This window comes from Glycine max, chromosome 10 (genome assembly GCF_000004515.6).
Source record: "Glycine max cultivar Williams 82 chromosome 10, Glycine_max_v4.0, whole genome shotgun sequence".
Taxonomy (NCBI): Eukaryota; Viridiplantae; Streptophyta; class Magnoliopsida; order Fabales; family Fabaceae; genus Glycine; species Glycine max.
Window position 1 is genome coordinate 4,850,996 of NC_038246.2, and position 105,834 is coordinate 4,956,829.

A 105,834-nucleotide genomic window follows, 5' to 3' on the forward strand; every position below is an offset into this window, starting at 1 on the left:
AGTGTCCTATAACACCTGTGCCCTCATCCACCCTACCTTACTCGACACACATGTTATACGCATAGGAAACATTTGATTTTTATTTCACACGCCCCTTTCCATTACCCATATCCTCTCTTCCACAATTCTTCAAGCACCTTGTCCCCATCCTCACTCAGATTGATTGCATTGCATGCCCTCTTTCTCCACCTATCAAAAATTGATGACCTAAATCAATTTTTAAACCCTCCTCATGAAAAACCCATTTGCCTATTTCTAAGCGTGTGTTTGATTTCACCTAATATATTTTGAATTTAAAATTAATTTTAGAAAACTTTTTATATATTTGATTTCACTTAAAAAAAAAGACTAAAATTGATTGAATCAAAAATTAACTATGAAATGAAACAACTTTAAGGAATTTATGTATTGTATAAAAAAAATTATACTAAATTTTACTTTAAAATCAATTCAAATCATAATCATTCAAACATAAATATTTTAAAATCAATTTTATCACCATTTATGCAAAGAAAGGTTAAATCATGCGATTTGCCCTACTCATGGGCATTACTTAATTGAAATTGTTTACTGCTACTAGTAGTAGCTGTTTTGTCAGGATTGCAGCAACTGAACCCATGCCTTTATGCTAGTAATAGAATAGTTATATTATTAGTATGTTGGTTATAGAGCTCCAATCCCAAGGTAGTCTTTCTGGCTTTCTTGCTTAGTTTTTAATCTAAACCCCTATATTTGTCTACTTCCTGCCCTCTCACGTGTTTAGAGATTATAAACTCATAATCACTTCTTCGTGATGGGGGGATTGAGCTTATATCTATAAAAATTCATGTGAACCTCCCGCATGCTTGCATGCGCGTTTAAAAGCATATTTTTGTGTGTTTGTGATTTTTTCAAACGATTTTTTATTTTTCTATTCATTATCCTAGAAAAAAGGTTAAGAAATTAATATCTACTATTTTCCGTCTTGTAGTGGAGAGTTAAAATAAATGCATGAAATGATATATTCGACCTTCATTATCACTATTATACACACACAAAAATGTTAAGAAATTAATAAGTATACCATCTTATTAAAATTAAATTACGGTAGAGTAACATTTTGTTCGTTATTAGTTATATTTTAATTAAACCATTAAATTTTATATTTTTTTATCAAAAGAAATATTTTAAACTTCTTAACCATTTTTCTCAAGACGACACATATAACAAATACATCTTACAAATACATATAGATGATTAACCTTAGGATTTATAAGGAGTACAAAGTTAGAAACTATTGTCAAAGTGGGCATAATTTATTGATGGTAAAACACAACAAGGACAGTAATCCAAGGCATTCACATGAGATTTTTCTAAAACTCTTCTTCAATGTTCTCGAATTTAATTTAACATTTTGTTCTGTATATAGATAAAAACAAATTTAAAATATATCAATTATTATGTCTTCAATACATAGCGTCGAATCTTAGAAAATACTGAATTAATATTGGAAGTAAAATATTTGTTGCCCTAAACTGAGACTCTTGGAAAAGTAGAGGACAGTTAACCAATGGCAAATCTAAAAGTTGAGCGAGAAATGTTTTATATAGTAGTTAAAGTTTCAATTTAGCTACAAGACACTTTAGACTAAAGGAGAGAATTAACTTGATTTGTTAAAGTATTGATCGAAGTTAATGTCATTTCCTATATACATTTAGGGGTGTATTTAATTACAATTTCAAATGATTTTAATTTTTTTAAAAAAAATATGAGGTATTCAATCAAAAATTTTAAATAATAAAAATAATTTTTGTGGTATTCAGTTAAAATTATTAGAATTTTTTACGGAATTCTATAAAAATCTATTAATATTCAATTAAGATTATTTATTATTAACTTAAAAAATGTTTTTTGTTATTTAAAAGTATATAAATTTGGATGGATTCTTTTTTCGGATGGATTTTAATGAATTTCATGAGACTTTTTAAGTAGAAAATACACATCAAATAATCTCACTCAAACCCATGAAATTTCATGAGACTTTCTTTCTTTATTTTCCTTGTATATAATCTCTTATCTCTTTGTTGAAAACAGTAGACATTCATAATTTTTTTTAATCTTTCGTCCCATGGACAACATGTCCTTAAACATGTGATATGAGAAATCTCCACAATTCTTTGAATTTGGGGCATTTTGATTACATGTTTATTTTTAATGAATGTGTGAAATTAATTTATGTATAACTGAATAAATATATGAATGTTTATTTTTGTACATGAGTTGATATATCTATAAATGGTGTTTGAAATAATTGTTGTGTATTTTTTTTGGGGATCGTTATTGTGAGAATAATTACAAATATTCATGTTATTGACAAACATTGAGTTATATAATTTTTATACAATTAACATGATTGATGATTGAAGGGGAATGAACCTATTGTTCTTGTAAATATGCTAGAAAAAATTGATTTATTATGTAACAAGCTTAGGGTTCTTTGTATGGAATGAGTTTTATTTAAAGTATTAGGTGAGAAAAATTCATGGATATTTATCAACAATTTTAAATGTTTTTAAAAAATTCACGAAGTATTTTAAAATCTTAAAAATTTATAATGTTTTTTCAAATTTTATGAATTCATATTTTATAAATCCATTAAAATCTAAACTACAAAATCTCATTCGTAAAAGTCTTCTAAAAAAATTTAAAAGTCATTATATTTTTATAAAGTGTTTTAAAATTTATAGAATTTTTTATGGCAAAATAATCTTTTAAATTTTTTAATCCAATCCACCCCTAAATATGCACTCTGCTTGCCACCAAAACAAAGAAGATGAAGAAGAAAAAGTACCCCTTTAGAAAACAAGGTCCACCGCTTGAGAAGTGATGATATTAACATAGAGCTTGATGTCTTCTAGCTTAGACACACAACATCAAACTTCTAAACAAAAATAACATAGAGCAAATAAATTTGTGAGAGTTCTATCATTTTAAAGCCATAAGCTTCTCCTTGTTTTCTCTTTTTATTGTCATAGTTTGTGTGTAATGAATTTTTTTTTCTTCAATAGATTATGAACGTCCTCATAACTTCTCCATTAAACCATGCCCGCAAGCTATTTGTGAAAATTCTCATAAAGCTGACTGTTTGCAAAAATTCAAAACTTATCATTTATTTGTTAAAATTTGAATGTTTTCTAAAACTTCATACAATTTTCAAAATCTTGTAAATTCATAAAATCTTATAAATTAATTTATTGTAAATTCATTAAAATTCAAACTACAAATTCTTAATAATCTTGTAAATCCATAAAATCTTATAAATTAATTTATTGTAAATTCATTAAAATTCAAACTACAAATTCTTAATCATAAAAGTATGTTAAAAAATCTTAAAAGTCATTATATTCCTATAAAGGTTATGTTCAGAAAAAATAACTAAAAAGTTAGGTGCAAACTAGAAAGCTAGCTGGTAGCTTAAAGTTAAAAAATTAACTTATTAAATTATAAGTATTTAATAAAATTAATTGTTAAAGTAGTTGAAAAGTATAAAATGACTGAAACTAATAAAATAATTTATTTAAAAAGGATAAATAAGAAATTTGATAAATATATTAAGGATAAAAAGGAAGAAGATATAAAAAGTTAAAAGTTAGAAGGTAGTATTTTAAAAAATTATTACTTCAAGTAGCATTTTAAAAAATACTACTTCAAGTGGTGTTTAAAAAAATGTTAGAAACTACTAAAAAAACTTGTTTACTAAATAATTAAATGAGTTTTTCAACTAATAAAAGAAATTAAAAATTAAATAAAATATCTTGTCAAACATAACTAAAGTATTTAAAAATTCAAAAGACTTTTTATGTCAAAATAATCTTTTAAAATTTTAATCAAATACACTCCATTTAGATACAACTACGTGTACTTCGATTTAAAATAAAGTAATAATGTTTTATTCCAAAAAAAATAAAAAGATAATGTTGCCCTTTACTAAGGAGTCCAACCCATGTCAAACCCAATAAATACCACTAATATCAAAATCACTATTGAATACAGATTCAGGGGACAAATGGAAGGGGGAGGGGGCGGATCCAAGTATAGTTGAGGGGGAGCATGACTTTATGAAATCATAAAGATATATGTAGTGTTGTTATTTTTTTCCCTTTATTTTCATATTTTGATCCCAATGCCTTCAATTTTTGTCTTTTATATATTAGTTGTTTTCTTATGTTTTGTTCCTTTTAGGTTTGATTCAGTTAAATATTTGATTCTATTTCAGAGGATAAAATATTTTTTGGCTTCTGTAAAAAAGTAAGTTCAATTTTAGTCATTAACAATTTTTTTCTTCTATTTTTCGTCCCTCTAATTTTTAAATGCACAACTTTTACTCTTCAAAATGGTTGAAATAACACTTAGAGGACAAAATATGATTCAAATAGTACTTTGAGCGGAAGATCAAAAGTGATAAATTTTAAAATTATAGAAACACAAAAGAGACAAAATTGAATTAAAATTTTTAAAAGGATAAAAAAATATATTTTACCTTGTTTAAGAAAAGATCAGTGGGGACTTGTTATTCATTAATAGTGGCAAAACAAGAACAAAAAGCAGTTAAGTATAGGCGGCTATTAGTGTGAACGACTAAGTGAAGGAAAAAAAATATCATTGGTGCTTACTAATTTATTGAGTGGGTTGGTTGAAGTCTTCTATAAGTGAAGTGACTAGCAAGGTTAGTAAGGATTGGTGGCTTCTAACTTGATAATACTTAGCATTAATTGTAAGAGGGCCCATAAAGTTGAGATATATTTAAGCCAAAATACAAAAATAATAAACAAATGAATTAAATGATAATAATCATAAATCATTGATACGACTAATTACATAAAATTTAATTATCTTATTATACATATAGATAGATTATAAATTATAATTAGATAATAGGGTAAAACTTTTTACACTAAGTGTATAATTGTTTTTTCTGTAAACAAATAAGTTTAGATATATGCTTAATTAATGTCATGTCTCTTTTTCTGAAAACCAATTATGCATAACTTTCAATCCCTAAATCTTTATAGGATAAGACAGTAACAGCAATATAACCCTGTAAAAGTGCCTTACAAATTGGTGTTACGACTCACGACATCTTGCCCAACATATATATGACCGGAAGAGATAAAATAGTATAGTGGAGATCAGCGACGGATCCAGAACTTTATTAGAGGGGGTTAGAATTTTTATTTTCTTTTTTGTAATCCAAATTCCGCAATAATTAAAAAAAATTAATCTGAAGTATTAGCAGAAGCATGCACAAAAATATTAGTAGAAAATAGGCATAAGAAGTGGAGTAAAAGGTGCATCATTATTTACTAATATATAGAGAGAGAACATAAACTAGTTAATAAAGAAAAATATACAATATCAATTCAATTGATATGATTGTCAAAAAAATAAAAGAATATAATCTCGTATAATTACACAATTTTTATTATTACACTATCATGTAGAATCAATCAGAATTTTTTATAATTAAGTAATTACGTTAACATGGATATATGTGTAAAAAAAAACTTTAGAATCAATCATCTGAAAGGTTTCAAGAAGCTAAAGAAAAATAACTCTAAAAAAAATCCGTATTGTTCATTCGTATTTTTAATAAGGAAAAAATCAGTTTGTATAAAAGTGAGAAATTATGTTACTAATAATTATCAGTCTATCAGAACTTAGAATAAGAAAAAAAAAAACAAACTAACTACTATTGAGCTAATTAACAAAATCAAAATTAATAAATTATAATTACCTCACAGTAATAATTAAGGTTATGAGGAAGGGGACTAGACCCATATCTAGTCCCTTTTCTATCCGTCCTTGGTGAAGATAAGATTGTGTAAATTATGTTTTGAAAATTTCTAAAATCAAATATTAAATTGAAGAAATATCTATAAGATAATTGATGTCATAATAAAATGAAGCATCTAATAATCTTTTAATAGTTTTTCTTATCAATTTAATCAATTTGAGTTCCTAAAAAAATCAATATTTTTTGAACAAGAAATTCCTTTTTTTTAAAAAAAAATTAACCATCCATCCAATCAACGAGGAACATTAAAAGCAAAAAAAAAACTAAACACTTATACCCTCCCTCTAAATTTCCCCTTGCTTCTCTTTCTTTCTTTCCGTTGATTCCTTTGTTTTATCTTTCTTTTGTATTTGGGGGTGGGATGTTGATCGTGGTGGTGGTGCTAGCAATGGAGGTTGGTGATGGTGGTAGTAAAGACAATGATATTAATGTTGATGGTGGTGATCATGATGACCACCATACATGTTAGGGTTATTGTCAAATTTAGAGAGTTTTCCTTTTTAAAGAATCATATTTGCAAATAATTTTTTCTTGTTTTGAAAATGAATGTAAAAGTTTTTAAAATGAGTTAAAAAATCATTTCAGTCCATTTTTATCAAACATGTTTTATTTTGAAAATTATATTGAAATAAAAAATAAAAAACTTGCAGCCATTTCAAAGAACCCTAAATTCACAAAAAAAAAAAATATTGATTTTGAAAATGAATAAAAAATCATTTCAACTCCATATTCGCCAAAACACATTTTAACTCATTTTGTTTTGAAAGTTGTATATGAAAATCAAATTCTCGCAACTACTTCAAAAAGATCCTACTTTTTATAAATCACATGTATCATTCACTAAAGATAATTATATCTGTAACAACCAAATTTTCATGTGTTATAACATAAAGAAAATCTTATTAGGACCTTATGGTCGTTTTGCTATTATTATTATTATTATTATATGTGTTGTCAGTTGTCTTATTAATATTGTTAGTATACCCCACTGTTAGATTAATAGAAATAACATATAAGATATGAGAAAACACTTAGAGCTGGGGCTAAGGCCAACAAACCACAATTCACCAATGTCTTATAAGAAGGAAAGTTAGAGAGAAGGGATTAGGTTCAAGAGTCATAGGATGGAAAAGGAGAGAAGTTAGAGAGAAGGAGTAAAAGGAAATCATAAGGACCACCATTGTTGCTTGGATCCCTTGTTATAGGGAGTTTATTTGGAGGTAAAGGGGAATAAACTCTCTCTTTTCATTCTCTTGTATGATGGGAATGATCATGGGTAGGCTTGAATGTTCACAAGCTTTGTGTTTCTTGATCTTGAACTAGTTATGAATGCCCAAAAATACCTTTAATATATGTTTTTGATTGATTGTAATTGAATGTTTGGATGCTTTAGGGTTTTTGTCCATGAGTGCTCTTAATTTGAGAATTCTTGAATTAAATTGGTTTATGTTCAATTTATTGTTGATTTGTGATGATTCAAGCTTGTATTGAGAGTTGGGATGCGTTTTATATCAATTATGAGTGTTATGAATACTTAGAAATTGATTTGGGAATGAATGATTTAAAAAAAAAAAAATCATATTTGTGTAGTGTAGGTCATTGATCTCACTTTAGCTAGTAAATTGACTTACTTAAGTGAGTTATTACAATAAGAATTTACGAGCTTATGTTCTTGCTTAAGCAAGAAGATCGTACTTAAAAAAATATTATAAAAGTTATAAATATAAATATTAGGTAATCAATAGATTTGATTTCACTAAAAAAATATTACCTACAACTCCAAATATTATTATTTTAATAAGTAAAAATCGAGCTGTCACATCATACGACAAATTCATATTCTTTGGAAACATAACGGATTAAAACGAGAATTTTAAAACTTAACATAGAAAATACTAAAATATAAAAAATCAAAAGCAATATTTAGCCTAAAAAGTAATTCGCAGTCCTTTTTATCATCATTAATTTACAAATGATTGCACCGGTAATCTCCTCATATATATATATATACCACTTTGATGCCCTCTTATTGGGTTTTTATTTTGGTCAAAAGATTTTGGAAGGGTTCAATCTACTCTTCTTCTTTTTTTCCCTTTCTTTTCTGTTCATTAACACTATGCGGTTATAAAATTTTCATATTTGAGTAAATAAATTGAAATATCTTTAATATTTTATAAAATAAAAATTGTTAACAAGCGACTTGTCATGCGATTTTTTTTAAATGCTACTGTACAAATGAGAATAAGTAATACATGCAATCATAACATAAATATTTTTAACTGTTGTTTATTAATAACAAAATGCCATATATAATAAGTTTCTTGTCTTTTTAAGTACTTTTTAAGAATGATAATTTTTTTAGTTAGAAATATTTATAATATATAATGAGATTAACCTTTTCTTGATGAATTTTTTTCAAACTTAAAATTCAAACTCAAGATATTAATTGAAAAAGATTACTACTTAAACCAACCACCAGTTCAGCATTTTTATTTAATATGATAAATACTCCCTCTGTTGCAGTAAAAAAATTTTAAACATGAAATAAAAAAGTTAAAAGTTTAAAATTTTACTTGTACCAAATCTAACCTAAAAGAAAAATAATTTATGTTGGTGCAAATATATAATTTTTATATTTATTCTATATTCTTAGTATTTTTAAATATAATGGTTATTTTATTTTTCATCCCTACTGCCACAAGGGCAAAAAAAAAAATGAGGGTGAATATTGTAAGAATAAAAAAGTTACATGGATTAAAGCAAAGTCTACAATATTTAAATGTACGTAGAACATATTTAAACCAAATTAAATAAAAAAATCTCTAACTAAACTAACTCTTATTTATTGTATCAAAAGATGCTTATGATGCTCTATTTCTAATATTATTGAAATTTATAGAAAATAACCAATTTTAATATATTCTATTTCTCATTTAATTTTTCTGCTAATTTAAAAGTAAAACTCACTAAAATTAGTTATGTTTAATAAATTTTAACTAATTATATAAATAGTACTAAAAAATTGCAAAAAAAGATAATGGTTAACATTTCTCATATCGTCAATATTTTTCTATCCAGCCTTGTTAAAAGACTTTATGATATGATAGCTGATCTCGTTCAACTGTTAGTTCAATAGCTTAACTTAGATAAATATACTTTGTTTTTATTCTGCAGAAGATTCAATTTTTATTAAAAATAAAAACAACAAATATTTGACTCTAGAATCATTATGAATCAAATAGTTTAAAAGCTTCCGTAGTTATATTAAAAGAAGATATTTAATTTCTTATTTATTTATTTTTTAAATTATACTAACTATTCTTGAAGTTTTATGAAATTATATAATTTTTTGTTGCTTTTTGGATTCCTAATACACTAAGTCTCTTTAATTATTTGAAAATATTATTCCCCTATAAGAGAGATTTTTTTTTTTTAAGGAAGAGAGATTGTTAACAAGAGGAGTTTGTGTATGTTCATAAAACTTTAAGAATAATTAATATAATTTACTCTTTATTTATTATTTACCTCGTGAAGAGTCAACAACTTATAATATCGTGGGAAAGACCTATAGTTCTTTATGCAATTTCATTTGAAATTAAATAATTTGAATTTTTAATAAAACGATAAAGAACAACCGTACAAAATAAGACTAAAGTTTGAATGCATATAAAAGAGACAAATAAAAATAAACAAATGAATAAATAGATATAAAACTATTTTTATACTAATTAAAAAAATTACTTCATTATTTTTTTCTTATCATAAAACCATTTATTATTTTTATATGATAAATAATAAATTTATTTTTTGAGAAATTAAAACCAAAAATGAAAAAAAGAGAAATAATTTATCTACCATTTCATGTCAATTTGGGGGAGTGGTGGGAGGTTCTACATGAAAATAACTTCTCTTTTTCTTCCTATTTTTCCTCTCAAAGAAAAAATTAAAAATATTTAATGTTTCTATTTCATCTCTTTCCTTTTTATTTCCTTCCACTTCATTTCTAGGGGAAAAGAAACCAGAATAAAAGTATGACATATGTTTTAGAGTTTAGGGTTGTGAGTTGATTATGAGTGGAAAAAAGAAGTGAGAAATTCCTTGAAAAGTAGATTTGAGAAGGAGGTGTGGAGGAGATCTACTTTGGAGGTGTCACATTTAGGCAAGTCTCACAATAAGAATGCGGTGGGTTGATTGTTCCCTTTAGATGTAGAGGAAGTTAGAGAGATTGTGGTAGTTCTAAAAGTCCATATGAATTCAATTTTAAATTTATTAACCTATTTTGAAGTTATGGTTTGGATAGAGAATTTTAACTGAGCAAAAAGAGAATTTGAATTTTTATAATTTAGAATTCATTATTTGGATGTTTTTTTTGAAAAATTTAAAATTTTGGAATTTTAAAAAATTAAAAGTAAGAAATTTCAATTTCCTTCTAAAAGATGAGAAATTGAAATTCTCTTCTTATAGTGTTCTTCAAGAAACAACACCGTCTGATTTTGTGGAATATCGATCGGGTCTAAGCATAAAAGAACACGTATAACTAGTACACGAATCATATTTTTTCTTTTATTTTTTTTTCACCCTCGTAATTTTAATTTTTTTTATCTAAACACAAAATTTTAAAAATAAAAGAATTTCAATTAAAATATTTAAAATTCTTAGAATTTAAAATTTTTCATAAATTTAAATTTCCCCATCTAATTCTACTTCAACGGTGTTCTCCCTAATTCAACTAAATTCAGATAAGAGCTAAGATCACAATCTTGAATAGAAAGAGCTAGAGTGTTAGGCAAAAGATAAAAAATGATAAACAAACAAAAAAATACTTTAGGATTATGAATATTCGTTTATTAAAATGTCATGACCATTAGTATGGCTATGGCCTCTCTTTTATCTTAATCCACGAGTTAAATGATAATTAATAAATTTTTACATGTACCAACTTAATTAAAACGCAGTTGTTTTCTTTGTTGTGAAATGTTTTGTAAATTGTATTGTAATGATGCATACTCATGAGCATCGAATGAGACACGAAGCACCAGCAGGTAAAAAGTTATTAATGGTCCGTCAGATTCAGATGCACTCATTGGTGTCTGTGACATATTGTGCTGCTCTTGCCATCACATACATTATGTTTGTCCAATGACACGCTTACACGCATAATCACTTTCTTAGCTTCTGGGCTACTGACACATGTCCCTGCCTATGGGATGGTAAAATCGTTTTATTTTGGTGCAATTCCAAGCTAAACAAACAGACCACAAACCTGCCCCCAAATGCAAATGCCTGATTTGCAAAATTGCTGCCACCAATTTGTTTTTGGTTGGATTGGATGTGTCTCTCTTTGTTATCTCATCTTGTCTGCTCATGATTTTTACTTTCTAATTTATTTATTCATTACTTGAATGAATAGTAAATAAGCTTTATCTTATACAGTAATAATTAAGACATCTGCACTACAATATCAATAGTCCAACTAGGAAGAACAAAATAGTTATAATATATCACTGAAAATCTTATACCATGAGTTTAGAAATATCTCAATCCCATAAAACTAATTATAAAATGTGAGTGGCTTCTTTTATATATATATATATATATATATATATATATATATATATATATATATATATATATATATATATATATATTCTATCTTGTTATTATTTTTAACTTAAATAGAATTTAGATTTTTTCTAATACATATATCTTGTAACACATGTGGATTTGATTTGTGGATAATAAAGTAAGTGGTCCATAATGAATGTGAAATAAAATTTAATTTTATTTTTAATTGTAAATTTAGATTTAATTTAATTCTAAAAAATTAATTTACAAAATAAGAATTATGTTTTACTTATATATGTTGTATCTTGATATTACTTTTTACTAAAAGTGAGACTTAAATATTTTTCAATAATTACTAATTCACTAAAATATTCTTTCTTGATGGTCTCATAAAGTTGGAGTTGTCAAAGGCTCCTCCTAGTTGCATCTGTTCCATAATAAAGAGAACATTTAGGGGTAAAATTCTTGATTATGCCTAATAATAAAAGTGATGGAGCTTTTTGACCCTGTTCCTAACCAATAAACATGGCTTTTTTAAAACTGTAACTTTCAATCAAGTTTAAAAAGTAAACTAACTAGGAAAGTAATGTTGGATAAGTAAGGGTCAATTTTCCCCCAAAAGTTCATTTTGCTTCTATATATGTTCTCGCGCTCATTATCAAAGCGTAACTAATTACTGAAGTTGTGCTAGGTGATTAAACTTTGGAAGGGGTTTCACATGTGGCTGTATGATAGACAAGGTAGTTATGGTTATCAAAGCTATCTATATATTCTGCAACATCAACCGAAAGGATTTTTTTTTTCTCTCTTTAAAATCTCTCCTTTTTTTTCTTTTTTCTTTTTTATTCTAATTCTCATCTCTCTTGTTTTAAGTTACAACTTTAAATCGTGTCACTATAGCAGCTATTGAACTTTGGAAATGATTTGCATGCCTAGTTTGAAACAAACGAATGCATTAGTCCCAAGTTTTTTTTTTCACATAAGGGTAAAAGGAAAAAAAATGGACATTTGTCCCAAATATGCTTAATTAGTGGTAATCCATTATAGGGATTAAATTTGTGACTACTTTCAAATGATATTTATGGTATTCACAAACTTATTAAATTTATGTATAGTAATAAAATAAATATTGTTTCATAGTAGTCACAATAATTTATTCCTATAGTAGTAAATAAATATTATTTAAAAAATGATTTGTTCTTAAATCATCCAAAATGTTTTTGATGATTTAAAAATTATATTTATATATATAATATTTATCGAAGAAAGTTGAATATTGATTACAAATGATAAAATGTCTAGCTTATTTCATATTTTTGTTTAATAATATTTTTGAATTAAAAATAATAATATTTTGTTTACAATCAAACATTAAAAAAAACAAAGTAATAAATAAAGAGGCTTTGAAATTTTCAAGAAAGAATAAGGAACGACATTAAGAAAAAAAATCTCCCAAAAATAATAATGAAATATAGATATGCAACAAAACAATAAAAAAAATAGCATAAAATATACATAGACAAGATTCAAATGATGTCCAACTTTAAAAAGCTCTGCATAAGCTCCTCAAAAGCTCCTCCTATTAGCTTTTATATATAAAATCTCATTTTTTTTATTTCTTCTAAAAATATAAGCTATTTTTTAAGAGCTTTTATATAAAGTGCATTTGTCCCACTTCTGCTTTTAAGGAGAGAAAGAGGGCAAAACTAAGTTGAACCAAACACTACCTGATGAGTGTTGTAGCACTCATCTTCAATAACAAGAGGGGGGGAGATATCATAATACTTACATCTTTTGGGGAAAAAGAATGTTATTTAATCTATCAATGTTATGTTAAACAGGCTAAATTATATATTTTAACATAAGAGAGAATGATAACATAATAGTTTCATCTCTTAAAGGAGAAAAGTGTAATTCACCCTAATGTAAATGTTTAAGACCGCATGATCTAAATATATGGATTTTCAATATTTCAATGCTAATTTTTGAAAAATAGTTATCGAATGAAATTTATTCAACGATTTAAGAATGATTGACTCACATTGGTGCGAACCATTTATTTTATTTTATTTTATAATAAATGTATATTTTATTTTATATTTAACAATAATAATTGTATTTTTTTTTTATTTTTATAAATATTTTAATACATTTTTATGCCTTTATCATATTTAAGTATTTTAATAATATATTCATTGTTTCTAAAATTCTATGAATATTATCATTTTGAAAGTTTAATAACTTATAAATATTTAGTATTAATATTTTTTATTTTTGTATTATTTTAAATCATATTTTGACATTATTTATATTTCAAATTTTATTTTTTAAAGCATATTAATAACATTATTGATGCTGAATCACAATGTAGGAGTATAATGGCAATCGAGTGTAAGGGTGAAAAATGAGCTAGATCATTTGTCAGGAGTCTATGATATAGCTTGTATATGTCTTTTGACCTGACTTTTTCATTAAAACGATCGACCTTTAAAATTTATGTTCAGGTAAAAATGCAAATAAAGAAAGATTCATGTTTTTTTTCATGTTTGTTTGTATAGAAAGTGAAAGAAAAGAAAAAATATGTATATAAAACGCATGAATATTTCTAATAAAAAAGAAAAATCTAAAATTAAGGAGTCTTTTCATATACAACTAAGTCTTTCAATCTCCATTTCTTTCCAATATGCAAGGATGGCATTTGATCATGGTCCCCACAAATTTATTTTATTCTATTCTTTCACTTTTAAGACAATCCAAATTATGGGAAAAAAATAGACTTTTTTCGTCTATTGTCGTTTTGTCTATTTTGGTACGTTCCAAACTTATGCACAGTACAGGGTGAAATAGGTTTAAACAAGATTATCATATCTCTGTTGAATTGAAAATTTGGATAGAATTATTTATTTAAATTAACCGAATAAATACTTATGTCATTAACTCCGAATAAAAAAATACATGTGATATAAATAAGAATATTTATGTTTTTTTTCTTTCTATAAGAGTTATCACTTTTTTTTCCTTTTTCTTTCAATTTTGTAAAAAAAAAAAAAAACTTTTTGATGTGAGTCTCGTACAGATTCTCTCTATATATTATAATGAATTAGAAGTATTCTTTCTTCGAGAGTCAAGATTAATGGCTCTAGGTGTTAGATTTTTTTCAATAAATATTTTTTCATATGAATCTAAGATTAAACTCTTGACTATTTACTTAAAAGATAAAATTACCTATTAATCATATTATATCATCATATTTTTTCAATATATTATAACCTCACAAAAAGATGAAAAAGATTCTAAAATATAATATTTTCTCTCCTTTTCATTTAAAAAAAATACACCATGCACATACATTGATAATATAAAATTATCATCTAATTATAATCATGTATGATAAATTTATTGATTTTTATAAAATTATTTTAAAAATCATATCAATTATAATTTATAATTAAATGATCGTGTAATATTTTTTTACAATGTCAATGCATGACTATTAAACTCATTCATATGTACCAAATAAACATTTTTTAGTTTTTTTCTATCACTTATATTACTATCATATTTTATTTTGTGGGTAAAGTATATTTTTGATCCCGTGAAATATTTCCAAATTAGTGAAGTGAAAATAGGAGAATTTTTTAAGAATTGAAACCAAAATTTGAAAATTTTAAAAGGATAAAAACATAATTACCCTTTCTTTCTTTTATTTATGGGTATTTTGTTAGCATGATTTATGAGGTATCATTTCCTTTACATCATTTTCCATTTCAGGACTTGCCTTATCCGAATTGAAGGCAATTTTGGGAACATATGGTTTTAGCTTTACACTTGCTTCATCTTCAAAACTTATTAGACTAAATATTTGAACATGATGGGTGGAATTAAAACGATCATAGTCTTATTATTCAGAAAAAAAAAGTTATGTATTATCAGTGTAAAATTTTTTATATAATTATTTAATTATAACTTATTATATATAATAAATTTATTAAATTTTAAAATAATTATCTTAAAATAATTTAAATAATAATTTATAATTAAATAAAAAATATAAAAATATTTTATATTATAAATATTGGGACATTAAAGTCTAATATTTATGCCGCAGGTGATGACTCGATTCATATTTTGCCCATCTTTGTAGATTGGCTAAGAAGACTCTCGGATCTGATGCATCATCAAATAAGAAATTTAAAGATGTCTTTTCTATCTTTTCCGGAGAAGATTCTCAAAATATAGGAGTGGTCGTTTTCCCCCTCTGGGTTTAATGCTGAATTCGAGATTCTCATAATGTGGTTAATTATTGCACCCTGCTTGGCCGGCATCGATGTGATCCAAATTTTCTCTCGCTGTGAATTCCACCCAATGTTGCACCACCATGGAAATCTTGGATCTCTTTTGTCCCTTTGCCAATTTTCAACTTGCACGCGTGGGATTGGGGGAACATTCAACTTAATTAGAAGTATGGTTGATCTGCAGATATAAAACTATTACAAAGAGTAATCAATGTTATAAGAGTATTGATTAAAGAATTAAATTACTTTTTTTTTTTTCATAAGAATACATACAATTATGCCATTTGTAATTTTTTTAAATGTTTTTTTTTATGATTTTCACGTTACATATATTTTGTTTTTAATTTTTTAATCAACGTGTTAGGATACCAATTATCAAGACCTTAAATTATATTTGACGTAAAAGTAATTTTATTAATGGGTCAAAATTTTTATTTTTCTATTTATCTTATTTTTATCCGTTTGATTTATATTGAAACTTAAGTCGAAACATTTTTAATTATAAATTAAATATAAGGACAGTATAAATTAATATCATCTATTTTGACAATATAAAGATTCCAATTTACAATTATTTGAATTTGAACACAAGATAAAAACGAAATCCTTCTTGACATTCATGTTATATATGCACCATGTATTACGTGATTGTGATAATCAATCAAGTTAACAAAGGGTGGATGTGGATCATATAATATTGTTGATTATTGATGAAATGAAAAGTAGTAGTAGTAGTAGTGTATAGCATATGATGATGAGGGTGATTATGTTCCCTAAGGACTATGACGAATCCCAAAAGTTTTCTGAAAAATATTTAGACAAAGATAAGGGGTGGGAAAGTAGTTTGGCAAGGAGTGTTTGGCATGTACTAGTAGTAGTAGTAGAAGGGGGGGTTCGTGGCTAGGGCAAGGGGCAAGAGAAGAAGACAAAAGGCTGCTATATGGGCATCAAGTGTATTGACTTTGAGGTCCACTTAGCCCATCTCTATCTGTTCAGTATATGCCATTCCATTGGGAAGGATAAGCATTAAACAAAGACTACACTGCCTTAGCCTGATCATGATTTTCAATGTGGCCTAATACTATGATACCCCTAGGCACCCCCTATCCCTGTCCCTGCCACTCTATCCTCATCAATTGCTGCAGCTATATGATCATCATTCATAATTATTCCTGTTTTTTGCATGGAAATGCAGACTACGACCATCTCTTTTATTTGCATGGAAATGCAGACCAAATGCCCCCCTTCGGTTTCATAACATGAATTGTACTATCACTGCGGATTCTAGCCTCCAACACCATCTCATGTCTTGCACGGTGCAGGAGGAATTTTAGGCCATTGGATATAGCAACAAATTAGTTAATGGTAGAGATTTTTTGGATGTAAGATACAAATAAAGTACTAAATAAGAAGTTTTTTTCCTTTAGTGATAACACATACGGGTTAGATCCTACATTTATCTTGGAAAAAGTTTTTGATTTTTTTGTAAATGATTTTTCGTTTTTATTTATTTTTGGTTAAAAGAAAAACAAGCCGCACTACACCATCTTGAATTCGAACACAACTACCAATAGCACCACATTATGATCACTTAATGTTTACAGTAAATTATTAATAACTATATAGAGAAATGCTTTTATTAAAACAAATTATGTAGAGAAATGCTAAGTACGTGTATTATTAAATTTCTTAATTGCACTTAAATATGATTATATTATTTTGGATTTTTTTTAAAATATTTAGAAATTTTCAGTAAATTAACTTTAATCAACTTAATAATTTTTTTAAATCATTTTTTAATATATACATTGTTTTAAATTAATTTAGATTATTAAAATAAATTTTATAATTTAATTAATCGCTAATTAATATGTATTTGAAGATATTATTTCTTATTCTTAGGAGTGTTTAGAGTACGAGTCATTTGTGAACTTGATTTGACCTAAATTGGTCCAAATATTTCGAGTTGAATTATTTTAGAATTTGTTTGGTTTAAAGGAATAAAAGAGGTGTGAAAATAAATTGAGATGAAAAGAGGTGAAACATTTGAAGTAAAGTATCATGTATAAATATAAGAGTCGCATCCCTTTTTGAAACTTTCATCTCAAATGCACCTAAGTATAACTAAACCAAATACTACCTTAATGTTTGGGTGAAATTCAACCCAATCCGTTTAAATTGTTCATGTACAGGTTGAGTCAAATGTTTTAATTTTAAAACTCATTAACCTTCTTATTAATATTATTATAATTTTTAAAAATTAAAAAACAAATATTATTATTAGTTATTACATCTCTATAAAATTCTTCAAGTATATCTTGTGTAAGGTTAAAAAAGATTTTGAGGATGAGATGAAAGCTCATGTTGCAAATGATGTTACAAATTAATTGAACGATATACTAGGTGTAGGTGCTAGAATTTTCCTTTGTTGGTTGGATTTTAAGGCGTTGGGATAGATGCAATAGAATGTGGCCTTGAACTTGTGCATTATGCATCATTGTTTGCTTCTATTTCACTTTTTTTTGTGTAAATTATCTTAAAGTTTAATATAAATCTAAATTTTCAAACCCCTTGACCTAACTCAAACAAACTCGTTTATGAATAAGTTGGTTTAGTTTGGGTTTTAAAAAAATTACATGAAGTCAACCGGAAAAATTCTACTTGAGTGCCACAATTTTTTTTCTTCAAGTATTTCACACAAGTGCATATCAAAGACTTAATAATATCATGAATAAAAATAGTTTTGATTATGCTAAAAATCACAAATATCATTCATGAGATTAATCATATTCAAGATCATTATGGATAGGGATGGATGTAGGTCGGGTGGTCCATCTGAAGTCTATGGCACCACACGTTTAAGATTTGACTCAACTCAGCTCGTTTAACAAAAATGTCAAGCTCTTTAAAAAGGTTTTTTTAGTTAAATAGATCAAATCATAAGACTAATTTAGAAACAATTTTTTTAATAAAAATATTATTATTAATATGATATAATATTATAATTATTTTAATGAAATTACAGAACTATTTTAGTGATTTGATGATTTGAATCATTTTAATGTTTGGAATATGTTAATTCCTATAAGTATAGATGGATTGCAGGAATAAGGATTCTTTTCTTTTGGTGGAGCTTAGAAGACTTTGATAGTTTATTACATGTGATGTTTGTAAACAAATTTTGTCTTAATTTGAAATTCTATAAAAGTATTTTTTTTACTTATAAATCATATAAAATAACTTTAAATAATTTCAAAAATAAACATTTTGTAGAACAATATTTATATTATGTGATTCAAATTTTTATACTAAAACTTAATTTAAATCTAATTATTAAATAAATTGATTATAAAATAATATTTTGACTCTATGTTTAATAATTTTATATACAAATTTTTTTATTGATTAGTATTTATACAATATTTTTGTTGGGTAAGTGACCTTAGTTATCTTAAGAAGAAGGGTTGAATTAAGATGTAAAAATTATTTCCAATTATAATTTAACTCTCTTTTTGAATTACCAATACACCCTTAATATGAATTACTCAAAAGACAATTCAAAAATAAATTTCTTTAAAGCAAAAGATAAATAGTGATAAATAAAAGAAGTTTAAGGAAAAAGAGAATCCAAACTTATATTTTATACTGGTTCGGCCACCCCTGTGTCTACGTTCAGTCCCCCAAGAATCCGCTTGAGATTTTCACTATCTTGTAAAAAACTTTTTACAAACTCTGAACCACACAGGGACACCATTCCCTTGTGTTCAGATATTCATACAACTTAATAGACCCTCATCTCTTTGAATAATAATAAGAAGAATTTTCTCTCTTTAAGAGAAGGATATTACAATTGAAGATCTATCAAGATTCCTTATTGAATTTGCAAGTGTTTTGACCAAGGAATATTTTGAGAATGATAAGACAATTTGGTTTTGAGAGGATAAGAAAATGTTGTTCAGAAAAACTCTAAGGAATTTCGTATCCCAAATCATCTATTTATAGGCCTTTGATGGTCATTCAAAAACTTCTTGAACAATTGTGATTTTTGGGAGTTATTTTTGAAAATTCCTTACTGATAATCGATTACATAAATGATGTAATCGATTACAAGCTTTTAACATTTAAATTCAAATTTCTAAAAGCTGTTACAAACAGTTCAAACTTTTGGTAATCGATTACATACTTTGTGTAATCGATTACAGGCTTTTAAATTCAAATTCAAAATTTTCAAATTTTCTGAAATCAATTTAGTCATTGATAATCGATTACATCCTCTGATAATCAATTACCAGAGAGGAAATATCATATTTTTTGAAAAGATAATTGTTCTTAAAAAATTTTTGTAAAATATTTTCTTTAGCCAAACCTGTGCAGCATCAATTAAGGAATTCTTTCTAAGATCCTAACTAAGTACATCGTTCTTCTTGCATTTCTGAATTTTTGGCTTGAATCACACTCATCTTTGACATCATCCAAACTTCATATCATATATGCTTCTACAATTTTTGTTGACTCTATATATGTCTTCTAGAAAATACATTTAATTTTATTAACATATGTGAAAACGAGAATAATCCATAGGAATGCACGAGTATCTTATTTTATAATAATAATAATAATAATCATAAATGGGTCCTTTAAAAAAGAAAATCAACCGGTCAACAACAGATTAAGAATTAAAACACGTGACTCGTACCAAAATACAAAAGAAAATAGACTTAGTAGTCAAATTAGGTTTGTGAGTGACTTGTATCCGAAAACACCTTTAAGAATAATAAATGATATCCTTAAATACATTTTAATTAGGAATTAATTAAATTTAAGATTTTTTTATATTATATATTATATTGAAACGATGTATATATAAATAAAATTTATTTGAAATTTTTTAAAAATTCATTAGGTTGATTAAAATTAATTTACTGGAACTTTCTAAATAGTTTTAAAAAATTACCAAAAGATTATAAATTATATTTAAGTGCAATTAAGCACATTTAAGTGCAATTAAGTGATCGTAAATTTGATGATGGTGTGGTTATATTCACGTGCTTGTTTTTTTAATCAAATAAATAAAAGCAAAAAGCCTTAAAAATTGAAAACTTCTTTCAGTAGGATCGAACCGTGTGCGCTATCACTTATTTATTCAATACTTTGTTTGTTTGTATGTTACATCCGAACAATCTCTACGGTGAACCAATTTGCTATTATATCCAATGGCTTAAAAATCTTTTTGCACTGTGCAAAACCTAAGATGGTTTTGTATGCTAAAATCCGTCCTATTACTAGTATTGATTTAGAAAAGAATGTGAATAAAAAATTAAATTCAGCACATAATTTTATAGATTCTTTTTTATAAGATCATAAGAAGGAAAAAAAAGTCCTAGTATTAAACACTGAAATGAAGAATTTTACTTCCTATAACAGTTTAAAAATATATACGGTCGGATTCATGTATAAGAAATAAAATTGTTTTATATTTTTGACTCATATATAAGTAAATTTAACTAATTTTATCCATATGATATATAATTTCTAAACATCATTCATTTAATTAAGATTTTATTTTTGAGAACTTTATTTTATTTATCATATCTAGTTTTAGTGAAAAATATTTTAGGAATAACCTCTCTTTCAGTATAACCTTTATATGAACAAAATAAATCAAATGGTAAACTTGAATTTTGAGTAAATTAGATGACAAATGTACTTTCTTCTTATCTCAAATATAAGAATTTTTTTTGGTTTAAAATGTAAGAAAATTTTAATTTATTTTATTTTATTTTATTCTATTATCTCTAAAATATTCTCGATTTAGTTGAAGTGTTAGTTTCAATGACTCTTTCTTATTTTTGATATCAAATTCTAATGAAGAGGAAATTAAAAAAAATATTTTTTTATTGAAATTAATGTAATTAAATATAATTAACTAATTTTGTTTAGTTAATCACCATGACATTTTTCTTATTCTTGTTATATTTGAGATGGGAGAGAGCAGTAGAGCAAAAGAGTTTTATTTATTTATCTATCTATGAAATTCAAGATACTAATTACATTCCTCTCTCTATATATATATATATCAAAATCTAAAACTTCTTATAAATATGGAATGGATAAAGTATAAAAACTGAATTTGTTAGGAAAAATATGAGAAATCAAATCGTGATTTCATTTAACCATTCAATTCCACATATTCTTTGGTGTGACTGTGACTCATGCGGAATGATCGGTGGGTAGAATGGTTGATATGCCAAAGCCTAATTTCAAGGAGTTCAATTCCCTGTTTAATTTTGCAGCCGCATTGGTCTATTTTGTCTTCATGTTAAATTTCATGGTGTTTAAATAACGAAAAGCAATAGACTTTTACTAGCTAATTCTGATGTCAACCAAAAGCCTTGCATTAGAATCAAAGTTTGAGTAGCAGATTAAGACAGTAAAAGGACATGTATGCATGTATTCTAAAGTCTCTGTTTTTTTAAGACATTGCGATACCTTTTAGGGTAATTGTGTTCTCAATTCTTTTGTTTGTATCCTATCCTTCTTTGGAAAAGAGTAAAATTTAATGCTATCAATAGCTCTCTTTTGAATGATATGGAACAACCACTTTTTTGACTGTATCTGTTTTGTGAACTTTTTATTTTTGGAGAGAAATCTGTTTTGTGAACTTAACACAATTAAAAAGCTTCTTTAAATTATGGAAAGTTTAGGTGGGGACATATGCCTTTCCCCCCTATTCAACAAATTGACAATTTTATTGAAGAAAACGTGATTGTAAAAAGGATTCACAGATACATAGATTACCCTTTTCATCTTTTTTGCTTTCACGCATTTTCAATTTCCCTAGTATGAAACTGGTAATTTCCTCTGGTCTACAAAATTAAGTGCTCCAATTCCAGGAACGATGATATGCAATCAATTGGGCAGCATGTGCTTTGGATTGCTTTCTCAAGATAACATTTGAACATATAGAATATTCCATGCACACTCACATTTTTTGGATCGGACTATGTATGACCCACGAAAACTAAGTTTAAGGCTACGGTTCCATATTCCATGAACAATTATATTGTGTCCTTCTCTTCTTTTATTTGTAATTTTCAATAGACATGCGACATTCGAAGTTTAGGACTAAATAACATCTTTTCTTAAAGATTTGGACTAGCTTTATATCTAGACCTTTTCAATGCATCCATATATATATATATATATATGGATGCATTGATATAAGAAGTTGTAGACATTTGTTAGTACAAAATAAATCAAATTAATAACTAATGACAACTAAAATCATTCGTGCGTTTTTATAGGTAAACCCACACTGAAAGTATTTTATTGTGTTAGACAATATATAGGAAGTGAGTTAAAATCATAAAGATTTATAATTTTTATTTTACTTTTGATAATATCCAATAAGTTTGTTCTTAGTTTGAATTTGCAGAATTACAATTGATATAATCATTATATTTGATGAAATTTATACATATTTAGATATGTATCTTTCGAGCGAGACTTTTATCGTTTACAATAATCTTATTTGATTTGAACAAATTTTTTTCTAATAAATAACACTTGAAGCATAAAAAAAATGTATTTTTCACATGTTGTATCTTATATATTTTAATAATAACTGTATCATTTTATAAGATATGTATCGTATCATATATACAATTGTACATCATATATCATTTGTATTTTGACTTGCCACATGAAAAACAAAAAAAAAAAAGTTGTGAAGATCACGTATATGCATGAGAAAAAGATATCATTTCGGAAGAAAAGACAAAAAGCAAATGGGTAATTAGCATTTAAACATGAAAGGAGGCTGACATGGCTTCCTTGGAAACTATTTGTCACGTATTTCTGAAACAACGTGACACATCGAACTGACATTCTCAGCCTGTTTTCCGGAACTTTCATTAATTTTTGTTTTCTCTAGCTTTCTTATATTAATATCAACACGTTTGATGTTTCTTGCAAGTAATTTTTCTCTATTTTCAACTCTTAAATTAATCGCTTATACTAATTGGGAAGCTTAATATAATATATAGAGAGTAGTACACTTGCCAATAGAATCGATGGTATCAATCATAGATAGCACTATATACCATAGTGTATTAGTATTGATCGAGATGCATGAGTTTTATTTTAAAATTAAAATGTTGAATGGATATAGTCATTAATTAAGGCAAGCATGCAAGCATTATGATATCAAAGCATGGCACGACCATGCTAGACATAATAGTGAATCAATAAGTTTGCTGCATCGATTGCCGAGAAGAAAGCTTAAACTTCTTGTTTTTTGGTTGTTTAGAATTTTCTTTCTTTCTTTTGTTTGTTTAATTTGGCTTGGCTTGCAAGACAAAATTCCAAGGGTATATGATGCTAGGAAGTTAGCTAGAATGTACTTGTCTCTAACATGCACTCTCTAATCATTACCTTTAATCTATTTATTCAAAACTTACGGCTGTGGCCACTTTGATATGCACAAATTTGCATGATAAGCACTCATAGGAACTCGGAATTAGGTATATGCTTCAATTGAGTTATTATTTAAAGTTGTAATAAAAATTGAATTTCCCCTCTCTTGGGCCACTTGTTAAAAGAAATAAAAATATTAATTAAAACATTTAGATTATTGATATGCTACTATTGATTATATTTAATTTAATACTTATTGTTTTTTTCTTTAATCGATAATTTTAAGCCTTCATTGACAAAATAAAAACTTCCTAGTTATAGCAACGACATTAGTAAAGTAGTTGAAAAGTGTAATAAAAAAAAAAGAGTGGTGAGCAGAAAAACAGCATGCCAAGTGGACTTGTTGACGTTAAATGGGACATAAAGATGAAAAGGACTTTTTTTTCCCATTGAAAATATGTGTTTTATGACATGTTTGAGAATTACTTTATTTTCAAAGAAATTATAATTATTATATTTTTAAATTCTCTGGAGATGTTGATGAGAACTGACCAGATAATTTCTTCAAAAGAAACTGAACCAATAGTTTTTGATTTGGTAAATGAGAATGGAATATTCTGTGTCGTCCATTAAACGTTAAGTAATGTCGGTCAATAAATATGCTGATTTCCATGAAATGGTGATTTCAGTGTTTGTGGCTTGTCGAACTTCTTGTCTCAAATATTCTTTGGGACCCCCTTAACTCTTTCTGAAATTTTCATCATATGTGACATTTTTAAGACCAAGTCACATGCAGTTGAATATGGCCAAACATTGGGCTTTTTACCCATGTACTACCCCTCTGCCACCTAAAATATGCCCAAGCACGAATAAAGAAGGTGATAATAATAAGAATTATCAAGAAATATCTCAGGAATGCTCCAACATCCTCTCATGTATATATGATGATAAGTTATGCATATAATAAGTTATATTAAAAGTTTTCATTTATTTTTTGAATAAACACTAATTTTTCTTATTTATTTAATTTCTCTAGAGAGACAAAATTTAAATATAACCTTGTCATGTTATAATTTAACGTGAGACAGAGCGTCCATTTCCCTCTTAGGATATAGAGGAAATCAAATATAAATGTAGAATGAATGAAGCAATAGGCACATTCAGTTTATTTTAATTTAAAGAAATTTATTTATTTGGCTACATGTGCACACTTTAAATTAGACATGGCAACGGGGCAGAGACGGGTATTGTTTCCCTTTCCGATCTCGACTCCCCCGATATCCGATGAGTTAAAATTGGTTACTCCATCCCCGTACTTGTCGGATATGGGTATCCCCGTCTCCGATCTAGATTTGTAAATTTATTTTTTTGTAAAAAAATTATATTAAAAATTTAATTTTAAAACAATTGATTGTTATACATTTATTTTTAACTACTTGTATTTGCAATGCATTTGTTTACAAAAATCATCAAGAAAAGAATATTAAATTATGTAAAAATTATAAAAAAATTAACAAGTAATTAATAAAATTTTAATAATTTCATCATTGGAGTGGTACGAGAATGGGTATGAGACGGGTAGTGACATCTTCGACCTCGACCCAATTAAAAAAGTTGGATAATTTTCGAACCCGAATCCTTACCCGATCAACTTGGGTATTTCCTATCAAAATCGGGACGGATTTGGACGGATACGCATGGGGTTTCATTGCCATGCCTACTTTAAATTGATAGTGTTGTATGTTATTCAACAACTAAAGTATCATCATGAACCGTGCCGACATACAAACCTGGTAGAAAATTCACAAACAAACCGTTTGGAGATGGTGTTTACTCAAGGCCCAAAAAGTTTTTGATGATAGGAAATTACCAATTTAGTTGGGCTTTTCGGCAAAACATTGGATCCTGCCACTGAGGACTTTTACTTTCTGCACCTCCAAGACCACCCAAAACTACCCCTGCAGTCAGCCACTCAACACCACCGTGCCCCACCTCCACCCAACCACCAACCCCCAACACCACCATCAGAAACTCTAAGGCAGGGAAGAAGGCATAGATGGAGTCGAAGACGAAAGAGAAATGTAGAATGTGACCCTATTCTAGAAAAGCTTGTTCGGAAGTCACTAATTTTTTATCCTTCTGGAAAGGCCTTTATGGAATTATGCAAATATTCTTCTGGAAATGTCTTTCTGAAGCGAAAAAAAAATGTCTTTCAAAAAGGCCTTTCTAGAAGTACATTTGCATACTTTTGGAAAGGTCTTTTCAGAAGATACTAATTTTTTTATACTTCTGAAAAAACCTTCTAGAGTCCCAACACATGTCGCCATTGCAGTTGTTAGAGAAGGTGTTGATGGCGGCTGTGTCGGAGGGGAAGGGGCTGGTGGAGGGGGTCGGTGGTGGTGCAGGAATATTTGTGTCCATTCAAGTCTGTTTTGGGGCTACAAGAAGCAAAAAGGTGGTGCAGGAAGTAAAATCTGCCACTGAGTTGGGTAACTAGTATAATCTTGGGCCAGCCCCATTACACAATTAGATGCCGCTGTGCTCAAATTTCTTTGCAATTGTATCCTGCACCCCATTATTCCATCCTGCACCTTCCATTGCATTTCGGAATGGACTTTCCAGAATGCAATGGAAGGTGTCCGATGCAATAGTGGGAGTGTAAGATATAAATGCCTTAATATCATGTATTGGTGACCAAAACAATATTGTGTTCAATCATTAGCAGCTAATGCAGTCCAAATTATTTCACCAAACATAAATTAGTATAGACCATAGCAGTGCAACAGTATGACTTCTTTTCCACCCATAACAAGTAATTTATTTTATCTCCATCAAGAGTCTTCTATTCCATAAAATTGCAATTTTTAGTATATCGAAATAAAATTTACAACTTCATGTAACCTATTTAGCAAGGAGTGGTTATTTTAGGTTATATATTTGTTTTTTTTAGCAAGCTCTTGTGGTCAAATGCACTGAAAAAAAAACTTGATGTGAAAACTAACTCACCAGATTGTAAATATTCTGAGTTCGAACCATTGTCATGTCTCTCATAAATAAGACTTGTCACACACAGACCAAATATTCATAAGCATATTTATTTATTTAACAAAAGAAGCCTATTACTTGTGTGAGAAGACAAAGAGTAGTTCAAACTAAACTACATAGAAAGTAGACTAGAATTAGAGTCTGGAATATGTACAAAGGAACCTGATGCCACTTGTGTTAAGGACATTGTGGCAACAGTCAAATTGTTTATTCATACAAAATTTTTGCCTCAGATCTACTTTATTTCCATCCTTTGTCCTAGTCTAAAAGATGAGGACTCCTTCACAGTTACAAAGTTTACTACAATTAACAAGAACCACATACTCATTTAACAGTCTTATTATCGTACACACTGATTTGCATCCCCTCTCCAAATGAACAACTTTTTCAATGCTTTCATCACTCATCATCAGTAAAGTCTGGTTCAAGGGGCTTCCTCAATGAACCAAGAATGTCAAGTTCAGGCCCATATCTTAGGCTCCTACCTTTCCTTGGGCTGGAAGCTAGTTTTGCAGCATACATTGTGCCCTTTGGGGCCTGAAGAGGTGCAGAGAAATGTTCAGAGCCAGTTGTTCCAGGAACAAAGGCCATCATCAGATTCTCCTTTCTCTTGAGTTCACTTGTCTCCTTTATTCTTTTATACCTGAACCATGCTGCTTGTATGAAGCACGCAGCCCAAGTCCTCCACTGGTGGGAGTGGAACCTAAAAGTGTGCCTCAGTTGTTTGCTGTGCAGCCTTCTGAATTGTGCTGCCACAAACTTCAAGTCCCCTGCAATGAGTGCAAAGGCTTCCACTTCGGTGATGGCTTTCACCGTGCGAGTTGATGAAGGAAGGACTACCGTTGGACGAGGGTCCAAGGCCCATGGCAGGAGCTCTTCACCACAGAAGTCACCAGAGCCAAGTCTGCAGGTGTTGAAGAAACCTGTTCTGCCACCGTTGGTGGTGCAAGAATCTAGGCGTCCTCGAACAATGAAAAGCATCTCGTTCACCAGGTCACCCTCGCGAACCACACAAGCGCCTGGAGTGAAAAGAGAAGGTTTCAGCCTTTCACATATTGCATCTAGCATCCTTTCATCCATTTGATCAAATAGTGGTACCTGCCATGGGCCAATAAGTAGTTCCTTCTTAGTTGCTTGTTTCCCAAGAAACATGTTAACAAGGTAAAACTCTTGTTGTCATGAACCAAAAATTGCTAAAACTTAAGCTGTTAGATGAAGATACATGAATACTCTTTATAGTACATATCCATCGGGCCGCTTCATGCAGGTGCCCTTTGGACTTGTAGCATGGATAATGTCCCACCAACAACAACCTTGTGCTGAAATTCAACTTTTTATTAGATGAATAGGGGGGCAAGGATCAAAATCTATATCACCAAGCCATATAAGCTTAGATACTATGTCATGAACCACCCATTCCAAAAGCTAAGGCTGAGGCTTTTAAATTACATCTCTAACATGAGAAGCTTATTTGAAATTTTCACAATTCACAGAAGGAGGAAATTAGATGCAGTTCCTTAGTGTGTTGTTCTCCAATCAGAATTAGAATTTTACCTCATTAATCTGCATAATAAATGTTTGTATTAAAGATCAACATAGGTTATCAAGATGAAATTCCAATTCTGATTGGGGAACAATACTAACAGCATCTAAGAAATTACATCCAAGTTTTCTCCTTCACAAAACTGTGTCAATGAAAGTACGTGTAGAAAAGAAAACAAAGGTTTACTTGTCGGACTAGATTGAGGCAAAGGTGGCGTTTGATGTCACGTCTTAGATCTATGGGAAGGTCTCTGAGAATAGTTTCCTCATCAACTCCCCTAGTAGCAACCCATCTGAATTGTTCATGACGTCGCACGTTTTGCTTTAGGTAACGGGGGAGCTGCCTGTGATGCATCCATCTTTCTGTATCTGTCCTTCTTATTCTCCATTCTTCTAGCCGTGTAGTGGTGGATTGCAGGTAGGTCTGTTAATTAGATAAGAATTTCAGTTATATGAAAAGGATAAAAATGCAAGATATGAGGATCAGAGTTATGATCTTATTTAGTTATCACACATATTCATGGTGCATGCTTTATCCCCTACTAAAAGTGGGGCTAGCAAGCTTGGATCAAGGTCCTAGTTAGTACCTCAATAAACTTTTGCCAACAAAAAGAGTCAATCATCAATGAAAAAATTAAATTAAAGATCATTCTAAACCTAATAGTTCTTATATGGATGATCAATTCACTATAAAGTATAACAAGCCTGTTTTTATAAGGTTCAGAAATTTTATATTAAACTCAAAATAATCCTTGTAAGCCGAAAGGAAAAAGCTATAAATAATCCTGATGTTAAGGAATACTATCATAATAACAGACAGTGAGTTTATTTTTGCAAATTATTATCAAGTCCTGTGACTTGCAGCACATTAGAAGGCTAGCAACAGCTAGACTTACTTGCATATTGCCTATAAGCAATGCAAAAAGCACCAATCCAAGAACTGCAATGATCACAGCAAAATTGATCTCTGCAACACGTGTGCCAGTTAAGAGATTCTGTCCCACAGAGCTGCAAATTTGGCATATTATTGGTTAGAATATCACAAACTCTAGTTTGGACTGAAAATAAGTTTAGGATTAAGAAAGAATGGCTGTTAAGATGCAAAGAATATACTATTTTTCTTTAGGCCCACGAAGGTCTAGGTTATAGTAAACAAAAGAAAGAGAAATTTTGAGTTTTACTTTCTTATAAATCATCTTATCATTCACTAACATATGGCTGATTGGAATCTTATAATAATCAATGAATAATAGTATTTCTGATCTTCAACGAAGTGATGATTATGCTCTGAATTATGTTTATTTCCATGCAACTAAGTTGTTATTTGATAAATTATTCCATTTTTACATCAAAAAATGAAGTTACCTAAGATTCCTTAGTCCCCACCAGAGACAGTAACAGTATTTGTTGAAGAATTTAGAGGCCGTAACTTCCAAATTGAGAGCATCAGCAAAGATGCCAAATTGAAAGAAATCACTGCTTTGATCACATAGACTTGAGAGATTACTTGATCTTAACCAAGCAATCCTATCCGGGTCACCCATGCTTTGACAATCAAGATAACGATACTGGCAGTGTGGGTACTGCAGTGTACAAACTTTCTTCCAACATTCATTCTGGCGTTCAATTGATAACAGGTACCAAGAGGATCCTAAAACCTTTTTTAAAATAGAGGGACAGTTAATAATTAAATCAGAAGCAACAAAACAAGATAAAAAATAAATGAAAATCACAAAAAAGAAAGGAAAAAGAGATCTTCATTTAGGCTAAAATGTAATTTTGGTTGCTCATCTTAATATTTGATTTTCATTCGGTTACCTAAATTTTAAAAGTTTCATTTTGATCCTTTAAAGTGATCATTCCGTTAGTTTATCATACTAATTTGATCAATTTGGTGACAATTGACAAACGGTAAGAGATGTCACATCATATAAGTGTTTACCACGTCAGCCTAAGTTAACATGTTAATGCAAAAAATTGGTGGAATGACCATTTTAGTATTACAGATACACTCTAAGGGACTAAAAGACACTTTAAGAGACTCCAATGAAACTTTTTAAATTTAAGGGACCTAAAACAAAAAATTCAAATGAGTAACCTAAATTATATTTTAGCCTCTTCATATATAATATTCCAAATTTGAAAGCTATAGTACAAAGTCCATCATAAGTTCTTATGCAAAAAGTTACTTGGAAAAGTGACTTACATGACTAGCTAGCATATAGAGCATCAGATTATATGCTGCCCCAGCCCATGCCTTTTCCATCATTACCCCATTTGCCTTGACGATTTCAGATGATAGAGGATAAATAAGATACAATCTCAAGAGGTACTGGAAAATGGAAGCAAGGCGTAAAATATGCCTTGAAGCAATCATTTGAGACCCTTTTAGATTTGGAATTACTGCCCAAATCAATACCTAACAAGTATATGAATTACAAAAAATGTTATCCTGCCACAGAAGAAACAAAACAGGACGTACACAACTGAGACACAATAGCATTTAGAGCTGTAACATCAATTTAGTTCAGCAAAATGAACCTGAGAAATACAGCCAATGGCACGACCAAGTAGAGACTTTTAGTATATTACTATATTTTCGTTTTATCATAGCACAAGTGGAGTGGAAGGAAGTGAAAGTGTTTTATGAAAAGATACATCCTTAAAAAGCTTACAATTTATGTTTACACATCATTTAACAAAACAAATACTTTGTAGTCTTTATCATTTTCTTTCAAGTTTCACCTATTTGGCAGAATGTGATCATAAGGCTGGTGTAAATTAACAATAAAAATGAAAGGAAAAACAATCACTGCATTAAGAAGTCTTCTTAGTCTCAGACTATCTAGATTCACAAGTATAAAATTGCAAATCAACTGTTAAGTTGACCCTGATTTCTCGGTATAAGATTTAGAAAAATTATCAATATATAGGGATAGCAATAATGCACGAGGTAATACTTTTATTGTGATCAGTATTAATATACACTTAGAGTTGACTAAGCCCATTTAGAATACTAAGATGTGCTAATAGTGTTCAATAGTTAAGCAATCCTATTGGATGATGCTGAAGCATAAATAAGGTAAGTTTTGGAGTTGTCATCAATTTTATAAGAATCAACTCATCTCCTTTTCTTCTTCACAAACAAATTTTCAGAAAATTTGGGATCAGAGAAGAAATGAATGCACATTTAATGTCAGGAACATACCTGTGGAAGTGGTTGAGCAGCCATTAGATCAAGCCAGAAGTCTCTTCGCATGTACTTCGATGCAATTTTTGAAGAGTCTATGATAAGCTCTCCTCTACCAGAAACACGAGAGGAAGGAGCAATATAAGCGGTTTGAAACCGAAAATAAATCTGAATAATGTAAAATGCATCAATCAATGATCGGATTATGGTGAGGAACACTTCAAGACCAACTGACATATCAATGCACTTGTCTTTCTTAGCCACTGGTAAGTAAAAGAATAGAGGATCCACGAATAACGAAAGCAAACACGCCGCTAAGAAAATTTTGTTCCATGTGTTTACTCTATGTCCCCTAGGATCCAATACCAAAATCTCTGCTGCATCATAATCCTCAGAGAAGACCCTTGAAAGTTCTCTTCCATCCTCAGAGGACTTGTTGCCTATTGCATCCTTCCCACCCTTTTGTTTATCATTACTCACTTCATTAAAGGACACCATTGACAAGTGACTTTCTTTGTTGTTGTCCATTAACTTATTTGTCTCAAGTTCATCTTGAAATCTGGATGCACATATACACAATTGAGTTTCAGCACCAAAACCAAATGAAAAAAATAAATAAAAGAAGTGATGAAAATAACCAAGTCATACAAAATTGTAATCACATCAATTGACACATGTCCTATAACATTAATAAATTAATATAGTCACTGGCATATGTTACACTAATTTCTAATTACGTACAAGTTTGCAACTCAATGTCAAAGGGAAAAACTGGCAAACCTCACAGATTTTGATCTATCAGAAACCATAGTTTGCTAGTTCAACTTTTTAGCTTCACTCTTCAATTAGACAGAAGAGACCATATATATATGCAGGCTATTAACCACAGAAAAAGATTTGATAATTACGTGCTCAACCACAAAATATTGAAACTAGTTTTCAGTGCAATCTTTCCCAGAAATCATGTGACAGAAAAGTAGTACTATGTTGTACAGTAATCTTTTTGCTAGTTTTTTTCATGAAAGTACAGGTAAAACCTGTGAATTTGACACTTCTAAAGGCTTGTGGAGGATTCAAAGTCGTCGCTCCTTGAACTTAATGCTCAACTTGACATTACTTTTTCTGACATAAAAAGATGAAACTAACGAAGAAAGAATGTGAAATGAAACATATATGTGAGGTCCATGTATGTAGAGCCACAAAAACTGCCTTCATCTACTTCATCTGTTTTAATAACCATGCAAAAATTTTATGGTTCAGTTAGGGGAAACGTATCAATGAAAAACATCACATTCAAGTTCAATTATATGTATAAATAATAGAAGTAGAAAGAGAAATACCACAAGCTAGAAAAAGGGGAGAGAAGACAAGAAAAGAAATAGAGTTAAGAGAAATTTAACCAGAAAATCCATGCTGTCAATTCCGTTTAAAAGCTAGCTTGAATTCAGTATTTGACTTCTACACCATGAATTTTAATACCAAACTCCTGATTTGTCCTAATCAGTGAACAAAACCGAAACATGGGTCATGGAACAGTCTCATTCTATTGTGAAACCACTTTGCTTAATTGTTCCCCCCACTTGAGTTACATGACTTGGACAGTAACCGTATCAGAAGGTTTTTTTTTTTTATTATTCGTAAGAATTGAAGACAATATAAAAAGTTTATATTCTACTCACAATTGAGTTAAACCCTCTTAACTTATCAGAAGTCGAACAAAATTAGTAATTGAAAGATTACGTACTATACAAAATTCACATAATGTCTTATTTGTTAATGGAGCATTTGAAAGCTTTTTGAAATGACACAAGGATTCGTTTAATGGTTTTTATTCATGCCATGTGTGGAATAGAATCCTCCACTCAAAAGAATAGGCCATAGGGGCATCAAAGTTTACAATTGCATTGCAAGCATTTTTTCTTTCTTTCTTCTTTTTATGTCTCAAATTTTGATGACGTTGAGAACCTTATCCAACATCACCGCAGAGACTGATCATTGATCATGTCAAGCTGAAAGCCTAGTCATGCACCTTCCTCTCAACTGCATGCGTTCTCTGGGGACAGCTATGCATTAATATTGGGAACGTGTGTAGAATTATGCAACTATGGATTATAGAGAAATAACATCAACACAATCTCTAATACTTTATTTTCATACAATTTTTTTCATCGAGTGAAATTCACATGAATCTCACTAAATGTGAGTTTCATTTTTTTTCTTAATAGGGTCTCATATTCAAGCTAATGAGACTCATGTTAATCTCAACCAATAGTATATTAGAAAATGGGTGTTAAAGTATGTTTGGTAGCACAATGTTCCTTTTTTTTTTCTTTCAATGAAATTAATTTTAGTGTGATTATTATTCTTATTATCGTTATTTATAACATATTTTATGGCTTCTACCACTAATTTCCATACACTTGTCAATCACGTTCCTCGTCTTTCATTGACTGGACGTTTCTATTTTTTAATTATGATAAGTATACTAGTACCATAAATACACATTTAATATGTTTTTCCAAACCGTATTTTGCCATTTATTATTGTAAAAACTGCTAATGGAGGCAAAATTCTTGAAAACTTATACAGAAGTTACGCTTTAAAAGGAATAATAACTGGTTAATGAGCCCCGTTATTAAATTGACTTGATTTCAATCCCAAATTTTGTGAAATTGATCATAACATTAGCTTGACTTTCAACTCGATCATTAACTACTTAAGCAGCTGAGTTGTAGGGTGAGGCAGAATAACCGTGACTTGGGCGAGGGCCCCCCGGTGGTGAGACGAAATCATCAAGGGTGAATATAGAGATTAATGGACTTGGTGCATATTGCAATTGCAAAGGTGATAGCATTAAAGGCAAAGCTGGTTTGAATCAATAACAATCATATATTTCAACCACCCAAACCAAACATTCATACGGCAATGTGATGGAATAGCAGTTGCAGCTATTTAAAATAAATGCACAAAACATTATGTTACTTTTATATATTACTGTTATTACCATATCACTGGTATGTTATATGTTAAATTGTACAGTATATGTTTAAATTTAATAAAGAAAATATGATTATAAAAATGCAATGAAACATAAAATAAAAACTGTTTTGTAATGAGAAAATAACTTTCATATTAAGTAAATATAATTATGTCGTGTATCTACAAAAGTTTAAAGTTGACTTAAGAATCGAGAATGGCCCAGTTAAGTTTCACAAGCCATGAATAGTGATATATATATATATATATATATTTTTTTTTTTAAGGAAATGAATAGTGAAAATGTTGATAAAATACTTTGATGTCATGAAAAAAGAGTTAAAATTTATGGAACAAAATGAGAGTCGTTGCAAATCTGTCTTTAAGACCTAATGTTACTCCCATGGTAACTTAGATGGTTACAAGATCAAACGAATTTACTCAAAAGGATAACATTAACTATAATTAATACAATATTTTCATTAGTACTAAATATACACTTAATGCTCCTGATGCTCCATTATATAAATCATTTATATGTGAAGCTCATAATTTTAACATCATAATCCAATTCCTTCATAACTATTAGCTAGTACAGGAATCGAGTTTAATGGCATATTTTAATTTATTACTTATTAGTGTGGTATTGGTTGGGTTGAACACAGATCCGGATTCTCTGCACACAATGTTTATCGTACTCATTAGTAACTCGAAATTGTATACGAAGATCGGACAACTCATATTTTGTGTTTGGTAGATTGAACTTAAAATACGCTTCCAATATCAACTATCGCATCTTCATCCAATTATTAAAAATGTGTGAATACATAGAAAAGTAACTGCAACAAATAGTTTTCGGAAAAATATAAATAACATACTCTCTAACAGATTTCTCCTAACACATAATTTTATAATTTTTAATAAATTTTAATTAATAATAAAGGAGGTTAGAAGGAATACATTGCCAGCACTCCTCTAATCTTCGTTGAACATGGAGTTGATTTAAATATAGTAAGAATTAAAAAATTCAACACAATTATGCAATAATGTTTTGATTTATGATTTTAATTTTATAATTCTTTTTAAGGTAACTATGCTATTGGTGGTTGACCACCTTTAGTAACATTTTTCTCATCGATATTTTTTCATTTATTTATTTGAAATACTCAAATTCAAAAATTTATTTAAAAAATCTAACTTCAATTTTACCCAAGTCAGCGACTTGTTAATAATTTTATATTTTAATAAGAGAAAAGTTAGTATATTTTTTTTGGAAGTATTAACTTCTCATTAAAAAAACTATTAAATTATAAAAAATTTAAAAATTAATAAAACTGTAGAAATATACAAAATAATTCAACTAACAAAAATTCATAAATTACTTTTAAATGCAATTTATTAGCATTTTTTTTATATATAAATGTCCCTCCTTAGATTTTCCCCATATCAAATTGACCATAACAATGAAAAAATAGTCTATTAAAGTCCAAGAAAAAAGGAAGTGTATTTGAGTTTTCTTAAACTTAAATTTAAATTATTTCAATTCCGTAAAATTACATTTAATTGACAATTAAGTTTATAATACAATAATTTGTTTAAACTTTTTTATATAAAAAGTAAATTCAAAATAAAACTTATACAAGATTCTTAACTTTATCCATAAATTATATTTTTCTTTTACTTTTAGTGAAGTGTACTTTTAAAAATAAAAGCAACTTCAAATTTAAACCAACCAAACATCTTTTTTATTTTTTATTTTTTGAAACAATGGTCATGACAAGACAAGATATTTAATATAAGTTACAAACATACATAAACCATCAGATGTTATCATACATTTTACTCCTGTCAAACTCAAATCTTATACAATAGGTACGCCAGATTAATCTTGCTTGACATCTACATTTCCAGGCTTAACAGGATCTGCTGGAACTGGTTCAACATCTGCCTCAGCCTGCAATAACATTGCCATTTTGTAATTTCAGTTCACATTTGAATTCATGGAAGCTTCATCCACGAAATCGTCAACACAAAATTGTAAGCATTCACATACGTCAACACAAGAATTATACGCCGCATGCATGGTGCAAACACTAACTAAATACAGAATCCATCATCATCTCACGTGGAACACCAACAATCAAGAAGGAATACTGAAGGGTCACTACCTGGTAGTGGTTGTCTAAAGGATAAATCAAAATTCATCTTTAAGAAAAACAAATAATTGACAGGCAAACAGATTGTTTCTCAATTGGGAGATGCATATGATCATCGGTAACACTAGGTCTTGTCAGCTAAACCAAATACAGACAAGTGAACAACGCTAAAATTGTTCCTGATATAATACTGTCTTTGTAAATGACCAACCCCCAGCAATAATCTATCAAGTAACATAGGATAAAAAGGTAGCAGAATAGGCTTCATTTCTAACTCAAATTCTCATCAATTTCACCAATTAAACTTCATTATCCGTCAAAATAAATTAAGTAGAATCAGTCATAATAAACTGCAAAATCAAAAGTTTAACATAATACAACAAACTCTTTTTTTTTTTTCATTCTAACTCATAAAAATATCCTCACAACAGGAGGCCTGGCCACAAAATCCTATAGGCTACAGATACAGAGATACTCCAGGAATTCCACATCATTTGTTAGGATTAGGTTTTCCTCTTTTCTAACTCTTTAGACACAATGTTGATCTTCTTTCAATATGAGATCAATTTACACTTGGAATTGGCTCAGAATGATAGCCTATCAACTTGCAAATTTTACAGAATTCAAGTTCTAAATCACATTGCTGGTGACAGTTTTTAGAACAAACCACCAAGAAAAAGAATATTTTATTTTTTTTTGAAAAAATTAAATTTAAATGCTAGTGGGATCAAAATATTTGGAACCAGATCTCAGCATTTTCTTATAATGCAATAGAAAACTCCTATTGTGGAAATTGGAGCAAAATGATCATATATGCAATTGAAGAATACAAAAGATTGTTTCTCAAAAGCTATTCCACAATATTATGTCTCGATGTCTCCAATGAAGACTTCTACAAAGAGCTAATAAAAGGATTAATATGTTCTGTTCGATAAACATACCCTTACACTCAAACAGTGCTCCGTAATTCATATTTCTAGCATGGATCATCCTACTTGATTTAAAATTTTTCTATAGACATAAAATCTAAACTAACAAAAGCATCTTGAACTTGAAGTGCATTAAAATGACTATTCCAAATCATTTAGGAAGACATTAGTTGATCTAATGGATTAGTTACGTGCTTCTAGTTACTCTAATAACATCTCCAATCTCTGCACCTTCTCCTCCATGTCCTCACAAGGTTTATGCATATCTTGACATCCACAATTCGCCCACAATATTCAGAAAGATCTACAAAGCAACACAGTTGTCAGCCATTGCACAAGGAAGTGCTACAACCACATACTGTAAATAATCATGGTATGGCTGATGTGACTCCTGAAAGCAAGGTCATTAGTGGGGACATCCTCCACTTCAAATGGAAGCTCCATGTCTCACCTAGGCCATAGCTGACACTGGACTCACATTCCTCGATCCTGTAAAGTTGTAAAGTTCGGTCCATGTTAAAAAAATAGCCACCATGGCGGAATGGCGTGGCGGATTTTTTGCCAACCGCCATAGCTAATTTGTGAAGGGAGGCCTGCCATGGCGGCACCATAAGGCACAGTGGCATGTTTATAAGGCGGAATTTGGGCCTTTTGCCATGTTCTGCCATCCGCCATTGATAACACTGGTGTGGTCTTACACTCTCACTCATCGCGCACCGCCAACAAGGAATTCACACCCCAACATCACATTGGTTATTTCCAACATACTAAAAGTAAAAGCAAATTGAGCACTAACAAAGCCTCTGCCATTCTAATCCGCTCGAGCAAAGTTTGTTAACTTCCACAATAACTACTTTAAAAGTCATATATATATATCATGATTTCTAATTTATGATTGATAGTAGCACATAAAAATTAAACTTTTTCGTAAACAATTAAAATTAGTCATTGGCTTACTTCACTAACCCTGTTGGCTGGAGGCTTGAATGGACATGCAGGAGGAGCCCTCTCCGGTTTCCTGTACTCCCAACCAAAAACCCGATAGATTTTCCCCTGAAAAACAGAATCATAGATCAACAATCACCCAAACATATCCTATAACTATAAATTTCACTTTTTCTTTTTGGTGTCCATGGTATTAATACGAAGCAGTGATTAATCTTTAATCTTTGTTAGAGACCATAAGCGCACATAAAGAGGGTAATTGGGTATTCCTCTCAGTACGATTTATTCCGTACCATAAATTTCACTTGTTATTATTAGTTTGGGTAAAATAAAGATAATAAAAAGGGGAATTGCACTTACCATGATAAAATGGAAGAGAAGAGGGAGGATGTTGACGATTGGGACGAGAAAGAGGGGCAGCAAACAAGCCAAGCAAACCTATTATAACATCACATCATTCAATTCAATTTTGTTTGAAAAATTATACGAAAACGAAGAATTGATCGCAGAAAAAGAATTCTAGTTACCATGTCGGGATGAACGAGTAGAGTACGCGAAAACCGAGAACGATTGATTCAGCAGCGCGATTCACAACAACGAGGTTCGTTGGGGAAAGCGAGGCAATTTGGTAATTTCCTTTCCACGCCGAAATTACATATATGTTGGAATTTAGTGTTGGGCCCATTCATTTTTTTAGCCCATGGGCTGCAAGGTAAACCAAGAAATACTTTGAACCCAGCATAATAATCAACGGGCAATTACTTCCCACACTTCCCGATTTACTTCTTGCACTTCCCATTTTGTTTCCTGGAAAAAAAAAACACCCTAATCAATGAGTTTAATTTACACGTACTTCTGAAAAAAAAAAAATTCATTCACTTTAATTGTAAAAATATTTTATATTTCATTTAATAAAAAAATATTATTTTTAATAAAAATTACCTTAAAAAAAATTTGACCATAATTTCTGATTGACTTAATGTATAAAAAAACATTTTATATTATCAATGCATATCTTATTTTATCATAATCAAGAATAAATAAATGCATATAAAAACCTGCTCGATCAATATGGATGTAGAACCTGTAAACATGCATGAAGTTTTACTATATTTTTTTTTGGTGGAATGAAGTTTAACTATTTACTTGTATGCAATTTAGGTCCGTGCGTACCTATAAATTGTCTTGGCAGTAAAAGAAATAAATAAAAAAAATTGAAAAAGCTTCAATTTCAAATGTGTAATGCAACATTGCAAGAGTGTTCTACTGGTTGTAATATAATCTGGTATTCTGGTTTTCAATTATCACAGGCATATATAATGCATAAATCCTGTCTTTTGATGATTTTTGTTTGTCACAATGTGAGGAAATTAGAAGACAGGCTTGAAAATTATATTTAAAGCCCAGTGACATAAAAGAAAGAAAAAAAAACAAATGTAAAAATTATTGAAATTTTTTATGTATGATAAATAACTTGTTTTAGCAAACTACTTTGACCTGATATTATTGTCTATACTAGAGTAAGAATTAGGCTTTGTGGGACGATGAGAGAGTGGAGAAATTTTGAGAAGTAGCTGAATTATGATGGTGTTGATTATGTTCTTGTTTGCTTGAGTGATGATTGGTGTTTTTCTATTTGGGTTATTGTTTTGGATCGAATCTAGTGGTGTTTTTGCGGAGGCGATGGAGGAGTTTTTGAGAAGTAAGATTAAGGAAATGGACAAGATTTCACTGACAAAGAGTGGGTTTTTTTTAAAAAAAAATAATTTTTTTACAAAAGGAGTAGGGCAATGTCACTAATATTGCTTAGCTATATCTAGTTGTTAATAAGAAAAACATTTGACCTTAATGGTTTGAAAGCTACCCATCAACGACCCTATTCGTTTGATCATTTCATTATGGGGCTAGCTCCACTTTCTACGTTACTATGGTCTCCATGCTGCCATGCATCTTCAACAAGAAATCATGCTTGCTAATTTGGAGGAACAATCGACATCCCCAAATTTACAAAACGCAACTAAGTTGCCATTTTAATGTTTGTGAATTGTGATAGCTAGCCACTTCATTTTCCCTTTTATTAATTACTTTGTATATGGCGTGATTGCTAGCACCTATTTCATAAAGATAAATAGATAGTGTACCTTATCTTCAACAGTGCATTATAAAGGTAAACAGTATCATGTTTTTAACTGTTGAGGAGCAACTTACTCTTCCATAACTTTACGTTTATTACACAAATTTTTTGTTATATAAACATATACGAATTTTCTAATTAAAAAAATGTGTAATATGCACAAATTATAGAGAATTAAAAAAAAATTGATATACATTCATTGTCTAGTCCTTTAGTTTGGAGTAAGTTCAGAGTGCCAATGATACCGTTGATAATTAGATCAATGAACCAATCTGAAACTAGAGTACTATTGTTAATAATTCAACTTTCAAGCAAATCATGGCAGACCTGTGAAGAGAATCTGCTGAAACGCTGAAGAAGTTTCCTTGCAATAAATTAAAGGGACCCTTTGAACATTGAGAATTACAGACATTTTAATTTCTCTGATTAAATGGCATTATATTTGGTTTCAAACTACTCTGAGGATGCGTTTCTTTGCAGACAAAAAAAAGTGAAAAAGAAAAAAAATGAATAATAAAATAATGAGACGAACACTTTTACATTTTATTTTAATTCAAAATGAATAATAAAATCACAATGACATTATTATAAAATGAAGAGTGTGCTTATAATATTCGCACTCACCAACATGGCCAATCCCACTCGGCCTAATCTCTCTTCATTACACATTGATGTTATTTTTTTTTTCTCTTTTCTTCCTTTTTGCTTGTTCTAACCCGAAAGAGAAATGTAACAAAGCGAAAAATCCACACAATCTTACCAAATTTCTTCTCTAGGAGGACCCTCCCTCATTGGACTCTCAATCCGTACACTTGCAACAATGTTGTTGTCAAGGATGGGCCCCATCTCAAGTCATCTCCATATAAAAAAAAATTAACTTTCTAAAAGATAGCACAACATATATAATAAATCACACAAAGTAGTGATTAGAGAGAGCTTGGTTCTTCTGCTCTAAAATTATGCAACACTTCAAGTGAAAAATCACTTATAGTTCCATATATAAGTAAAAAACAATCATGCACCTTTTATACGCCAAATCCGATCTGACTTTCAAATTTACTTTACCACAAACACATCACATTACTCGGATTTAGTGTAACAAAATACATAATTATTCTATTTATATGAACCAACAAATGATTTAGCATACCAAATATTGCATAACTTTATAGTAGAAATTCACTTTTGGACGTGTTACCCCCAACACTCAGGTGTTAGTCTGTGATCTCTTTTGGGGTCTTGGCAATAGTTATAGACCATGTGGTATTTTTGCACCCATCTCATGGCCCAATATTGGCGTCTGGTCAAGCCACCGGAGCGATATGGCGAGGCCGAGACCGGGCGGCACCGACGAGAGGCATAGGCTGAGCAACCACCAGCCCTGAAGTTGGTGTACTTTGCAACAAAAGGTTGGTATCTGTAATCAGCCTTGTACTTACCATCTTCTGTTGCCCATGATGAGGCATCCCATATTGAACCATAAAGCCATATTGGCCTTAGTGGAAATGTTTCAGCACTCTTCCTAGGGTACCTCCTTATGGGAATATCATCCACAAGGAATCTGATATATTAATTCATAATGTCAGTAAAAGCAGTCAATTTAAATCACTTTTAATGTGGCTGTGATTGTATAATGTCATACACTTTGATTGGTTGATAGTGTGAAGGATAGAAATTAAAGTCTATGTTAGTTATGAGTAAAAAATATTTTTACACTCTCATCATAAACCATCATATATTATAAATTTGTTGATTATTATAATATTTATCTTACAAATCATACCAACAATAACTTCTAATTGGTTCATAGTTTACAACGTTAGTGCATGCATGAAAATTAAAATCTAATGTTATAGTGAAAGTGTGAAATTAATTTATATAAGTGGCCAAAAGGTATATGACTAAATTAATGTCACTTTAACAAAGTGACCAGATTTTTTTACTTTACCCCAGACTTCTAAGTTCTAACAGTTATGTTTTCATACTTTGTGTGTTGTTCACGTGATCTTGATTTTATATGATTAACCCTGTCATCAAGTGCCTCTTTTCCTTTCCTCAATTTCAGAGAAAACGAAATTCTTTCTTTTTCATAATCAAAAATATCACTCTCACTCACTCGTGTCTACACTGTGCTGCCTTTTTATAAGAGTCAGTCAAATCAATGACACAAGCATGGAGCCCAAGTTTAATACTGTTGATTCCCTTTTACCTCTCTTCTATCTGCTTCAGTGGAAAATGAAATGTTGCCTACCCTATCTTCTCTACTTCATCATAGACTAACAAATCTAGCAATTTCAAACTCTACTAAACAGATATTTCGTAAAATTTACAGTGACTTACATTATTTCCTTAGGACTCCAAAGTATAGCATAGTGATGAAAGTTTTGGGTAGGATCAAACCAAAGGTGGAACTTCATTTCTCTGCCAATAATTGTGCCATCCCCACTCCCTCTTATATAAACATTGGTCTGTAAAGTATAAGGCTTTCCAAATGTTGTCCCAAGAAACTCAATGTCCACTTCATCATGGAAGCCCGGATGTGCCTCATTGTTAGAAAGCTGGCCATTACTCAAATCATTAGTAAACTTTAAACCAAATTGAATGTGTAAACTTTCCATCAATCAACTAATGTAAAAATCATTTGACCTCATCTTACATAGAAAGCTGTCATTAACCATATCACTAGTGGACTTAAACTAAAATTGAATGTGTAAACTTCCATCAATCAACTTAAGTAAAAATCATTTGACCATATCTTACATAGAAAGCTGTCATTAATCAAATTCATTAGTGGACTTAAACTAAAAATGAATGTGTAAACTTCAATCAACCAACTTGTACTTTTGTACAAATCATTTGATCATAGCTTACATAGAAAGCTGTTATAACTCCTGCAGTATAGCCAGGATGGAGCTTAATGGAAGCACCAAAGTAACCGGATCGAAATGGTCGATTTGACTTGAAGCCACTTCCTGTTAACAAAAGATGTGTTACATTTCAATATCAATGACATAAATACATACTAGTAGACAATATACTATTGAAAGTGAATTTAAAGCCTCATACCTGAGGAGCTATCAAGCCATATTGTTAATGCATTTTGGTCTATGCTTTGGTGCTGAGGGCCCCAAAGATTATTAAACCCTCTATAGAAGTTCACAGGCCTGAATTTGGAACTTGGCCTGTAATCAGGTGAAGGTGGCCAGTAGGCATTGCTTGAAGAGGCCATTAGCATAAAGAATAAAATAGAAAACAGAGTTATCAAAGCCATGAAGGAAAAAGACGAGTAAGCTAAAGTATAAGCAGGAAAGCAGAATGATGCTCTATTATAAATGCAGGGTGAGAAGTGAAAGGGAGAGGGGACTGTTCATAGAAAGGTGCATATGAAATAAGAGTATGACAGTACAGTTTTGATAAAAATAAGAAAATTTGTGGGTCCCTCCATGAAGAATTAACGGTGAAACTGAGGAGAATTGGGGAGGGATTAGAAAGCTAAGCATGGCATTAATTAATTGTGGATCATTACAGACAAAATGTATGGTCTTTAATTGTTGGATTACATTCAATTTTTACACTTTGCAGGGTCACTTAAATTATGTCATTCTCTTTTTCCCAATGCAACTACTTTCCTTCTTACTAGTAATGTCAGATAACTTTTTAGTGTTGTGGGAGAGCTTAGAAAAGTTGAAGACATGCAGAAGAGGGTAGATGGGGTGCCATAAATGTTGTGTTTGCATGGCTTATATATGGCTGGTCAATAATTTTAGGATATTTGTAACATCCCAATTTTTCGTAAATAAATTTAAAAAGATTTTTAGTAATAAATAAATAAATAAATAAATATAGAGCAAATAATAGGCTGAGTACCCTAGGTATAAATAGTTATGTTAAGTCAGCTGCCTCCTTTTGGCCTCATTTTCGTTTTTCCCCTTCTCCTCTCAAAACCCTTTCTTTTTCCCGCAGCCCACCAAACCAGTCTCAGAAAAACGACGATCTCGAACCCGTTCACCGTTGGATCGTCGTGAAATTTGAGTATCATGTTCGCAACACAATTCCGAGCATTCTCACCGTTGGGAATTTCGATATCATGTCTGAACTAAGAGAAAAACCCTTCGCATTGTAGCCTTTTTCTTTCCCGCAGAAACCCAGAGCTGTCTTGGTAAAACTACGATCCCGGTTTCGTTAACCGTTGGATTATTGTGAAATTTGGATATGTTGTTCGAAATTCAATTCCGCACGCTTCCACCGTTGGGATTTTTGAGATAATATTCGTGGAGGGAGAAAAAGGAATCGTATGAAGACAGTATAAGTGGAGGTTTCAATCTCTTCTCCGTCTCTCTAACGTATTATTGTGAAATTTGGATATGTTGTTCGAAATTCAATTCCGCACGCTTCCACCGTTGGGATTTTTGAGATAATATTCGTGGAGGGAGAAAAAGGAATCGTATGAAGACAGTATAAGTGGAGGTTTCAATCTCTTCTCCGTCTCTCTAACGTTTGGGAATTCTATCGGAGCAGTCGGATGAATAATTGAAAGAATTTCCGGGAACCGCTAGAGATGTTGCTATCGCTGGCTGAAGACACGTGAGCCCGCTTAGAGGTAAGGGATGAGTTATTCACAGTTGGGGATTAGTGAGAACATGTGTAGGGATCCTTAGAGGATTAAATTGGGATTTTATATTGGGATGTTTGTTAAATTGCAATTTTTCCTTTATGATTATAAATAAAATATTGATGTCCTGATGAAAATTGCTTGATAAATTGTGCTCTTGATATTTGTATATTTGGACCTATGATTTGGATATAATTGTGTAATATTATTTGAGGGATTTTAGTCCTCATGTTGTGATAGTCTTTTATATAAATTGTTATATTGAGGATATGAAATGATAATTCAAATTGTGAGTATGTGATGAATTGTTGAATAACATGTTGCTTTGAGATTATAATATTGTTATTGAGATTGAGTATAAGTGTAAAGTTGAACATGTGTTAATTTGTGAGATACGTGTAAACATGTGATGGTGGATTGTGACACTATGAGATGTGAAATTGTGAATGAGTTCTAGTTGTGGATAAGTGTGTAGTTAACACTTGATGTGAAATTAATTGTATTGTAAGCTATGAATTGTACAATACCCGACCAGCGTTATCTTGAGAAAAGCGTTGATGCGCAGTGTTAAAGAGAAAATGTAGGTTTCCTATTTAGGAACCAGTGTTAAATCGTAGCGCAATTGTGTTGAACGTGTTTAAAACACGAGTGTAGGTCGTGGGTATTGTATAATTCATGAGCAGTGTCTTCTGCATGTAAAAAAAATTATTTTAGGGGTTGGACCTGAATCAGGAGGGAGAGGCCCTGACGGACTCTTCAGAGTGTAGGCCTTGGGGGTCACCGGGTTTGAGTGCTCCTTTAAGCCTATGCTGATCTCATATGGTTGGAGCATTCTCGCAAAACATCGTGACCCTGACTGGTCTCCCTATGATCTTACTTAGTGAGAGTGACCTGACAAACCCATTGTGTGGTGTGTCTTGTTATGTACTCCTAAGCGCCCCAGGGTGGTTTTTCACTGACATGGTACCACATTGCATATAGAATTGAGTCTTAGCATAACTATTGCATATGCTTGCTAATTGATGTGTTATTATATCTTGATCGAAGTGTGGGATTCTTGTGTAATGTGATTGATAATTGAAAAGTGAATTTTGAATGACGAAGTGGTGAAGTTACGTGAGCTATGTTTAAGCAAGTGGTATCTCATTTATATAATATGTATATTTAATTGTCTTGTTTCTCTATTAGCTAGGAATGTGATAACTCACTCCCTGTGTGTTGTTGTGTTTGGATCCTGTGATGATCTTGAACTTGTGTTCGGGGGAGCAGATGAATAGGTGGATGACTATGAAGAACCTCATGCTAGAGGACACGGGAACACCACGCTCTGATAGGATGTGACATTAGGATATAGGTTCTATATTAATTGTATGAGACTTATATGACTTTCTTTGAGTCGAGATGACTTTATTATTTATTTGGACAAGTTTGAATATGATGTAGAAGAAAGTGAATGTGAGCCTTTTACCCATTTGAAAAGCTTGTATTTAAAAATGTTTTAAAAATACTTTTAATTAATATTTGAATTTTTATTCCTTTATTAATATATATGTGAGAGGTAGAGGGTGTCACAATATTGATTAAGAAAATAAAAAGAAAAGATATTTATTGTGGAGATTATAAGAGAATGTAAAAAAAATAGTCACAGAAAACATAATTTTGTGTGCCCCAATGAAAAATTCTGTTTTTAATTCCTTAATTAATGTTCCGACCACACTTGTAGTTGATACACACTTTATCTTTATTTTTTCCAATCTGTAAAATTGTGAAAATGGGGTATGAAATTTGGTGCGCAAGCAAACAACACAACCCTTTCTGATAGAAGTGTCAGAGCTCTGAAAGCACTTGCTGGATTAACCCAATATTTTGCACTTTTCACCATACCATCACCCTCTTCATTGTGTCTGCTACCATTCAGTGAAGCTTAACTGTAAGTGGAGGCCAAAATTAAACAAATACGTAAATGAATGCATAAATAATGAGTTAAAGCAAAAGAGGTGTGGGCCAGATTCTGATATAGTCAATTTATGAACCCCAAGTGAGTAATAATGCGTTTTAACATATGAAAAATTTCATGAATGAGGAGGGTCAAGGACTATCCCTTAATGGTCCCCAAAGCTTGATATCAGGGGGCACACGGCCACACGCATAATTGATTGACTCGTAGAAATAAAATAACCCTCTAATGGATGATTCATACTACATAAGATGAATAATAAAAAAAAAGGAGTCCATAAAGATTGCAACAAATCACATTACCATCAAATGTTTTACCAAAGATCAATTAATCAAAATCCATTTTAAGGTTGAATATGAGTTGGCACAAACTACTGCTCCAATATTCTGTACTTATTTAGTTTATTTTTTGGTTGGAGCCAACTAAATAATTACTTGTTTAGTTGATTGATTCCTTGATATAGACAAATTCTTGAGTACAATCTTCTGAAGTGAATCATCATAATAAGATTTTAATGTTATTCATTCTTTAGGTGATGAGGGAATTAGGGAGATGAGGACCCGGATTCTTTAACACATTGAAATCATTATATGAAGATCAGACAGTTTATATTTTCTTTCAATAGATCATACTTAAGCTATGTACTCGAGAATTGAACAGTTCAATCTTCAGGTAATGGTACCAATTCATTCCTATATAAATGCGTGACTTTAGAAAATCAGTTTCCGAACAATTATAGTGGATTGGTAAGTGCACTGAGTTTTACTTTCTCTATGAAGATGTGTGCTTACCATATTTGGCCACATTTAATGATACAAACAATCCAAATCAAATTATATACCCCCCAAACAAGCAATTAACTAGGTTTTATGAAAGATTGTGAGCAATTTTCGAGACCAAAAATACAAAAAGCAGATTGGTTAGTGCCTACGTCAAATATTTGGTACGTGGACCCCTGACCGATGTCCCACAAATCTAACAAAATTTAGAGTCTTGGGTGCCAAATAGTACAATAAATAAAGGCATGGTTTCCCATAAGCAAACCACAAAATCGCAAGACATAGATCTATAAGACTCGAAGGCACTACCAAGTTTCCAGCCACAACCACCGCTACAAGATGTTTAAAAACAATAACCACAAAAATAGTGTCTCTCGAATTCATATGCAATAATACAACCTCAAATTATGCAAACAATATATGTGACATGAAAAAAAAATGCATAATGAGGATTTGTGTGCTCTGGATTTTCGTTTACGACTTGCTAGAGCTTTTTTTCTTGACCTATAATGAAGACAAATTCACACGATTGTCGGTAAGACGGAGGAAGGGAGAGATTAAGGGTGAATGATCAATGATGGGGATGGGGGTAGGGCCACCTTGCCTTAGCCGACACAAATCACAAAGCTCATATCATATGACACTTGATTTGGTTCCTCTCCTATATCAAAGGACTTGTCCATAGGAACACGTAAAAAACTAAAGTTGCTCCTATGATGCTTAATTAGCTAGACCCTTATATGTCCATCAATTTTGTTACAAACTTAGAATATATTGTTTTATGAATATAGGAGTTATAAGATTGGTTGGATGGTTGAAGAGAAAATGGGATTGAAAATGAGAAATTGTGGATTTAAATCTTTCTTATTAATAAATAATTAATAAATTAGCAATTAACATTTGTTGATAAAAAAAATGTTATTAAAAAATATTGTAGTTTCTAAGGAATCGAATGTGTATTTGATAAAATGAAGATTATGATTATGATTCCAATTGTTGAGTTGTATTTCTTATTTTTTACATTCGTAGCTAACTTGCCATGAAAGATAAACCTTGTTCTTTTTGTTGAAAAGCTACTCTAAATGGTTGGCGTAGCTCGTATTTTGAGATTGCATTTTACTACTAGATTTGGAGAAATTTATTCCACTGTCCCTCGACTTTGTCACCTCCAAAGATGGTGTAGTGATTGTGACTGTAGCAGGGATTACCTCACTCTTTTCATGTAATAGGGAAAATTAAGCTGTTTCGTGTGGGAGAGAGGCAATGGTAGCATTGGCAAAGCAAACAAAGATGGAATAATCTTTGTGTTATGTAATTGGTAAAAAATCCCACAGTTGTAAACAAGAAACGTGGTTTTACTTCTGAAAGAAAAAAATTCATATTCGGTTGTTTAATGTCAAACATGGTTATGTCTTTAAAACTTTGGTTAAAGCAAAAGCTAAGATAGTAATTTTTTGCAATTTGTGAAGAATTTTATATTAAATTTTATTATAAATTTGGTTTTGAAATAAAAGCTTTTCAACATAAATCATTCTACTTTAGTTTTCAATTTTGACTCAAATTAATTGTGTAAAATCAAGAGAATAAATATCAACTTTATAAATATTCTGTGAGATATAATCTTAATAAAACAATATATTTTTTAAAATTTATATTAAAAACTACTAAAATTTAGGTCTCTTAAAAAATTAAGTTTAACATATAAGTGTATTTAATTAAATAATAATAATAATAATTAATGCTACTGTTGCTATCATAATTTATTATAGAGATTAATGGTTATGCATAGATAATATAATATTGTATAAATAATTTATCCGACTATTTATGCTTTCTTTTGAGATTGCACGACTCTTTCATTGTAGATTCGGACTTGTGTTGCTGTGTTCCAATTGAGCTAATTAAACAAAACTTATTTAGCTTCTTTGTTGCAAACAAAAAAAAAAAAATACCGTAGCTTTTTAATATAAATATAATAGCTTATCTCTCTGACATTGATAAAAACTTGATGAAAAAGAAAAAAAAGAAAAAGAAAAAGAGCATTCATTTAACAACTCAACTCAATTATTTATTGACTCTGTTAATTCGGAAGTTTTTCTTTCTTTCTTTCTTTCCGTCCGTGGACGGTGATGAACCTATTACAAAGGTGTCACGTGGTTTCGTAGGGGCTGGAGTTTAGACTTATGGTTGATAAATGAAAAAAAATACAAAATAAACCTAATTATTATCAACTTTTTTTTCATCATTAATATTATAAGGAACATAAATAAAAAATAATTAATATTACATTAAAAAACTAAAATAACAATTATTTTAAAATTTATTTTTTCTTATTAGACGAACATTATTATATAGAGAAGGGAGTGATACTTTACTTTTTCTCTTTACCTGTCTTTATTGCATCATTAATTTATTTCATATTTTTCTCTCTCATTTATCTTTTTTTCTTTGTCGTAAAATTTGATAGATATTTTTTTCATATTTTATTATTATTTTAACTAGCATAATTAAAATTTTTGACTTTCTAATAAGATTTTAAGATATTTTTACAAATTTCAATCATTTAGATTAGCTATGGATTATAGTTATTAATCTTTTTGTATGATGTAATCTTGTTGGATATGATTTAAGGAGAAAGTGAGTCTAAATTATTTTAAAAAAATGATTTTGAACAATTTAGTTTTTATAAAATGTTTTTGACAATATGAATTTACCTAATGTAATATATTAGTTCGCCCAAAAAAATCCAGTGTTAACTCGTTGGCAAGTGTACCAAATCGTCACAAGTAGTAAAGTTCTCGGAAGTACGAGTGTCGAATCCACATGAATTTTGTTTATACTTATATTAATGCAAACCTAATTTAAAAGCAAGGGATACGAATTTAAAATAAAAGATAAAGAAAGATAGAAGATAAGGTAAATAAAAGATAAGATATTTAAAGATAAGATTAAAAGATAAAAGATTGAAAGATCAAACTAAAAGATAAAATATTTAAATTACAATAAAGATAACTACTTCTATGAAATTCAAATAAAGCCTAAATCTACTAAGCCTAACTACGTACTCCTAATAAAATCCCTAATAAAACTCAACAGTAAAATAAGGAATAACTACTCTCAAGAAAAACCAACAATAGAAAAGTAGGGAATAAAAGTTATATATTAAAATCGCTAAAACCTGACAAGTCTAATTAGCCTAGATATATGGATTCTGGATTTATCTGTTATCAATACTAGTGAACTAATTCTGTCCCACATCTATCCATCTACTTGCCCCTGATGCCTCATGATGACAAGCCTACCTTAATTACCTATCTTCCAAATGCCCTTTGCGAAGACTCAATAACTAAGATGCATTAAGATTACATTCTAGATGTTTGCTAAAGCATGGGCATTGAGGCATTAAGTCATGCTAACCTAATGATTTCTTTCTTTTATTGTTCTATTAAGCGTTACCCTCTCCCGAGTGGCCTAACCCTTAAAACCGATTCACGCAATCATTCCTTATGCCTAATTAGGCTTTACCCTCTCCCGAGTGGCCTAAAGACTAACCGAAAACAAAGTCCGAGATGCAGAATAAGCAAGAAAGAAAAGCAGATAAAAGAACCTGAAAGGAAAACCCTCTAAAAGATAACCCGATAATTTCTTCTTTTTAGTGTTCTCTTTAGCGTTACCCTCTCCCGAGTGGCCTAACCCTTAGAACAGATTCAAGTATTCATTCCTTACCCCTAATTAGGCTTTACCCTCTCCCGAGTGGACTAAACCCTAACAGAAAGCAAGTTCCGAGATACAGGATGTAAAAAGAAAGAACGGTAAATAAATAAAAGAACCTGGAGGAAATTTCTCTTTTTTATTGATAACTCTTGAAATGCTCCATACATCATTGACTTTTTAGGCCTGCCAGGCCTTAGCTAGAGGGATTAGCCACTCATGATCATGAGGGCTTTACAATGAGAGGAGGGGTGAAAGAGGAGGGGTGAAAGAAAGAAAGGGAGTAAATGAAACAACCCTTAGGAGAGGGGTTCTGGGGTGGTGTTTTTCCTTGGACTGCCTTTCTATTTATAGTTATTGAAGTGGGCTTTGGGCCTTCGTAGGCGCGCTTAGCGCGTGTACTTCCTGGGCCCGCTTAGCCTGTGACGCGCGCGTATTGGGTTGGACCTTTTTCAAATTTTCTTCTTTTCTTCAATTTTTCTGTCCTTTTTGTTTGTTACACCTCCAATTTTTATATCTGCAACCAAAAATTCAATTTAATTAATTTTTTAACTTTTAATCACAAATAATTGCTAAATAATTAATTTCAGGCCAATATTTGACTAATTTTTTACTATTAAAATACAATTATTTAGCCGTTATCATCCAGTTATATCAAGATTCTTCGAATTAGTTCATAATTGGAATTGTATTTCTCAAACAAATTACTAAAAATATCAGATAATTAAAATAAGGAAAATAAATCATCTGTAATTCCCTCTTCTACATGACTACATCAGTGATTGAAATATACGTATTATACTTAACACAGTCATCCCTACTTATTTTGGCTTGCGTATCTAATTTCATAGCTGCGTGTACTATTGGCAATTATGTGTGGGATAAATGTGGTGAGAGATTGCATATGTAAGTTTTGATGCTATATTTAGTGAGTTTAAATTAGGTTTATTGTTGATTAATTGGTAAAAAAATAAGAATGATTTGGAATCCATGAACAAATCTTTCACATTCTTGGTGTTGTGCAAACCCAAGACCTCCAAGAAGTCCATGTAGCCGCTGAAACGAAAGAATAACTTGGCGGTGGTGGTGTTGCGCAACCCAATTCTCTTTCTGTCACAAAACCAAAATATAACATACGTGAAAAAAATGAATAAAAACTATTTGATTTATTTTCTCTTGAATGACAGTACAACCGTAAGTATTTCCTTTATCTAAAACATAAAATACATACATAGAGAAAGTTTACCTAAAGGTCTAGAAAACCAGTACATTCGTAAAAAAATATCGTGTTTCATGTAAAAATAATTTATTTAATATCAGAATTCATATTTAATTCTCATGTAAAATTCTTTCACAATTACAAATCATAGAGATTCGTCTCTAAAGACTTGCAGTTATGGTTAGACGAAGATGCATGTAGCATGCAGCATGCATATTACGCCATTATTAGGAAGAACAAGAAATGAATGATCTGAATTTGAAAACACTGTTATCATCATGCAAAACCATTCACCAAGCCTTCCAAATCTACGCTCAAATGGTGGTCACAGGGCGCCACCACGACCCATTCCTCATGACATCACACATCTCCTTCTTCGCCACTCCCACCTTCCCTTCACCCAAATCCCCAACCCCGACCTCTTCCTCTTCAACCTCTTCATCAGAGCCTTCTCTCTCTCCCACTCACCCCACCACGCTCTCTCTCTCTCTCTACAAAAAAATGCTATCTTTTTCCCCACCCATCATCACCCATCACCCCTGACACCTTCCCCTTCCCCTTCCTCCTCAAGTCCTGCGCCTAGCTTTTGCTTCCAAAACTCGGCCATCAGGTTCATACCCACCTTATAAAAAGTGGATTTGAGTCCAATGTCTTCATTGTCAACGCGCTTTTGCAAATGGATGCCGGTAATGCGTGAAAGGTCTTTGATGAAAGTCCTGTGAGGGATTCTGTTTCTTATAACACGGTGATTAACGGGCTTGTGCGTAAGGGTCGTGCTGGTTGTTCTCTCAGGGTTATTACGGAGATGACACAGGTTTTTGTTGAGCCGGATGGGTATACGTTCGTCGCGTTTTTGTCTGCATGTTCCTCCTTCGAGGATCGGTTGATTGGGAAGGTGGTGCATGTGTTGGTGTATAGGAAATTGGATTGTTTAGGTGGGAATGTGTTGTTGGTGAATGTTGAGGTTGCTAGAAGGTTGTTTGATCAAATGGGGGGGAGAGATGTCGTTTCTTGGACTGCTATGATTAGTGGTTACTGTCATGCTGGGTGTTTTCAAGAAGCATTGGAATTGTTTGTGCAGTTGGAGGAATTGAGGATGGAACCTGACGAGGTCGTGGCAGTTGCTCCTCTTTCTGCGTGTGCATGGCTTGGTGCCCTTGAGTTGGGAAGAAGGATCCACCACAAGTATGATGGTGAGAGTTGGCAGTGTGGTTACCACAGAGGATTCGCTTGTGCTGTTGTGGATATGTATGCCAAGTGTGGAAGCATAGACACTGCTTTGGATGTGTTTGTCAACACAAGCGATGATATGAAAACTACTTTTCTCTATAACTCCATTGTGTCTGGCCTTGCTCATCATGGCCGTGGTAAACATGATGCTATGGGCTTTGTTTGAAGAAATGAGGTTGCTAGGATTAAAGCCAGATGAGGTCACATTTGTAGCACTTTTATGTGCTTGTGGGCATAGTGGTTTGGTTGATGAAGGAAAGAGGCTGTTTGAGTCCATGTTGAGTGAGTATGGTGTTAATCATCAGATGGAGCATTATGGCTGTATGATTGACCTTCTTAGTAGGGCTGGTCATTTGAATGAAGCATATCGTTTGATTCAAAATATGCTGTTGAAGGCCAATGCTGTGATATGGAGAGCATTGTTGAGTGCTTGTAAGGTACATGGAGATGTGGAATTTGCTAAACTAGCCAGCCAATAGCTTCTTGCGGTGGAGCATGATCATGGAGTCCGTTATGTGATGCTATCTAATATGCCAGCTCTCATGGAAAAGAATGATGAAGCTGCAAGTGTGAGAAAGGCAATTGATAATGTTGTCATCCAGAAGCCTCTGGCTGGAGCTACGTGGAAATGAATGGAGCTCTTCACAAATTTCTGGCTGGTGATAAGTCTCAGCCGGAGGCCAAAGTAACTGAGTTCATGCTCAGGGACATTGATACGGGACTGAAATCTATTTTCCATAGTATTAGTGTATCAAAAATGGTGTTTGATGTAGATTAAGAATGTGTTTAGGTAAAGAGTTTAATTAATTCTTTATTTAAATTTTTTATCAAATCAGAGCTTATTAATTAATTCTGTATCATAAGCTTAATTGTGAAATAAGTTTAAAAAAAGTTCATTTTGACAAGTTCCTCATAAGCTTATGTTAAGTCAAAAGTCACCACCTTCGTAATCCCTGCTAAGATTGAACATTTTTTTTGCTAAACATCCTGATTTGAGGGTTGAGAGCTTCTCTGCTCACTTTGACCTCATTTAGTTGTTATTGACTAAATCAAACTCTCATCAAACTATGACAAACCAACAAAGGGAAGATCATGCACGGAACTCCTTATGATCTTTGATGATTAATCCAAAATAAAATATATATTGATATGAACTTTTATATTATTATAACTTCGAAGCTTATTTCTTAAAATTATACAATTCTGTATCTTTTCTATTTTGTGACACGTCCCATGAATTATGAGCTTCTATTAAATTATTTTTTTTCCTTCTTTAATCAATTATAAAATCAAATGAGACTTATAATTCTCTTAATAATTTTAATTAATATTAAAAAGATAAAATATAAAAAGTAAAAGTTAAAAAGATACTTGAAATAGTGTTTTAACCAAACCTTACAAGATACTGTAACAAGGTTTATGGCATGTTTGGGAAGGTGGTGTGTGATCACACAAAATCAAGGTTAAAATCTTCTTTTAGAGCAACTCCTTGTTACTTCTAAAAAATCATGTGAATTGATTAGATCCATCACCTTTTTTATGGAATCCAAACACACACTTAACTTAAGTACAGTAAAAGTAAAATTCACGTGCTTCTTGAACCTCCAAAGCCACTATCAGCCAAAGTGTTGAAGTGGGTGAAGTAGAAGTAGCATAGCAGTTTGTTCTTCCAGGGAAAGTGAAAGTTCTTAAGCAGGGGAAGAACAATGGAAATTAAGTGGAGAAACTATGACACGTGTCATAATCTGGAGCTGTACATTAATCCAACGGTCCAAATGTCAGCAAAGGAAGGGTAACATTACACACCTTATCTTTCATTCATTCAATCAAAAACAGAAGGCACACTCACTCACTGGTCATTTTATGTTTTTTCTCTCTACCCTCATTCATTCTCAGTCTCAATTTTGTTCAACACTCTCAGAGCCCTTTTCTGCTCCCACGCATATGCATACCGCACAACCACGATCACCTTTCGGTAACTGTTCCTAACATCCATTTCTCCTTTTTTTGCTTTCCAAATAATTTTTCATTTCTTTATTGCTAGAATCTGTCAATGCAAAAAATCAATATCAACTAAAGTTACAAAATTACCACATATGTTCAAAACTGTTTATTTACCATTTTGTTTTTTCCCTTGCAAAATTGTGAAATGTCCATGTGTTACTTAGGTTATGAGCTTCCAATGTTTTTTGCATATCTATTTGTGTTGATTGTTGAACAAAAGGTGTTATTTAACCTTTTAATTGTACTAAGCTTCATGTTACTCTTCTAATTCATCCTGTTTTCTTGATGTTTGCATATGTGAACTGATTTTTTTGCTCTCAAAATTAAATGATTTTTAGAGTAATATGGAGATCACGAGCAGCCATAACAGCGGCAGCATGATGTGGTTTTTCAAAGATAAGGGCTTTGATGACAACAGTGCACAAGGAATGTTCCGAAAGTGCCGGCGCCTCGAGGGTGTGCACCAAGAAAGAGCAAGTGAGAATTGGGACTATTTGAGAAGCATTGGCATTGAGGAAAGGAAGCTACCCTCAATTGTTTCAAAATGCCCCAAAATTCTTGCATTGGATCTTTATGAGAAGATTGTGCCCACTGTTGAGTGTCTCAGGACATTAGGAACAAAACCTAATGAGGTTGCTTCTGCCATAGCCAAATTTCCTCACATACTGTCGAACAGCGTGGAAGAGAAGCTTTGTCCCCTTTTGGCGTTCTTTCAGACTCTAGGTATCCCTGAAAAGCAAATTGGGAAAATGATACTGCTCAACCCTAGGCTTGTTAGCTACAGCATTGCAACGAAGCTGACGGAAATTGTGAACTTCCTTGCCAACCTTGGTCTCAATAAGGATGGAATGATCGGAAAAGTTATAGTCAGAGACCCATATATTATGGGTTATAGTGTCGATAAGAGGCTCCGCCCTACTTCGGAGTTTCTCAAGTCAATAGGGCTGAGTGAGGCAGATCTTCAGGCGGTGGCTGTGAACTTCCCGGCAATCTTGAGTAGAGATGTGAACAAGCTTTTGGTACCCAATTATGCATATCTAAAGAAACGTGGATTTGAAGACAGACAGATAGTTGCTTTGGTGGTTGGTTTTCCTCCTATCCTGATCAAGAGCATCCAAAATTCGTTAGAACCAAGAATCAAGTTTTTAGTAGATGTAATGGGGAGACAAGTTGACGAAGTCATTGATTATCCTTGCTTCTTTCGTCATGGTCTGAAGAGAAGAATAGAACCACGGTACAAACTTCTAAAGGAGAGGAGTTTAAATTGTAGCTTGAGTGAAATGTTGGATTGTAATAGGAAGAAGTTCTTCATGAAATTTGGCTTGTTAGAAGGGCATGCCTTGAGTAACTAGGTCTCATCCCTATTTTATTTTTATTTTTGATTGATTTTCATAATTAGTTAAATAGTTTATCAATATTTCTGTCCTCTGATGTGGAGTCCGGTAACTTTCAAAGATTTTTGTGATTCCATATATGTCTGATCTTTTGTTCAAATTCATAGTTTTGTCATATGTTGTAACTAAGATGATAGGTTATCCTTTGAATCTATGATTTAGATATGTTTGCCTGGAATGGATACTGAGGGTTACTCTCCCAACTTATGAAGTGGAGTTACCAGATGAAGCAGCTTTTGTCACAGCTGCAAGGGAGCTTGGTTGAGTTTTTCACAAGGACTCAAACAATCATATCATATCATTGCATTGTATGAATTGAATTATGAAAATGGCAAATAAGGTGACAGGTTGGTTAGCTCCTTTTATCATGTTTTTGTTATAGTTATATTTATACATATCTGCACTATTTTCTGATGTGCTCCAGTAATTTGGGTGGCCAAATTTGTCACCTGAGATGTGAGATTATATAATTTTTATTTAATAGAGTAATTCAGCTGCTATTGTCAACAAAGTTTGATATGGCTTCTCACTAAAACAAAATTATAGTAGGAATTTCAAAGTTATGACTCACTCTTCCACATCGTCATGTATCTATTCAACTAATTTCATCGTATGAGACCCATAAAAGAAAAAGTCCAATTATAGTTGCAGAATAGTCTGTGAAAGGGAAAGATTTTCAGAAAGTGTCTGTTCTTAAATCTGGTTTTAGGATGAAAAAATGAGGGAAGAAAATGATTTGCTTAAAGCCTTGCATGTTGTGAAGAATATGGGCTGAAAAAGGAGGATAGTAAAGGTCATGAGAATTAATATCTTAAAAAAGAGAAGCAAATAAATGTCAATAGATGACCAACTATAAGAAAATCATCTTTAACTGTCAATAAGAGAGAATTCAACTTGAAATTTTATAAATTATTTGGTTCATGTACCGCAATTCAGTGGTATATTTCTAGTCTGTATTCTGTGTTTAATTCTGATTGGTTCTGACAATAGGTTTGAACCTGACTGATATCTTTATTCCATATTAAAATTCTTTAAACAGAACAAGTATTTATCTCAGTTGGATGTAACAACACTAAACTTGGTAGAAAACAATATTCAACTGGTATTGACATTGGTTTCACATTCAATTTTCCAAAATCATGTTAAAATACCAATTTACATAATATTAGACAAATTTTGACATGTTAGATTTCACTGTTTTATTCTCAATTTAAGTAATTTTAGATAAATTTTGTATTTGATAAAAAATTTAGAGTTTTACTATTGACCTGCTTTTATAACAAAAATATCTAAATAATTCACATCATTTTAAAATTAATTTTGCCAATACTCATTCCAAATATACTAAAATAAATTTTCACATGTTATGTTTTCCATTCAAGAATTGGTTTTAAATTAAAAAAAAATTGAGTAGCTTTTGTATTATATAAAAAAAAAAATATTCAATTTTACTACCAACTTATTTTTATAATAAAAAAATTAAAACATATAAATACGTTATGACTTTTGCCAAAACTCATACTAAAACATCGTGAGCGGCAGGATTCGAACCTGCGCGGGCAGAGCCCACATGATTTCTAGTCATGCCCGATAACCACTCCGGCACGCCCACTTTTGTTCGCTTAGGATACCACTTTTAATAATCAAATTTGTTGTAAAGTTACAAAAACTAGGTAAAATGGAGCTACATAACACACATAAACGTATATCACATAGCAATATATCCACCGAGACTAACAAGAACCTACAATTTCAATTATGCATGCAGCTGTTCCTGATTGTCATAAAAATAATGTCTCAGCAATTGTCGTTCAAAGTGATGTATTCTTCGATGCTTACTAATTTTTGTAATTATGTATTTTTTATCGATAAATATTAATTTTGTTAAAATATTAATTTTATTAGCAGAAGGCATCGAATGGGTGACCGATCTTCCCTTCTCACCTTATATCTCCACTATGCATGTTGTTGTACTAATTAGTGTCATAGAAATTGAAGATTCAGTTTAATAAGATTGCAAGTTTTGTACAAAGTGGTGTATTCTCGGGATGAGAAAACAACTTTGCAATTTCCCCTGGCCTTTTGCAAAAAGCCTGGTGCTGTTGTGCTTCATACTTCAGATTAACTTCAAAAGGGATTTAAGATTAACCTAAGGAAGAATGCATTGTTACAATCAGTAAACTACTTGTAATTGTTGATTGTACTACATGATATGATATGTTTGATGGCCCAGGCATTAACAATTGCAAAATTCCGTTTAAGTTTGCCATTTTACCACGTCAGAATTTAGTTCTTATTTGAATGAAGTTTTTTTGGTCAGCCACTACAGAAGCAGCTTTGTAGATACACTAACATTAAATTCATCTATCCTTCAGAAGCAGCTTAGGTAGAATACCCATGCTATAAGTGTTTTACTAAGTTGTTGTGATAAGCTAACAATCACTATGAGCTATATACTATATTTTGTTTTATAGCTTATGTTAATCAATTGAGTTTTAAGCTAAGTGCTCACATTATGTTGCTTTAAATTACTAGTTGAGCCAAATGTTATTATGCTTGCAACTTCTCCCTGTATCTGACATTTTTAAATTTTAACCACCCAACATCTATGAATGCAGATTAAAAACCCAACCATTGCACCCAGTAGAAATTTTAAAAAACAAAAACAAAAACAATTTCTAAAGTCATTGCGATGACAAATAATATATTATAAAACAGTGACAAAAAAGAATCAAATAAATAGCATTCTAATAATTTTGCCCCAACCACATAAGTTTGGTTGCAAAACAATCAAATATCAGAAAGGAGAGGGATATATAAAAAAAAGTCAACAACAAAGAAATTTCAAGAGAAAAGGCAAAAAAACCAAAATGCTGCTTGCATGCTCCTATTGTGCGAACGCCTCCACTTAGGACAGCACATTTTCCGCTCCCATTTCTCATCCAAGCCGAGAAACACATCTTAAATGAAGTATGTATTACACCGAAGCTCCTTTATTACTATTATTTTCCTAACCCAAAATCAGAAAGATGGTTACGAGTTACGATATGATAACCACCTTAAGAAAACAACAAACACCAATGCCAATGAACCAATCAAGCACTAGGCTTGAGTATCTTCACTGTCTCCCATGTGAAATCCGGATCATCTCTTCCAAAATGTCCATAAGCAGCAGTCTTCTGGTACCTGAAGTTTCCTCCTCTCATGAGGTCAAGATTGATGGAAATCATTCCAGGCCTGAAGTCAAAATTCTCCTTAATCAAAGCCAGAATGTCACTGTCAGGTATCTTTCCAGTTTTGTAGGTGTCAACAAACACAGACAGTGGATCAGGCACTCCAATTGCATATGAAACCTGCACAATGCAACGGCGTGCGAGCCCCGATGCCACCACACTCTTTGCTGCCTGCCTAACAATGTATGCGCCACTCCTATCAACCTTGGTAGGATCCTTGCCAGAGAAGGCACCTCCACCATGAGCACCCCACCCACCATAGGTATCAATGATGATCTTCCTCCCAGTTAGTCCTGCATCTCCATGAGGCCCTCCAATCACAAACCTACCTGAAGGGTTTAGGTGGAAGATGGTCTTGTCATCAAGGTACTCAGCTGGAATCACAGGCTTTATCACATGCTCTTTCAAATCTTTTGCGATTTGTTCATTAGTCACAGTTTCATCATGTTGGGTTGAGATGAGGACTGTGTGCACACGGATAGGGACCATTGCCCCACCATCATTCCTATACTCAACAGTCACTTGGGTTTTTCCATCAGGCCTCAACCAAGGACATGTATTGTTCTTTCTTACTTCAGTGAGCTTGGCACCAAGCTTGGTAGCTAGCACATGAGTGAGTGGCATTAGCTCAGGTGTTTCATCTGTGGCATAACCAAACATGTGGCCTTGATCACCGGCTCCAATTTCCTCGGGCTTCTTGGTCAGGTGACCATGAACTCCCTGTGCAATGTCGGGGCTCTGTTGCTCGATGTTGACAAGAACATTGCACTTGTCAGCATCGAGACCAACATCAGCAGACACAAAACCAATACCTCTGCAAGTGTCGCGGACTATTTTCTCGTAGTTCACCTTGGCCTTGGTTGTGATCTCACCAAAGACCATGACCATGTTGGTTTTTGTACAGGTCTCGCAGGCAACCTTGCTCTCTTTGTCCTGCTCCAAGCAAGCATCGAGGATGGCATCCGAAACCTGGTCACAGATCTTGTCGGGGTGGCCTTCATTTACAGATTCTGAGGTGAAGAGGAAGGTTTCCATCTCTGTCGTTCAAAGTTAGAAAAATAAAAAAGAAAAAGCATGGAGCATATGTACATGTTAATTGACTTATATATAGAAACAACTAAGTTGAAATTGTTAAGGCAACTTCTAGTGCATACATATCTAAAAAATGATCAATCAAAGTTTCTAAAACGTCCTGCAAGGAAGACGGCTCTACCACCAAGGAAAGAAAATACAAATTCACATTTCAAATGCATACGGCTAAACCACTTTAATGATTATGCATAATTAGAATAATGATTAAGAACTCCTTTAGTTGCTTTTAAAATTTTCATCGTTACATGATATTAAGAAAGTCTTTAAATAACCTACATTTATAAGTAAAAATAATTATAATTATGCTATGTTTAGATTAAAAGTTGCTGTGGAAATTACTTTTGCAAAGTCCAATATATAATAGCAAATTCTAATACAGATAATGAAGAAAGAAGAATTTACAACTTTAGAAGTAAAAATACTTTCAAACTCTCCTTATTGAAATCCAAGCATGCACTTAAAATTCAAGTATGTAATAATACTGTAGAGAGTTTTACACAAACAAAAATGAATGGATTATACATAATTATTTATGAGGAAAAAGGTTATGCCCTATAGAAAGTTTTACATAGTAATCCAACTACATTCTATTATGTATAATAAGTTTAATGACTTTTAAAATAATAATCTTAAAGTAATTCAAACGATGATATATGATTAGATGACGGTATAAAATTTTATACCATCATTATATAAGTTTTAAACTCTTGAATTAATACATATATAATTTATTCTTATACCAAAAACTGGTCATCGGCTTTTATGTGAATTTTGTACAAATTAAAATTGTTGATTGTTAATAAAATGTTGCATTGATCTAGATTTGAATCTAACAGTTGAAAGAGGCGTGAGATTGCATGTTCGTGAATAGAAATAAAATCTTATTATATGCGTTTCGCTATATCTCAAATAGAAACGGCATTGTCTATTATTGAAACGTGATCTACCATCGCAATTCACAAACATGTTCAAATACGCATTGGCAGAATAAAGCAGAGAAAGTTACGAATGAAATAACAAGAGCCAGGAAAAAGGTATATGTAGGGTTATCAGATAAATGGACAAATTATTAGATCCTAAATGCAAATTAAAATGGCGAAAGAGTAGAATAATGATACGTACCGTGTGTATTTTGGTGTAGGGATTGAGAAGGAGAAGGAGATGCGAAATTGAAAAGGAAGAGATGAGATGAATAGTGTTATCTCTAAATATATTGCAACGCAATAGAGTCAGAGAGAGATTACGTAGACGGAAGACTCGCTCTATCTCCCTTCTCTCTCTCCCTCCCTCTTATTTTCTGTCTATTTTTTAAAAACTGCAACATACTAACACTTGTCCTATATTTGAATTCATAACAAAAAATTTAAAATAAAGACAAATAAATAAAATTGATGTGAAGACAAAATAAATAAGGGTTGTTCCTCTAAAATAAGCTAAATTAAGTGCAGGTTACGACTTACGAGTATGATAGGTATACAACCCTTACTTTATTTAGTAACAAAAATAAACAAATTTGATATTTGTGCATGTGTATTAGAGATGCAAGCTAGATAAGAGCCCAAAATGAATTGTTTAAGAAGCACATAAGCTTCCTTGAAAAGAAAGAAAAAGAAGCAGATAAGCTCTAAAATTCTCATCACACCTAAGTTTTAGTGCGTGTTTGGAAAATGTTGAATTAAATGTAACGTGAATTCAATCTACATTTTGTGCATCGGAACACAAAAACTTTCTTTTAGTAAAAATAAATGGATATCCAAAAACACTTAAAAAATTGACTAAATTATAAATTTGATCCTCTGATTATCTCAACTCACAAATTTGATTTCTTTATAACTTAATTTACCAATTGAGTCCTTTAATTTTTTTTGCAATCCGATAATTTTAATCTCCAACCTTAAATTTAGATGTTAACTATTAATTTTTTACACTGATTGTGTATAAACTGTGACTTATTATTTATCATGAATTTCTTTAATTTTAATTTTTATGTTTGCAGCATAAATGATCTAACTTGTACTATTATATTCGAGACTGATAACTATGATCTCTGCTCGTACTATTTTATCACTTTAATAACACTTTTGGGCTTAAATCCGGGTTTGTCGTTTCCTAGAATATTTCTTATAGCTGAGAATGTAATAGATTGGAAGTGAAAGAGAATCTCATTCAAGTCCAGTAAGTGAAAACGAACTTTTATCCCGGTTCTTGTGAGTGGCTTTGACAATAAAGACCACCAAAAGAATAACCGAAGAACCGAATAACAGAAACAAGAGATGAGGAATACCAAAACGAAGGAGGCTACAATTCTCCCCTGATTGATAATAGCATGGTCTGAAGCTACAACCTCTTAAGGACTACCCAAATCCCTCTGCACCATCCCACCCTAAATTCCTAATTTCTAATTAACTCTTGCACAGTCCCAGATGATGTCATGATCTCTAGTTTCAGACCCAAATGTACTTTGACCAAAAAAAATACCCAAATGTACAAACATGACGGTAGTAAAAGACATTCATTTAGATTCTGCTCATTCTTGCATGCTTTCTTCTCCCCTCCTTTCCATATTGCTGTCAAACGTGATTTTATTAGAAATCCGTAGTAAACCATTTTCTTCGATTTTTATGTACCCTACAATAGTTCATACTAATATTAGGGCACTCATAAAAAATAAATAAAAAATCAAACACAACTTCAGTATTAAACAAATTTTAAGAAGTTATAAGAGAATGCTTAAATTAACTGTAAGTGCAAGTATGCGCTGAAAAGGGGTGAATTAATGATTAAGAACAAGGCAATAACTAAATATTTAAATGCATCAACTATCTGATCTTAGAATGTTGCACATGCACAATTTCCAATTATCACTTGAAACACGTAGTTTGATTCTGTCACTTTCAGAGTATCTCTGGCAACATTAAAATTGATGATTAAGAAAAGTCAAGAAGAAAACCACCATCTTACCATTTTATATACATCTAGCAATTGAGACCTGAACCAGAGTGCATCATCTATCTACTCTTAAAATGTTGTTACGTATGTGACCCCTTGTTACTGACTCCCGTTGAGGATCTGTTATCCATTTGCCATCAACGACAAATTTGATCTACAAGAAACAAATATAGTTATTAAATCATTTTAAAGTATTTATGCTTTACAAGTCAAAAGGGTAATAGAATTAGAAACACACAGGTAATAAAAAAACCAACCTATTTCAACTGCTACACTACGAAACAAAAAAATATAATAAAAATAATAAAGCCCATAATTAGAGAGAGAACACAAAAACTGGAAAATTAATGACTGAGGGGAAGCGATTCTAATCATTAGTATCATTGAAGATGCACACACCTCATATACACCAGGATAAAGCCACAACATCGTTGACCAACATCTGGAACTCCTGGATATTATTACATTGAACAACATATATCAATATTATAAGACAGGTTAACTTTTCTAATACTAATATGATATTATTATGTTGTTATTTTATCAAAGGATGCAAAATGTTTTTCACTCTGTATCCTAAATGGCATTGGCTGATTCCAATCAAATTATTGAAATGATACTTCCAATTTCAGCCTTAACACTAACTGCCATCTAAACAAAGAATCCTCTGTACATTTCCTCTTATATGATCAACAAACAATACATGATCAAAAGGAACAGAATAATGACATATAAATACGTAATCAGTTAACAGTAACTAGTTGAACATGTTAAATCTATACCTTGATCCATCAAGGTCTAAAGCACTAGTTGATTGTTGAGGATCCAGTTCTATTCGGTGATGCCAACCGTTGAAGCTACCAGCCAGCTCCACAACATCACCATCACCACAGAACTCAATCTGAACCTGGAATATAATAACGGCAAACAGAACTCAGACATGTATACAAGTTTTATTAAATAAATAAAATCTATTTTTCATCTTTTTGGATAGAAAGTTCTGATTTCACATATTGATTACCAAATACACCATATACAGGATCAAATAGAACCAACATATATTCCATGTGAAAAAACACACTCCCATCACCATTCATTGACTGAAGCTAACGACCAAATAGCTGTATTAACATTTGAATTCAACTATAGATTTTCATAATATCAAAAATGAAGTTGGTCAAATGTAAACCAGCCCAATGATATTTTAGCATCCAACAGCAGACATATACAGCTAAACCTCCCTTAGTCCTACAGCCTTAAAAATGTTGTCTTCTGCTGCATCCTTTGTGTATAGCACAAGGAATGTGTATATAGTTCCATGTAAATTATTGTATATTCCGGGACAATAGGACAATTTTCAGCACAAGGGGAGTATCAAAACTTACCCTTGAACTCAGAATTAAAGATGGTGTTTGAAGTGTTTCTTTCGGATGAAACTCTTGAAAAAGTAAAACACAACTCTATAAAGGCAGGGATCGGGTGGTCTTATGGTGTGTTCAACAAGACTTGTTTTACAATTATAAGTTTAGGGAATGTTGAATGTTTCTAATCCAATACATGAATAGTTTTAAACAATTACTCTTCAATTTCATAAACAATATTCCTATCTGAAACTGCTTGAAATTTACAAAAAAAAAAAAAAACCACTAGGCCAAGAATTCAAGATGCTCTGAATACATTACTGGATTAAAGTCCACAACAAGACAGATGCAATACCTCCTTGAGTTCTGAAAGACTTCCTTCAGCAACGTGTAACTCTGCATCTTTTTCAGATATAAGTTTTCTGGCTTTGCTGATTTCTGCCTCTGCCTTGGTTTGCAAGACAGACAAAGCAAGCTGAAAGCAATAATAACATGCAACTGAGTTGTATGGATTATGGAATAACTCTCATACATTGAAGAGAGGGATGAGAGAAAGGCTGAACATTCAGTTGCTTCTAGTAGGCAATGATATTGTTTTGTTAACACTTCCACACTAACAAAAATATGTTGAATTTTGTCAGATTTGGGACACATTCAAATTGAACTACACTTGACTTTGAACCCATTATAATATAATTGTTTAATGTGATAGTATATTATTTCCTAATATTAAGACCAGACAACAAGCTTTAAACAATTTAAAATAACCACATGCAATTTCTTACAATTGAAGTGTCAAAAATTGAGAGTCTGGGTTCTTTTAGAAGATCAATCATTTTCCCATTCTGTTTCAAGTTTTAATTGCAAGAACCTTTCATACATGTTTTGATTTTAGATGATCATCATCCCTAAAATTGAGTTGCAGTTATGACATAAATTTCAGGAGATTCAAACGATTTCATAACAGGAGAAAGGTTAGAGAACCTTTACAAAGTTATCTCACAGAGAGCATCATTTATAATTATACACACATTGAGCAAACAGGATTTCATGTAATCATAGAATTTGTTTTTGACACTTTTTCTCTCCTGAAACTAGAATAAAATCAAATAGGGAGACATCCAAAGAGGTAGTTCCTAAAAAAGAGAAAATGAACTATACAAAATAAGTTACAGTCATCTATTTTCTCCCTGATACATTTGATGTCACCTCTCAATCTATAGTCTCTCTCTATCACTCATTTAGCCATTCAGGCACTCATATTCCTGTCTTTCTATCATCTTTACTCTTAGGTCCATCATAATGAATTTAGAAATGTTTTTTTTAACTGGTGAATCAAAGGTGTCAAAGCCCAGAGAAATGCCATTTTGATGCTAACAATTAACATGGCAGATGCCAGAAAATATATACAACGACTGAGAATGGATTGGGTGTCAAACTCAATCATAAAAGCTAGTTCAACAAAGGACGATTGCTCAAATAAAAAGTACTTTGGTATCTTAGTAGTATACACACAAATCTTGTAGTGCCAGTTTTCAGATATTTCTCATTTACCTTTTTCTTGTCAATCTGTTCCTTCAGCCAAGACAGTTCCGACTCCTTCTGATACTAAGCAAAAAAAAATGCAAATGGAAGAGGAAAAAGCATGATAAAGATTATATTCATAATTCTAAACAAAAAATTAGTTAGCTTTAGCAAAATCTAAACCACAACAGAAACTTTAAATAATTACTACCAGCATGAACTTGAGATGATTTATCTCAATTTCGTTTGGCACTTTTGGAGCCTGCATAGTGAGAATAAGTAAAGCAAATAATTAAGGTCACAAGAAGCTGTCAATTGAGATAGAATTTCTGGATATTTAAACAAAAATGACCTCAGTATCCAAGTCCTTGTTGAAATGAGTAGTTACATCTTCGTGTGGCAAGTGATCATCCCTATATATGATTTGAATGCAGAAAAAAAGGGGGGGTTCAGTTCAAATGAAAAACATCAATGAACTTCTCACAGTCCCAGTTGGTTACTAGCATCCATATAATACAAAATACTGACCAAAGAGGCTGATCCAAATCCAATGCTCCAGATGGAACAACTTGCTTGGATGTCAATGAGTTCCCATGAGCCATGACATTATTATCTTCAGGAAGATGGGTACCTGGTGGCATATACACAACAAGTTTGGATTCAATATACTCTTTGCTTTCTTGAGGACCATCCCCATTTGAAATGCAAGAGACATGATCTAAGAATCAAACAATTAGGGACATTGTTGAAAAGGAACAAAAAGAAAGTGTCAATAAAATTTGCAATAAACAAAGAAATTATTCTGAATTTATCTGTTCATTAGAAGGGCTTTGACTAAAGCATAGGCACTTGTTGCCAAAGAAATTTTTTCAAAAAAAAAATAAGTCAAGGCAATGTAGCCCAACATTCAGAGTGAAAATTTGAGCAGAGGCAAGGTAGATCATTTTTTTTTTTTTTGGTCGTTGTCTTCTCTTTACTCAATATGTTGAAACTCAAATCAAAAGCTACAGTTGTCAAAGGCATAGCTAAAGCCATTCATGATGACAGTTAGAATATATGAATATATCTTCTCATATCTTAGAATGTCTTAGATTATTTTATCAGATTAGTTTTCCTATTTCTTCATTATCACTTAGGACGGATATTTCCTTATCTTACAATGATTAGCATAAATATGGGTCAGTGCTCTATGTTTTGTGAATATATTAAATGCATCAATAGTTCAATAAATTGTAATACATCTTAGTTAATATCAATTTAGCGTTTCATTTTCTTTCATCTCTCTTCTTCCCTCTATATTTAAAACCCCATAATTTCAAAACAATACAACACTACACATTACAATTACCTTCAACTGGATCCAAATCTCCATTCTGAATAAAATTTGCAACCTTTTCCTTCAAAGACAAGTTGGCCAAAGTGTCAAGATTTGTAGAATTGCTGTCAGCCGCTGAATGAACAACTGAATCAAGTTTGTTGTCACCAGATAAATTTTCCCTAACAGAAACTTTAGAGGTTGTTGTAACATCCTCAACAATATCATCTTTGCTGTCATTCAGACCTTCTAATGCACCCAAGTCCTTTTGCTCCAAAGGGAAACCAACTAATGGTTCCAAATGACTAAACTCTTTGTCTTCAGTGTCAAGATTGGAATCATTACATGAAGTGTTGGAATGGCTTTCTGTCAACGACAAGGTTATCTCTCCCACCATTTTGCCTACTAGACTATCCTCAAACTCAGAATTTCCAGAAGACACTGCCTCAAACGGTAATTCACCAGAAATTTCTGTACGCATGATGGAACTATCATAATCATTATCCACACTAGTCAATTCAGTTGGGTAGAAATTCCCCTCCGTCACATCGTTGACCACTTCAGCATGATCTTCAACTTCACTAAGACCATCCTCTACAATATTAGTTGAGGCTTCTTCAGCAATGTTAGTACCTTCACCTAAACTTGAACTAGAGTCAACATACAAACTACCAGAACTACTTCCTAGAAGAATCTCTGTCAAAGCTTCAATATCATCAACCAAACTGTCCACTTTCTCACTCTGGCCTTTAAATTTCATTATATTATGTCATCAGTCATCATCACGAGCAACACAAAATAAGTATCCATTCATAAAGAAGAAATTTAATTGACCTGTTAAAGGATCTTCAAAACCATTTGCAGCATCCAATCCCTCATCTAAGCTAGTTTCAGCACTCAAAAAATCAGCATCATCATTCAATGAGCTTCTTGTTCGAAGCTCCTGAATTTGTTTATGCCCTCTCCTTCTGACAATGTTTGCCAAGTCATTCCTATAAGTAGAGAAAACAAGTCAAAAATAAAAGGCTATAATAAAAATAAACATAACCTCCTCCAGCTACAGCTAAAAAAAAGAGTAAACCCCCATTTTAATCCTTGAATTTGTAAAGCATTGTCATAATAAATCCCAGAAATTGAAATGTCTGTCATTTTAGTCCCTGAAATGTACCACTTATTTTCAATATAATTGCTAATTTTATTTTATTTTTATGCAAATATAATCACTAAATTTTGTAACTTATTATCCTTATGACTAAGCAAGGTTTTAAAAAACAGCCTGGGACCGAGATTTGGGCCGCAACATCAAGGTTTCTTAACTGTCCGCAACGTGACTGCAATTGGGACCCCATCAGCCACATTTGCCTGTAATTTTCCGTGATATCAACAAACGCCACAAAACCGTAATGCGACCCCGACCATATTTAAAACCTTGCGACTAAGGAAGCTATGCATAAGGACTAATCTGACTGACAAATTTTAATTTCAAGGATTTATTTGACATTTTTTCTAATTCCAAGCACTACCATTACATTGCAGTATACATGCAGGAAAAATTCATAGCATATCAGCTAAATAAAATATCATATAACATCAAATATCTTCAATATTGGGAAATTTAGAAGGAAACAATTAAGCGATTGATTATTGAAGTTTATCCTCAAGTGTGAGAGAGAATAGTTCGTAAAAAAACGCCGAATATGGAGGGAAAAGTGAAAGGACCATCCGTGGAGCAGAAGCTCTTTGGTGGAGGGAATGTGATCCTCCGGGAGGCCAACCGAATTGAGGAATTCGCGGATATCGTTGCGGATCTCGGCGTCGCTTTTCAGCCTTCGACTTTTCCTGAATCGCAAAAAATGGCCACCGAATTAGGAAACATAGAAATTCAATCAACAAGAGAGAGAGAGAGAGAGAGAGAGAGAGAGAGAGAGGGAAAACCTTGTTATGGCTCTTGTGGTTTGAGAAGCACGTACTCGGAGAAGAGAGATTGAGGTAGAAGATTGAAGAAGGTGCGTTGGAGAGAGCTTGCACTGGCGACAGGGAAAGATGGTGCAGCTCGGGAAGTAGCACACCCACACACTGTCCATTTACACTTTCTTTCTTTTTTAGTACTTCGTTACTACCATTATAATTCTCGTCGGAAATCCCAGTTATTTATTAACCATCATCTTCTTCGTCTAACTTGCATTACTTGTTAGTTATCTAAATTAACTAATTCTGTTATAATTAGTTAGAGGAGTTAGTTTTCTGTTAGGGTAGTTATAGAGAATATATAACTGATAAAAAATATTTTATATTCATTGATAAATAATAAATACAATTTCTTATTCATTTTTATGATTAGATATTCTTTCTATTTTAATAATTTTTTTCACGAATTATCTTTCCTTGTTCGTTTGAGTTTATTTATGACATTCCTACCATCTCTCCTTCTTTAAGTTCATATAAAGCATTCCTACGTACATTTATTATTATTCTCACCAACTGAACGTGTGTCTCATGTTGAATTTGTTTTTATTCTTTTGAGGGAAAAAATACTAATTCTCTTTTAGAAATACGTAAAGAATACATTTGTTTATACAAATAAAGAATACATGGGATTTATAATAAAGTAAGATGGTTTCTTATCGAAGATTCTTGTGATATATGTCACAAAAACTTAAATTGATGATAACATGATATTTACAATTTCAAATCAGCTGGAAATAAATGAGAAAATATAATTTTACAAATTGTTATGCAAAGTCTGTGTGATATTCGTTTTGTTTTTTAAAAGTATTCTGTGTATTTTACTCAATAAGGAAGGGATTAAATTTTTATAAAGTGCCTAGTATTAAAGTAAAGTATTTTTTCATTTCAACACAGATATTATTTGAACGTTTAAAAAACTATAGAGATAATAAAGTTTTTATACTGATCGCATTAGGTACTCCTACAATAGCTTATGAATCGAAAAGCCTTAATTAACATATATTACTGTATATTTATGCAAAAGAAAAACTTATTTTTAGTTTGTAAATCGCGATCCTTAAATTGTCGGGTATATTTTTTTTAACATTATTTATTAAAAAAACTATCAATTTTACCAACATCAATCCTTAAACCTAATTTTAAGTAATTAAAATTGCAAGTTTTTCATTAAAGAGATTATTCACTACACTTTTATTATTTGATGTAATAGATATTTATTAATTTTTTAAGAAAATATTTCACTTTTAGTTACTTGAAATCTTAATTAAGGATTAATGTTAACAAGATTAAAAATTAATATATTTATGCAAGCCAAAATAGTAATACGAGTTTTCTTATTGTCTGATGACATTCTTTCACATAATTTACTCTTACAAATTTCCATTTAAATTTTAAGAACCATGTTGTGCATTTTTTTTTTTGCTACTTTTAGTTCAGAAATATCGAGTTACGGCTTTATCTATTGTTGCAAAAATAAGTATTTTTTGAAAATTTTCCTTAAATTCAAAGAAATTTTTAAAAATATATGAAAAGTGATATAATATTAATTATTAAAGGCTTAGTTATATTTTTTTGTTCATGTAAGTTAATATTTTTTTTCCTTTTTTGTCCCTATAAATTCATTTTCTAATTTTAGTTCATGTAAGTTAGTGTTTTTTAACTTTGGTCCCTATAAGATATTTTGTTTATTTTTAATTCCTGTAAATTAGTATTTTTTTCAATTTTGGTCCCTTTAAAATTAATTTTTTTCACTTATAGTCTCTACAAATTCACACTTACAACAATTAAAATTTTAAAAAAATACAAACTTAGAGAGATTAAAAATAAGCAAAATATCTTACAGGACCAAAATTAATAAAGCAAAAACTCACAAGAACTAAAATTTAAAAAAAAATACAGCAATAAAAAATTAACTAGGACCAAAAAGATATTTAAATCATTATTAAATATAAAATAAAAATACTTAGTTTGAGTGATAGAGTGTGTATGAGAGGAGGTTCCAATCCCAAAAATGATGGCCCAGTCACAGAATGTTTTGGCCCAAATGTATTAATTGAGCTACAAAAGTTCAGCATTTGTTTCATGCAATTCTCATTACATTATGTAAAACCAATTATAAAATGCAAAATTATATTTTGGAATGGGTTTTTTGAAAAGATGTATATGACTTTATGATACTTCTAGATAAGTTTTTTTCTTTTTCTTGGATAATAGAATACATATGTCTCCAAATTTATTGGATTAAAGATTAATTTTATTCATGTTGTATGGTTGTCATTAGTTTAAGAAAATTTTACAAACATGAAGAACATCATAATTCTCCCGTTAAATAAATTGTTCCCCCACTTGGAAACACAACAAGATCTTAGATGATTTTCTCAATCTATGAATTTTTTTATAAGTCATTTAACAATAACTAATTTAGAATATCTTATATTTTATTTTAATATTTTAGAAGATAAATAGAATTTAAAATACTTATAATGTTGGCTTTTGAATTTTATCAAATTTTTTATTTAATCTTTAAAAAATCACTATATTATATTAAATATTCAAAATCAGTTTCCAATTATGTCAACTGTGTCAAGATTCACAAAAGTGAAAAAAAAAAAATCTCTTAAAAAAAGATGATTTGTTTTAAAACAAACTCAAATATAATACTTAATACATATTCATCTACTAGAAGAATAAAAATGCATATTTTAAAATAAGAGGAGAAGAAAATATAATTTAAGTATATTTTAAGAGAGAAAATGTAATTTACATTTTTTTATTATACAAATCAGCGAGGACGATGTTTAGAAGTTTTACATAGTTTGTTTAGACTTATTTTATTATATGCACCCTTAAAACACGTATTTGATTAAGTTTAGCATGGCTTATATATAACTCTTTTGTAAGTTTTATTTTTAATTTAATTCAATAAATTATATCAAAACAATTTTATTAAACCAACGCTTGATTAAACGTATGATTATAATATGAGTCGGAAGCAACACAAGCTTTTTGTTTTGTCCCAGCTTAGAGACCATGATATCTTTTAACCCCTTTGGTTATAAACTAATATTTTTTTACAAGGTAATGAGAACAAATAGCACATAATTGGACTTCCAAGTTGACATTTGTTTTCGAAGACTTGGCCCATCCCTTGAAAAAATGTGTAGCAAACTAGCAATACATAATCACTTTCGATGAATTATTATTATTCTATATACAACTCGGGGAGCAGACTTTCTATACTTTTATATACAAACTGTGAATGCAGTGACCAATTTAAACTTTGCAAGAGGGTCCTATAATATAGTAGTGATGGAAACTTCTTTCATTCAATTATGAGTTTAGAAGCCTACAGTGGTGAAAATTTTGATCTATAATAAAGGCTGTTCCCTCGTTGACTTAAGCTATATAAACTTTTTCAAGTGAAGAAAGAGCCTTATTCAAGTGTGTGTGTGTGTGAGAAGAGATGGGAAGAGCTCCTTGTTGTGACAAGGCCAATGTAAAGAAAGGGCCATGGAGTCCTGAAGAAGATGAAAAGCTAAGAGAGTACATAGAGAAACATGGAACTGGAGGGAACTGGATTGCTCTCCCACAAAAAGCTGGTAAGTTTTTCTTTCTACCTTTTTTTTTCTCCCCTTGTTCTCTCTCAAGTTGATTGTTTTATTTTTGTGAGCTGTGAAGTTTGAAGAAATTAGAAGGTTTTAAAACGGTTAACGACCAAGATTTTGGCCAAACATTAAGGTTTTTGGAGTGTCCACAACTGCAATTGTAATCATATCGGTCACATTTATCCACTAATATCAAAAAATGCAATGAAACTGAAGTTGTGACCGCAATTTAAAACCTTTAATTACTTTCTTCAAGCTAATGAGAGTAATTACAATATGTTGACATGCAGGGTTCTTAATTACCTGCTAAACTTTTCTCTTCTATCTTGTGTTCCTGATGGCATCTGTTAATTTGTCTCAAACAGGTTTGAAAAGATGTGGGAAGAGTTGTAGACTCAGATGGCTTAATTATCTCAGACCAAACCTTAAGCATGGGGAGTTTTCTGAAGGTGAAGATAGAATAATCTGCACTCTCTTTGCTAGCATTGGAAGCAGGTATTCTTCATTTCACTTATTTCCCACTTTTTTCTAACCAACCTTAAATATACTTTAGAAAATAAATGAGGAAAGATCATGTATCAAAGAATTTGTTTTCACATCTTGGGAATTACAATATCAAAGTAGATATGATATTGATAGTCAAGGAGAAGGGATTAACTCAGTTGGTTAAGCAATGTTCATGAGTTATTGTAAACTCTCTCACACCATTTTTTATTTTTATAGATTTAAAAAATATGATATTGATACATGTACTTTTAGATCTGCTACATGTTTCTAATTTGGGAACTCATTATGATAACTGCAGGTGGTCAATAATAGCATCTCAGTTGCCAGGAAGGACTGACAATGATATCAAGAACTATTGGAACACCAAGCTTAAGAAAAAAATGATGGGAGTGAAAATGAACCCTTCAGCACTGAAGAAACCTCACCAAGTTAACCTTTCATCCATGCTTCAAAACTCAACACCATCATCACCCTTCACCTCATTATCCTTCAAAAACAACCACAACAACTCTTACTACTACCAACCCCATTTGCCCTTTACAGGCTCCGAGTCCATGACATATTCAAGTCTTCTCAGTGACAATTATTCCACTTTTGAGAGCCTTCAGAATTACCAAGTTAATAATAGTGGCTTTATGTTAGGATGTGAAACAAGTTGCAGCTCTTCTTCAGATGGAAGTTGCAACAACAATCAGATCAATCATGTCAAGGAAGCAGAACTTGGATTTATTGGTGATGGAACCTTTTGTGACCAGATAATAGGTGGTGGTTTTAGTTACCTCAATAGTGGGGTGGAACTGGAAGATACTCAAAAGTTGGTGCCCTCCAATGCTGGTAAGGTTAATAGTGGGGTGACAGATGAAGAAAGTAGATTATGGGGAGAAAGTCCATTAGAGTATGGTCTAGAAGAAATTAAACAGCTAATTAGCACTAGTAGTTGCAACAACTTTATGCTTGATGACAGCAAGACAGGGGAAATGGCCATGTACTACTGATGCTGACTAGTTAAAAATCAAGAACATTTGAAAGGGTAATAAACAAGGGCATGGGTTGAAGTTAGAACTAGTACTAGAAGATTCAGATTTGATTTGGACTTGGTGTGTGTTTTTGTGGGGGAAAGGTAGTGTACTAGTGTTCAATTGGTCCACTTACTTTTTTTACAGTACATGTTGATGTTGGAAGTTTCCTTTGTTTTGTATCATTTACTTGGTGCAGGTATCATTAACCCCACCATAATAACATAACCATGATGGATGTGTCCAAAAACAAATGAATCAGAAAGGAATTGAGGAAACCTGGTAAAGTAGACCACCCTGAATCCTTCTTCCACCAGATTTAGAAAGAGGATTGCAGCAGCAATCCACTACTATTATTTAATACTATATTATGTAACAGTTTTGCTTCCAATCATGCACCTAAAAGCACCTTTAATTTTTGCTTAACGATCATGGTTTTATTATTGTTTCCCCAATGTAGATCGTGCACGTATTTATTTACTCCATACAGATTTTATTTCATTTTGTTAATGTTGAGACTATAGATTGTTTACTCATTTGTTAGTTAATGTCATGGAATTTGAGTCATTTACGTGAGGTTTTAGATTTGAATCCCATTCTTATTACCATTGTACTGTAATTTTACTTTTCGTTTATTTTAACTTTTGTTTATTTATACATAAACAAAAAAATATGAAATTTGCAAATTAAGGTTAAACTAAAATTTAAATGATGGTTAGTTTTAAATTGAAAGGGTATATGGATAATACCTGGTCTCACCAAAAATTAAAAGAAGAAATTTACATACAAGTCAATTATTTTTTTTCAACTCAATTTATCAAATAATTTGATGCACCATTCCTATTGTCGATATAAAAGACAGTATAAATTGGGCACCTTCGTTTACCATTATTGTATATTGTGATATATTTTATATTAAAAAAAAGGTTCAGTATGAAATGCTTCATATGAGCAGTGTAGGAAGCACGTACAGGCACAAAACAAAGGGAAGCAGAAAGTAAGTTTAATATATAACTTAATAGTTATATATTAAATAATTTTATATAAATTAGAGGTTATTGATCTGATTTATTTTTCATAAAGTAAGTTTATGACATTGTATAGAACTTGCAAATGAATTAATGTTTTGGCTCATAATTTCTTTGATATATAATATATTTTTAAAATATAAGTAAATTTTGATTGAAGATAAAATTATATATTATCACATGTGAATCAATAAGTATGAGATTATTTTAGAAATTATTTTAGTTTATGAATTTATTTGACCTTTTTTTAAATTTTAAGAACTATTATGACAACATTGTTACAAATTCAAGAACTAAAAAATGTGTTAACACATTTTCTAATATGTTTTTTTTACATTTATTTTATTATTAATTAAAATTTATTAAAAATTATAAAATGGAGAGAAACCCATTAAATAAAAAGTTAGACCTATCAGTCTTTAATAATCTTGACCAACAGCATTGAAAAGTTTATCGCTAGCATTTTTAATTTCAGGGACGGGTTTACTAATAAAAAGAAAATCATTCAACGGTTATTAAATGAGGCGAGTCCTTATCTAAATCTTTTTTTAGTTGCCCTATCTAAATCTTTTGGACTTTTTTTTTAAATTAATTTATAACTGACCTAGCAAAACAATATAATAAGAAAATCACTGGGTCGCAGCCATGTGAAACTTGCTTATAAAATGATCAATGGCGTGGAAGTATTCAAAATTAAACTAATTCAGACAAAACAAAAAGATCAAGTGAAGCAATCTATAGTAGACTAATTGGAAAAGAAAAAAGATTAGATTGATTTTAAATCTAGCTAAATGCAAAACTAATATAATTTGTCAAAATTGAAATCTAATATATTAATAATCACATATTCTTCAGATTTTTATATTATTTGTGCTTATTTAAGACTTTTTCCATTATATGTCACGCTATTTTTTCATATATATTGTTAAGCTGACACAATTGAAACCATCAAACATGTTGATTAATTGGCTTGAAGTTGTTATTTTAATTTAATCAACAATCTCAAGTTTTTTTTTTTTGGATATGTGGCTGTATTTTTTTAAAGAGTTTTACTGTTTATATACCTAATTTGAGCATAATTACTTCTCATAAAAGATATATGATGTAATTTGTATTTTTTTTTATATAATCAAAGCATGACCAATATAGAACTTCGAATTAAGACATGTCTATGAGGAAAACATGCTTTGTCTAGGCAGAATTTCTCAATTTAATAATTAAGTTAGGTTGTAAGTATGCAGCATAATCCTTGGTTTGATATATTCCTCAATTATTTACGGTTAGATTATCAATTTAAGACACACACATTGTCCTCATTTAAACATTTTTAAAAAACCATCGGGTTATAAGGAAACGCAAGCAATATAGTCCATAAATATTGAATTGAAAGTGAGACAATAATAAACAAATCCAACGAGGGGGACAAAGATTTAAAAGATAGTATTTAATTAAAGCATGTATTACGTGATGCATCTAAGAAAGAATCATTATATGGGAGATTAGCCAAGAGGCTCCAAAAATATATGACCATAAGATAATAGTGCCTTGGATAAGTCATTGGTTGGTGGCTTGTACTCATTTGTTTAGAATAAAGTATTAATTATTAGTTTAATTTTCCAAGGAAATAACTGATTGAAAAGTTGAAGCCAAAAGCATGCATTGACCTCTTCACCAATTTTGTTTGCATTTATATTCCCACGAGATTAGACCAACAACACTTGCTAGCAACTGGCATCATATAATAGACACGGAAAATACAGCTAAATGTCGTAAAGTCTTAACACAAAGGCGAAACGTGTTTATTATTCTACTAACATGTAATGCAAGTGAATGTATAAATGTCAAAAAAGCACTGTTTACTCCCTCCCCCCTAGAAAATCCCGTTTGACTGAGATCTTCTTTTATGGAATTAATTTTCCAACATGTTTTCAGCTTTCATATTTCTCTGAACACGAGGAGAAAGAAGTCTTTAAAGAATTAGCTGTTATTTTTCTTCTTCTAATAGTTGTTGTAGAGATAATGAGAGTCAGCCAATCAAAAATTGTTTTCTTTTTTTTACATTTACCCACACTCATAATTGTTTTTTTTTTTTATCGTGTCCTCCACGATTATTTGATATTTATTTCCTATAGTAGGTCAATCATTGTATTCTTCAATATTTAGTAGTATTTGAATTCATGTTTAAATATATTTGTATTACTTACAATTCAGTATTTGTTTTTTATCCTTATAGAATTATTTTTATAGTCTTTAGGTTTTCATTTGTTACATTTAATCATGAAAGTAAATAATAAAAAATAAGTTTAAATATATTAATGAAAAAATATTATCTAAAATGTTTTAAAGACTAAAAATAAAATAAACATAATTTGCAAGAACTAAAAAATAAATAAACAATTTTGTAATGAAAAAAAAACAAAAAAAATGAATTACAAAAATTAAAAATGTATTTAAGCTTAAAAAATATATAATAACCATTTTCATCGCCTTTATCACAATTATAATTATTCTTCTTATTATTTTTGTCACTATTATTATCATTATTATCACCGTAATAATTATTATTATTACAACTATTATCATTGTCATTCTCACTATTGCAATCATCGTCGTTGTCATAATCATTCCACACATTTTAATTATAATTGTCATGTTATTATTGTTATCATTATCATTGTCACTTTTATCACCAAGATCATTATTTATACCGGATAAATATTTGGGTAGGACACTGTGTACCTATTTAACCCCCACAAAATGACAAAAGTAATGCATCAAGTAGGTATTTGGTCAAGACACCAAGTATTTGTGATCCCTTAAAAGACATATTACCACACTTAAATAAATAATAATAATCAGGGGGTTAAGCCACCTAAGCCGGATTAGATGGTGTATTACCTAGATGGTAATCATTGTGCTTAGGCCCAAGAGTCCAAGGCCCAACAACATTAGTACAAAAAGGTTAGATCCCTAGGTAAAGATAATTGTTCATAAAAGACATATTTATTGTTCTAAGATAAACTCTTGTTTGAGCGTCAAAGTACCTTTTATAGGTATTCCTTCAAATAACACCATTCGAACTAAGTGAAAAAAAAGAAGATGAAAATGATCTTTCGACGAAAGGAGTAGAAGTTTCGGCCATCTTTTAACACGAACATTATTATTATTATTATCAAAGCACTATGATTATCCCTTCTTTCTCTCTGAGTTGGATAGAATAATTATGAGTAACAAAATTCTTATTTTGAGTATTTAACATTATTACATATTTAAGATTTGGATTCAAGATTAATTAGTAGTTAAGTTAAAATACCATGTTAATTGATGCACATGTTTCGTATGTGATACTCATAATCTCCTCTATTACTAAACAAACTTAAATTAAGAAAAAAAATTGAAACAAAGATATTTTTACTTTTCAAATAGGGCTTAAAGTAAAAGGAACATTTCCTTTTGGCGACGGATAGGAAAGCGAGAAAAAAAACAACAATGCTACGGCCTACATGAACATAAGGAGATAAAAAAAATTACAATGAAAAAAGTTTTCTGAAACACTAAATATGTCCCAACATTTAGTGTGTGATCCATAAGAAGCTTAACTATAAAAATATTTTTGTCATCAACAACCATCAGATGTAAATTCAATGGTCAAGATCACCACTACAGAAGCATCACCTTTGCAGAGGATCCAAATACAAACTTCAGACGGACAACCATGATAACTACAAGGCATCCAAAAGGTAAATCATGAAAGTCTTTTGGTGATTATTTGAGCTATTTCCCGATAATAAAAAAATAATTGCTAAGAAAATTAATTTAAAAATAAATAACAAAATTTAAATACAATTTAAATAATTGGTATTTTTAAATAAAAATTAAATTACAAAAATTGTTGATATCAAACTAACCAAGTAGTAAAATAAATTTCATCTTGAGTGGATTATAATTGAAAGGAAGATTTAAAGATAAAGAACCTAGACCATAAATTAACAGTGAAGAATTGAGATTATAAAATTATCACCGGTAATGACCGGTATTAGGAATACTCACCAAAAGTTACTTGTTTGCCTATAAATATTATTGATGTAATTTTGTGTAATGAAATAAAATTGAATATTCATCAGTTAACACTATAATAGATAAAGTTTATATCAAGTTCGTCAGACATATGTCACTAATATTTTCCATACAATATTGTAAAGATCATATTACTTGTCAGTAAGTAATAAATATCACAGTAAGGATTTAGGTTTACTATTTTTTTAATTCATAAACTTTTTTATTTCTTTTTTTAATCTAAAATTTGACTGGTTAATTTTTTTTATTATCAATTTTAGTCTTTATTATCAAGTAATAACATTAATTCATTACGTAACAATGATGTTAGCAATTCAATAATTTGTCAAATAATCAATAAATTTGATAAAATAATCATATGTAATATTTTTGGTAAATTATATTGTTAATTTCTAATCAACTAGTTTGAGTAATCAACTATTCTAAATTAATGAGAGATTAAAAATATAATTAATCTAGAAAATTCACATAATTATCGTGACAAACTTCTTGATAATATGACAAGTCATTAGGTTGTTAGCATTATTGTTACATCATCCATTAACATTATTACTTAACAATAAGCACTACTAGAAATATGTGTTTTTACGATAGTTATTCTACGACGATTCTTTGTGGAACTACCTTAGAAAATGAGTCGGTGGCATTTTTGTAATTATCCTACTGAAAAATGTATTTTACGAAGCACATTCTAAGACGGTTATTGAAAAATGCCTTAAAATGTGTCTTGGTGGCAATCCTGTAATTATATGACATAAAAATTACAAAGGGTTTTAGTAAAAAACTGTCGTCATTCTCCAAAGAATTTAAAAGCCCTACCTCGCGAAGAACAACATTGTCGCGCGCAACCAAAAAACTAGCCTTACTCCCTCTTGAGCTCTCTCGAACTTCCCCGGCCGCCCTCCGTCAACAAGTTTGCCTTCCCTCGGTGAAGAGCTATGTTTCGAATCACGTGTGAGGTAGTCGAAGCGCTTAGTTCCCTTCAATGAAGCCCTCCCTCGCGACGTCACGTGTGCGGTTACACAAGTGGTATGTACAGAGCTTGACCCCAACTTTTATAGCTTACCCATTTTTCATCATTTCATTGTCTCATTGTCTCCCATATTTGTTTATTTACTTTCTCGTTCGTGTACCTTATGAAGAATTTGTTGTCAGTAAACTATAGGGTGCAAGATTATTGGGTCACAATATGGGACAAAATGAATCTAGAATTGTCTAACATTTGATCATCTAAAGAATTCTTTGCAAGAACTATAGTTTGAATTGTAAATGGGGTTTATTATATAGGTCTAGGGTTATCTTGCTAATCCTTTTAGAAAATTATTGTTGTTCTTCTCCCGTAGTAACACGCACCAAGGTGTGGTTTGTGTATTGTTGTTCTTCACCCTATTTATAATAATACAAGAGGAAACAATTTTTTTTTTGTGTTGTGTTGTATTAGATATTGGTGGATGAGTTAAACAGTTAATATGTTTTTTTTTTGTGTTCTTCTTCACCTTAATTATAATAATACAAGAATTTTTTAGAGCTTTAATGGAGAAAGTTTTGTATTTTCAAGAGAGAAATTCTTAAAAGCTATCTGAACAAGTCCACGTCTCTTGATTTGATAAGTGAATATTATTGAAAGAATACTATATAATTAATTTTGCTTCATTATACAACTATTGGAAACTAATTAACAAAGGGAGATGCTAGGTGCACCCAACATTATTGCTGGTGCACCCAGCACTTAAGAGTAAAAGACAAAAATGCCCCTTGATTTATTTAAAAATATTTTGCGCACCCAGTAGCCCATTTTCACGCTGTGACTGCGTTTTCTCCTTCTTCCGCCCGTTCTTCTTCTTCTTCTTCAGCACTTCTTTAGCAGCCCAACCCTTCTCCTTCATGCCACTATGTCGTTCTTCTTCATCCCCATTGATTTTGCACGCATGGTGGTGCCTTCTTCTTCAGTCCCCTTGGTTTTGCGCATTTCGTCGGCATTGTCGAGGTAAGTTGTGTTCTCCCTCCCCGTGGTGCGTTTCTGTTTCCATTGTGATTGGTGTACATTTTGTATGGCTTCTTTTGATCTGCATAGGCTTTGAGTTGATCCCCACTAGACATAGGTCGCATAGCCTTTTCGTTGTTTCGCAATAAACATAGGTTAGCTGTAGATGATCCACATAGCCTTTGAGTTGATCCGCAGTAGACAAATGTTAGGAATGAGATGATCCATAATAGTGTTAGAGATGATCCGCAAAGGTTACGCATGAAAGTAGTTGTATACGGATCAACTTGATCCACAATAAGCTTACGAATCAACTTGATCTGTAGAAGTAAAATCAACATACGGATCAAGTTGATCCATATCAACCTTACAGATCAACTTGATCTAAACGACTTACGGACCACCCTCACATACACCCAGCATAAATGCGTACCTCGTATGCTGCAGACGACGAACCAACCACCGCAACAATGAACACCGACACCTTCACCTTCACCTTCACCGAACCTAAACGATCACAACGAAATGAAGAAAATACGGCAAAGCACTGCGCACCGAAGAGAGAAAACGAAGAAGAAGAACTGTGTAAAAATGGTTGGTGTCGTTTTTAAAATATAAAACAACTTTTAAAAGGAAAAAGAAGACACAAGGGAAATTTTGGCATTTTTGAAAAATGTTGGGTGCACCAGCAATAATGTTGGGTGCACCTAGCACCAGCCATTAACAAAATGTGGTCATTCATAATTTTCCTTAACCCTTTCAAAATCTTGATCACATATTGCTTGTAATATATGTTCAGTGGTTATTTATTTTGCCCATTATACATTTATATACTCAGAGAAGCCTAATTGAAGAATGATAGATACCCTTAGTTAGTTAGAGTTATTAGTCAATGAAATACAATGGTTTATGTTAGCAGACTAGTAAATGCCTATAATATAGGGAATAAACTATAAAAACATTAGGAGACTTTTCCCTAGTTTCATTTTGGAGGAAGAAAACAAAAATGCAAATGAAGTTTTAAGGATCAAGAGGCAAGTAAAGAATCATGCTAGCATAGAAGAGTAAAAATTGGTAAATGGATTAAGAAAAGCAGAATTGGAAGGAGCAAGAGAAGCGAGAGAACATTAATAGTAATTAGCACATTTATCATGCACAAAGAACATTAATGTTCAAGTATACTAACATAAACAGAAAACCAACAAATATTCTATAATATTGTCAAGTTTCTACAATCAAGTTAGAAAACTATACGTTGACAAATATAAAAAATAGAGTGAGATGAGAAATACTGATAACAATATTTGTTTTACTATTATTTTTATCATTCAAAAATAGTTTTAAATTGTGGTCATAATTGACATTTTATCATGATCTTTATGAAAAATTAGGAATAAATATGATTGATGCGACCTCAATTATGTTCTTAAATACTCCAAAAACCTTCAAGTTGCTATCATAATTATAGTTGCAAATTATTGATTAAAACCTTTTTGATAGAACTTATGTTAATTCTACTAACAGATTGGAGTCCTATATTTTCTTTTATTCATTTATTATTTAGATGGAAACATGAATTTTATCAAATAAATGGAGGAGAGAATAAGAAAAGAATGTATTAAAAGAGAGAGAGAGATAGACCTATAGTTCATGACCACGAGGTGGGAAGAGGGTGTATAGAAGAAGCAGAGTCAACTTCATCAGTGGGAAGAGGAACTGCAGGGTTACTGCTAATAAAGGGCATGCAACTACTTTTATATGGCACCATTGGAGCTGTCACACTTGTTGAAGGTGAAGGACCAGGTGAAGCTGCATGCAGAGGATTATTGTAATGCCATGGAAATAGAGGAGATGGTGACACTTCATCAGAAAATGGAGCAGGAGGCATTGCTGAAGCATGTGGTGTGGTTGTTGTTGCTACTGAAGTGATGACCTTAATTGCTAGCTTCTGAGAAGCTTGGCATGCTTTGAGGGACCCATCATTGAAGCTAAAGTAGAAGAAACCAAGTCGTGATGGATGCCACTAACAACATTAACATATAATTGGTATAAGAAAACAATGACACAAAATGTTTAATTTTTCAAGAATTTTCTTATTTAATTTATCTTATATTTTAAGATGTTAGATATATTGATTTTTTTTGTATATTATTTTCTTTATAAAGTATTACAAGATAAGATTAATATGATTAAGCCAACTTATTTGTAGTTATTTTTATTTTAATGGTTTTTATTTTTTAATCTTGATAGCTCTCATGATAAAAGTTTAAAACTTTATATCAAATATCAAAATATAGGTTATCCAAATGAAACTTCAATTCTGATAAGAGAATAGTATACAAAATATTTACGTAACTACATATGAGTTTTACTCATAGAATTATGACAAGTGGATATAACAATTTCATTTTTTTTTTCAAAATCAATGGTTTTGAAAGAACTTACAAAGCACCCAGATGAAAAGTTTTGAAAGGCCTTACCGTGTAGGAAGCAATGTTGGGGTTGGTGAGAAGAGTTGCTTGTGTGAAATTGTAAAGATCAAAGGCTTTCTAGTTCTTGAAAATGTAGATGTTGTAGTGTTGCTTGTGATTGAAAATTGAAACAGAGGCAAATCAGAGAATAATGTTAGTTGCTAGTGTTAAAGAATACTTATTACAAAGATTCCAATTGCTTTTTTTTTTTCATTTCTGGGATACTATTAGTAGTAGTGTAGTACTCACTGATGGAATCTCCAATGTGAACTGTGGGGTTCTTCCATTCTGAAGACCCATCAACTATAACGGTGGTGCAACGAGAATAGTGGAATAGTAAAGGTAGAAGAGTAAAGAAGAAAATGGGAAAAGACATTATCATTAATATGCTTTTTTCTTAGAAGGAAAATTTGGTAAAGAAATGGTTATGGAAGCTTTGCAGCTTTTTATGTTATATATCTCATTGATGGTCCAGTTTTCTGTCTCTCTCCCTTGGGAAATTAAGGAATAGAAAAACAAAAAGTAAAATGAATGTATGAAAATGTTTTGGGTGGTGAAAGCATGCTAGAATGTTAGAGGGGAGGCAGACTTTTAAATTTTCAGAGGGAAAAATTGGGAAACCAAACTCAAACTGTATTCAACACTTAAGGAGGGAAATGAAAAGCATAATAAGAGATATTTGTGATTATAGCAGGAGTTATAGTTGGATAGGAAAAGATATATAGAAAAAAAATAAGTGTTATTGAAATCTACAATATAAATTTGTCAAGTAACATAAATTAAATTCAATATCTTTAAATAAAGTCTTAGATTCGAGTTTTTGTTAAAGGCATAAACATGTTTGAAAAGAAGACTTTTATGAAAATAGTTGATCAAGTTTTTTGATAAAAATTATTTAATTGACAAAGAAAATAAATACTTCTAATAATATAATGAAAATAATATATAAAAGTCTTTGATAAATCATTACACTTGATACAAATTACACTATACAAAATATGTTCTATATTAATATTTGCCAATTTTTTCACTGCTGGTTTTTGAATATCATTTTGACCTTGTAGGATGATTATTTGCAAAACATGTTAAGTTTGACAATCTCATTTTCTTCTATAGGAAAATAATCTGATTAGGTTTCCCTCTTCATTTTAACTTTATAATTGAGATTCCAATTTTTGTTATTTGTTATTGCATTTTCTTCCTAGCTATCACAAATGATAGTTGAAGAAATGGGTTACCCTTGAATTTTAATTTGGAATCTCATGTATAGTTGTTTTTTTGTTTGAAAGGAGGGTTCTTATTGTTGAGGTTGTGGTAATTGAATAACTTATGAGGTGTGAAATTTTGGATTTTTGATTTGCAATTGTAGTGATTTTAGGACTTGGAAAGCGTATTAGGTGTTGTTGATAAGAGTCCCTGAAATGTATGGGCCCGTGGCCACTTCAAATTCAGCCACATCTCGGGCTGGATTGCCAAATGACAGTGGGGACTCTGTTGTTACTTTTGATACTTGTTCGAGGTGGATTGATGGTGAGCAGCTCTGGATTGCATGCTATAGTTGGACCTGGTCTTGTAGAAGAATGTGCAACTTTGGTATAGTTCTTATAATTTTTTTTGTTGCCAAAATGTAATGTTATGTGCTTGATGTTGATAACATTTGAGCTTATAAATTTAGCGATCGTTATATTTTCTGTTGAATTTCTTATGAGATAATGGTTTAGTTGGGAAATTGAGCTAAGAGTGGAGCTTTGCTCTATGAATTGTGGTTCTATAATTCATAGAATGTTGTGCCAAGAGGCAGCTTTCTGGAAATGATATATGAATATGATAATATATTTGATATCACATATCTTTATTGTCAGGGTGGATGTCAAACAGGTATGGCTAAAATTACCAATGCCTACGACCTTTCTGCAAGGTTTGTATATTGGCGCCCTTTTTTTGCTTTTCAAAGTCAAAATTAATTGTCTACATTTAGCAATGACAGTTTACTTTTTGGCTTCTTTCTTGGAGAAAACTAACTGAGAATATCTTTAAGTCAATCAATGTTGTTGCATTGATGCAAAGGTGCATTCTCATGCTATCTTTGATCCCTTGAGTTGTGGTCGTATTGGTGTGGGATTTAGATGTGTATATTATGGCATATGCAATTGTGGATGCATGTGGATAATTGAACATTGAAAAATAATTGTTTTCTCTTTTCCCGTGTTTTGGTCTGAGATAATTAATTCATGTCATGCTACACAAATTATGTTAATGGGTTCCTGCCCCTTTGTTGCTGCCCTATATTTCTTCCTTAGTTGCATATAATTATCTTGGCTAAAAGTTAGATTCCTAGCATATGAAATTTATGCCTTCAATAATTTCGTGCAGGAAAGTTATCCATACTTTTGGAGATATTCATAAGGGACACACTGAAGATTATATTGCACAGAAGACCCTGCCCGTAACTCTCAAATACATGGGTTTGTAAAGATTAAAAGTTCTTGCAATGATGTGTGTAGACACACTGAAAGGATCAATGGCTGAAAGTGTAATGCCTTGTCTTTTCTCTTTTACAGATCCAACCTATATGATCCAAGCTATTCCAAGCAGGTCTGGTAGTAGCTTGAGTGGATTCTTAACCTGGTGGACTCCATGATTGATTGTTGTACATGGCCTCTCAATTAAGTCACCAAGGTATGGATTTTTCTAATAATTTATTAAAATCATATTCAATACTATATTCTTCAGAAGTTATAATGAATGTTTTGTTAATCTTCTTTTTCCTTCGAGTAAGAAATTCACCCCAAAGATGGGTCTTAACTAACCGTCTTAGAATGTTCACTTTCTAAGATGGGTCTTAGCTAACAACTGTCTTAGAAAATACATTTTCTAATACGGTTCTTATCTGGCACCGTCTTAGAAAGTATCCTAAGACGGTTGTTAGCCAAGAACCGTATTAGAAAGTGGACATTCTAAAGCAGGTCTTGGGTGAAAATCGTCTTAGAACATGGACTTTCTAAGACGGTTGTTTGCTAACAACCGATTGTTAGCAAATAATTGTTTTAGAAAATTTGACTTTTCTACGATGGTTGTTTTATAAACGTCATTAAATATTTCAACTTTCAATGACGTTTAATGTAAAGATGGTTTATTCTTCTATTAACCGTTGTTAAATGTCTTTTTTGCAGTTGTGAAGATTGATAAGAAAGAAAAAAATCAAAGACTTTAATCAAGGAGCAATAGTAAAATTCTAAGAAAGATCAAGAACAAAAAAAATAGCTAGTAAATCCTACAAGTTTATTAAGAGTAAATTATTATTTTAGTCTTGTATGTGCATAGTAATGTACAATACAAGAAATTTAATAATATCAACATATATTTAGTGATCAAAATAACAATAAGTGATTAGGTTTAAGAATTACGAACTTAAATAAAAATGGTAAAAATTTAATAAATTGATTTTTTAAAGATTAATTTTTGACAAAACTAGTTAAAAAACTAGTTGAAAGTTGAAAAATTAACTTATTAAATTATAAGTATTCGATAAAATTAACGATTAAAGTAACTGAAAAATGTATAATGACAAAAATAGACATATTTATATTCTATTATTTTATGTTATATTTTTTCATGTTAAATATTCTACTATTAATCTTATACTATTTCAAAAATATTTTTAATCATGTTTAAAATAATATAAGAAAATCCACTTGAGTAGACATTATATTTTTATTATGTTATTTAGTGTAATACTTATAAGTAGTACAATGGTTAAAATAAATAATCTAACATAAAAAATGTAAAATATAATTAAAAAAAAACCCTACCATCTATCATTATAAATGCCTTGATTTATAATGCTAAATTAATAAAAAAAAATAGTTTAATCATCAAATTAAAAATATAATACCATTCCTTGGAAAAAAAAGTGAATATGTACATTGAAAAACAAAACGAGGGTCTACACATTAGAGAAAGAAAAGAGATAGATGAATATTAATAAGTCTAATGTATGAAAAGGTGAATGAGTAAAAAAAACAAAAAAAACTGTAAAATTATAATTTATTTAAAAAAGGTCAACAATAATAAATATATTAAGGATAAAAAAATATAAAAAATTAAAAATTAAAAGCTAATATTTTAAAAAATACTACTTTAAATAACATTTAAAAAAATACTAAAAATTATTAAAAAGATTATTTATCAAATAAATAAATAAATTTTTTAACTAATAAAAAAATTAAAAATTAACTAAAATATCTCTCGCATAATAACCATAACCTTACTCGATTTATTTATTATTAAGAAACCATCCCCATATCCAAAGTCAAACTTAATCCTATTATGGCCTTATCAAAATTTAAAAATCAGTTAGGCACAGCCCGTCTGACCTTACAAAAAAATCCCATCCAAACATTTCTCAGCCATTCCATCAGCCCAACCGATTGTCCCTAAAAAAAGACAAGCATTGTGAAGGTTTACTTTTATATGTTCGAATGCTATCAAGAAAAATGTATATGTTCGATTTGCGTAAATAAATCGTTTACTTGCTTGTTGGGGCAAATTATTTTAAGAAAATAATTGTCAATGAACTAATTATGTACTTTATCTAATAATAGTATGCTTGTTCTTTACTAAAAAATTAAAAAAATATAGTTTATAACCTAAATGGTTGATATAATACTGTAAAATTTTGGTGCGTTTACACATGAGTCAGTTTATTTAATAGAAAAATATGTATTTAATTATTATCGTATGTAAAGTTTTATTGGCCCAAAAATGACTATACACCACGGATAAAATTAATTTTTAATTCAGTAAGTTAGAAGACACTTACAGCGTATCTGATCCAAAAATAAAAAAAATAAAAAATTGTAGCTTATATAAAAATGAGAAGAAATATTTTTTTTAAAGCTTTTCAAGCATAAGTCATACAAATATCAGCATACTTCGTCTATAATTTTAAAATAGATAGAATAATTTGTTTTTCTTAAAATGTGGCTATATATGCTATTACTGCCGCAAGAAAGTCGTTTTCCTGCATGCAAATCGTCTATAATAATAAATGACCAACAAAGTTTATGGGTTGAATAAATGAGGCCGAAACGAACCCTCTGATAAGGTAATTGCTTTGCGCACCAAACGCTTTTTTTTTGTGCACCTAACATTTTCTATTATTTCCAAAATTATCTCTAGCAAATTTACGGATCCATAATCCATATGGACCCATATAGATTTATCTTAGTTTTTTTTAAAAAAATATTTTATGAATTAATTTAAAATTAAAGATTCATGCATGATTCAAACATATAACTTTTAGGTTACTAACACAACTGGTTATTAACACAACATTCTAACCAATTAAACTAATAGACCAATTATGTTATAAAATAATTAATTTTGATATCTATAACATTAAAATTTATAATGTATATTTAATGCACATGTAAATTTACATAATAAATTTTGTGACAATTAATTTTGGTGTATTAAATATATTAGAACAAAATTATTTGTTACAAAATTAATTATGTAAATTTACATGTACATTAAATATATATTAAAAAATTTAGTGTTATATATAGCAACATTAATTATTTTATAATATAATTATCTTATTAGTTCAGTTGGTGAAAGCATTGTGTTAATAATATGAAAACCACAAGTTTGAATCTTGGATGAGTTATTAATTTATTTTTAAAAAAATATGCAATTCATATGAACATATAGATTGCCGATCAGTAAGCTTGCAAATTACGAATCACAAGTTTATAGATTACGAATCCATAAGTTTACTAGGGACAATTTTGGAAAAAATAAAAAAAATGTTGGGTGTATTATCAATTTGCTAGTTGCGCAAAGCAATTGGCTCGTGATCAATAGCATAATCACATCCCCCACAAAGTAATAAAAACTAGAAATGGGAAAAAATTCCGTTTGTCTATGATCCATTAAGTCTATCTATGAAAAATTTAATCTAATTTTTTCTGTTAAAAAAAAAAAGACATGAATTAGATTGGATGAACATTATTAAATGAAAGGATAACAATCCATCTTGTCTTATTTTCAAATTCAATAGACTACTTAATTTGACATTATAAATTAGTATTTTGGTTGGTTCCAAAGTGATTTTCTTTTATATTCATAGAAATTAAACACAGTACCACCTGATACCAGCAATAGAGCTAGATCTTCTTGGTGTTCCAATAATAGGTTTAGTCAAACTTGACTTGAACGGATCCAAAAAAAGTTTGTGAATGGATGAAAGTAATTTGAAATAATTATAAAAAGTATTTAACTTTTAAAAAAATAATTTTATAGATGAATTGAATATTTATTCATAAAATAAAATATTAATAAATGGATTAGATGATTTTTATTAAATGAATCATAAACGGAATAATTTTTTGTAATGATTTTTTAATGAATCATAAATAGATTAATGGATTTTTAATCCATTTTTTAAAATTTGGGAAGATTATTCAATTAATCCGTTTGACAGGCCTAATAATAACAGGAGAGAAAAAGAAAAACTCACATTAAGAGATGAATTAAAGCACTTCACTCCTTTCCAACAGCTTAAGCATCTAGTTCTATAATTCCAAATTCCATTTGAATTGGTTGTTGATTGCCCTGGTTTTCGCCTACTCTACAAACCCATTGGACTTTTCACTTATGGGCAGATGTATTCAAATAATTTTTTAGAGTCAAATTTCAAGTTCAATGTTGAGAATGCAAGAACTAGCTGTTCATTGTGACCAAATGAACGTACAATTTTATACTGTTATGACATTAGTTTATTGTACAAGTATAGAGATACAATGACATTAATTTTTTATGTGCATATACAGAGATACAATTTTATGTACAGAGTGCAGAAATAATGGTTAGGGGGGCGGGGGACTAAAATGTGTATTTACAGAAAGTCCCATTGCCAATAGACCTTCTCTACAATCCCTCCACCACTTTTAACAGCTAGGTGAAGTGTCTCAGAAGCTGGAGGAACCCCCCATAATAATGGCACTGCAACAGTCATCGTTAGCTTTTCGTGTAAATCACCTTTGCTTGCCTTCTCCGCCGCAATAATCTGCCATATAAGATTGGTTCTAGTATTCAGAAATTTGGGTTCACATGATATTAGAAGAAAAAATCTGGATAATGTGACACATCAATGGGAAAGTTATTAAGTAAATGCTTCTACGTCTATGCATTTCACCAAACATGACCCCTCAATAGGTGGTACTATCAACCAACCTAACTAAGTTGCGGCATCTTCCAGACATGAATGAAATTAGCCATAAAAATTCCAGTTACCCGTTAATATGTTAGTTAATAAAACCAAGAGAAAATGGGCAAATACAACTTTCAATGACAAGCCCAAGTCTAGATCCAGTTAATGATTGTTATTGGAAGGAGAATGGTCTTCCAATTCAAATTTCTATATTTGTGTAACTTATTCTTTCACTTCAACAAGATGCTAAGGATTGAAAGTTGATCTGAAAAGAATTGGTATATTTAAAGACAATCAGTATATTGGAAGTTAATGATTATTCTGTGGAGATTATCCTCTGACAAGGCAGTTTCATAAGCAGAACATCTCATGAAATTTTAACATTGGTTTCCAATTTCGATTGAACTTTCTTCATATATAGTAAGAACCAGAGGACAATAGCTTTATAGAAAGAAAAAAAAAGTATAGCCTACCTCTCCACCATGCTCTAAAACAGTGTCTTCCACCACATCACTAAGCATCTCAATGGAACGGCAGAATCCAAAAATACAAAGTCTTCTGCCCATATCAAGTCCCTAAAAAGAGGGTAAGTCATATTTATGAAATGGACAAGGATAACTAAGGAGATTTAGTTAAAAGACTGACTACTTACATTAGTAGCTGCGATATCAAAGAGTGCACCCAGACAAAGGCCTTGATTGGGATCCATGTAATTACTCTCTTGAAATCGTTGAAACTTTTGAGCAGTTTTGGATTTCGCTAGCTTCTTCTGGAAAGCATAACGATATGATTAGCCAATATAAAAAAACATCACATAACATGGACATGGACTATAAACCAGATGAAGCATGGATCAAAGATGAGAAAGGTTCAAAAAAGGGCATAGTGTGTCTTTGACTCTTTGCTTCTTTGGCTTAGAAGCTGATTCTATGATGCCAAGTATTCCACATAAAAGACCAAGATACTTCTTAACATGAGAAGTGACAGGGCAAAGAGTCTAACTCTGTTATATTATGCAAAAACATACCACAAGTAGCAAGCACCAAATGAAAACCTTAAAATCACGATAAGAAGCATGTTAGACTTTCACATATAACAGTTTAAGCTTTTAAGCTAGTTGATTTCTTGACATAGTATCAAAGCCCCTTAAATAATGCAGTCCTCCCCCTCTTTTAATGGAACTAAATTTTCAACATAAGTTTCAGGTGGACATGTGCTTTGTTTGTTTAAACTCCAAAAAGTTTTTGTGTGAAATTCTGAAACATGAGTTAAAGTTATCAGTTATCACTTACCAAAAAAAGAATTTGTATGATCTTCTTCAAATAAATCAAGATTTTAGAGCCAAACGCATATGGACTAAACATAACCAGCGGCACATTTAAACACCCTCTACATTTTAGATGTTAACTTGTAAACTGAAAGCAATATGAAAACAATCATGATAAAATCATACATCTGAAGAGCTGACACGGCGAGGAATCATGGAGCCTCCAATCTGGATCAATCCATCAGCAGTGAACAATGTAATTCTCTCCTCAGGAATCCATTGAATTTCTGAGAAGTCACAAGCATAAAGGGAGGCAACTCAGAATATAAACAAGTGACAGCACGAAGGCTTAAATAATTTCTGAACCTTGACATTATTCAAGCAAAGATTTGCCTTAAAAATGCAGACATTCGGACAAAAATCATCTCAACTAACGATCAAGTAGGACAGAATATGCTTCAAATCCTAAAAGCATCAAATCCACACTCACAAAAAATATCTAATTGAAACAACGAAAAAAGGCTACAGATTTTTACTTTAAACATTAAGTGTTTGTTTGGGTGAGTTACATGGAGTATTTGCAAAAATTGATTTTAAAGTGACGTGATTCTCCTTTTTGGGTGAACCCAGGGTATCAATTGACCGAAATCCAAGACTAATCCAAGACTAGTATCAAGGTACTGAAATTCATTAAGAGGCTGAACTCCCCAGGTAGATGTATTTCCATACACACTCTAACCTGACCACATGATTAAAGGATAAGGTTATCAGTCAACAATGCCACAACATGTATGGTTAAAATTGATTTTAAAGTGACATGATTTAGGTTCTAATATTTTTATTCTAAAAGCAAGTTAGGTTATAAAAATTTTAATCAACCTGAAAATTGCCTCAACCTGGAAGCAAACATGTGAGCATTTAGCTAAAACCACGTTAACTGTTATTTCGACATGATTGTGGATCAAGTAATGTGAATCTCCACTCTACTCTATTTGAAGACAACAAGCAGAGAATCAAATTCCAATTGCAGTGCTTAAAGTCGAAAAAATTGAAAAGGAACTCCAATTTTCTAATTCCACAATCAATCAGCAGCGTTAGAAATTCAGGGAAAAAGGAAGAGCGTACCATTGTCGGGATCGGACCAAGGGAAAAAACCGAAGGAATCGTCGCCGGAGATGTTACCGGAGGGGGAGGCTTTGGGAGCGAAATGGAGAAGACGCGGTGCGGAAGAAGGAGAGAAAGGGAACGAGTTGTTGAAGAAGAAGGTCTTGGAAGGAGAACGGGACGGAGCGAAAGAGAATCTGAATGTGGAGAAGCATATTGCAGCAGCAGAGGTTTCCGCCATTGGAACGGTACGGAGTTAACCACAAAACGTTACGTTACGTTATCAAAACCGCTTTCGATTATTCATTCAACTACTCACCGCGCGTTCGTTCGGACACCCTCCTCCCTCTTTGTCGCGCATTTCTGGATTATTTTTTTATTTATTTATTTATTATTGCTTAGAGTGTAGTGTTTTTTTTTTTTTTTTCTGGCTGAAAACTTCACATGGATACCGCACACACGTTCCTATTTTTTTATTATTATTATTATTATTTATTGTCTTTACGATTGATTCTATCACTCCATGACCAGGGAAGAAAATACCAGTCTACCAGACCTCCTCGATTTTCCTCAGGAGCCAACATAATAGTAAACTTCAAAATTGGGTGAAATGAAGTAGATAAATAAAAGACATGTGAAAAAAAAGTAATGAATATACTAAATAATTGGAATTATTTTAGAAAAAAATTGACAAAATTAAGTTATTGCTAAAAAATTGAAACTGCATAATAGACAAATTTAATCATTTCACCATGATGGATTATGAAAAATTACATTGAGTTTCCTTAGGAAAATTTACTATATTGCATGTTATCATAGTTAACCATTACGTGATTCTCGTACAAACTTGAATATGAATCTTGTGTAACTCCACAATTTACAATATACAATCAGGAATGTGATACGTACCAAAAAAACATATCTCATATATATAACATGATAAAGATAGACTCTTTTTAATTTTTTTTACTGAAAAAAAAAAAAAACATCATCCCTGCTTCAAATAGACGCAACAAAACCCTTATTATCTTCTATTGTTCATCATCTTCTACCTCCAATTGGATCATTTTGACCTGATTTAAGGCCTATGAATCTAAATGAAAACTCAACGATTTTCAACCATTTACAACACCAAAATAAATATTTTACATCCCTGATGACTTGAGAAAATTCAAAATAATTTCCAAAACATCCCGGTTCTTGTGCTATGAATGATTAAAAACTTTTATGCACTTTAAAAATAAAAATAGTCAACCAAAATTATATTAATACTATCAAATAATTTTATTAAAGACATTTAGGGCTATGTAGAAGGTATACTTTGTTTTTCATGGGTTTTTTTTATACCATCATATCGGTGTGGAATATCCACTAATTTGACTAATGATTCATCTTTGTCAAAGAATCTGACTAGTTATTTTTAATGAGATTTCTTCTTTCAACCACGTTTTTTTCATTCACAAGACTCAAACTCAAGACCTTGCTTAAAGGAATTGAGTCCATAACCACTTAGATTATCGACTTATTGATGGTTTTCATGGACTTTTAATAAGAACAAGTATAACAAGTTGGTGACCTTTGCTTCCTGCAATTCCCAAAAGATTTTGATGAACAGAAATACCCCCTTTCACTTGAAATTCTCCATTCTGGAATGCGATTTTTAATTTCATAATAGGTTTTTGGATTGCTTATCCCTATTCCGAAATGTAAAAATTACATTTTGAAATAAAGACAAGTGATCCAAAACCTATTATGGAATGTGATAAATGACATTCCATAATAGGACACTACCCTTTGTTCCCCTTTGCCCATTATCCTAACTTGAAACCTTATCATATGCACTGCACCACCCCAACCTCTCCTTCATCACCGCACCACACACACCATCACACTTCTACATCGACACCTTCAACATTGACCCTACTTGCACCATCTGGGAAATCGAACGCCATTGTCGAGACCCAACTCATCACCTATGACAAGGAGGTCTAGAACATATTTGTGATTGGGCTTTGGCGTTTGGTGGTTATGTGATGCAATGGTGTGTGTGGTGCATTGGTGGGTGACGTGTGGTGCGATGGTGGATGTCATGGTGGCGGTGTCTCTGTTTGCATGTTGGAGATGTTGGAGAAAGAAGAGAGAGAGGATAGGCGTTACTAGAGGAAGAAGACAAAAGAAAGTGAGTGGGACATTTGTGTCTATTAAGCTTCCATTGGAAAGTGCAAGAAGCAAAATGGGAAGTGTAGAAGGCAAAGGCCCAATTTGGTGATCCATTGTCCCTTACCTTTTGGAACTTGGATCGTTTAAGTTTTTGAGTTAACTCCTTACCCAAAAAGAAACGTTTTAGAATTAACTAAAATTATTTAAAATAAAATGTCACATATAAAATAATTCTTGAAATTTTCCATTTAAATAAAATTTATTAAAGATTATATATATGAAAATTCAAATTTCTCTTTTAATTAAATGGAAGACTCATCATTAAAATGGACTTAAGCCTATAAAGAGAGAGGAGATAAAAAAGTTTGAACTTGCTTTACCTCATGTCATATATATATGTGTGTGTGAACTGAGCTATCCAAATGTTACTAAACTTTTGTACACTAAATTCAATTGTCAATTCCATTATTTGAAAGATTCCAACCATGGGACTTAACTTATTTCCTCCGCTTCATATGCAAACGCCTTTAGACAAAAAGGAAAAAGAGCACAAATTCTATGCGTTAAGGTGGTGGTGGCTTCAGGGTCTATGAGCTGGTTTCATGAATCAAAAGGAAATAATATTCCATCATGCAACAAAGATTGAGTGAAAAAAAAGAGAGAGAGAGGAGGAATTGTACGTTCTGATGTGCAGTCATGAGGCGAATAATTATGATCTCCAAAACAAAAAAAAGCTGGTGCAATGTCGGAGACCCATATATGCATTGAAAGCAAAAGTGATAGAGAAGGCACATATAACATGCCCTTTGCAATTCTGACTTGCGTTTGGAAGTACCCTCTTCTTTAGCAAGCACGCTATCATTCCGGACAAATGTGCTGATCATGAACTCTCTCACCATTATGTTGCATTCATGATTCAACATTTTTTTTATGGATCATTTGTATCTTTTATGAAATGAAAATCTTGTTTGAGACGGATATAATCATTATAAAATTATTTTTTTAAGTGTTTAATCTAATTACATATATTAGAATTTAAACTTGAAATTGCTAATTAAGTTATAGTAATCTATGTCAGTCCATCCACATACTTTGTTTCTATTATATTCAAGCATTCACCGCATGCACACACATGGACATGACATAATTCGAACTCAAAATTATTGATTAAATTGAAACAATTTATGTCAATTACAAAATTCGAACTCAAAACTACTGATGATTAAATTGAAATAGTCTATCTCATTGATTTATATATGTGTGTGTGTGCGCATGGCAGAATAAGAACACAAAAATAACAACATACGAGAACATACAGATATGTCTTAGAAGCCATCAGGAAAAAGCTGAATAACCCTTGTCTTTTAGCTGGCTGTTTCTTTGTTTACGCTACCTGTCCAATGCATGTAGACAAGGCCACATGCTTCTAAATTTAATGCCCCTTTGCTTTCTTTTTGGTCCTTTTTTTCTCTCCATAGACAAAATATATATATATATATATATATATATATATATATATATATATATATATATATATATATATATATATATATATATATATATATATATATATATATATATATATATATATATATATATATATATATATATTGTCCTTTCTATCGAGAAAATACAAATTTTGGGCCTGGACATTTTTTTTATGAAGCCTTGATTTAAATATTATGATCACATAATTTAATATTGCACTATTTTCTCTTAAACTTGATTAATTCAAGTAGTTTTGGGCTGTTAACAAATTGTGCTTGGGACTTGCTAGGTGCACCCAACATATTTTATAAATGGTAAAAATGTCCCTGCTCGTTTTTCTTTTAAATGGCACTATTGCTAGTGGCTTTTTTTTGTTTTATGCTTTTATCATTGTGCTCTGGTTTCTCCCGTTCATGGTTGTTTTCCATTGTTGAGAGAGGTAGCGGTTCGGTGGAGGTGAAAGTGTTACCGATGGGTGATTGTTGTAGTTATTGGTTTGATTTCGTCAGAGGTACACATTTTTCTGGCTTTTTTGGGTAACTGGTGTTCTATTAGATTTGGTTTTTTTTTTTTTACATACGGATGAAGTGCATCCGTAAGTTGTATACGGATGAAGTAGATCCGTAAGTACGAAGTACAACATACAGATGTAGTTCATCCATATGATTCTTACGGATGTAGTTCATCCGTATGGTTTATACGGATGAACTACATCCGTAAGCTTTAGTTTGTACTTACGGATGAAGTTTATCCGTATAAACCATACGGATGTAGTTCATCCGTATGGGTTTTTTTTTTGTTGTTTTTTGTAAGTTTTCAAAAATTTTATTTATTTTAATTATTAATATGTTAAATTAGTGATTTGTTTCCTATAGTTTGATAGTTTTTTTTAGTCCCTATAGTGTAGTTTTTTGTGAAAATTATGAATTATTTAGTTATTACAAATTATATATAGTAAAAGTATATAATTTAATTATATAGGTTCAAATTAGGTATAAATTATAAATTTATTTGTATTACTTGCTAATATATATGTAGTTAATTTATTTTGATGATATTTATCAAATTTTAATGGTAAGAACTAAAATGGAATTAAAATATAAAGTATATGGAGGGACTAATATAGGGTTTTTGTTTATTGATATATATGACTATGAATTTTAGTTTTGATAATATGGTGTGCACTAAAAGATTATGTAGACTTGTGTATGATGTATAAATTTTTTATTTGTTGTTAAGATGGACGTAGATCAATGGATGTATGACAGTATAATGTCTGAAGAAGTTGATATGAATTATTAAAATGAACAAGAATGTGGTGTGAATGAACCACATGTTGATTGTTCGGAAGCTTTTAATATTTCTCAGGTAATAATGTTCATTATTGTGAGTGATTTGATAAAATGTATGTGTTGTAGAAAACTTAAATTGCCTGGGTTGCGTTGTAGGTCTTTGGTACCTGAGATGATATTTTGTAGTGGGCTCGAATGGTTGCTCATGAAAACGAATTTCTTGTCGTCATTAAGAGGTCTAACACACAGACTGGTAGTAGAGGAAGAAGTTCATTTGTGTTAATTGGTTGTGAAAAGAGTGGTCAGTATAGGTGTAGGAAGAAAAAATTTGTTAGAAGAGATACTAGGAGCAGAAAATGTGGGTGTCCCTTCAAGCTTCGTGGGAAATCAGTGATTGGAGGGCAAGGTTGGATGGTGAAGTTGGTGTGTGAGATTCATAATCATGAATTGGCCAAGTCATTAGTTAGATATCCATACACTGGGCGATTGACTAAGGATGGGAAAACTATTATTGCTTATATGACCAAGTCAATGGTGAAACCAAGAAACATTCTGCTAACGTTGAAGGAGCACAATACCAATAGTTGTACAACAATCAAACACATATACAATGCAAGAAGTGCATATTGTTCTTCCATTAGAGGAAGTGATACTGACTAGTTTAACTTAACAAATCGACGCGTTCGTGAATTAAAGAAAGGTTATGTAAAGAATGTACTTGTTGGTATGTGTCATATAATAAAACCTTTATTTCAAACCTAACTTTTATTGTTGAACTTTTTTTTTACTTAATTACTTAATTTATAAGTTTTTTCAAACCTTTATTTTAATCAATTTGAGTTTTATAGTAGAAATAAAAAGGATGAACATTTTGTAGCCATTCAATTATCAAGGGATAAAGAAGTTAAAATTGGCTTAACTACGAATCAAATAAGCCATTTATTTTGAGACTTAAAAATAACTACAAAAATTTAGGTTAACTAATCAAGTTAAGTTGAACTAACAAATCCGTAGCCTGTATAAGAAGTGGATCAACTTGATCCAATCAGGTTAGATTGGCTGAATGAAGTGATCCATTTCACAATTTTAATTTTTTTTGTCATAAGTCAGAAACTAATTCTGTTCGCGGTGCACAATGAGAATCAAACATGAGTTCTTCAACTAAATAGGTTATTCTTGCTCATGTGAACACAACAATTTGGGCTAATAGAAGATACACACTACTAGAATAAACATAAAATAAAAGTTATAACCAAAATAATGTAACAAATACAAAATGTTAGGAAAAAAAATGTTGTCAAACACAAGATATAAACATCATCTATGACTGATTCGTGCGCCGCCTTCGTCGCGCCCTAACATAAACATTTCCATTTGATGTGACCCCCCTAGCGATCCTGATGCAGTCTTCCATGATCTCATGTACCTCTGTGCCTACAGTTAATATCCTTAGGTTGAGCAGACGCTCCAACCTTTCTGCAATCGCTTGGCATGCATCCTATGATATTAAAAAAACACATATACAATTACAGTAACTGAAATAAATAACATTTAATAAAACATTAAAGCAAGTCATCTTACCACTGCATGTCTAGGCTGCTCCACATCAGAAGGTGCATGTGAAGGTCCAGCTTCTGGTGCCACTGGGACCTCAGGGATATCTGGCTCCACGTATGTGTCATGCTGTGGGACAGGTGGATGTTTGGGTGTGATGAACAGATGAGAGATCCCGAAGAACTAGTCCATGTAATCTGGTGCACACTGGCCAGGCACAAGACAAATTTGTCCCCCCTGCGGCTAGATGGTCCAAGTAATGCATCCACCCGTCATCGATATCCTCAAATGACAAGCTGGCACCCATAGGTAGTGGAGGAATGGTCTGAACGTATCCAAATTGTCGCACCACCCTCTCTGATCGATGTGTGACCACAACGGGACCCCATCTAAGCTCACCTTGAAAGCATGAAATAAGGTCAAACGCCCTAACTCCTCGGTGCTCACCATAAGGCATCTAGCATACGTCAAGGATCATCAGTGCATTTATATGTGTCCGATACGTCGATGTTGGGAATCCTTTCAAATAAGCCTTCGTAGTAAGCCACCAACAGGCATGTGGTGACGTCTCATCATACTCTGCATCAGTCACGCTCTCACAAACACTGGAAAAGTGCTCATATATCCAACACTACACACATTACATCAACATAAAAGAAATGTCAAATAAATATATTAAAAACATATTTAAATCATAATCCAATTTAACATATTTAAAACATAAAATTTACCCGTAATAAAGTGATATAACCAGCAAGTTGTCGGTCACTCCTCTTACAAGCATCATTTAAATGATCATACATATGCACTAGGATGACAGCTCCCCATGCATAGCTTCCACTCTGAGTCAAGTCTCGGAAAGCGTCTAAATATACTACATGAACATGTGTTGCACTCTTGTTAGCAAAAAGAGTGCAACCTAGCAAGTGTAGAAGATACGCACGAGCTGCAACAGTCCAATGTCGGGCCTCACATCTCCTCTGATAAATATCCCATAGCCATGATAGGCATATGTATGCCCCATGACATTGTACAATCTTAGCTCTAGCTTCCTCACCCAAGACTTCTAGCAACTCCACCAACATCAACACCAATTCGTCCACATGCAGAGGCTCAAAGCTATGGAAGGTGCATATGATCAGAAGATGAAGCAGTGATGCCACATCATCAAGCGTGATGGTCAGCTCTCCTATAGGAAAATGGAAACTGCTAGTCTCCTTGTGTCACCTCTCGACAAAAGCGGATATAACTCCCCAATCGCCAGTGTCTACTGAACACGCGATCAAGGAGTTAATCTTGTGGCAGCGACTAACCCTTTAATTTCTAAAGCAGGGTTCCCAAATTTCTCAACTTTCCTTCCGTGGGAGGCTAACTTCAATTCAGGGCGTTCCTAAATTGAAGTATAAATGATTCGAAATAACATAAAATAATAAATTAAACTATCACAAAAATTTCAGTAATAACAAATACTTAACAAAAAACTTTACTCAAAAATTTAAAATACCTATCCATTCCATATGCTAAGTGCAGCATGGTCACCAAACTCAGTCAGCACTGATGGGTCACGTGACCCACCTGGGAATCCCTCAACATCATCAACATGAAATCCCTCACCACCATCAGCAGCTTCTACACCGGGTGCAGATACGTCCTCAGTCACATCAGGAGCATCCTCAGCAACAGGGGCAGCTTCCCGTTGCCTACGTGCATATGTTGTAGGCCTTCGTTGCTAGGAAACATCATTTGAATCATGATGATCCTCTCTCCCCAAGGCTCTGCCTATAACCCTACCTAGGGCACGATCTAAACCTCTGGTTCTAACCATAATCTGCAAATCATGACACACATGTATTTTTTTTTGTCAAATTTAATATTTACTATTCAAATAACAATAAACCTACATAACCCTAAATCCTCAACACTAGCAGATAAACCCTAATCCAACCACCCTAAAACATAACACTTTTGCCCTAAGCCCTAAGCTAAACCCTAAGCACTAAACTAAACCCTAACCACTACATATCTACAATTTGTAAAACTACCAATAACATACCACCATATATATTAAACCCTAAGCCCTACACTAAACCATAAGCTAAACCCTAAGCCCTAAACTAAACCCTAACCACTACATATATACAATTTGTAAAACTACCAATAACATATGACCATATATATTAAACCCTAATCCCTACACTAAACCCTAAGCTCAACCCTAACCACTACATATCTACAATTTGTAAAACTACCAATAACATACCACCATATATATTAAACCCTAGGCCCTACACTAAACCATAAGCTAAATCCTAAGCCCTAAACTAAACCCTAACAACAACATATCTACAATTTGTAAAACTACCAATAACATACAACCATATATATTAAACCCTGATCCCTACACTAAACCCTAAGCACTAAACTAAACCCTAACCACAAACCCCAACCACTACATATCTATAATTTGTAAAACTACCAATAACATACCACCATATATATTAAACCCTAAGCCCTACACTAAACCCCAAGCTAAACCCTAACCACTACATATCTACAATTTGTAAAACTACCAATAACATACGACCATATATATTAAACCCTAATCCCTACACTAAACCCTAAGCTCAACCCTAAGCCCTAACCACTACGTATCTACAATTTGTAAAACTACCAATAACATACCACCATATATATTAAACCCTAAGCCCTAAACTAAACCCTAAGCTCAACCCTAAGCACTAAACTAAACCCTTGCTACTAACCCTAATCACTATTTTCATTCAAATATATTAAACATAATAAACAAAAAACATACCTATTATTTACTATTAAAGTTTAAAATTTATTTCATATCACCATGCAATCATACATATTTTTTTAATAAACACAAAACATACCTATTTTTAATACAAAACAAACAAATATAAATCAATTTTTCAAAAAAAAAAAATTGCCCAAAAAAAATTAAAATCTTCATACAGATGTAAAGTCATATGGATGAAGTACATCCGTAAGACTCATACGAATGAAGTTCATTCGTATCAATCATACGGATGAACTTCATCTGTATGAACGTTACAGACTCAATACAAAATACGGATGAAGTACATTCGTATGAACTAAATCCTAATACGAATGAAGTACATCCGTATGAACTAAAACCTAAATTCTTTACCCTACATCCATAAATAAACAAAACCAGCAAAGCAAATGCGTGGAGAAAGAACAAACTTACCTCGATGGTGGAGCAGCACGAATGCTGGTCGTCAATGGCACCGAAAGCAGGAGAAGAAGAAGCGTGGAGGAGAATAGCAGCGCAGAAGAAGAAGTGTATGGGTGCGTTTTTTGTTTTTAAATTTAACCCAGGGGCATTTTTGCCCATTCAAATAAAGTATTGGGTGCACCAGCAATAGTGCTGGGTGCACCTAGCAACACCCATTGTGCTTAAGTGAAATCCCTCTCTTTGTTCTAGCCCGTATCAGAGATATATGCTACTGTGTTAGTGGGCTGCCACCAGAAGTGCATGACAATTGGCAAATTATTTATTTAATATTTTTAAAAAAAGTTAAATTGCTTTTGCTTCAGGATTAGAGTTCGGAACTAATTGATTTGGGCAAGGAAACTACTAGTTTTGCCACTATAATTTTTAAAAACTAATTATTATTATTATTAATGATACAATAACAATAATG

The 105,834-nt window shown here is 31.3% G+C and overlaps 8 protein-coding genes, 1 non-coding gene and 2 pseudogenes across 17 annotated transcripts; 3 read left to right on the top strand and 8 right to left on the bottom strand.

Moving 5' to 3' along the window:
* Positions 1–27,137: 27,137 nt before the first annotated feature.
* On the bottom strand, positions 27,138–33,407 carry LOC100815543 (protein CNGC15a). Of its 4 annotated transcripts, none has more exons than XM_041006350.1 (7): positions 33,286–33,407; positions 31,904–32,444; positions 30,902–31,114; positions 30,061–30,353; positions 29,592–29,703; positions 28,883–29,119; positions 27,138–28,251 (listed from the first exon to the last, which is right to left on the bottom strand). In XM_041006350.1, the coding sequence occupies exons 2-7, from the start codon at positions 32,411–32,413 to the stop codon at positions 27,553–27,555; spliced, it is 2,064 nt and encodes a 687-aa protein (XP_040862284.1). In that variant the 5' UTR covers positions 32,414–32,444; positions 33,286–33,407; the 3' UTR covers positions 27,138–27,552. The 4 variants fall into 4 exon arrangements, with proteins under 4 accessions (XP_040862284.1, XP_006588787.1, XP_014618488.1 ...); XM_006588724.4 differs by lacking the exon at positions 33,286–33,407 and adding an exon at positions 32,923–33,140; XM_014763002.3 differs by lacking the exon at positions 33,286–33,407 and adding an exon at positions 32,666–32,826 and having other exon boundaries at positions 30,902–30,976.
* Positions 33,408–36,635: 3,228 nt separating this feature from the next.
* LOC100804493 (uncharacterized) lies at positions 36,636–39,552 on the bottom strand. 5 transcript variants are annotated; one of them, XR_005886962.1, is made up of 5 exons: positions 39,419–39,552; positions 39,252–39,329; positions 38,904–38,999; positions 38,142–38,250; positions 36,636–36,815 (listed from the first exon to the last, which is right to left on the bottom strand). XR_005886962.1 is itself a non-coding variant. In XM_014763005.3 (5 exons), the coding sequence occupies exons 1-4, from the start codon at positions 39,419–39,421 to the stop codon at positions 38,203–38,205; spliced, it is 216 nt and encodes a 71-aa protein (XP_014618491.1). In that variant the 5' UTR covers positions 39,422–39,552; the 3' UTR covers positions 36,636–36,815; positions 38,178–38,202. The 5 variants fall into 5 exon arrangements, 4 of the variants coding, with proteins under 4 accessions (XP_014618491.1, XP_014618490.1, XP_014618489.1 ...); XM_014763005.3 differs by having other exon boundaries at positions 38,178–38,250; positions 38,913–38,999; XM_014763004.3 differs by having other exon boundaries at positions 38,178–38,250.
* Positions 39,553–41,547: 1,995 nt separating this feature from the next.
* LOC100813742 (probable xyloglucan endotransglucosylase/hydrolase protein 32) lies at positions 41,548–44,676 on the bottom strand. The gene is made up of 4 exons (XM_003535094.5): positions 44,092–44,676; positions 43,897–43,997; positions 43,366–43,583; positions 41,548–42,586 (listed from the first exon to the last, which is right to left on the bottom strand). Exons 1-4 carry the CDS (start codon positions 44,294–44,296, stop codon positions 42,220–42,222), a joined length of 891 nt encoding a protein of 296 aa, XP_003535142.1. The 5' UTR covers positions 44,297–44,676; the 3' UTR covers positions 41,548–42,219.
* Positions 44,677–53,402: 8,726 nt separating this feature from the next.
* LOC100816077 (pentatricopeptide repeat-containing protein At2g22410, mitochondrial-like) lies at positions 53,403–55,347 on the top strand (annotated as a pseudogene).
* A 1,077-nt stretch (positions 55,348–56,424) lies between these two features.
* Positions 56,425–57,963, top strand: LOC100816929 (uncharacterized). The gene is made up of 2 exons (NM_001252878.1): positions 56,425–56,508; positions 56,876–57,963. Exon 2 carries the CDS (start codon positions 56,882–56,884, stop codon positions 57,887–57,889), a length of 1,008 nt encoding a protein of 335 aa, NP_001239807.1. The 5' UTR covers positions 56,425–56,508; positions 56,876–56,881; the 3' UTR covers positions 57,890–57,963.
* A 1,498-nt stretch (positions 57,964–59,461) lies between these two features.
* On the bottom strand, positions 59,462–59,543 carry TRNAS-AGA (transfer RNA serine (anticodon AGA)). The gene has a single exon. It is a non-coding gene; the product is annotated as a tRNA-Ser (tRNA).
* A 1,111-nt stretch (positions 59,544–60,654) lies between these two features.
* On the bottom strand, positions 60,655–63,521 carry LOC100816602 (S-adenosylmethionine synthase 1). Its single transcript, XM_003536941.5, has 2 exons — positions 63,379–63,521; positions 60,655–62,201 (listed from the first exon to the last, which is right to left on the bottom strand). Exon 2 carries the CDS (start codon positions 62,197–62,199, stop codon positions 61,027–61,029), a length of 1,173 nt encoding a protein of 390 aa, XP_003536989.1. The 5' UTR covers positions 62,200–62,201; positions 63,379–63,521; the 3' UTR covers positions 60,655–61,026.
* An 876-nt stretch (positions 63,522–64,397) lies between these two features.
* Positions 64,398–71,514, bottom strand: LOC102665387 (protein PTST homolog 3, chloroplastic). Its single transcript, XM_006588725.4, has 13 exons — positions 71,341–71,514; positions 71,125–71,244; positions 70,240–70,397; positions 69,439–70,152; positions 68,619–68,721; positions 68,443–68,503; positions 68,302–68,352; positions 68,121–68,174; positions 66,922–67,041; positions 65,988–66,112; positions 65,605–65,656; positions 65,218–65,359; positions 64,398–64,884 (listed from the first exon to the last, which is right to left on the bottom strand). Exons 1-12 carry the CDS (start codon positions 71,487–71,489, stop codon positions 65,261–65,263), a joined length of 1,806 nt encoding a protein of 601 aa, XP_006588788.1. The 5' UTR covers positions 71,490–71,514; the 3' UTR covers positions 64,398–64,884; positions 65,218–65,260.
* Positions 71,515–74,622: 3,108 nt separating this feature from the next.
* On the top strand, positions 74,623–77,092 carry LOC100820139 (transcription factor RAX2). Its single transcript, XM_003535099.5, has 3 exons — positions 74,623–74,972; positions 75,344–75,473; positions 75,784–77,092. The coding sequence occupies exons 1-3, from the start codon at positions 74,837–74,839 to the stop codon at positions 76,478–76,480; spliced, it is 963 nt and encodes a 320-aa protein (XP_003535147.1). The 5' UTR covers positions 74,623–74,836; the 3' UTR covers positions 76,481–77,092.
* An 8,146-nt stretch (positions 77,093–85,238) lies between these two features.
* LOC100817139 (uncharacterized) lies at positions 85,239–86,437 on the bottom strand (annotated as a pseudogene).
* Positions 86,438–92,803: 6,366 nt separating this feature from the next.
* LOC100776845 (uncharacterized) lies at positions 92,804–96,110 on the bottom strand. 2 transcript variants are annotated; one of them, XM_003535100.5, is made up of 5 exons: positions 95,670–96,110; positions 94,731–94,831; positions 93,930–94,046; positions 93,751–93,852; positions 92,804–93,133 (listed from the first exon to the last, which is right to left on the bottom strand). In XM_003535100.5, the coding sequence occupies exons 1-5, from the start codon at positions 95,887–95,889 to the stop codon at positions 92,963–92,965; spliced, it is 711 nt and encodes a 236-aa protein (XP_003535148.1). In that variant the 5' UTR covers positions 95,890–96,110; the 3' UTR covers positions 92,804–92,962. The 2 variants fall into 2 exon arrangements, with proteins under 2 accessions (XP_003535148.1, XP_006588789.1); XM_006588726.4 differs by having other exon boundaries at positions 93,930–94,043; positions 95,670–96,035.
* Positions 96,111–105,834: the final 9,724 nt, after the last annotated feature.

What these genes read in the sequence shown, in the direction of transcription:
- LOC100815543 (XM_003536940.4), bottom strand. Translation starts at nt 32,694, where the DNA reads ATGGTTTCTGATAGATCAAAATCTGTGAG. An exon ending in TGCTTATAGGCAATATGCAA is followed by an intron (nt 29,120 to 29,591) that starts GTAAGTCTAGCT and finishes TCTAATTAACAG; the next exon opens with ACCTACCTGCAATCCACCAC. An exon ending in GCCTCAATCTAGTCCGACAA is followed by an intron (nt 28,252 to 28,882) that starts GTAAACCTTTGT and finishes GGCCCATGGCAG; the next exon opens with GTACCACTATTTGATCAAAT.
- LOC100804493 (XM_003537253.4), bottom strand. An exon ending in TTCTCTTCCATTTTATCATG is followed by an intron (nt 39,000 to 39,251) that starts GTAAGTGCAATT and finishes TCTGTTTTTCAG; the next exon opens with GGGAAAATCTATCGGGTTTT. An exon ending in CAGCCAACAGGGTTAGTGAA is followed by an intron (nt 36,816 to 38,903) that starts GTAAGCCAATGA and finishes ATGTTATTGCAG; the next exon opens with GCTGAGGCAGATGTTGAACC.
- LOC100813742 (XM_003535094.5), bottom strand. Translation starts at nt 44,296, where the DNA reads ATGGCTTTGATAACTCTGTTTTCTATTTTATTCTTTATGCTAATGGCC. An exon ending in ATGGCTTGATAGCTCCTCAG is followed by an intron (nt 43,998 to 44,091) that starts GTATGAGGCTTT and finishes TTTTGTTAACAG; the next exon opens with GAAGTGGCTTCAAGTCAAAT. An exon ending in GAGTTATAACAGCTTTCTAT is followed by an intron (nt 43,584 to 43,896) that starts GTAAGCTATGAT and finishes AGTAATGGCCAG; the next exon opens with CTTTCTAACAATGAGGCACA.
- LOC100816929 (NM_001252878.1), top strand. Translation starts at nt 56,882, where the DNA reads ATGGAGATCACGAGCAGCCATAACAGCGGCAGCATGATGTGGTTTTTC.
- LOC100816602 (XM_003536941.5), bottom strand. Translation starts at nt 62,199, where the DNA reads ATGGAAACCTTCCTCTTCACCTCAGAATCTGTAAATGAAGGCCACCCC.
- LOC102665387 (XM_006588725.4), bottom strand. Translation starts at nt 71,489, where the DNA reads ATGGACAGTGTGTGGGTGTGCTACTTCCCGAGCTGCACCATCTTTCCC. An exon ending in GAGCTTCTGCTCCACGGATG is followed by an intron (nt 70,398 to 71,124) that starts GTCCTTTCACTT and finishes CTCTACTTATAG; the next exon opens with GAATGACTTGGCAAACATTG. An exon ending in GATTTGGATCAGCCTCTTTG is followed by an intron (nt 68,504 to 68,618) that starts GTCAGTATTTTG and finishes AATCATATATAG; the next exon opens with GGATGATCACTTGCCACACG.
- LOC100820139 (XM_003535099.5), top strand. Translation starts at nt 74,837, where the DNA reads ATGGGAAGAGCTCCTTGTTGTGACAAGGCCAATGTAAAGAAAGGGCCA. An exon ending in TGCTCTCCCACAAAAAGCTG is followed by an intron (nt 74,973 to 75,343) that starts GTAAGTTTTTCT and finishes TGTCTCAAACAG; the next exon opens with GTTTGAAAAGATGTGGGAAG. An exon ending in TTTGCTAGCATTGGAAGCAG is followed by an intron (nt 75,474 to 75,783) that starts GTATTCTTCATT and finishes TGATAACTGCAG; the next exon opens with GTGGTCAATAATAGCATCTC.
- LOC100776845 (XM_003535100.5), bottom strand. Translation starts at nt 95,889, where the DNA reads ATGGCGGAAACCTCTGCTGCTGCAATATGCTTCTCCACATTCAGATTC. An exon ending in GCCGTGTCAGCTCTTCAGAT is followed by an intron (nt 94,047 to 94,730) that starts GTATGATTTTAT and finishes TATGCTTTCCAG; the next exon opens with AAGAAGCTAGCGAAATCCAA. An exon ending in TTGATATCGCAGCTACTAAT is followed by an intron (nt 93,853 to 93,929) that starts GTAAGTAGTCAG and finishes CCCTCTTTTTAG; the next exon opens with GGACTTGATATGGGCAGAAG.